We start from the raw sequence: 128,793 nt of genomic DNA, 5'->3' as shown, positions 1-128,793 counted from the left end.
TCCGGAGGCTGAGCGAGGCAGGTTCAGGCGGGTGACTGGGCGACAGGGGTCCGGAGGCTGAGCGAGGCAGGTTCAGCGGGTGACTGAGGCCGTACAGGGTCCGGAGGCTGAAGCGAGGCAAGGTTCGCGGGTGACTGGACGTGCAGGGAATCCGGAAGGGCTGAGTGAGCAGGTTCAGGTTGGGTGACTGGGCCGTGCCGGATCTGGAGGCTGGGGCCCAGCAAGGAGGCTGGGCCGTGCAGGGGGTCGGAGAATAGAGGGAGGCCGGGGCCCAGCAGGAGGCTGGCCGTGCAGGGATCCGGAGGCGAGTGAAGTGCAGGTTCAGCGGGTGACTGGCCGTACAGGGGTCCGGAGGCTGAAGCGGGCAGGTTTCAGCGGTGACTGGGCCGTACAGGGGTCCGGAGGCTGAGCAAGGCAGGTTCAGCGGGTGACTGGCGCCGTGCAGGGATCCGGAGGCTGAGGAAGGCCGGGCCCAGCAGGAGGTGGCCGTGTAGCGGTCCGGGAGGCTGAGGGAGGCAGTTTCAGCGGGTGACTGGGCCGCTGCAGGGGTTTGGAGGCTGAGGGGAGCCGGGGCCCAGCATTGAGGCTGGCCGTGCAGGGTGTCCGGAGGCTGAGCGAGGCAGGTTTCAGGCGGGTGACTGGCCGTGCAGGGGTCTGGAAGATTGAGGGAGGCTGGGGCCCAGCAGGAGGCTGGGACGTAGCAGGGAATCCGGAGGCTTGAGACGAGGGCAGGTTCAGCGGGTGACTGGGCGCGTGCAGTGGGTCCGGAGGCTGAGCGAGGCAAGTTCAGCGGAGGTGACTGGGCGCGTGCAGCGGGTCCTGAGGCTGAAGGGAGGCGGGGCCCAGGCAGGAGGCTGGGACCGTGCAGGGGTCCGGAGACTGAGGGAGGCCGGGGCCCACAGGAGGTGGCCGTGCAGGGATCCGGAAGGCTGAGCGAGGTAGGTTCAGCGGGGTGGCGGGCCGTGCAGGGGGTCCGGAGGCTGAGCGAGCTGGGGCCCAGCAGGAGGCTGGCCGTGCAGGGGTCCGGAGGCTGAGCCGAGGCAGGTTCAGCAGGAAGGGGCTGGCCGTGCAGGGTCTCGGAGGCTGAGGGAGGCAGGTTTCAGTCAGCGAGGCCTGGCCTGCAAGGGGTCCGGAGGCTGAGGGAGGCAGGTTCAGCAGGAGGCTGGCCGTGGCAGGGGTCCGGAGGCTGAAAAGGGAGGCAGGTTCTAGCAGGAGGCGGGTGGACGTGCAGGGTCCGGAGGCTGAGCGAGGCAGGTTCAGCGGGTGGCTGGCCGGGCAGGGGTCCGGCGGTGAGCGAGGCTGGGGCCCAGCAGGAGGCTGGCCGGCGGGGGGGTTTTCCCCGGAAGGCTGAGGGAGGCAGGTTCCACAAGGAGGCTGGTCCGTGCCAGGGATCTCGGAGGCTGAGCGAGGCAAGGTTCAGCGGGTGACTGGGCCGTGCAGGGGTCCGGAGGCTGAAGCGAGGCAAGTCAGCGGGTTGACTGGGCCGTGCAGAGGGTCTGGAGGGCTGGGGAGGGCCGGGGGCGCCAGCAGGAGGCTGGGCCGTGCAGACGGGTCCGGAGACTGAGGGAGGCCGGGGCCCAGCAGGAGGCCTGGCCGTGCAGGGATCCGGGAGGCTGAGCGAGGTAGGTTCACGCGGGTGGCTGGGGCCGTGCAGGGTCCGGAAGGCTGAGCGAGGCTTGGGGCAGTCAGGGGGCGGAGGCGGGCCGTAGCCAGGGGGCCGGAGGCATCGACGGGATTGGACAGTTTCAGCAAGAAGGCTGGCCCGTGAGGGGTCCGGAGGCTGGCCGTGGTGGGTTACAGTGGGTTCTCGGTGTGCTGGGGGTCGGTGCAGATCCTGGCTGGTGTAGAGGGCCGCCCATGGAGCCTAGGCGGTCTGGCGGCCACTGGCACTGGGCTGCTCCGCCCTCCGGGCCGCCCAGGAGGGTGCGGGGGTATGGAAGCCCCACCGATGCCGAGCTGGCGCGCCTGCCACGGCGGATCGCTAGTCTGCGGGCCGCCAGCCTGCAGCACACGCATTGGCGGAGAGCGAGGCGGAGCGCGTGCCCTCCAGAGGGGCGCCCCCGCGCGCGCGCGCGCCTGTGCTGGAGCGAGGCCGCTTTCTAGGGTGGCGGGGGCGCCTTTAAGAGCGCTAGTCCGGCGCTGTCAGTCGGGCGAGCGCCTATGAGAGCTAGGGGGCCAGTGGATATCGAGTTGGTTATCGCTCTGCACGTGCTGGATTTGAGTGCCGCCGCCCTATCTAAAACGGGTTTACTTGCTAGATTTACAAGAGCCGCGGTACGCGTCAACACAGCTACTCAACGGAGCATCTAGAGGTCCCCCGCTTCTCCACTCTCACCGTACATAGAGCCCGTCGCAGGTGGCGCGTCTCATTGGCCAGGGGGTAAGTCAGTTGGAGCCTTTGCCCCGTCGCGACAAGTCGGCTGACGAACTACAAGATCTTGTTGTGACGGTACCAGCATGAGACTTGAGTCTCGGACGGTACGTCTCTCACATTAACCTCAGCCATGCTGCCAGGCACCGTGGTCCATGGGTGAGTTTTGATCGTGCCACTCATCCGGCAAGCATCGCACGTCCACTCTTTTCGGCGGTCAGAAAATTGGCCAACGTGCATCCGACGGAAGGTCGCGGCGCGTCACCCACTCACGGCGATTAGGCTGGCGGGTTGGCGCAGGGGTTAGGCTGCTGCGCCGGAATATATGTACCGCGGTGAAGCACGCCGTTTGCGTGGGCGTCCTCTTTTCGCCTCCCTGACCGCCTTCAGCGAAGCCTCCTGCACCACCTTTGTCCCTCGCCTCAGCCCTCGCTTGGCAGGTAACGGGGGAGGACGGCCGGCCGCCTGGCAGCCCGGTCTCCTGTCAGGCCTGCCCGGGGGGCGGGGCGGCTGGCGCCCACCAAGCGGCCCTCACGTCGCTGTTCAGCGGGACGGCTGCGCCAGCCTCCACCTCCGAAAGCCCAGGTCCTGCCACACGACGGCTCGACGGGTCCACGGGCTCGACCTCACCGGCCCGAAAGTCTCGCTGTGAGACTCACCGGGGCTCCGGTGAGCGCTTCTTTGGCGCGCAGCCGGCGCCAACCAACAGAGGAGGGCGGAACCGCAAGCCTGGGCAGTCTGGTCTCCTCCCTAGAGCCCCTGGCAACGCGTTGTGTCGTGGGGGAGAAACCCTCACGGTGCCCGTCCCCCAATGGGCCTACCGCTGCGCCACACACGCTGCGGGGCAACCGGGCCGTTGCCAAGCCCTGCTAAGTGTCTGAGGGGGGTCTCCTGGCGCGGCGCTCAGCTCGCTGCTCTCTGGGAGAACCGCGGGGGGTGCCGCGCGCTAGCTGAGCGTGCACCGCTGCGCCGAGGCGCGATCTGCGGCGCGCGCGGCGTCTGGAGCGCTCTACGGCGAGCGCGTCGGCGCGTCGTCCGATGACGGGGAGCGCCGCTGCTGTGGCGCTACGACCGCGGGGCGGGGTCTGTCGCGACCGAGAGCGCCGGGCCTGTGACGCGTATGCACGAGGCGGGTGTCTGGGCGCTAACGTGGCGGCGCCTCGAGCGAGGCACCGCGGTGCGGGTGTCTGTCGCGAACCGAGCGCGGGCGGCCACGCTGAAGCGATCCACCGGCGGCCAGCTGATCGGGAACGGCGGGGGCGCTTGGCCGGGGCCGGGCTTGGAGTCAGGCGAGGGGCCTTTGTCGTGTGACGGGCACACGGGCAGGCGGGGCTGGAGGTCACCGGCGGGGGGTGTCTGCCTGGCGATACGCGTGCGGGCTGTAAGGTCACGCCGTCGAGGGTGGTGTCTGTGGTTGAACGCGGACCGCCACGCGGCCCGGGCTGGAGGTCACCGACGCGCGGGTGGTGTCTTTGGTTGGGGCGACCGGGGTTGGGGGACGGGCTGGCCGAGCGTGGAGGCTCCACCCTGGGCGGACGGGGTCGTCCTAGTGGAACTGAGGGGAGGCGCGGGCGGGGCGTGGAAGCACCGGCGGGGGGGTGTTCTGTGAGGAACGGGGGGGGCCGGGGCTTGGAGGTCACCGGCGGGGGTGTCTGTGGGGGCGGGGGGGCTCGGCTGGAGGTCACCGGCGGGGGGGTGTCTGTGGGGGACGGCGGGGCTGGAGGTCACGCGAGGCGGACGTGTGCCGTGCGCTGCAGTCGCTCTCGAGCCGACCACGAGCGCGGGCGGCAGGCCAGCGCCTCGACGGTGAACTAAGAATCGCTCAGCCTCCGGAGTGGGCAGTTGGTAGCTGGGCACGCGGGCTCTGCCGCGGTCCCCTCGAGCCTGCAATCATCTCACAGAGCGCCCCGCCATACGCGACCCACGTCAAGCCTGCGACGTAAGGTGAGCTGCCTGCTCGCGTCTCCGCGCGGGCGAAGCAGCCTCGACAGTTTTGGTTATGACCGGCAAACCGTCTCTTCGGCGAAGGCGCAGGTTCCTCCTGCTTGAACGCGCTGTGCTGTGTCGTTGTGGCTATCTCACGCGAGAGGTGCAGTCAGCCACATATACTCCCCTCGCAGTAGCCGACAGAGGAGCCTCAGGATCGACTCGTACGCAAGAGTAAGCTAACGCAGATGGTTGCGAATCCGCTGCGACAATAGTGTCCTCGCTGAAGCAAACATTTCAAAGGAGGGAGGGGGAAGTTCAGAGAGGGACCCGAAACAGGAAGAACGAAACCTCGTTGTGTGAAACTAGATACAAAGCTCAAGCTTTGTTTGTGCTTACAATAGCCTTTGTTTCTATCAGATATGTAAATGCCCACATGAGGTAGGCTAGGCTGCAGAGTTTCTTCCTGGGTGTAAGGTGGCATGGAAAAATACCCACCCCTCGAGAGCGTAGCCTTATCACCTGTAAATCTCTGCATTGTACCAAGAGGGTAGTTTCCCCCTCCTTTGCAAGATGAGTAACCCTCCTCTCTGTTGGAATTAAATGATTTATCCAAGGTACACAGCAAGACAACAGAGCTAGGATTAAATACAGAACTGTGTAAGGAGAAGTGTGTCTGAAGAGCTCCAGTCACTTGTGAGGCCCCAGACTGACTTGATTGGTGAAGCCGTACCTGTATTGACTGTCATCACGATGCGCTTCCCATAGAGTGGAGTTTGCAAGATTGTAGTTGGAATTACTGGTAGTGGAGTTATCTGTGTGGTGAGACATATGCTTTAAGCATTATGTATATTATTCCTGTGAAAGAAAGTGGCAATAATTTCTAGCTGCATGTGAGGCGTGTTTGCAGGGCAAACAGCTAATGTTCCAGTCTATGTTGTCAGGCCTGTCCTTTCAACAAACAAATGATAGCTTTAGGAATGTAGAGAAGGCTGCCAAGCCCTGAACATTGTAATTTCTAGTTGGTAGTATAAGTTAAAATCATTTGGAATGTATTTTAGGCCTTGTGCATATCTTCTCAACCTGTTTCAGCTACTGAGCTTACTTTCTTCTTCTAGAAATAGCATCTTCTGGTACACTAAATCAGTCACTTCACTTATTCATGGGCAAAAGGGGTTAAGATAAACATCCTAGGTTTCTCAAAATAAGAATTTCAGGGAAAATGAGAGTAGCTACATATTTGGTCAACTGACTTAGATTCTCAGATGTATATGGCAGTTGTTGTTGATGGTAGAAATGTTTCACACTCTTTCACATCTTTCAGAAGATACTATGCATTTCTCTGTTAAAGACTTGAAGTTAAAATCAAGTCATCGACTTGCCAGCAGAATGTCTTAAGTACAGCTGCTTGTTCTGCCGCAGTTACACTGAATGTCATTAAACTGCGAGTTTCCTTTAAGGTAGTTTGGATAACTAAGACCTGCCTGAAACAGAGTAATACTGTTGTGGTGAGGGAGAAATTCATACATCTTGTTCCCAGGTAACAGAATTAAACATTAAAATGTATCCCTCCGATGACGCCTTAGGAGCAATTTCTAAATATCTTGTAATGTAAGCATGCAAAATATATCCGTGTACTCATGTGTCTGTGTTAGAAGTGGCTGTTTAGAAAAGCAGTACATTTACAAGTCTCTTTTTGATTAAATCTGTTTAATTATAAGGTCTTAGCTTTTAGTAGGAAGATGGGGGGACCCCTGTACGGCCCAGTCACCCGCTGAACCTGCCTCGCTCAGCCTCCGGATCCCTGCACGGCCAGCCTCCTGCTGGGTCCCAGCCTCCCTCAGTCTCCGGACCCCTGCACGGCTCCAGATCCCGGCACGGCCCAGTCACCCACTGAACCTGCCTCACTCAGCCTCCGGATCCCTGCATGGCCCAGTCACCCGCTGAACCTGCCTCGCTCAGCCTCTGGATCCCTGCACGGCCAGCCTCCTGCTGGGCCCCGGCCTCCCTCAGTCTCCGGACCCCTGCACGGCCCAGCCTCCTGCTGAACCTGCCTCCCTCAGTCTCCGGACCCCTACACGGCCCAGCCTCCTGCTGGGCCTCGGCCTCCCTCAGCCTCCAGACCCCTGCACGGCCCAGTCACCCACTGAACCTGCCTCGCTCAGCCTCCGGATCCTTGCACGGCCCAGTCACGCGCTGAAGCTGCCTCACTCAGCCTCCGGACCCCTGCACGGCCCAGTCACCCACTGGGCCCAGGCCTCGCACGGTCTCCATACCACAGTATGGCCCACACAGGTGTTGCCACCTGTCTTCATCTAGGCACATGTGCTGCACTGATCATCATGGTATCTCAGTGCTTTTTCTCACCATCCCAGTCTCCCTAGAAGAGTCCTAATGCTGCTCCACTTTGTGCAAAGCACTAAACCGTCTCCATTCCCATTTATCTCCTTGGGGCTGCCACAATGCGTAATTCAGTATCAAGGTTCAGTAGTGCCATCACCCTTGGGGCTGATACTAAATCCTCTAAAAGATTCTGACCCAGGACTCCCTGGGTTTACCAAGCCCTACCAGCTCGTGAGGCAGATGTGCTCGATCTTCACTGTTCCCTTAACCCATTGGGAAAGCAAAGGACCTGCTCTTAAGAATTTTCAGCATATGAATATGATCAAATCCATTCCCATTAGACATCAAAGTCCATCCTGGGAATTTCCCAACAAACATCCCAAGTGACAAGTCCACTTGGATATCAGATTAGTAAAGGTTACCCACTATGCTCAGCGAGAAAAGCACAGACTGGATATCAATGCTCACCTCAAACGGAGTTGAGTGCAGGAGCACCAGGATGAGAAGACAAATAGCTTAGTTCACCTGTTTGTACATTGGCATTCTTCTTTCACGATTTCTTACCAAAATAAACAAATAAATCAGTTCAACTAAACTTGCTCTTAGACTTTTGATAAGAAACAAGTCACCAAAATGAGCCTGAGGTTGAGGTTTTTTGCATTGCCTTTTCAGTTCTCTACCCTAAAAATATCACTGTCCAAGTGGAAAGAGATGCCCAGTTACTGATCCTTCACATAAAATCCAAGTCGCATTGCATTTCGTCACTTGAAAGGATTAAAGAGCTCCATAAGGTAACAGCAGCTTTCATACCACATCCCTACTTTACCAAAGTAAAAGCCGTCAGTGCTTGAGGTCAGTTTCCTAAAGCACGTGTTTGTTTTTGCTGTATCTCAGCAAGTCTCTGGAGGTGGCGGACAGGGGGTGGACAATTGAATTGAATCTTCTTCCAAAGGGCGAAAATTTCCCTTCACCTACATCCTGTGCAAACTCAGCTAAATCAAAGGTGTTGTCAGACTGAGGATAACATTTGACCCTATAGTAGGGACTTAATGCCTCTTGTTCCCCTAGAGGGCAGTCTTTTAAGAAGCCATTGTGTAAGCCTCTTCCCCTCTTCTCTTGTACAGAGATTTACAGCTGGCATTATGCCATCCTCAGTATTAATATCCCCCCCCCTTTTTTTTTTTGCTATTTATATTCTAAACCACACTGCAAGCTGGCAGCTCATAAATCAGTAGCAAGGCCTTTGCAGAGTTTAATACAAGCCAAGGGACAGCCATGTAAAATAACCCCTCTCCCAGCCCCACACTTGGGACACTTGTGATACAGATTCAGAGAGGCACATGGCACAGTGCAGCAGCGTGGACTCATTTCTTATAAAAACAATCACATCAGCACCTACTTTTACAGCAGTGAAATAAGACGACATTTCCATGTGCTGTGAAATGGCATCCGCCCTGACCCCTGTGCTACTGGGCCTCAAGGCTGGTATCATCTTCCACCCTGCCTCCCTTGAGGTGGGGCCATGTCCAGCTAATTCAGTGAGAGTCATGACAGGCAACTGGAACTTGCTGTTAAGCTTGATTCAAAGAACAATTGCTTTAAGAAGCAACTTAGCTTGCTCTGGCCAAGGGGCTGCAGGAGACGCTCCCTATTCACATTATTTATCCAACTGAAGTTTGGTGTTCTTACAAGGGAGAAGTGAGCCAGGCACACAGTGGTCAGTTGCTGTCTGTAACGCCCTCCTACACAGTGCACTTCGTGTCTTGTCCCACACAGCTCTGCCAATGCAGCCCATTCCTGACCTGCAGCAGGCCTGCTATTCCAGTCCTCAGCTCCCCATGCATGGCTCAGCCAGTTCATCTAATCCAACCTGCCATGCCCCTTTCTATTCTGATCCTGGGCTCCTCAAACAGCTTGACCAATGCATCAAAACCCTAATTGGTCACATTTTCAGCACCAATTATCCTGGAATCTCTACACCACTGCCTATGCCTCTCAGTCCCACTGTGCAGCACCTCCTTCACATCACACCCTACTCTCAAATTTACAAAGCAGATTTCTTCTACTCCATTTCTTCAAAAGATTAGTTTAATGCAGTGCATTGGGATGCGGGCCAAAGACAGAATCCACCGGCTCACTAGCCAGAGCTTGGGAGATACTTGCAATTCCAGTGTTCCCAGCTGGATTTTTGTCTGTCATTTCACCCGACCTATTTCTAAAGCAGAAAAACCAGAGCACCTATCAGCCTTTCACTCAATGCTCTACCCCATTGGTCAGGGTTCTACTGCTCCTATACAGTTTAATAACCTCTTACACCTCATAGGCTGAAGGGAGATTTCCTGAAGCAACCAGCCAAGCCAGCTCCCTCCAGCCCATTAGGCATCTAATCCTCACTTATCTCCTTCTCCCAACCACCAGCACCCTTTTTATTCCTGTGCTGAGGACTACCACTTTAATCTCCATGGTGCATATGGCTCTGTACTAAGGATGGTGGAATTCCCCAACAGCTGTTAAGTATCCACCATTGATTCAGAGCTTTCCCAATTGTTTCACCAACTTCTTTCTTTAACACCACCCTCCTTTTAAATCTCTTTTCTTTTAGCAGGTACTTCCATTGCTTTCTCAAACACACATTCTTATGGAGCAGTTTGTTCAGCAAGTTCAGCTGGGAGAAAGTCTCCTTTCCCCAAACCCAATCAGATTCTCAGTATCTGCACTTGACATCAGCTTTAATCCATTTCCTAATTAGGAGTGAAAACTCTTTCATTATTTAAAAAAAAAAAAAAAAGTTTACCCTTCATCCTAAATTGTTCAAAACCTGATTTACTGTCCCAGTCACAGCTCTGTAGAAAAGGGAGGTGAAATGTAAGTGTGTGGGGTTACATTTGGGTCTCACCTACGCTAGAGAAGTTTACCAGCCTAAAAACCATTTGGTTCCTAATGAAACATTGTGTCCTCCACGAAAGTGCTCCAAATAGCGCACATGCATCATGCCAAATATAGCTTGGATTAAATCTGCTTTCAGCGGGTCTAAATGCAGGGCAGCTCACTCTAAACCAGTTTAATCCTAGCATGAACAGAGAACCCCAGTCCTCCCACAATTACCTTTTCTCTCTCAGTAGCAAATAACTTCTGATCTCAATCCTCACCCTGCACTTTTTCATTTGTCCTCCCTATTCAGTTAACCTCCATGTAGAGTTTCTGGCTACTGCCCTCTGGTGAAGTGGTGGCATTGCAAAATCTCACAGAATTCACTCCTTCTAGAAGCCGCGCCAAGAACAGGAACTGTGGGATAGATACACAGAAGTCACCGCAACTTGGAATGGTTTAGAACAGTGCTAGTGTGGGTGGGCAGGATCAAGGCACAATTCAGTATGACTTGTGCGAATGCAGCAGGCCAGCCAGCTGCACTTAAACTGGTTCCTCCTCAGAGAGCCCCTTAGGAGCAGTTCTTTTCTCTGGTGTAGACACAGCTTTTTTGTAAGAAATGGTGGGTCAACCCTGCCCTCAGCCTGCCCACAACCTGGGAACAGAAAGGCGCCGTATGACAGCGATGTCCAGCAGCCGGATGCTTAGGGGCGCACCAGGCAGCTGATGGACGCTCCCCTTGAACTAGCTTGGCAGAGTATAGCCTATGTGCAGGGTAGTACTCCTGGCAAGTCCATGATGCATATTAGCAATTATTGGGCCCCCTTAGCGTGATGGGAACACAGCGACACGCCTGTGACGGGCCTTCCCCAAGTCTCTCGGCTGTTTCAACCCAAAAAGTAACAATCACTTTAAAATAAATAAATAACAACACCTCCCTTTAAGTGAACTGCAGGGCTCCAAACCTCAGGGGCTCTCCATCTTCTGGATGGCCTGCCTGGGCAGGACCCATCTATTCGTCTCTGGGTTACAGGTCCCCCTTTCTATGCTCAGCCACAGAAGCTCTGGATCTGTTATAGCCCCATTTAGGGCAGCTCTGTAGCTCTCCCAGCCCATGCTTTCAGCTCCAAGTCCCCAGATCAGTCCCCAGGGTGTCAGCCAAGAAGGCGGCTGTCACGCTTTCCCTGTCGTGGGGCCCACCGCTTTGGCACGGCCTAAAACGCTGGGGGGATGCTCCTGAGACACCCCCTAAAAGCCTGGGGTCAAGTAAGGATGGCTTGGGTGTCACTGGGCTACTGTGCAGGGGGCTCATACTGAGCTCTGAGCCTCTGTCTGTGGGGTTCAGCCAGGGGGCATCATTACAGGGGGAAAATGGAGGGGGGGATTGTGTCACCCCAGAAAGCTCCATAGGGGATTGTATTAATCCTACAAGGGGAAGGGGATAATGGAGCATATAGCTCCGGGGAGGGGAGGCCAAGCTAGGTCTAGGGTCACTTGTCCCCCTTGCCTCCTAGCCAGTGACACCCTCGGCAGCCCCGGAGCCTCCTGGCAGAGCGGGGCGGCTGGTGGAGGAGCCAGGCAGCGCGGCGCCAGCTGCAGGGACGGGGCCAGGAGCCGAGCGAGCACCGCGGCCCAGAGGGAGGCATGCACCGGCCGGGAGCAGCCTGCCCCCGGGGGGAGGAGGCGGCGGCGGCGGCTGCGGCGCTGCACGTCTCGGCGGCCTGCGCCTCAGTCCGCCCGGAGCCGGGAGAGGAGCAGCATCGGCCGCCGCTGCTATGCCGGTGGGTGCGCCGGCCGCTCTCGCTGCTGCAGGCCCGGGACTGCCCCGGAGCTGGGGCGCGAACCCGGCGGCGCCAGCGGCCGCTCGTGGGGTGCAGCTGGGACGCCCCCCGTTCCCCGGGTCCCTATTGCCGGAGGGTGGAGCATCCCCCCAGCCCCTGGGCCCTTTCCGGCCTGGATTCCCACTGGCCGGGGAGGGGCCTGATCCGAATTCGCCCGAAGCCTGCTGGGGTTCGTCCCGCCGGGGATGGCGTGGGGTGGGGGGGTTGGTCCGGATACGGAGCTCAGAGGCGGATCCAGGCTTCCCCCAAAGCTGGGTGGGCCCGGGCCAGTGAATGCTGTGCCCAGCAGGGACGGAGGGGAATCGGTTCAGGCTGGGCGTTTGCCTGAAAACCAGATAATTTGTTACTAGTAGCTACAGTGGGGAAGCGCCCGGGCCTCTGGGGCTGGGGGGCCTATGGGAGATAGTCCTCAGCACAGGTTAAGGGCACCTGGTTTTCTTACTCGTGGGGGATCCTTATCCTCACGCTTGGGGGAAGCCAAAAAGCCACAAAACTAGCTCGTTCTCCTCCAAACCAACCCTTGACGTTCTCTTTTGCTGCAGAGGCTAGGAAATGCTTGAGGGTCAGGCTGCTGGGGTATTGAGACCACTGCTTGTCATCTGCTGAGCAATGTTCTCATTGGTTCCTTCTGCTCCTTTTGGGCTTGCAAAGATTGTAAGTTCCTCGGGGCAGGGACTGTCTTTGTACAAAGCCTGGCCCAATGGAGGGCTTGGTCCATGACGCCCCTTATTTATACCTCTTGCTGCCATGCAGATGTTTGCACCCAGTTTAACAGAAGGGGAGGGATTTGCCAAAGTTTTTCATTTTGGGAAAATTCTCTCAAAATCAAACTAACCTTAATGAATTTTTAAAATGGCAACGAGAACAAAAAATTGTTGTTGTTGTCTTTCTTGATGAAAACTTTCCCTTGGAGCCTTGGGAACTCAAACGCCGTGGGAGGGGGACAGAAACGGACTAAGGGCTTGACTGTACTTAAAACGCTACGGCTGCAGCGCTTCAGTGTGGACGCTACCCATACCGAAGGGAAAGGTTCTCCTGTCAGGGTAGCTAATAGGCAGCAACTAAATTGGCAGAAGAAATCTTCTGTTGACCTAGCGCTGTCCACACAGGAAGTAGGTCGGCTTAACTATGTTGCTCACGGGGTTTGGATTTTTCACACCCCTGAATGATGTAACTGGGTCAACCTAACTTTCTAGGGTCAAGGAGCCCATGTCCTAGAAGCAGCAGTAAAATGAAGGCAATTGGTTTTATTATCTGAACAGCGAACATACAGCGTTAGTGGGAAAAAAGAAATGTAGGATTCTTTCGGTTGTAATAACTGAATATGTTCATTAATAACACAGGCAAATATATGTTACTGATAGAATATCTCTGAGTAGCAGCTAGGATCATAATTAAAAATATTTGTTTTTTTTAACAATGTGCCAGTCATGTCCCTTTAATCATGTTTTCAAGGTACAGTAGTATCGTTTGTATAGCAGTGGGGTGTGTAGGTGCCACAACTATGGACAAGGATCCTATTACACGAGGCCAGCATAAGAAAAAGAGAGCCCCTGCCTCAGAGAGCGAAGAGTCTAAGAGAACACAGCAGGGGAATACAGACAGGTTGTGAAGCACAAGGAAGCAATGAGATCAAGTAACTAGATACGCAGGAGTTTGCAGAAAGCTTGGTTTTATGCCAGGCTATGGATTACGATCTGTGCCTGGTAGGACTGGGATGAGAGCACCTTTTGTATGTGATGTTATGAGGGTTTCAAACTCAGATCTCCGGCCAGTGTATTGAGATCATTGCTGACAAAGCAAGATGGGCTCCTGGTTGTCTCCCATCTGTTCTCTTCCTTATTTTAGAAGCACGAGTTCTCCGTCGACATGACCTGTGAAGGGTGCTCCAACGCGGTCACACGCGTTCTCAACAAGCTGGGAGGTGAGTGGCACTGCTCTGAGCCAGGTGGAGAATTGCACGGGGATCAACAGACAGCTTTCATGGATGTGAGAGTTTCCATACTAGCCTTAAGGGACCAACGGCTCCTATGGCAGTGAAATGGAAACTGTAGTCAAGTGCCTCACTCACACTGGCCCCCGCCTCCAGCTAATGATTGGCACATGGCAGCCCTTGCATCGGAAGAACCATTCTGGCCCAAACACTGAGAGTTTGTGTTGTTGTTATTGTGTCTGGGACATTAACTGGCCAATTGCAATGTCCAGTACATATGGACAGTGGCTGCTATTTGCAGAGGCATCTTTCCTTCCCCATATCTCCGTGGTCACAGCTGTTGCTTGCCTAGCACTGTGTGTGGAGTTAACATGAGCATCACTGGGTCACTGTGTCCTGGCAAAGTCACTCATGGTCGGGGGTAGTTCTCAATCCTACGTGGGAGGGAAGGCCTCGTTATGCTGACTCCTCCTTTGGTAAGAGACAGTGCAACCCCCCAGGACAGGAGTATTGCTTCGGACTGGCCCGCCGTGGGGGCGTTTGTCTTGGAAGCTCTGGCATGCCAGATGATGCCCTCCACCAACAGGAAGCTGCTCTGTTGGCAGGTGACATAGCCAGCACAAGCCCCTGTCAAGGCAAAGTGTGGATTGTCTGGCCTGGATGAAGGGCCATGAAATCCTGGCCCTACTGAACCCCAGGGGAGTTTTGCCGTTGATTTTAATAGAGTTGGAATTTCACCCTGTATGTTATAAATTACTTCCCTAAAGAACTGGGTCCTCACTTGGAGCCTTCACCTGCTCCCCTCTCTGCAAAACCGGCTCCCGCTTTTGTTCCTAGTGTTCAGTTTGCTCTTTGCCATGTGTGGCACCATTTCAGGACTGGGTCTGGGGAATGTTTAGGCTACTCTTGCTGCTACCTGAACACTTTGGGGCTGGCACCTCTGGCCCTGTTGGGGCCCTTCTGTCACTGATCAGTTGCATTCCTGGCAACAGACAAGAGTCTGCCAGGTGATCTTCTGCTGAGGGAAACTTGCCTGGGGCAAAGTAGCATTTCTGGGCAGCCAGGAGAAGGGGCATGAAGCAGGGGCATGCAGTGGCATTAATGCTGCACCTGTAAGAGACAGCAAGGGACAGAGCCCCTGCAGGGGACTTAGGCAGCTTCTTTCTGCACATCCTTGGCAGAGAGGCGAGCGACATCTAAAACACGACGTGCCCATTCCTTTTTAAAATCCACCCTGCCCCACCCCTTCTGGCTAATTCAGAGCCAGACCCTTCTTCCTTTGTAGACTGATGATGGGGCCTCTCATGCCCATTCTCGGGGCACTTGCGTGCCTGGGCCCGGGGAAAGACTCGTGGCAAAGAGAAGCAGAAAGGACTTTGGCCGACATTGCAGTCAGATTAGCACAGTGTTGCCCAACCAGATTCACAGAGGAGCAGTTTGGGGCTGGAGGGTTGCCTGTTCCAAACTCAGTCCTGCCCTCCCCCTGCAGATGAGCTGGGGGTCAAGCCGCTCCTTGAAAGCCACCCACCCCATTCCTGTGGGAGCCCCTGCTGCAGCTGGTTAGTCAGTAACTAATTATTGATCTGCAGTGGCAAGATGTCTAATTGGACTCTGTGACCATTGCTGAGATGGGGGAGGAATGTTGCTCAGAGCTATCTTGTAACTGCAGGAAGTTGCAGTCAACAGACTGCAGCAGTTTCTGTTCTCCTTTCAGTGCAAGGCCTCCTCCAAAACCCACTGACATCCCTGGGAGTCTTTCAGCTGACTCTGTTGGGCTTCGGACCAGGCCCTGAGAGCAGAAGGAGCAGAGGCCTGGTGCATCTAGCATACTCCTCCCAGTGCGCTGCTCCTATAGGGAGAGCTGTTGTGATTCTCCTGAGGGATATTGCCAGCTCCAGAACAAGCACAGGGAGCCCATCACTGCAGTGGGTATGGAGAAACAGGCCGACCTTTCCCGCCACTGATCAAGGAGCCTGCACTTTCCCATTCAGCTGCTTTTACCACCTCTTCCAAACGACAGCCCCCAGTCCCCATGTGTGTTACAGCGGAGTGGAGTCGGCCCGGGGTGGGTATGTTGGCAGCTACCTTCCCTACCCAGTAGAGGAGCGACTCCTCATGGAAAGCTCAGATTTGTTCAGCTTGATTGAGAGTGGGTTAGCCCAAGTTTCAGCTGGAGAGCTAAGATCACCAGGGGAATGCCCAGCCCTCCAATTGGCCTGCTGCAGCTGAAATTTTATTTATTATAGACTTCAAAAATACAATATATTGAAGCTGGTGTCTGCTGAGCTGTATTTACCAAGAAAGCCACGCTGGGGTTCCCAGATAACCAGATGGCCGCTCCCCAGCAACGTGGCAGGTGGAACAATAATTGACAGGGCAAAAAAAACCTCAGAGCGCTCTGAATGAATGCAAATGCACCCCGCGCTGGTGGCTCATGCCAGTTCTGGTTTCACATGGATGCCTCTCCCACCCTCACCCTGTGTGGCACTGCTGCATCAGGAAGAGATCAGGAAAATGCCTTTTCCCAACAGGCTGGCAGTGCTAGCCCTGAATCAGTCCAGCCTTGCTGCTTAACCTCTAGTTGGAGTAACTGCGTGCTGCTCTGGAGGCCATAGACTGTGCTGCCCTTGAAAGGGAAGGGCCAGGCGGGAGGCAGCAGGCGAGTTCTGAAGTGGATAGGTCACGGTCATACTTTTGTCTGGTGATGGTAATATGTTGACCTGCCAGCAGGAGGCGCACAAAACCTGTGTTAACAGAATATCCTTTGACTGCCCCGCTCTGTGCGATGTACTCCATGTATCCCAGGGGTAGTTTTTCTAATTAATGGTGTGCCTTGAGCTTCTGCGTTTTCAAACCCCAGCAGACAGAGGGGCCACTGGAAACTAAATTCCTGTCTCTCAGCTCAATCCTGAATCCCTGCACCCTTGGCCTGCTTCTCAGCACTTTCCTCACCAGTAGCACTTTTAAGGATTGTCTCTTTAAACCAAGGGGATGAGGACTTCTGGTGGTTGGAGGCATGGGCTGAGAAGCTCCTGACTTGCTGTCTGACCCTGGAGAATGTCACACAAGGTCCCTGGGCCTCAGTTCCCCCCTCTGTGAAAGAGGGCTAATAAGATAGGCTATACCTTCCTCCCATGGGCTGAGGTGGCAGGGAAGGAGCCCCACAAAGCGCTCTGAGACCTGTGCAGGAAAGAGGCTAAAGAAATACAGTAGAGGGGTATTCATGCCCTCTCCTGAGGTTGCAGTGAAGTCAAAAGGCTGAGTTAGCAGCGTGAGAAGCTGCATGGTTGGGGGCCTGTACCCGTGGGGCAGGATGGCACGTCCAAGCAGGAGCAGTGGTTGGATGATGTCTGAGTTTGCATCAGAGCAAGGATGGGCACACACTACCCGAGTCTTGTTTATTTTTTCAGGCTGCTCACCTGGTTCTCAATGGGATACTCAGTGCATGAGTTCTACCCCATCCGTAAGAGGGGGGAAGAGTTGCAGGGGGTGGCCTTGGCGGGTGCGCTGGTTGAAGGCTGCACGGCTGGTTCCTCTCACCCATGGGGTATCCTTTCCCCTCCCTCAGGTGTCCAGTTTGAGATCGACCTGCCCAACAAGAAGGTCTGCATTGACTCAGAGCACAGTGTCGACACCTTGCTGGCCACGCTGAAGAAAACTGGGAAAAGCACCTCCTACCTGGGGGAGAAATAACCCCCGAGCCAATGGGTCAGAGAGTCAGGCTTTCTCCACACCCCAAAGGAGGTCAGTCTGCTGCCAAGGGGCTCTCCTTACACAGCTAGCGGATGCAAGACACTGAGGAGGAACCCTGAGCTCACCCGCTCTGCCCAGGGTCCCATGTGAAGTGATGTTGGGTCAGGGCAGCCCTGACAGTGCAGTAGCAGCAGGGTTTGGGCACGTTCCAGCGTGAAGAGCTGGGTGGCAGGCTAAGTTGTGATGCCAGTGAGGTGGGACTAGGGGAGTCACGTGCCAATCTCGACACTGGCCGTAAGGAAAGTTTGGCCGGTGCTCAGTTGTGGCACGGGAGCTAAAACCACCGTAACATCCCACTCCCCTGCCCTTGCCATGAGGCACCAGCCTCCAGGGCCAGCTCCAGGCACCAGTGCAGGAAGCAGGTGCTTGGGGCGGCACGTCCGGGTCTTCGGCGGCGGGTCCCTCAGTCCCTCTCAGAGGGAAGGACCAGCTGCTGAAGAATAAAGCAGCGCAGTAGATCAGCTGCCGATCGCAGCTTTTTTTTTTTCTTTCTCTTCACCGCTTGGGGCAGCAAAAAACCTGGAGCCGGCCCTGCCAGGCCCTTGCCCCATCCGGGGCAGGATCTCGAGCTGAGGTGGAAGCATTCATAGCCAGCATGGCCGGAAGCCTACAGACTGGCCTCTCTGAATGCAGAGCTGCCGCTCCCACAGCGGTGCGTGTGTAGGGCCAGGGTGAGGGACATTAAAGAACAGTCACTGTTCCCTGGGGGAATCTTACACAGACTTTACATTTGGAAACCTGTCTGCTTTCCTCCACCCTGTTGACTGGCTGCAAATATGAGCTTTGGTTCTAGCAATTGCCCCGTTGTGGTCGCATCACCATTGCTTCTTCAGCAGCCACGTGTGATCTCTCAGAGGGAGAGTTTGTGGGGGTTGCGTGTCCCCGGACTCTGGTCCAGCAGGATGTTGAGGGAAGCCAGAGGGTGGCTCCTTCCCTTTCCCACCCCGAGATGACCAAACGGGGTGTGTGTGTGTATAGGGTGAGGGATGAGGCTGAGAGGGACTCTCTCCTCCCCCCGATGGTCCCTTCTGCCCTAGTATTAGACATGGCCCCTCATTCCGAGAGACACCCTCCTCTGTGCCAGCATGTCAGATGTGATGGGGAATGGCCAGGGAATCTGGCATTCTCCTAGGCTGACTAGACTTTCTCCCCTGGTTAAAGGATGCCTTTTGCAGCCAACTTTTCTGCCATTGGAGCAGGAACTGGGGAAGCCTGACTAGGCCGGATCCTTCTCCTTTGAGCCTCTGCTCAGAGAGAAGAATGCCTTGCACTTGCAGAGCACTTCTCATCTATAGATCTCAGGGTACTTGGCAAAAGAGGCGAGTATCACCAACCCCATTTTACAGATGGAGAATCTGAGGCACAAGAAGGGGATGTGACTTGTCCAAGGTCACCCAGCAGAACCAGGAATAGAACAGCACTCTCTGGATTCCTAGCCCAGTACCCTATCCAGTAGGCCACATGAAAGATGGGAAGGCAAATTGAGCTGGTTCCAGCAATCTCAGGGAACCCCGTCTTTGCCTCTAGTGCTTAGAGACATGACTGGGTCTTGCTTTTAGTGCTGTCAGAAACCAGCCCCTTTTCCCTACAGGGCCTGGGCCTTATCTGCTACTAAACCCAAGTAATGCGGAACACTACTTTGGTGAGAACAAGCAGAAGAGGAAATAGTTTGAATTTCATGGGACTTTTAATTGTTTGGGCTACTTTTTCTGGGGAGGTGAAAGAACACCAGCCTAGCACCATTCCCAGCAGAATCTGCGCTCTGCTAGAAAGTGCCATCAATGAAAACAAACACTGAACAACACAAAACAACCCAGCCAACAAGGTCCCTGGTGTCTCAGTAGCGCTAAAAGGGAGTAGGACACAGACCCAGAGAGACGATGGCTCAGGAGATTGCTCGTTAACTGAAGAGGCGCCAACCTCAAGTCAGTTTTTTAACCTAGCTGAGGACTTGAATACATGAGAGTGCAGAAGATGGAGCCCTAAACTAGTAACGGTTTGGTGGACACTGTGAAGGAAGACAGCGGGTTTCAGTCTGGTTCCTTGTGGGTTTCAGTCTGGTTCCTAGTGAGTAGATAGCCAAGAAGCCATCACTGCAGCTTGTGCGCTCTCTAGGACCTTTAGGGGAGAGGCTACAGACTGAACTATCCTCCTGCCACAAGAGGTTGTTTCTCCAGGTTAGGGTTGAGAGACAAGTGGGTTGAGGTAGGGAGGGGAAGCTGGCATTGTTACTGCATGTGCTGTACCTTGGATATGCCAAGCTGTCCATCTGGGCTCGTCTACATTAGCAAAGTTGCACCAGTTTAATGAAGTAGATTTAAGATCTATCTAGTTCAAGCAGTGCAGATCCCTAATGTAGACATACTTAAACCAGTTTGTGTTGGTAAATTCCTGAATTAAGATAAAGCAATTGAAGTGAGGATTAAATTGGTTTGTGTGTGTGTCTGTGTTAGGGATTTGCATTACTTGAACTAAATGGGTTTAACAAAACTGATATTAAATCAGTGCAACTTTGCTAATGTAGAGAAGCCCTGAATTCTTCTAAAATGTTGTTTGAAGAAAGATCCTGGTTTTAAGAAAATGTTGTTAGTAAAAAAAAAATGAGTAACACAAAAATTTATGAAATCTCAGACTCTGTTTTTAAACATAAAACACTAAAGAAATATTCCATGAACAGGAAAGAATAGGAAGCCAAGAAGTCCTGAGTTTGTTGCTCTGCAGGTGACTCATTATATGGTCTTGTGCAAGTCACTCAATCTTTTTATGACTCAGTCTCCCTCTCACACTGTTAGCCAATCAGAGCTCAGGTAGGGAGAAGCTGAGTTCTCAAATTATGAATATTTATGGCCCTACCCATCATTCACCATTTTCTAACGTAGTAAATGTACAACTAATAAGAATCTGAAAATATTTACACCTCTACCCCGATATAATGCGACCCGATATAACACAATAATGGATATAACACAATAAAGCAGTGCTCTAGGGGGGAGAAGAGGGGCTGTGCTTTCCAGCAGATCAAAGCAAGTTCGATGTAATGTGGTTTCACCTATAAAGTGGTAAGATTTTTTGGCTCCCGAGGACAGCGTTATATCGGGGTAGAGGTGTACTTATATAATTGCTTAAATAAATGTACATAATTATAGCGTACCCTCCTAGGTAGCAAACAGATGGACCAAGTCTATTGTAAAGGCTCTGTCTGTTTAGTTGTAAATCAATATGTATTAGTGGTTATATCAACCAATGAGAATGCACCTGAAGGACAAATGGAAAAGATGATTTGATTATTTAGATTGAGCCTTTCCAATTGGTGATTTAAATCATGATTTAAATTGCCTTGATTGAAATCAATCCACCCTGGAGGACTCTTTGCTTAGGGTTAAATTTTCAGGATTGCTGGGCACTGACCCATCCTGCACGTGCCCATTGCCTCTGAAAGTCTGGCCTTTATCTTTAGTGTAGCGCTCTGACGATTGGAAGCACTGGGCAGAGAATGGACTTGGATCACGTACATTATATTTGTTGCTGTTTAAATGGGCACCGGCTACTTGAAAATCATTGTTAGAAAATCCTTTGTCTACCCTTGTTACAAGGAACCTCTTCAGATAAGTGTAGCTGGAGGACAGTAAATGTTTTCCTCTCTTTTCAGGTAGTTTGCTTTACATCTGCCGCAATACTTCTCATGCAGCCAGTCACTTCCTGCGTATATTGCACACAGCAAGAAGGGAGAGGATTTTTTCTTTAAAATGAGGATACTAGTTGTGAAACCACATGCACTGGCTGGAGGGTCCTGGGGGGAGTTAATACCTGGAATTCTTCCGTTCCTATTTTGAAATAGACTAGATGTCAGGTTGCTGAGTTTCCTTTAAGGTTTAACCAGCAGGGGGCACCCCAGTATAACTCCCCTCCCCACTGTCCTTGTTTTTGCAGGAGCGCTGACATGATGGCTTCAGTGAGAAGATGGCCTGCGTACAGATCTGTTGACACCCTCTGTCATTTGACCCCGGATACTCTGCCAGATGTTGGAAAGAAGGAGGCTGGGAGGAGGAAGGACCCTCAGAGTAAAGGACCATGATCTACTTGAACCATAGTTTGTAAAACTCCCCTCTTGAAATGGAGAGTTCATGTATGCTCTCCCTCTCTGGCCTTGCAGTAAATGAAGGAGATGCTTCTCTTTTCAAATACATCTTCCGGTGCCTGGTGTTTTCTTCTGCCAGGAGAGGTGGCTGATGCACAAGTAGGGCTCTTAGAAATAGGAGACTGCTTGTTACTTAGGAGAGGATCCCCAAGCTGCTTGTTCTCCAGGGAACTTGCACTGAGCCTTGTGTGCTGGCTACAGTCGGCTTGAGATAATGTCTCTGGAGAGCTGAGTTCAAATGCTAATGAGGTGATAAGTCACATGAGTTGGTGTCTCAATGGACCTTTGTTATAGTCAGACTTTGCAGCGGGGGGAGGGGGAGTCGCTAGAAATGTGGAAGAAGCACAAGATTTGCTGAGTGGATCCTTTGGACGTATCATTTTCCCCCTATCCCTAAGAAACAGTTATATTACAGTAGCACCTAGTGATCCCAGCTGAGATCAGGGCCCCGTGCTGAACATATACGTGCTTAGAGACAGACCCCGTACTCAAGGTCACACTGTAGGTCAGTGACCGAGACTGGAATAGAACCCAGGTCTCCTGGCTGCTAGTCCAGCGTCCCGTTTACTAGCCCATGCTGCTGCTTAACCCACATTAGTGTCCACCTGCTGTTTAATTGAGATTTCCTTTGTGATTCCTGCTCCAGCACCCCCTGTCTGTCCCCTCCCACTATCTGCTACCTACTGGCTGCATTTAGTATCATCGGCAATTAGTACCTCCCTTATGCACCATCTTCCAGCCACTGTGGCTGAGTCCTGACATCATTAGAAAGTCACCGTGGCTAGGATAGATCATGGATGGTGGCTGGTCCTGTCGCACAGTGTGCCATTTTACTCATCTACATCAGTCTTCCTGGGGCAAAGGGAGTTTGTTCTAGTTCAGCTTCTTTGTGAGCATCACTGAATTAACCCTTGTTATAGCTCTGAGCAGCAGCAGACCCTCTAGTTAAGGCTGAGCTCTAGTTTCCATTCGAAGAGCCCCTTTTCAGATGCCGATGGCACTTGCCAAGATATTCCTCTTGGGCTGACATTTTTCCAGTCATTTCCAACCAAAAGCTAATTCTGAGTAAAATCAGTTCTGCTGCATTTGAGTTCTATGAACTTTGGTGCTGGGGTGTGGGTATAATAGATTGCCATGTGTTCTGATATTTAAAAAAAACCAAAGGAAGTATTTCTTCACACAACACACAGTCAACCTGTGGAACTCTTTGCCTGAGGATGTTCCGAAGGCCAAGACTATAACCGGAACGTATGTAGTTAAAAAATAACTACATACGTTCATGGAGGATAGGTCCATCAATGGCTCTTAGCCAGGATGGGCAGGGATGGTGTCCCTAGCCTCCGTTTGCCAGAAGCTGGGAATGAGCAATGGGATGGATCACTTGATAATTCCCTGTTCTGTTCATTCGCTCTGAGGCACCTGGCAATGGCCACTGTCAGAAGACAGGATACTGGGCTAGATGGACCTTTGGTCTGACCCAGTATGGCCATTCTTACCTTCTTATTTTTGGCTCTGGCAATTGTCTGAAGCTGGAAACATCAAACTGGCTTGTTTTACAGCCTTCCTCAAGGAAGGAAAATCAACTCAAGCTTGAAGGCAATCCGTTTAGAATTTTAAGACATGGATATTTTCATGCATGCATATTTAGGTCATTGTCCATTGAGTTGTGACCACGCCAAGTTTAGAGAGGTTTAGAACGCTGGCTTTTCTCTGGCACACGTTAGCTCAGATCTAAAATATTCCACAGCCGTGGCTAAACTGCTGTAAGCTATAAGCCCTCTGTTAAGGAACATGTCTCTGATATGGACGCCCAATTTTTCCTCTTAAAAGACCATAGGAACTAAATGCTGAAACCTAATGTTAATGTGACATTAAAGTTATGCTATAAAGCACCTACATGTCAAGCGAGCTAAAGGGCTAGATCCCTGCCCCGTTCCTTCTGGGTTGTGCCACTCCAGCAGCCAGAGCCCAGCTGATCTGCCTTGCTGAGGATTCCCTCAGTGCAGGAGAATCTCTAGGTGGCTTGGTGCTGGCACAGCTGCCTGGGCACCACCCCTCTCCCCGCCCATGGTGAGGGAGAACTTCCTCGGGGGAAGTGGGCATGGCCAGATTACTCCTGCACTCCAGCAATCGCTGTGTTGGTCTGACTTCTTTGGGGCCAGGGGTAGCCTGTGTAATTTAGAGCCGTCCCAGAATTGGGGACATGCAGAGAGGAGTTAAAGCCACTTTTGCCATCCTAACTTCCATTTCTAGCTCTGCTACCACTGAGGATATGTCTACACAGCAAAAGAACCAACCCAGATAGCAGCAAGTCTCAGAACCCAGGTCAGCTGACTTGGGCTCATCTTCCAGGGCTAAAAACAGCAGTGTAGCCAGTCCAGCAAAGGGGAAGGGTCTCAGAACCCAGGCCCAGATTTGACTATCTACACTGGATCAGTTGAGCTTGGCTCTGAGACTTGCTGCCATGGGGTTGGGTTGTTTTTTTTGCCATATAGATATACCCTGAGCGTCAGACTCAGCTGTTCCACCCAGAATGTTACCTTGGCTGCATGAGACACATCTTGTATTTTCATTTACTAAACACCCTCTCCACCTCTTTCCTCATCAATTGTGTCCAGTTTTGGGGCCCCCACTACAGAAGAGAGTTGGACAAATTAGAGAGAGTCCAGCGGAGAGCAATGAAAATGATCAGGAGCAGGGGCACATGACTTACGAGGACAGACTGAGGGAACTGGGATTATTTAGTCTACAGAAGAGAAGAGTGAGGGGGGATTTAATAGCAGCCTTCAGCTACCTGAAGGGAGTTCCAAAGAGGATGGAGCATGGCTGTTCTCAGTGGTACCAGATGACAGAACAAGGAGCAATGCTCTCAAGTTGCAGTGGGGGCAGTAAAGGTTGGATATTAGGAAACACTATTTCACTAGGAGCACTAGAATGGGTTACCTAGGAAGGTGGTGGAATTTCCATCCTTAGAGGTTTTTAAGGTCATGCTTGACAAAGCCCTGGCTAGGATGATTTAGTTGGGGTTGGTCCTACTTTGAGTAGGGGGTTGGACTAGATGACCTCCTGACGTCTCTTCCAACACTAATCTTCTGATTCTGTGATTGATTCTATGGAAGACAGGGTCAAAATTCAAAATGATCTGGACAAATTGGAGAAACGGTCTGAGGTAAACCGGATGGAGTTCAATAAAGACAAATGCAAAGTGCTCCACTTAGGAAGGAACAATCAGTTTCACACATACAGAATGGGAAGAGACTGTCTAGGAAGGAGAATGGCAGAAAGAGATCTAGGGGTCATAGTGGACCACAAGCTAAATATGAGTCAACAGTGTGATACTGTTGCAAAAAAAGCAAACGTGATTCTGGGATGCATTAACAGGTGTGTTGTAAACAAGACACGAGAAGTCATTCTTCCGCTCTACTCTGCGCTGGTTAGGCCTCAACTGGAGTATTGTGTCCAGTTCTGGGCACCGCATTTCAAGAAAGATGTGGAGAAATTGGAGAGGGTCCAGAGAAGAGCAACAAGAATGATTAAAGGTCTTGAGAACATGACCTATGAAGGAAGGCTGAAAGAATTGGGTTGGTTTAGTTTGGAAAAGAGAAGACTGAGAGGGGACATGATAGCAGTTTTCAGGTATCTAAAAGGGTGTCATCAGGAGGAGGGAGAAAACTTGTTCACCTTAGCCTCTAATGATAGAACAAGAAGCAATGGGCTTAAACTGCAGCAAGGGAGATTTAGGTTGGACATTAGGAAAAAGTTCCTAACTGTCAGGGTAGTTAAACACTGGAATAAATTGCCTAGGGAGGTTGTGGAATCTCCATCTCTGGAGATATTTAAGAGTAGATTAGATAAATGTCTATCAGGGATGGTCTAGACAGTATTTGGTCCTGCCATGAGGGCAGGGGACTGGAGTCGACCTCTCGAGGTCCCTTCCAGTCCTAGAGTCTGTGAATCTATGAATCAAATGCAAACACTGCTAGTATTTATGGAATCTTTCCTAAGAACTACACAGGATGTGCATTGGAGCCACGTTAACGGAGTGGGCTTCTGGAATTTCCAGCTGTTATGCACCCAGTTTCTTCACCTTACCCTTGGGTTCACATTAACTAGCTTTATTTATTGACTCAATGTTCTTTGCTTTGGATTTCCGTCTTGCCTAGGTATGGCAGACATGGCTGGGCATTTATTTTAGGAGCCAGTCACAACGTACATGTGTTGCCTATTTTATTTATTTATTTATTTATTTATTGAGGGGGCGGGGAAGTCTGGTATTAGCTTGGCAAGGAGGTGAAGGAAATGGTGTCACATGAAGGCACAGCTCCCAGCTCTGCTCGTTGGTAGTTGAGTGGAAACAGCAGTCTTTAAAGAGCTAGCCCTCCCTGCCAAACCAGCAGGCATTGCGGCCTTGCTGCGTTTGGAGAGGAAAATCACTGACTGTCCCACTGTAAATCAGAGAATTTTCCCTCATGTCTTTGCTATGGTGTTTCCCAGAGATGCTGGCACCCTCGCTCCCGTCAACATCAGTGTGGATTGAGGCATCTCCCGCCATGAGACCAGCCACGCATCTGTGGGTCCCATCTACGCTACCGATGGCAGAGCAGTGGATCTCAAAATATGCTAGGCACAGCAAGGGCTTAACTGTGCCGTGGCTCCGGTGGTACAATGCCCCATGCCAGTGGGGCAGTGGGCAGGTTCAGTGCTGCCCAGAGCTCACCTGAGGCAGTCGCTGTACGACCCTGATGTGCCACTGTGGCTGGTAGCTTGGTACAGCATCTGCACTCGCTCCTGTGTGCTCAGCCCATGGAGAGCTGGGCAGCCCCTTGGGAGCTCTCCTTGGGCCCCTGTTTGCAGATGCACATGGAAGCCATGTGCAGAGCGCCGCTAGTTAATCGAAAATTAAGTGGGAGCCTCGCCCTGTGGATAAAACAGGTTCAGAGGGACAAGGGGGTGGGTGAGTGGTGGTTGGGCACAGCATGGCTGTGACATGTGCCAGGCCAAGTATCAGCCTGTCCTACAGAGCACTCTGGGGTGCCCTGCGTACAAGGGCTCTCTGACTACCCAGCTTTCTGCAGCACTTCACAACCCCCCCAGATGCCATTAACCTCTGCCTCTTAGGCCTGCCTCTCATTTGCTAAAAACACAGGCAAGCAGAAGCCACTTTATTCCTTAAATGCCAGTAGGCTTGTTGGGGACGGGAGATAAGGCCTGGATTGGGATTAAGATGCTGTGTGTGGATGAAGCTGAGAAAAACTCCTTGACTCCCCAAGACTGTGCAAACTTCTTGCTATTGGTTCAAATGAGCATCTGCTGGGAGCGGCAGATGCATGACAGACTCGTCATTGGTGCCTGGACGCAGCTGACAAATTCACTGTAGCGAGCCGGTGTCCCAGGGCTGATGTCCATCCCCATGCCCCTATCTGCCTTGGGGTTTGAGAAATACCTCTGGATGTGTCTAGCTATGGGCCATCATTATCATAGGATACTGCTCTCTTCCCCCTGCCATTATCTCATAGTGAGAACAAAACCCTGTCATTACGGCCCCCATAATTTTCCTGCTGCGCTCAGCCTGGTGGGTTCCAGCAGCAGCCTCTGTGCCCAGTGCAGATGCCAGTAACAGCAGCTTGCTATGGAGACAAACCCTCCCAGCCCTTTAGTGGGTGGGATTGCGTCACACAGCGATGTGCTTGGGGGTTTTTGTGTGTTAAACTTGGCAGGCACCGGAGGTTGGCGTCTTCTCGTGCCTGGGTAGGCGCAGAGTGGGCAGCGGCAGTGCATTCTCCCCAGGGCTGGCACCCATCCTGCACCACTGGAGGGCCCAAGAGAGAGGAGTGTGGTGTTCATGCCCAGTGAGAACAGACCCTGCCAATGGTGGTATGTGTTCCTGTCCGGTTGGACCTGGACAGGCATCCGGCGCTCATTTCTCATGCACTTCAGATCCTGCCGGGCACTGGAGTCTTTCCCTGGCCCCAGGTGTAGCCTGAGCCAATGGGCTGTGTGAAGAGCAGGTCAAGCAGGGCTTAACCTCTTCTTTGCTTAGTTGTGGCTGAGAGGAGGCCTGGGGCTGCTCAGCCCCCACTCTCACAGCCCCTTAGCTGCAATACCTGCCCTTAGGTGGTGAAGAAGCATAGTCATAGGTCCTCCCACTGCTTGCTTCCTGCCACCCCCTCCCCCCACCTCCTGCCTCCAGGGAGCAGAAATTGGAGGGCTCGTTGTTCCATAACCCCTTCTGCCCCGGAAGGAGTGTGCTGACCAGCAGGATTCCCCCGAGCACAGAGCTGCTCGTACCAGGTGGCCGTTAACACATGCTGCAGCGCGGCAGCATTCTGAGCATGTTAATGTAAAATCCCCAAAGAATTCAGCAGGATTAATGTTATGTGAGAGCAGAGGGAGCGGCACAAGCCTGATTCACTGCATCCCCCTACCCCGAGCAGAGCCTTGGCCTTGCGGGACAATGGGACGGCTCCGGGATTCCACAACCTTGCTAGCTTATCAAAGGAACAGAGCATTTCATCCAGTCCTCACAACAACCACAAGGACACGCTCTTCCTCGCAGCCTTGCGTCCTTTCTGATAAGAAGATAAACATTTGTGGGAATCTAATTTTCTCGCTGTCTCAGTTACCAGCAAACCACTATATTTTATAACCCACTACCCTACGGATTCCCAGTGCCACACAATACACGTCCTTCCCCAAAAGCATAGTCTAAAGATCCACTGTGATCATCCTGGCGTTGGCGGGTGGATAACCTTTTAGCTTTCAGTCTTTCTTTGATGGCAAGGTGTGAGAAGTCCAGTCATGCATTGGCAAAAAGCAGCTTCACCGGCTATTCTGTAGCCGTTTAAGGAACACTGGGTTTTCCACTCTTTGTAATTAACAAGTGACATTGTGGGTCTGGTGTAGGGCAAAGGAGCAGTTAGATCATGTGGAACAGCCAGGAAATGAGAGAGTTTCCAAAATAACATTTGCCCGGTGTGTAAAGCAAAGGAAGGCGACCACAGACAAATGGTCCGTCTGATAGGTTTGAAAGTGAAAACACTGGGCAAACTGTAAACTCTTAAAGATCTTTTTGAAAGAGGAGGGATGGTTTGTCTTATGGGAATCTCAGGCTTTCTTCCTTTGGTAACAATCCAGCTGGCACATGGTGTGAAGGGTAATGAGCATTAGCCATTTACAATGGGGAATTCATTAAACCAAGACAGGGATTTTCTGGCATTTGCCTATTAAAATTTCACTTTTAAATTTGAGCTGTGAAACAACATGCTCAGTGCAACACAGAGGCAGGCTCACACCTTCGGTTTGGCTCTGCCCCCCCCCCCACTACTGCTCTGGAGCAACCATGAGCTAGAGGTGGAGGGGTTCAAACAGGGAAACTGGTGGAGAACTTTTGGGTGCCTCTCTGAACTGAACCTGAACTTCAGCCTTTAGGTTCACCCATTCTACAGGGGGAACCAGGGCTTAAGAGAAGGAGGAGTACAAAGATTCAAATCCAAGGACAGAACCAGGCTCAGAATATTCTCTACCTGCCATCAAATAAATAAAAGGAAGTATTTTCTCACACAGCGCACAGTCAACCTGTGGAAATCCTTGCCGAGGATGTTGTGAAGGCTAAGACCATAAGAGGGTTCAAAAAAGAACTAGATAAGTTTATGTGAGGATAGGTCTATCAATGGCAATTAGCCAGGATGGCAGGCATGGTGTCCCTAGCCTCTGTTTGCCAGAAGCTGGGAATGAGCAACAGGGGATGGATCATTTTAGGATTCCCTGTTCTTTTCATTCCTTCTGGGGCGTCTAGCATTGGCCACTGTCGGAAGACAGGAAACTGGGCTAGATGGACCTTTGGCTGACCAGTAGGGCCATTCTTATGTTCTCATCATGCAACCGGGGGTTAATTTACTTTCCTGCACCTTATTGCTCACTCGGATCCAGAGGAGATTGCCGACTAGCCAAGACAGCCGTGCCAGTGCACATCAGCACTGTCCTCTGACCATTCCAGGCACCTTTCTGTGCTGTGAATGTAGCACAGAGGGGAAAGCGGACACAACTTGGCAAACATCTGTTACAGGCCTCCCCAACAGATGCTAAAATCAGGAAAAGAACATCTATTAACAAGCTTATTAATGTCTGAATATGGAAACACACACACCAGTGAAGCCAGTGTGCAAACATTTGATTTCAGAGTGACTCTATAAAAGCCTAGGAAAGGTGGTCAGAGCCAAGTTTAAAAATCAAGTGCAGAATCACATCTCCCAGTGCTGGGGAATGTAAAGCACCGCAAAGAGCTGTGTTTTGCTTCTTGTTCTCAGTAATTTGGCCTGGTGTCTAGCTCAGGGCTGGCTTCAGGTTCCACTGTAGAACTGAAGCTATTCAACCATTTTGCTAGAGCAGATTGGGGAAGGAAAGAAAACAAGTCAAATGAGATGCAGAAATGTAGCTCTTGTGGCGGATATAGTTTGTAAGAGCCCCGTGCTTCTTTGGGCCTTGGGCTGACGGGGAACGGATTGACTTGGAGGGGCTGATTAGCATGGCTGCTTTCACGGCGGCAAGCTGCCGCAGGAAGAGGCATTTTCGGGTGGCGGGGGGTAGTAGGTTGGGAGACATCTCTCATGATGATCAAATTACAAATGAATGGCAGAAGCCTTGGAGCCTATCGCTAGCACTCTGCCACAAACGTCCCGCTTCTTCCTGACTTGCAGAGAGATGGGTTCCATTCTCTGGATGCTTCACAGAATGCAAAGGACATGCTGAGCTTTTGCTGACGTACCCAAGGCAATTTTGCCACTGCAACAATACAATACATAAGACTGACTTATCTATCTAGCTCTCTTTCAGAGGCACAAGACAGTCTCTATCTAATGTAAACTTAGAAGACACTTCTCTGTGGTAAGCACTGTTTCCATAGCTACCTAACAGCAGGGTCTTGCACCTTGTAATAGTTGCCTTTTCCGTTGGAGACAGAACTGGACTGATATGGATCACGAATCTGAGCCCATCTGCAATTCCTTCATTACCTTCTATCTGCCATCACACACTGCATCATTACTGTAGCACTTTCCAGTGTGTGGGAAATGCTAGACAATTCTCTGACACTACGATAAGTAGTGCTACATTTGCCCTTTCCTTCACCAGGCAATCCTAATAGAATGTCAATGGAGCTGCAGATTGGGTAGCTGAGGGCACAATTTAGCTACGGTAAGTGGGGTATTGCAATGCTTAAACAAACCATCCAGCTCCTGCTGTTATAAAATTACCCCAGTGCTATACAATATACTTCCATACCCATCTCAGAGTTCGAGATCACAGTGCATATTTTAACTAGATAGATCGAGAAGTTGGCAAATCATGAAGACTCTACAGCTTGTTGTCCCCCTGCAGAAGAAATGAGGAAGGAATCAGAGGGAGTCCATTGCACCATAGTGGTGCCTCTCCCTAATAAATTAGGGGGCTAAAATCCTCCAGTTTGCTCTTGGTGTGCTCTTCTGGGAATCCCATTTTGCCATACGCAGGCCTCTGGGCACGAGTTTGACCCAGAAGCAGTTGTGTAGCAATCTGCAGGCTGGATTTAGGTGCAACAATGCCAGTCATCAAAAACAGGAGTCGCTCGTTTCATCCATCACGATGACCTAACAAAGTGTGCAGCTATTTCAGTAATTAATTCCATGATGATATTGGTCAGAAATGTGTTTCAAACCTGGGCCATCTGAACTGCAGCTTACCCAGACAATGACTAGTGCAGAGAGAGATAACAGCACAGATTGATTGCAGAATGGGGGCTGCGCGGAGCGGCTCCCAAAAGCCTTGAAAATGACGGGAGGGAAGTGAAGATGTAAATTTCCACTCCCTAAGTGAAAAGAGTTCTTTGTTATAAGGTTCTCTGTACAATGCAGATACTGGGAGACACTGTACCAGGGTGTTTAAATTGTTATGCTATATGAATTGGTGCCAGAAATAAATAAATGTGCCTGCTTCTAGATACGACCCGGTTGCAATTGACTTTCCCTATTACATTTTGCAATGAAAAAGAGCATGAGAATAATTAATAGACTTTTCCAAATCATAGAGGCTGGGGAGAACCACCAGCACTGCATGCAGAGCATGATGCTAAACTCAAACCTAGTCAAAAGGACATGGGGACAAAATTGCTAGAAAACTTGGCGACGATCCAGGTCACTCTCTGCTGAGGGCATCTGGCTTTGATCATCAAATGGTTCCATGGCCATGGGGTCTCAGGACCCATCGTTTCTAGTGGTTACTCAAATAATACCCATTGGCTTGCTAAAAAAGGCCGTCTTCATGTAAGTGGAGATGTGTCCCCATTACTAACTTCGGAGGGAGTTTTTTGGTTGGGCAACCTCCCACACTTAAAAGGACTGGGGGGAGGCCAATGCTCCAGGTCCAAAGATCTGACTGACAGTGCGGGCAGGCTAACAGTAGTCAGGAGGCCAGGGTGGGTCCCCTCTCCCTGTGAGCTGGAATTTGGGTCAGACGAGTGGAGGCAGAGCTAGAGAAGCAGGGGCCCAAGTAGCTGGGGAGCAATGCAAGGCCAGCCAGAGGGCCAGAAAAAGGAGCCCAGGAACAGTCAAGAAGCTGGGAGCAGAGTCGTGGAGAGCAACCCACAAAGCAGAGGCGTGGGGAGTCAGAGTGCACACAGAGCCAGGGAGAGCAACTGGGGCCGGCAAGGGGGACCCTGGGCAAGGGCCAGTTTGCAGAAAGACACCCAGCCAAGAGTCCTTGCAGGCCAGACTGGGAGGGGGATCTTAACCCGATGGGGGGGTGACACTGGAAGAAGGGTCCACCACTCAAAGCCCAGAGTGTGTGGCGCCACCAGAGGCAAGTGTCCAACCCCAGCATTTGCAGCACAGCCAGAGCCTGAAGAGGAGGCCTGGGACGTCAGAACAGAGAGTGAACTGCCCTGATGTTCCAGAGACACTGTTGTGATGTTCCCTGTCACAGAGCTGGTGTGATGTGTTTCCTTTAAACAACTTTCCCAATTTTCCTTATTTTTTTAAATTAAATGCTGATTAAATAACTTGATTTTGGCTTTAAATTATTTGAAATGTAATCGTGCGGTTCAGGGAGGTGCACACTGCAAAGAGAGTACCCCGGAGTGGGGACACCCTAGCGCCTATGCTGGGTGACCACAGAAGAGTTGGGGGTTGAGCCCCCCAGGAATCCTGGCCCAGCCTTGTCGGGGTTACGAGGACTCTGCCAAACAGAAGAATGCAAGGGAGTCCTCAAGGGCAGGGAGCCTCTGGGTAAAGGAAGTGGGAGCGAGGACTCAGATCCTTCCACTAGCCCATTTCACCGGGGTAGTGCAGAAGCCAGGAAAGTTCCCCACAATAGCAGGACCATTCCCCTGCTTATATTCAGCCTAGGGCTAGTCAGGAGGCTGCAGATGCATATGTGGCCATGGTGATCCTGGCATCTGGGATCTCCAGGCTTCTACTGCAGGTTGCAGTAAGTTGTTCCTAGGACTTTGACAAAAGAACCAATTGGTTCACAATGGGGCTGCCCATCTAGTAAATGATACACATCCCTCAGAGCTCATCACCCTGGCCCTCAGCTTGCTGCACTGAACATGGGGTCAAATTCAAGGTCATGGTGCTAATCCTCAAAACCCTCTAAGGGGCCAGTACGGCTTACCTAAAAGACCCCTTCTGTTTCTACCACCAGGACAGGCGGGGTGGTGCTGTCAACAACAAGGGTGAGGCTAATGAATGCAGGAATGAAAGCTCCTTTGGTAGCTGGTCCTAGCCTGTGGAACTCACTTCCACAAGAGATTAGCATGACCACAAATCTTGCCTCACTCCAAAAAAATGCAGAACCCACTCTGTCTTTGAGATAATAATAATTATAATGTTACATTAAATGCTGTCTCTAGAGGAATGGTGACCAGGAGTCATAGACAGCAATGTGGTCTGGTGGATATGACAGTAGAGCAGGACTCAGGAGATGTGGGTTTAATTCCTGGCACTGCTGCTGCTTTGCTGGTTAGCCTTGGGTGAGTAATTTCTCCTGTGCCCCAGTTCCCCCAGGAGGGTGGTAGGGATAAATATATTAACAATGATGTGGTATTCAAATGCTACAGCAGTGGGGACCATACACATAACTTTGCCAGCTGTCTTTTTACTAACGGGGGCAGCCAGTCTGTAACTACAGGATCCTCTCATGTCAGAATCTTCTCTGCAGGTCTCCTCTCTAAGACCAGAGAAAGGGAGGATTTTCTTAAAGAACTTTTGTTATTAACTAAAAAGGCCTTTCGAAGAATTTAAATCATCCAAAGGAGCTTTGCTCGGAGTGAGAGCACTGGGCTGGGGATCAGGATTTCTGGGTGCTCTTCCCAGCTCTCGCACTCACGTGATCTGTGACTTCGGGTAAGTCGCTGATGCTCTGTGGACCTGGTTTTCCCAATATGAAAAACTGTGATCCACCTGAGTAAAGCAAAGTGAGTGCAAAGTGTGACCACTCAATCACTTTTCTATTAGCCAAAGCCAGACAGAGGAGAATAAAACAATTCTCTGAGCTGAGCAGTTCTTATCTTCTGTTTGTTTTGGGAGAGCACAGCTGGGCCTCTCCTAACTGCATTCCAACCCTACTCTGAAAGAAGGGAATAGTGAAATCTCAGGTTTCAGGCCATCAGCTGATTGCCACAGGGAGCTGGGAGGCATTTTCCCCTCATGTGCATCATTGCATTTCTGGCCAGAGACATGATGGGTCTTTTCACCTTTCTCTGAATTATCAGGCACTGCTGGATTGATGCTCTGGGATCCTAGCTGAGCAATCTCTTTTGGATCTTGGTGAATCATTTTTAAAAATCCTCTGGAAACTTACAAGATACATATATGCCTAAGCCCTGTGTTCCTGCCATTAATGAGGTTCCTTTCTCAGCCTTGCTACCATCCGGGATGCTGGAGCAGGTTAGCACCTCTCCGAAGTGCTGTCTTGTGCAACAGGATCTCACCTTTCACTTAGAAAAACCAAGTCAGTCTCTGGTTGCCATGGCTCCAAAGAAAATCTTGAAAATATGAGGGGAGTGTAACCAATGCAGTCATGTCTGCCTGCAGAGCCTGAAAGAAGGGCCTGGCTCTGAGAAGAGTGAACATCTCGAGTCACCAGGCAAGTCCTTTGAAGCCCAGAGAGCATGCGTGATCATAGTTTAAATATCTATGGAACCTACCCTGAGCATCATCTCCAGCAGGTGGGGTTTATTTTCTAGGCAGAGCTTGGAAAGGTATTACCATTTTTTAAATCCCTTCTGCTATGGGGGGAGCTGAACTCATGGCACCAAGGGTGGGAAATTTTAGGATAGAAAAATGCTTATTTTAGTAGACAGTCTGTTTCCAGCCTGCTGATTCATTTACCTCCCTAATCTTGTCTCCCAAGAGATGAGGCCTCCCCCACGTCCAGTGACTCATGTCAAGCCAGGCCTAGGTAGACAAGCCCTGATCAACTCATGCCATGTACTAGCTGTAAGTCTTCTTGCAAGTTTTTCTGTCTCGGGGATTCTGCTTTTGTTACACTTGTGTCTCTTATGAAAGTGAAACATGTAGCAGGAGTGTCCGGAAATGAGATTGTCCTGCAGTCAGGGAAGAGATGCAGGCAGATTTAGGGACCCATCCCAGTGTTTCTCACTGTAATTCCTGTGGGGGGCAGTAGACATTAGGAAAATGCAGAACAGGCAAAGCCAACTGTTATTGTGGTATTGTGGTAGCACCTAGGAGCACCTGGACCCTATTGCACTAGGCACTGTACAAATGCAGACCAAAAAGACGTCCCCATCCCTGAAGAGCTTACGATTTACGGTTTCCTCTCCTTGCAGGATAATAGTAATTCATTCAGCTCTCTGGCCTCACTGTCAAAGTTCATGCCTACAGGGATCTTGGCAGCATGTTGTCCTGTGATTTCCTCCCCAGTGGAATGAAGGAAGTGGAATATTGTTGGGCAGGGGGGAGGAAGCCCCAGGCTTTGCTCTGGTGTTTTTGCAAGACAGCCCATGTTTGGCTAGAGGGGTCTGCCCTAGTCTCAAACCACTCAGATGAGATTCATCCTGAAAAACCATTATGCTCAAGGAACAGGAGGCAGCTGGGAGCTTAGTACCTGAGGATCAATGTGGTTTATGCTTAGAGGTATGAATAATTTTCTCCAGCTCTGCCTTTTCAGAGGCCTTCCGCTACCATGGGATTCCCTATGACTTGCAGTAGCTATGTACCCACAGATATGTCATGTCTTGTACAACACATGTATAGCTTTGTCTTGGCTGAATGTCTGGCAGTGAAGCCACCTGTCTGTAAAGACCCTGCAGCAAGCAGTGCCTGATGACATGCTCAGCATGTCATTTCCTACAGACACAGTAATCAATGTCGTTTGTGGATCTTCAGACTTTGATTTTAAGAAGGACATCTGAGCAGCAATGTGGCAGTTGTTCATGGGCTGCTTTGGCATATAATATCTCCAGTCTTTTCCCTTCAAAAAAGGTGGCTCTGTGGTGCAATGGATAGTGTGTTGGACTTCTAGAGGCTGAAGGGATTCAAAGGTTCTGGGTTCAAGTCCCAGCAGAGTCACATTTTTGGGAGGGGGAGGGATAGCTCAGTGGTTTGAGCATTGGCCTGTTAAGCCCAGGGGTGAGTTCAATCCTTAAAGGGGTCATTTAGGGATCTGGGGCAAAAATCTTTCTGGGGTTGGTCCTGCTTTGAGCAGGGGGTTGGACTAGATGACCTCCTGAGGTCCCTGATATTCTATGATTCTTTCTTACCCACCTGAGCTGGGGGGGTGTACAGCTGGCTCCCCCTCCTTTATGGCAGCCAAGGAATCCCCCATGCTGAATGCATCCAATTAAGAGCAGCCTTTCTACTGGCACAAAGGGACCTTAGCATGAACTGTACCAGGATCCAGCCCCAGAGCCTTTCCAAAGTCCTTCTCTGGGCTACTAATAGCAGCTGGGCTCATTAACATAGACACCTTTTTAAAAAGGATCCAAGTGTGAAATGGCCTTGTCTGTGGCAGCACACGAGGGGCTGAGAAACGATGCTCTGCAGGGAGTGACCTCTCTTACCTGGCATCTGGCAATGGCTGCAGGGCTTGGCCGTGTTACCAACATACAGAGAGAGGCTAAGGCCATTTTCTCGGGTCACTGCGTGATAAAAGACGAGTAAGCAGGTGAGTGGGGTTTAGGCTGGCCTTCCAGGCCATTGTATTGTCCCACAGGACCTAACTCCACCCGCTAAGCTTTATTCTACAAGCGGAAAAAGAGTTTGAAGATAGTTTTCTTTGATAGGATAACGAGCCTTGTGGATAAGGGAGAAGCGGTGGATGTGGTATACCTAGACTTTAGTAAGGCATTTGATACAGTCTCGCATGATATCCTTATCAATAAACTAGGCAAATACAATTTAGATGGGGCTACTGTAAGGTGTGTGCATAACTGGCTGGATAACCGTACTCAGAGAGTAGTTATTAATGGCTCCCAATCCTGCTGGAAAAGGTATAACAAGTGAGGTTCCACAGGGGTCGTTTTGGGACCGGCTCTGTTCAATATCTTTCATCAATGACTTAGATGTTGGCATAGAAAGTACACTTATTAAGTTTGCAGACGATACCAACGGGAGGGATTGCAACTGCTTTGGAGACAGGGTCAAAATTCAAATGATCTGGACAAATTGGAGAAATGGTCTGAGGTAAACCGGATGAAGTTCAATAAAGACAAATGCAAAGTGCTCCACTAGGAAGGAACAATCAGTTTCACCACATACAGAATGGGAAGAGACTGTCTGGAGGCGTATGGCAGAAAGAGATCTAGGGTCATAGGTGGACCACATGCAACTGAATATGAGTCAACAGTGTGATACGTGTTGCAAAAAAAGCAAACGTGATTCTGGATGCATAACAGGTGTTTGTAAACAAGACCCGAGAAGTCATTCTTCGCTCTACCTCGCGCTGGTAGGCCTCAACTAGAGTATGTGTCCAGTTCTGGGCACCGCATTTCAAGAAAGATGTGGAGACAATTGGGAGGGTCCAGAGAAGAGCAACAAGAGATAAGGTCTTGAGAACATGACCTATGAAGGAAGGCTGAAAGAATTGGGTTTATTTAGTTTGGAAAAGAGAAGACTGAGAGGGGACATGATAGCAGTTTTCAGGTATCTAAAAGGGTGTCATCAGGAGGAGGGAGAAAACTTGTTCACCTTAGCCTCTAATGATAGAACAAGAAGCAATGGGCTTAAACTGCAGCAAAGGAGATTTAGATTGGACATTAGGAAAAAGTTCCTAACTGTCAGGGTAGTTAAACACTGGAATAAATTGCCTAGGGATGTTGTGGAATCTCCATCTCTGGAGATATTTAAGAGTAGATTAGATAAATGTCCATCAGGGATGGTCTAGACAGTATTTGGTCCTGCCATGAAGGCAGGGGACTGGACTTGATGGCCTCTCGAGGTCCCTTCCAGTCCTAGAGTCTATGAATCTATGAATCTATCGACGTATGTTGGAATTGACATTTCCCCTTATTTATGTTGTCCCCGGGTCCGGTGTTAAAATACCTGTGCCCTCCAAACTGCAGTCAAAAGATAATAAAACACTCAGCTCAGTGGGGAAAAAATGATTCCAGGGCCATATTCATTGAGCTAAATACTTGTGTCAGGCCCATCCTGGACAAGTCTGGGGCTCCTTTTACAACTCCACTGTTATTATCTCACGGTTTCCTCTCCATTTGGTTTCTTAATTCAGCTGCTGCTCTGCCAGGGAAGAAGCCAAGGAAAGCAGACCTGCGGCTGATGGGGTTTTTAGGAGGTGAGGATGGGTTTCTTTGGGGGATGGTTGATTGCTTTTGAAGGGGCAATCCAGCCCTCCTTGGGTTGTTTGCGTAGTGAGGGTAAGAGGTGATAGACTGAACATCTTGGAGAGTGAAGCTGGGCACAGGGCAGGTTCAGCTATATCAATAGTGCCACCCTGAGCTGCACCATCCTCCCAACAGACCTCAGTCCTGGCCAGAAGAGGGCAGTTCAGACTCTGTGACCCACTGAATCTTTGGTCTCCAGCAAGGTGCTGGAGATGTGGACACTTGTCCACTGCTGTATATGGCTGTCTTAAACTAGGGATCTGGCCCTTCCCACACTGTCTGGCTTCTCCAATCTCCGGCACCAACTCCTCCTGCTCCTGTATCTGCTTCCCTTCTCTGCCCCACCACCGAGAGCTGCACCTTCTGCACAACAAGATGTCAGCATGAAATTTACCAAGGCAGGTATCCACTGGAGCTCAGAGTGTCAATAAGAACGGTGGGTGCCACTCAGCCGCTCTGAAAACCAAGCTCTTATTACATAGCATGAGAAGGTTGCATTCAAAGAAGCTAGCAAACAGCAGCGGCAGAGATGCAAACTCTTGCCTGGCTACAAAGCACATTGGTGAATGGATGGATTGTGCTAAAGGGACAGATGCCGGAAGAAAGAGAGAATATGGGCAGGTCCTACTGTAGAGAATCATCTATATTCTATGGGTGAAAAAGAATTAGGGATTCTTGGGTGTGTAATTTTAAAACATGTCCCTAGCGGGGGCTCTGGCAAAAGAACCCCTCCAGCTCTTCTTTCCAGGACTAGGATGGCAACAGGCTGGGAGCTGCTGATTAATGGCAAAATCAAGGCCAGAAAAAAAAATCCACTCAGCTCCCTGCAGAATGGACAGGAGACTCAGAGCCTGGAACGTGCAGGGATCTCTGAGCTGGCTCCTTGTTATCACTGACGCGTTGTCAGAAAGTTTGCAGGGTAGAACCTGCCTTTGAGAGCGGAAGGAGGCTGGGAGCCAACCTCCTGACACATCAGCCTGTGATCATAAGGATCTGCTTTCATTCCAGATGCAAGTTATCACTAGGCACACGCAGAGAGATGAAATCACTCTCTTTCTCCCTCCCCCTCTCCTGTACGTGCCAGGATGGGAATGCTACGAACAGGGAGACTGGAGCTGGGGAAAAAATGGGGATGTGCTTTGTAACTTCACTGAACTACATTAAACTAGGAGAGATTTGGGGCGGGCAAGAGCAGAAAAGTGGTTAATCTCTCTCTGACTTGTCCTTCAGCAGAAAAACAAATTCCTTCCCGGATTCGTCACTAAACCCCTCTATTTTAAATTCCCTGGAAGGCAACAAATTGGAGCGGCAAAACCCTTGAGATCAGTAAAGGCAGACACACTGCAGAGAGCTGGCTGCCTGGGATCTTCTCTCTGTAAAGTTCACCTGGAACAGGGTAGCATGGGCCAGATAGCTTGTGGCATATCCCAGGGAACCAACACAATTGTCCAACCCTCAGCTCACTTGGGAGGGGAAAGGACTCCTAGCTAGTGTCTGGATAGGTCTGCGTATGTGTGTGTGTGACAAAGGAACACTTCTCTAGAAAAGGGTCACAAGCTGCCTAGATTTGAGCACCAGCTAGGGCCTAATTCTGATCTTACATCTGTTTTACACAGGTGTAACCCAGCAGATTAGGACTCTACCATCCAGCCACTGAGGCTGAGTTGGTATGTTCCTTCTTACCTCTTTAGCTATCAGCCGGTTCCCCAGTGATACAGCAACAGAATTAATTGGGATTCTGATCCCAGTTACAAATTCTCTCTCGCATTCAAAGCACGGCTCAGGCAGGCAGGTTAATACAAGTGAGGGAATGAGGCAGGTTTCTTGGGGGGTGGGCTGGACCAGAAAAGCAGCAGAGGGGCTGCTCCTTATGGGAGCTGTGCAGGGGACAAACATCACCAATGTGCTTCTCTTCCCCCCTCCAAAATTTTCCACCGCTAAAGTCAAGGAAAAAAAATACTTCAGCTAATGAGGAGTTGATGCTAATGAACAGGAACAAACATTAGGATGGGACGATTCTGATAAGCTAGTGAAGGCTCCCACTCTGTAGATGAGACATTTTTGTTACAAAAGCGTCATGTTAAAACCGTGTTTCTAAAACTCCATTTGGACCCAATTTTTTAAACAAAAAATAATAATAACTTGCTAGCAGCCCTCACCCAGCAGCGCTTTATTGTGGGGAGCCAGAGGGCGGAGAGCTCGGAGAGTCAGCACTTGTATTCAAAGCATTAACAGCTGCCAGACTGAAATGCACTGTGAGGGCAGCCTTCCCTGCAGGGCCAGGAAGAGAGTTCGCAAGGGGGAGTCTTTGTACTGTGACTTGTGATCTGGACCCAGGACACAACAGTTTGGATTTAGTTCCAAACTTCCCCAAAGCTCTGGGCTCCTTGGATGCAGGTGGGTTTTCTGATCCACCTCTAATCTGATTTCTTTCCACACTGGACTGGCAAATGGTGATGGGTAAAGGTACAGTGACAGTCACTCCTGGTGAGGAATGGGAAGCCACTGCTGGTAATTCACCATGCTCCTGGGACCTGTACTAATCACTCACTCCAGCTTCACCTCATATGCTGCTTTCCCAGCTGATCAATGGATGCAAAATGTTTGCTGAGCTCATAGTGGATTTTCTCCCCACACGCTTTATTTAAACAGCTGCATTTGTCCAGCTGTGATCAGTTCAGGGAGGGTCTAGGCAGGGGGCATAAATCATGGGTTATAGTAGGGTGATCAGACAGTAAATGTGAAAAATTGAGACGGGGTGGGGGTAATAGGAGCCTATATAAGAAAAAGACCCAAAAATCAGGACTGTCCTTATAAAATAGGGACCTCTGGTCACCCTAGTTATAGTGATGCTTCAAGAAGAGACAACGCCAGTGGCAAAGGCCTAATTTGGTTAATTTTAGCAATCTTAAAAGTGAAGGATCACGGAGTTAGTTAAAGCCAGGCACGGGATGGACAATCCTGGGGCAAACTTCCACTCACACAGCTCTGCCAGTGCCTCTCAGTCTGAATCCTGCAGCACCCCTGCTATTTCAATTCTGGCCACACAAACACATTCTGTCCTGAGGCATGTGACACCCCCTCTTCTATCTGTCCCAAGCATCTCATGGACAGAGCATCAGTCTTGCCAAATTGTGCCACACTCTGGTGGTTGCTGATATGAGCAAACTGCTGTTGGAGGGGCTAGTCTGAGACCCACCCAAACTCATTTCACTGCAGCAGCGAAGCGCTGGTGCATTAACCTAGTACTCAACGGGTTCCTTTCTGCATCATCAAGGACTTAAAACACAATGTCGCTGTCTCCATGGTAAAGGATCTGAAGTATTTTATGTTTGTTAATATATTCTGTTGGATTATTATATTTTTAACCAGACTAAGTTTCCATGTTTCTGTGCTTCCTGATTTCTTTAGCCTTCCTATCAAAAAAATCCTATCAAATTAAATCCACTCGGATTACGCAAGTAATCTCTTGTTTGATTATTCCGTGCATGGAATGAAATATTTATGCATAGTCATAAATATCTGGGTGGCCGAAGATAAGGCTGGTGAGGTAATATCAAGCTTGTCTCTCTCACCGACAAAAATTGGTCCAGTAAAAGATATTATATCTCACCTTGTCTTTCTAATATCCTGGGCCAACACTACTACAACCACACTGCATACAACAATGGATTGCCAAAGGCATAAGAACTCTTATGTACATCAAATTCTTCGCCCTTTTCTCTCTCCACTATAAAATCAATGTTAATCACTGGCCTAGCCAGAGGATTTCATAATGACTCATAACAATATTGAGAATAGTGCGAGAGAGCTTGGAGATACATGTGACAGGGACGCTTGCTCTGTTGGTTTTTGGTCTGTTCCTGAGAGATACTGCGCATTCGTAATTCGATAGCAGCAATGAAGAAGCAACAGCTCTCTGCATCAACCTTATTGCTTTATGCCTGAGAGAAAACACTCAGCTAGGGACTGATGGCTTTCCAAGGATGCCTGGGTCCTTTTTAACCATTCCCCGGGATCAGTTTGTGCTGTGTTTACAACATACAGTCTCTTTCTTCTAAGCGGGGATGTGGGGCCCTACCACATATGCTGAGCTCGTTTGACCAAAATCGGTCAATTGTTATCCACTTGTGGAGCCCTTTGCGTTTGGAAGCAGGATGTTTTGCTCTGTATGTCTCAGGTTGGAGGGCATTTTTCAGCACTTTTAAGTGTCCAGGGATGTTGGTGTGACAGCCCTAAAGATGGAAATTCTGCTTAGCCACAGAGAGGGTTAAGCACACACTTGTTAACACAAGCAACACAAATGCCACTCACATAATGCACAAATATAAACACAGGCTTTGCCAGCATGCCTGTGGTATGTCTGTTGTAAAAACACACACACACGTCTGAATCTGCAGAGCCAGTGTCTGAGGACAAGCCAATGTTACTGCTCATGTACAGTCTGGTTACCCTTACACGCACACTAATAACAGCTTGACTGCGAGTGATGCCAGTGGGGACGTGGCCTCCTGGGATCCCTTAAACTGTATCTCCCAACTTATACAACCACATCTGCAGAACCACGCCCCTTGGGCAGGATATGGACATGTACTGTCCCCAACTGCAGGGCAGCCATTTTGTACAGCTGGCAATAACACAGGAAGCAGGGAGGGTGGGGAAGAATTCACACAGGAGACACCCAGTGCAATCCAGTCACTAAACTACTTACAGGCTGAGGCAAGAGGGGGGAGCATTTAACAAGCATTCACTGAAGCTGAGTGTTATTAAAAGGACAATAAAATCTCATCTATCAGCCACCACAAGGGAATTACTACATTTTCCAGGCTTCTGTTTCATTTTCATGTAAAATCACTCGCCCAACACCCCCCAAACAGCCTCCCCTAGTCTCATTTGTCATCGGCAATGTGCAGGCCTGAACACAGTTTTTGTCACTGTTCTGGTTCAAAGCAGCAAACTTCTCCATTAGCACCTCAAGAAAACAGAACTTCCAAGCCTAGGCCAAGATTTCCAAAAGTCTTGAGTGATTTGGGGTTGCCTCTAGTTTTTTGGGAGGTGGGTGGGTGGGGTTTGATTTTTTTGGTGGGGGGAGGGTATACTGAAAGGCTTTAAATGGAGCCTGATCTTCAATAAGTGCAGAGCACCTGCCTTCTGCGAATCAGGCCCCTTTAAGGGCTCTCAAGTTGGCAGGCCCCAAAATGGAGGCACCCAAGCACAACAGAAACTTTGGAAAAAACTTGGTCTTTGACTGTAAAGGTCACTGTGGAATCTGCAACATGGAGAACTGAGTGAATCAAATGGGGGTCGGCATCATGGGCCTAACCAACATCCTTCATCTGGAGGCCTCTGCTCTTTCACCAGCTCCATCCTAAGCAGCTACAACCCTCTCTTCAGGACACTGCCCTCCATGCAGGAGAGCTCACACAGGCACTTTTGGCCCCATTCTTGTGACTAGCCGGACTCCTAAGGGGAAGCAACAAGAGGCCACAACGCATGTGCGGTGACTCCCATAGGGACCAGTCCTGCAAGGTGCTGATCAACCTCAACTTCCATTGACTTCAATGGGAATTGAAAGCTCAGCACCTCCTGGGAGCAGCATCTTTCAGGAGTGGGTGCAGACTGTGCCTTCTTTCCTGGGCTGGTCTTTTCAGAGACCTGCTCTTCCCGATATAAAATTTGCAAGGCCCCAGAGCAGTTGACTTGATTGTTTCTCTGACACCACTCCTCACCTCAACATCGCCTGCCTTTCTCCCCATTCCGCAGGACATCTCCTCTCATTACAGGAGGTATCTGCCATTTCTCCCCAGTGAGATTTGTTCATAGCATGCACCCACTGTCCCTAGGACAAGCAGTTGCCTGTCAGACACACACCAGCCCAGCACAAGAACAAGGGACCCCGTCATTCCATAGCTTAAACTGTTCCTACTTGTTATTCCTGCTGCTTTGCCCTGCAGAGGCCAGGTGGCCAATGTTTGGATGTTATGAGGTGGCATGGCCCCCACCCAGGGGTGTACATCACCCCTCTCTTTTAGAAGGGCAAGGTCCTATTGATCCAGGCACAGCAGCTGTCATCATCCCACTCTCCATCCAGACACCTCTCCTAGTCCAATACACGTCAAGGGCATTCAGCGATGTATCCTGTTTATCTCCTATTCATAGCTTTCAAATGCTGGCCATACAGTATGTGCATCCACAGAGGAGCCTGGAAGGGTTCTCAGGCCAGTCTGGGCCAAGTGACGGGGCTGCCCAGACATTGTCCTGTTTGTTGGGTCCCTCACGCTGAGCCTTCCTCACCCCTTTTAAAGGCCAGCGGCTTGGAGGGGAGAGAGCGGTACTAGCGCAGCGTCTGATCAGGGTTTTGCTCTGAGCAAGGGGTAGCGGCTGGTTGCACTGCCCTGAGAGCATGCCAGGAAGCAGACAGTGATGCCCAGTTCCTGTCTCTGCTGGGATATCCCATTCCCCAGCCCTATGCCTGGACCAGCATATATCTGTTGGTTGGCACATCAGCGCAGCTGCACTAGACAGTACATGGGGGGAGGAGGTGAAAACAGAATCAAGACTTCACACATTCCCTGCCTGAAACATAATTGGGTGGGGGGCTGTAAAAATCCTCCCAAAGATGCGCCCTCTCCCCACCCCACACAAGTGTCTGCAGTATGTTTAGGAGTCAGGGGGCAGCTCACAGCCACGGTGTGGGCGCTCACAGAGCAGCACCATCTGGTCCATAGGCTGCACAGAAGGGTTTGGGGGTCTGAACCTCTGTTTACAGCACATTTGCCTACCAGGAACAGGACCTGCGCAAGGCCTACAGGCCTGACTGCCCGCTGGGTGACTTCAGTGAAATCAATGGAGTTATATCAGCAGACAGCTAGGTCTGTAACTGCCTGAAGAGGAAGGCTGATACCTTAACCTCTACCCAATGGCCAGGAGGGGTTTACGGCTGGATGCTGGCTATATTTGAGATCCAGCTCTGGATGAAGCTGAGAGGAAGTTAGAGCTGAACATGTGGGCGCTGAGGGGGTCTTATGCCAGCGTCACTCTGAACTCTGCTGTGTTCCAGAGGACGTGGGTCCAACTTCCCCGCAAACTGCTGCTCCACCAAACTCCTGGCTGGGAGAGGAGGTGCAGTTGAAGGAGATGGTGGAGAAGGTGTGTGTGTGTTTGAGAGAGAGAGAGAAGAGACAGCCTTCTCCTTATTCAAACATGTCCACGTTTCATATCTGTCAGGAGAGGACAGGAGAAGTGAGAGATCTGCCCTGCTACAGGGTAGAATGCATAGCGAGGAATGTGGGCTGTGACTCTCCCCCCATGGAAAAAGTGAACTATCCCGCAGTAATGAGGAGCTGGGTCTGAGCAGCAGAAACACGTCTCTCCAAAGATCATGATTCACCACACAGTCATGCACCGCTGGATTGATTCCTCCCTCCCATCTCCCAGGTCCCTGGCATGCTGCTGGAAATCTTTGGTGTTGCAGTAACATCTGCTCATCTTGCTGCATTGCTTTCTAACTAATCAGCAGCCCCGCTCGCTAGCCATGTTCTGATTGGAATTTAAAACCTAATGCTTGGGCAAGCCACCCCAAGGCTATTTGCAGAGTGGTGGGTTCCCTCAGGCTCTCACTGGACTGGACTGAGCACTAGAAAATATCTTCCAGTGGTAGATGGATGGGCTAAATGGGTTACTAGCTCTGTTCCACCCCTTAATTTAATTGCTATGATTATGCTGCCGTGCCTAGAGTGGCAGTTCCTCTTGTACCTGCCATACTGGGATCCAGCTGACTGGCTAGTGTGGGTTCATTGGTCCCCATGATGACAGCACATGCAATCCCGTGATGTGAGCATTGGGCAGTCGTGTGCTTTAGCACAAATCCAGCCACTCTCCTTGCCCAGCCCACTAAGTTTCTTATAAATGAGGTGAAGGGGAAAACAACCCTGAGCCAGGAGCTAATGACATACTCTTGGTGTGCAAACATTCCCTGGGATAAGCAAGAGTCCTGTCTGTTCTGGATTTACTGTTTCTAGTCTCTTTCTTATAAACAGGGCTATGGGTCCTCACCAGACAAGCATAAACCATTCTGAGCAGTGATCGTAGAATAGAATAGCATGGTTGGAAGGGACCTCAGGAGGTCATCTAGTCCAACACCCCCTGCTCAAAGGGGGACCAATCCCCAGATAGATTTTTGCCCCACATCCCTAAATGGCCCCCTCAAAGATTAAACTCACAACCCCAGGTTTAGCAGAGCAATGCTCAAACCACTGAGCTATCCTTCCCTCCTTGATTTACTCTGGGACGGTTGCATGGTTTATGCAAACATTTAGCGTTCAGACTATCATCAAGCAGAGGCTGATATCTCCAATGACATTCCTAAAGTGGCCCCTAAGTGTTGTATTTATTTATATATGCCCTGCTTTATATACCATGCACTCACGTGCTGCCGACTGAAACCGTCACTCTCTTTGCTCTGGAACTAAGTCGCCAGGGAAATCCTTCCAAAGTTGAAAGAAGGAGGCGCTCCTTGTACTGCAGGATTTATGAATGAGAGAGTCAGTCCTTTTTATTCTCTGTCCCCTGGCCCATCCCACAATTGCCTCATGCACAGGACTGCGAAGTATCACTGCAGCTCTGAAGAACTGCAATGGGCCAGTGATGGAGAGGCACACAGCTCCGAAGCACTGGGTATCCTAATGGATAAGTGTGTCCCTTCTAGAGGGCAGCACATTTCTTTGGGAGGGGAGGAAGCCCCATAGGTGCTGGAACAATTTGTGCTGAAAGCCATTGAACAAAACTGTAAATCCTGGGTATGATAGAAACCATTTCAAACCTGGGGGTGCTGCCAAACCCCCAGCACTCCTAGTTCCAGCACTTGTGGGCAGCCCTCTAAGGGTACATGGTAAGGATCCAATTGTCAGCTGGGTGAATCGGCATAGCTTCATTGACCTTTATGGAGATAAACCTATTTGCACTGGCAAACAATTTGCTCATGGGTTCCTCTGCATACAGGGGATCAATGGAAATTGTCTGTCAACAAGGCAAAAACACTTGTGGTCAAACCACAGACTGTTTTGCATGTTACATATTGTGATTTATTGTCATGGAGGGCTCCGAGCCAGTCCCTCAGACTGGAAGGATCACAGCCTGACGGAGATCTTTCAGAATAACATGAGCCTTGAAAAGTCAAGGGCTGGCTGTATATTTCAGTCTGGTATCTGGATAGAAGAGGGATGGTAGTGAAAGCAAAGTCAGTAGCCAAGCCCTCTTTGATTGGATTGCTGGTGAAGTAGTAGTGAGTGGTGTTATCACACAGTCAGGACGTAACCTTGTCATCCATGTAAAGATAGAATTATATTATGCCGTAGAGCTGGAGGTGTAATTGTGCAGTGGGTTACTGTCATATCTGGAGGCCTGAGTTCAAATCCTGACTCACGTCAAGAGTGAAAATGAGTTTAAATGAGTCTTTCATCTTAGCCCTAATGGCTATTTGGCCCAATCGTGAATCTCTCACAATGATTGACAGTCTCTGATCAGGAGACGCTGGGGCAATGAGAGCAAGGAGTGATGCAAGTCAGGACCGAGGTGCATTCAGATAGCTGTGTAGGGACCCAGGAGAGGAATAGCAGGGGGTGCTGCAGGTTAAAAGTGAAATGCATTGACAGTGCTGTTTGTAGGGACTCAAGTCTGGAGCAGCAGAGAGTATTACACAGCAGAATGAGTTGCACTGTAGGAGGTCCAAAGATTGATATAATCCCTTCCTTTCTTCCTATACCATTGAAGAATGCATCTCAGCTTTATCTATTTCTTCCATCTTGCTCTCCGAGAGTTTGATCATCTTCTCCTGAGATGCAACTTCTACCACATATAAGATCTAATCTATCTTCAGTGAGCCAGACACATCCTGCCGGGCATCTAAAATATTATTTTGTGGCCTCAGGAAGCCTTCCAATATCCATGAGAAGTTTCCATAAGAACGTTTTGCTAGTTCTGAGTTGTCCACAGGTCTTCATAAAGCTGGGGAGGTTGGAGGGTTTAACCAATTCTGCCAGCTTCTGACTTCCTAGGCAATGCAATCCCCCCCACTCAAGACAATAAAATAAATCCAGGGCTAGCAATGTGCCTGTCAAGCATTATATCTGCCGGATATCCTGAACTCTGCTCCTGCAATTCACACAGACGATGGAGCTTCTTTCTTGCCTTAGACAACCCCGACCAGATGAAAAGGGGCATGTGTGCTACGACTCTGACTGCAAACATTGTGACATTATAACCATGAGCCCTTGTCATGTTTTCTGATGTAATGCACAGTCAGGGCAAGTTGATTTTTGCTTTTGTGCATGATCAGCACTTAGCTGCCACGTATATGAAGAAATCCCTATTATAATGATCTCCCTGCCTCTGTCATTTGGTTCTCCTTAAAGAAGGTTTTAGCTTTAGGCCAGAGTAGAGAGCACTGAACAGTTGCCACGTTGTCAGAATGAAGAAAGCGGTGGTTCCTTTCTTTCTTTGGTAAATTTTTTTTCCAGATGTTTTTCATCTTAACAGGACAAGCATGAACAGCTGTCTGATTTCAACACTGGGCTCATTCAGAGGCATGACCAATCCACTGCAGAGAAGATTCAACTCTGCAGGGACAAAGATAATGACGTGCAGGCTCAGAAAAAATGACTTCAAGTGCCAGCATGAAATCTCCTTGTGGGATATCACTCCCAGCCCCCCTTGCGAGTTGTCCACGTTAGTGGCTGAGGCAAAAGCCATTCAACGCTCTGGGGGGGGGTGGGGGGGTTGGCCATGCTAGGCTGGCTCTCCTGGATCATAGTAAAGATCTGGACAATCCCCTTCTCAGAAACCCTAAAATGGTGGTCTGGTTCCCTGCCAATGGTGCTGGCTGATGCTAACAGCTTCATGTCAGCACACAGGGCCAGATTTTGAAAGGTACTTAGGTGTCTAAAGATGCAGAGAGGTGCCTTGTACGGGTTTCAATGGGAATTAGCCTCCTTGGAGCTTTGAAAATCCCACTAGGCCTTTCTCTGCATCTTTAGGAACCTAAGTACTTTTCAAAATCTGGTCCTACGCTCCTAATATCCACCTCTTAAAGGGGAGCCCCTAGATGAATCTCATCCCCCTCTGATTGTCCCATTGTTTCAAATGAAGTCCTTTGGGGCCAGGGATCCCATTCTCAGGGATGGGTTCCAATATTAAACCTTCCGCCACACTGCAGTTCTCGCCTTTCTGATCACAGTTCTTGCCTTTCTGATTCTAGGATGTTATTAGAGCTTTGTTTTGATGCCATTCCCTGCCCTTCCCCAGCACGGTTAATGCTTATTCACCCATCTGCACCTTTCATTTGTTGCAAAGTGCTGCGAGAAAGGACATCTGAATAGAGCTAATGAAAGATCACAGAATCATGGGCACCATAGATAGAAAAGAACTACTAGAGACCATGGAGTCACGCTGTCTATTCCATCCAAGTGTGGTCTCTAGTCCTCTATTGGGTACTAAATTGATACTACGATTGATAAGGAAGATACATACCATTGTATGGTATTGTCCAAATCAGGTTTCTGGTACCCATTGTCTACTGTAAGCCTGTTAGTACCCATTGACCTGATGGGTTACCTCTACCAAGTCCAACCCTAGCTACCAGAGTTGATGATATGAGCCATAGTGATTCTCAAAGGTCCCTTGAAGAGTAACTGTATCTTTCTCTGGCTGTGTGTGTTATCCATGAGCAAGGAAGAGCCATTCAGAGTCACGGCATGGATGCTTGGTGTTACAAACATAGAGCTTCACTTTCCAGTTGGTATTATTGAGGGGTGTTAAATGAGCTGTACTATGTTGAAATGGGGTTCACTTACTGCTGTGGCACTCCCAAAGAAATGTCCTCGTGGCTGGGGATCAGCTCTCATCTGGTCTAGTGCCCCCTTCTGTTGCTTGCTTGCCCTGCAGCCAGGGCTGGCTCTAGGTTTTTTGCTGCCCCAAGCTCCGAGAGCGCAACTGCCCAAGCAAAGAAAAAAAATAGCCAGAATGCTGCCCCTGAAATTGTGCCGCTGCAAGCATGTGCTTGCTTTGCTGGTGCCTAGAGCCGGTCCTGCCTGCAGCCCCTCTGACCTCTAGGCCTCGGGGTGCTCTCACCTCATGACCCAGCCCTCCCACCAGGTCACTACAGAGTTTTCCCCTTGTGGGGCATTGACATCTCGCTGGTTCCATCTGTCCAGTTGCTGCTTTCACCAATCCTGTGCCACTTCCCCAATGGCTGGAAGCAGAACCTGGGCCCACATGCTACTCTGGGTTCCAGCCTGGGGACCTATAATCATCAGTCAAGGCCTGTACAGCCTCAACCCTCACTATGGCTTCCTTGGGCTTCTTTGTACTCTGCCTTCCACAGGCTTTCTTCCCCACAGCTCCTCTGGATAAACCCTTGCTGCAGGGCTAGGATCCCAGGGCTTTTGTTCCTTCTGGATTTCCTCCTACCAGCCTCTCTGTGCCCAGACAGTGACTGCAGCCTCTCCCCTGGCAGCATCTTTCTGCTGCAGACTTCCTCACTTCATAATCCCGTCCTAGCTTCAGTCCCAGCTGGGCTTCATCAGCCATTAATATAAATCCCTGGGCCTCCAGTCAGGTGCAACCGTGAAGGTTAATCGGCCCCTTCTGAGCCCCAGGGCTCATGTAGAGTATATACACCATCATATAGGACACACCATCACAGGGAATGGATCTCTGTTCTGTTCATTCCCTCTGGGGTACCTGGCACTGGCCACTGTCAGGGAACAGGATACTGGGCTATATAGATCTTTGGTCTGACCCAGTATGGCTGTTCTTTTGTTCTTATGTACATACGTCCAGCCTGGACTTCTGGTCTAAAGCTCTCTGGAAGGCCTTTATAAGGTTATAGTACTGTTAGGGACCAGTCCAATGCCACTCAGCTCAATTACCCTAATCAATGCAGACAGTGCCCCTTGACCCTTACCTTCTCCCTATGATGTGACATAGCTGGCCAATAAGGCTGTGTTGTCCTGGGTTGCCATAAGCAAAGCTGGATCAATGCATGGGGAAAGAGAAGTTGAACTAAGGAGTCTGTCCACACTGAGGAAAGTGCCAGTGGTCTGATGTTGGGAGGGAGAAGCCCCTCTTTATACTGCTTGTGAGTTACTGCTGGTCCTGAGTTATAATCTGAAGGATCAAAATACAGAATGGAGCCTGGAGATGCCATAGAATTTAATTGCCTGGTAATTTACAGGATACAAACCTGTGTGGTTTGTCCAGTAAACATGGGTTCAGCTGATCCAATGGGAGGTGTCCAAGGAAGATGTAGATGAAGTCAACATTGACATGATAGGGGCTGCGGTTACATATTAAGTATTTATCTAGTGGTACAAAGTATATGAGATGTCCAGGGATTACCCTGCAAGAGCTCTGGGATTAAAGGTTTCACTCCTCCTTCCCCCACATAGACCGTCGGTAGTAACGATAACAGCAGAGTTAATAAGAACGGCCATACTGTGTCAGACCAATGGTCCACCTAGCCCAGTGCCCTGTCTCCCAACAGTGGCTGGTGCCAGATGCTTCAGGCAGAGTGAACAGAATGGGGCATTTATCAAGTGATCCATCCCCTGTTGTCCAGTCCCATCTTCTAGTAGTCAGAGATTTAGTGACACTCACACCTACCCTGGCCAATAGTCATTGATGGACCGATCCTCTATGAACTTATCTTATTCTTTTTTTGAACCCAGTTATACTTTTGGTCTTTGCAACATCCCCAGGCAACAAGTTCCACAGGTTCGCTGAGCTGTGTGAAGTAGTAGTTCCTTATGTTTGTTTTAAACCCAATGCCTATTCATTTCATTGAGTGACCCCTGGTTCATGTGTTATGTGAAGGAGTGAATAACACTCCCTTATTCACTTTTGCCACAACATTCATGTATAGACTTCTATCATAGCCCCTCTTAGTTGCCTCTTTTCCAAGCTGAACAGTCCCGGTCTTCTTAATCTCTCCTCATATAGAAGCTATTCCATCTCCCTAATTGTTTTTGTCGTCCTTCTCTGTACTTTCCCAATTCTCAAATATCATTTTTGAGATGGGATGACCAGCACTGCATGCAGCATTCAAGGTGTGGACGTACCATGGATTTATATAGTAGCATTATGATATTTTCTTATTACCTATCCCTTTCTGAGTGCTTCCTAACATTGTTCACTTTTCTGACTGCCATTGCATGTTGAGCAGATGTTTTCAGAGAACTGGCCACAAGAACAGACAACATCGTCCAAGCACTCAGAAAGCCTCATGTTCTATCCCGTTAGGTATCCCAAAGGATAGACTAAGCCATCAAACTGATCCAAACTGGAATGTTTTTACTAACAGTTTTTAATATTTGTATGACCGAAGAACGTAGGCACTGCAAGGGGCATGAGGGCCCCACTGTCCTGTGCACTACACAAACCTAGGCATAGACACAGTGCCTGCCCCCAGAGAACTGGCAAACTCATTGCAACACTGCAGGCGATGGTTCAGCTGAAAATGGGCATCCCTGGGAATCCTCTAACAGCCCCATTTTCCTCTGATTGCTCTGGTCTTATGGTTTGAATTTAGGCTGTAGACTCAAAATACATTTTGGGAGGAAGCAAGGGAGAGGGAGAGTTAGGACAGCCCACCCGAGAGAAAGTGAAGCAGAGCAAGAGACAGAATTGGAAAACATAGAGGAGGAGGAGGAGAGAAGGAGACAGAAACCCTGCCCAGTGCACTGAACGGTTTCCTCTTGCCTGGTTCTAAAACGTTCAGATTCCTTCAGACCTTCAGAGAGCCTGAAGTTTTCTCATCTCTACTGCCCTGTCTGCGAGGTATGGCACAAAACCTTTCTCCCTGTCCTTTCTTTGTTTCAATTATTTCTCATCACTTCATTGTTGCTAATCTGGTCAATTCCTGCAAAGCATCTAATACAGGAATCTGAACTGTTAGCGGTACAGAAAGTTCTGCCCATTATTCCTAGATAGAGGAGGCATGATTGGTTCTGTTGATAAACCAATGCTTTATCTATCTATCTATCTATCTAAAACTCACTGCATTCTTTCTCCTCCAGAGCTGAAAACCTTATTACCTTTCAGTTGCAGATTAACAGTGTTAACTGTTATGAGATCAGAAATACTGTATATGAGTTTGCAGTCTTTTCTGAGCTGGTTCAGTTCATCCTTGTTCTTTCTTTTGTTTTTCAGTTGCTATAAATAGATAACTGTTTATTTATTTGTTTAGCGAGAGGTGAAGTACCAGCTTGCAGGCATGTCACATTTATTGCACTGAGAATCAGATTTAGTTATAAATCAGTGCCGATTAATTAAGTTCTGTCATTTGATACCTTGGTGTCCCATACATTTGGAAAAACAAAGTTTACAGAAGCAGCAGAGAATCCTGTGGCACCTTATAGACTAACAGACGTTTTGGAGCGTGAGCTTTCGTGGGTGAATACCCACTTCGTCAGACGCAGATTTTGTTCTCCTGAACTTTTTTTACCACATTCACTTCTTTTTTCTTTTTCCTTCAAAGAAAGATATTCTATTCATTCTTTTTCTTCCAAGTAGCTTTTGAAATTATGTCAGGTTCTTCTTATCCCTCTAATAGTTTTGTTTAATTCTAGCTAAATTGTAAAGGACAGGGATCGCTAGAGAGAAAACAGAATTTGGGTTTTTTGTTTTTTTTTAAAAAAGCCCGGTTGAGAGGCATTAAAAATAAGGATCAGACACTCCTGTTATTTATGATTGTCCAAAAGAACAAACCACTTGTTTCCTTAAAAGGCAGCAGCTGCCTTAGCAGTCCAACTGCCTCCCCCACAACCCAGAAGAAAAACTTTGTTTCAGAAGCATGGACACATTATTACTGCAAAGAAAAGAAAATTCAGCTGTATGGTGACTAAATTCCCATTCAGACTGAAGAGCAGGATCTTCCAGTGAATTTGAATTTGAATATTTTGTCTTTATTATTAAGTTATAACATCCGGAAAAAAAAAACAAACCTAAAGGAACAGACTGAAAACTGCAACAGATTGTTCTTCTGGAAAGGTGGAAGCGATGGGGTGGGGGGAATAGCTTTAAATGGAAATAAATGGCTGCAGTGTTCTGTGAAACAGTTAAAACAAAGCATTGTCTGCCACATAGGCAGAGGCAGGAGATGGGTGGGGGGAGGAAGGAGAGAAAGAGGAGGACCAACTTTTCAAACTTTTTTGCAAGCCCAACCTCCTGCAAACCCTCTCCTCTGGCATGACTCACCCCCACTGGAATGCTGGCTCCCATGGAAACCCTTGCAGGGTCCTCTGCTGGAGCCAGGATGTAGAGTCTTTATCGCTCAGACAAGCTGCTGAAGGCAGGGAGGGGATGTTCAGAGGGACCTTGGGGGAATGTTTTTCTGAGCCTTTGCAACCTGTCTAGAAGTAGGGTGACCAAAATCTGAACAGTCCCAATTTTTGGGTCTTTTTCTTATATAAGCTTCTATTACCTCGCACCCCAACCCCCTGTCCCAATTTTTCACATTTGCTGTCTAGTCACCCTATCTGGAAGCAGCAAAGTCCAAGGCTGTCTTTGTGCAGCATCCAAAAGGCTTTAATAGGCCATCTCTTCATCTCTCCTCTTCCTCCTTTCTAGTCTTCTCCTGCAAGCGTGTGCAAGCTGGTTCATTCTAACGCCTAAGGAGGCAACAGGGCCTGGGTATTTTTGGAATAGGCACTGAAATCTCTTTATTCTGAAGTGAATGACACCGCCAGCCTAGTAATGCTGCCTTTGGTCTGAATGAGGACAGGAGTCTGGCCCAAGCGAATGAGAGTATTTTCTGCCTCATCGGGGGACTGTGTCCCAGGCAGAGGGCAGTAATTCAAGGAGAAGGATTCAACGTTACTTTGTTTCCTTATATGAGGTAGCTTAGTCCAAGAAACGGATCAGAAAATAGAGCCCAATTCTGCCCCCTTACTCATGCTGGGTAGTGCCCAGCTTCACAGGGAGTCCTGCTAAAATGAACAGTGGAGAAGTCGACTTCGCCTCTTCCAAGCTAAACCCATTCATCTAGCCCTAGAAGTGTCAGAGCTTGATAGACGGATCGCATCTACCTCCTGAAGCAACCGAGTCAGAGAGGTTGCTCACAGAGGGCTCGATCCTGCATGATGCTGTGAGCCTCCTGAGAGCACTCTACAGTCCGACTGCCAAGGTCCATGGAAAGTCCTCTCTGACCCGGGCTGCTTTCAAACCCTCTCTTCAATCGTGCTTCAAGAGAAATTAACAAGTCACTGTTACGTGTGGCAGTGACACAGTTGGCTCAATTACCAAAGCCATGGCTAAACTGAGTGGCTATTAATTCCACCTGACTGATAGCCCAGGCCTGGTCTACACTGTTTTGGGATCAATTTAACTATTCCCACAAGGGGGTGCAATTTTCTACTGAACTAGTTAAATCAGCACAACCTCTCATGTGGACAAAGTTACATCAAGATAAAGGTGCTTATACTGTTCCACCTTATTCCTGTAAGGAAAGAGGAATAAGCTATGCCTTTTAAAGCACCATTATCCCAGTATTCCTGCATCCACACTCGAGGGTTTGTACCGCTTTAACTATTCTGGTATCCCTATAGCAGAACAATTTTTTTGTTTATGGACAAGCCATTTGTCAGCCTTAATCTGAGGATGTAGCTGCCGCCTTTCCCCCTGGCTCTAAGTGTAGCGCAGGGGTGAGTGTGCTGGTAAGTTGGAGTGAGTTTCTGCAGGTGTTGGGAATCATCCCAGCTTCCATCCAACCCCAATTTCCTGCTTCTTCTCTCTTGAGATTTGGTGCTGAGTGCTGACAGCCCCAAATGGAACAGCTGGGCTGGCTGGCATTGGTGGCATGGGGTCTGAACAGGGACCTGATCAGAACTACTGGCAAACCAGCGACAGTCTAACCCTGGTTTTATCCCAGAACCGATCTGTTAAATCAAATTGAAAAGAGCCTTGTTTGCATGGCTCGGGCTCTGCTACCACGGTGGGTTCACAGTGCTCCCATTATGTTTATGTAATGGTTGTTTTCCTCCTGTATCTTGACGTGCTTGGTCTGGCTATACTTCAATATACTGGCCTTTTTTCACTGGTATCTTCATCCCCTTTTATTTGATCTGAGGAGCTGCAATTTATTGTAGACACTGCAGAGCCGTTGATCACTAACAAATACTAATGCAGTATTAGGAACACACAATCCATGATATCTTGCACCTCTCATATGCTGACCCTGAAGAGCTTGAGAAAGGGAGGTTAGTATTATTATCACCATTTTACAGAGAGGAAACTGAGGCAGGGAGCGGCTAACATGATTTTGCCCAAAATCACAAAGCTAATCTGGCGCAGAGTCAGAAAGGAAACCCATATCACCTGACTAACCTAGCCTTCTCTAACCACTAGACCACACTCTCTCATCTCAGCCACAACTGCAGTATATGCTATAAAAGCAATAGGTTTGCCTAGGCTCCTGAAGGACATCACTAGCAGAGAATGGAGATATATAGCTTTACATTCATCTGTTTCTTAGCTGTTCCAGAAGATGGAATTGAACTGCAGTTACTTCTAAAATGTATTGATCATCCAGTTTGCAAAAAATGGAACCATCAAACCATACATTAACCAACAACCTCCCTAGTCCCTAGCAGCTCACCTGGGATCCTGAGCTATCAGCTGGAGACTGCTGCCCACAGATGTCAATGCTGTTCTTGTAACTCCAGCCTGCACTCAGACTAGTCTGTGTTATGTGAGTGGAGTGTGTGTGTATGGGGAGGGGGGCTGCCCCAGGTCAAGAAACCCAGCCAGATGATCAATTCCAGGCTCACCAAATGCCAGCTCCAGCTCCCACTGAGCTCTATGCCAAAACTCCCATGGACTGTCAATGGAGCAGGGGCAGGCGCTGAGAGATTTTATTCAAAGCACTAAACTGGTGCATCACGTAGAGGAACTCATTCAGCCTGGAGGAGGGTTGGGATTTTCTGTCCTGTCTGCATATCTTGAACTGGACTCCAGGGGGAGTCCTCTCATAGGCTGAGCAGCACCGTTCTCCTCCCCGCACCCAGAACTAAACGTGGCATCCTATGGGACTTATGTAACCTTGGCCTAGGCAGGGCGTCTGCCACATGGACTACGTCACAGCTTCCAAGTGGCTCCCCTCTGGAAAAGCTGTCCAGCTGTCCCGCCCCCCGATGTTCCTTCTGGTCCTCCAGGGGAACATCCAGAGAGGAGAGGCAGAGGGGGGCAAGAGATACTTGGGTTCTATCTCCTCAGAGTCACTTGCTTCTGAAGAGAACTCAGGGCAAAATGAGTTTGTCCGAAAGCAATATAAAATAAATGCAGTGTAGAATCTACCCCGTATTTCAGGATGTAATGGGAGAGAGACAGGGGGAAGATTTTTGATTATTTTAAAATCAACAAACCAAAGAAACTAGAACATAACATAGAATTGAAAAACTGAGCTGCTTCAAAGCAGTAAAGGAGTTGCCGTTTTGAGCCTAATTTGAAGTGATATGTGGATTTATTTTTGTTCCTGACCATGAGACTCTGCCCTTCCATCACCAAACCTCTTTTGCTGGCCCAGTGCCTGCAGATTTCCGAGGTACCTCCAGTTTGAGGGTCTGTTAGACAGAACAGATGATAAAGAGCCTGGCAACTTCTGTGCTAGCCTCTGTTATGAGCTAACAAAAACACACCAACGAGGTAGAGGCCAGCCTCCAAAGAGTTCCCACATCTGGGGGTGAATTCTGTGACCTCACACCAAGACAAAGTTGCCTTAGTGGAAGCCTTGTCCCTCTAAACTCTTGTGCTCTTCCAACTTTATTTGCAGTATGCATAGATTTCAAACAATGGCGAAAGAAAGATGATTGGTTCAGGAGAGAGCTAAGCTAATGATGATCGTATCTTTACATGGTGACTCCTATCCAAATGGCTTTATCAAGGGTTTAAGTGGGACCCAGGTGTTGTTTAGGCCTTGTGTTAGAGAGGGGTAAATTTGACCCAAAGTGCTTTATATGCATTATATCTATTGGAGTCACTCTGCCAACCAGCAAAGTGCAGCCACCTCAGGAGTGAAACGTGGCAGCTGTGATTCAGGTTAGGAAAGATGAGGACACAGTCTCATGGCTAGTCCTGATGAGTTATGTTAGAGGTTTGGTTGAGCGGATACAGAGCAGTCAGCATTGCCTGAGTTTAGCAGAGCAAGTCCTGATCCCCTTCTTTTCCTAAAGTAACATTCCCAGGGAGGAATATAGGACTGTCTTTTTAGATGAACAAGTAGGATCTATGCCTAGTTCCTCACTAATGTAAGGTATCCGAGGTTAAGAGCTAGGGCTCACGCTCAGGATTTAACAGTGATGATATTTCACTAGCAAAATCCTGGTTTATGCACAGCTCTTGCTGGTAAAATAAAACCCTCACAATAAAAAAAAAAAATCCGGCATCAATAGCACAAGTGTATTATCCTTTATATTATGATAACTGAGATCAAGGACCTCATTTCACTAGGCATTGTGTAGACACAGAATAAAACAGTCTGCCCCACAGAGGGTAGGGGAAACTGAGGCACAGAGTGGTGAATTGACTTGCCCAAGATCACACAGTAGGCTAATGGCAGAGCTTGGAATAGCAAGCAGATCTCTTGGGTCCCAGTCCAGTGTCCTAGGCTCTAGACCACACTACCTTTCTGTAAATAAAGAAAGGGAAGTATCTGGAATGTGCAGCCCTGTGGGACCAGGACTGTGGCAGATGGATGGAGAAATTCAAGCATGTAGGAGAATGAAGTCTAGGGAGCAGTGGCAGCAGCAAAGAGGGGTGGTGAGGGTCAGGAGAATGGCAGGATCTGTTAGAGATGAGGATGAGGGGAGGTGCTAGTCCTGAGGAGGCCAAATGGGTCCAGCTGAGCAGAGAAAGAGTGAAACCAGGCCAAGCGGGGAGACAATACAGGGCTGCCACAAGATGATAATGCAGAGCACCTAGATATTGTAGTAACAGCCACTTGAGAAAGGCAGACAGGCAAACAGACATTTCTGATCCCCAGCACGAAGGCAGCAGTAAATTTTGTGGACAAATTGAAAGACAATGGGACAGATTCTGCCTCTTCCCTGGTTCCCCCAAACCTTTCTGCCACCTTGTGGAGTAGAGGGGATTTGAACTGCAGAGGAGTCTCCCCAGCACAGGGGCAGCATGAGGCCAACAGAGGTGGCCCTGCTGTGCAGCTCCCATAGGGGCATGACAGGGGCATGGCCAGGGACGAGAGGAAGTGTGTCATGGAAAGTGGGAGCATGTCCAGAGCTTGGCTATTCTGAGCTGCAGAGCAGATTATAGGCCGCCATGCACGGCAGCTGCTGTGAATTAGAATAGCCCTGGCTGATCCAGGAGCAGCCCAGCCCAAGGGAGGTGCAAACGTAGCCATTGGCCATCATTGCCCCTCTCTTCTCCATCTGCCACTCCTGGACTGCACCTCCTGAGAGTCAGAGCACGGAATCAGGCTCCTGGAATCTCAGCTGTGCTGGGTTTGAACCGTGCCCAGCACAACACGGCCCCATTCTCGGTTCACCACAGTAATAAACACCATAAACAGTAACAACAAAATGAGGGTTTGTGACAAGATTCAGGGAATAAATTCATCCAGGGGCTCCTGCCATTTTTAGCTTTGGCTGCCCCAACACCTTGTCAATTAGCCAGTCGGGCTTGTTTATACCCAGACTTCAGCAACATTAGGGGCATCGCCATTAGATCAAGGGACATGATCATTCCCCTCTATTCAACATTGGTGAGGCCTCATCTGGAGTACTGTGTCCAGTTTTGGGCCCCACACTACAAGAAGAATGTAGAAAAATTGGAAAGAGTCCAGCAGAGGGCAATGAAAATGGTTAGGGGGCTGGAGCACATGACTTATGAGGAGAGACTGAGGGAACTGGGATTGTTTAGTCTGCAGAAGAGAAGAATGAGGGGGGATTTGATAGCTGCTTTCAACTACCTGAAAGGGGGTTCCAAAGAGGATGGATCTAGACTGTTCTCAGTGGTGGCAGATGACAGAACAAGGAGTAATGGTCTCAAGTTGCAGTGGGGGAGGTTTAGGTTGGATATTAGGAAAAATGTTTTCACTAGGAGCGTGGTGAAGCACTGGAATGAGTTACCTGGGAGGGCGGGGGGGTTGGAATCTCCTTCCTTAAAGCCTAGCTTGACAAAGCCCTGGCTGGGATGATTTAGTTGGGGATTGGTCCTGCTTTGAGCAGAGGGTTGGACTAGATGACATCCTGAGATCCCTTCCAATCTTGATAGTCTATGATTCTATGATGACATTCAAATATAGCCTAGCTGGTTCAATAGGAATGGTGCCAGTTGTTCTGGATGAGCAGCTCAGCAAGTCATGACCACGGCTGCCAGGAAGTCAGCCTTGTTCATGAGCAACAGAGGCCTGGTGATCCTGGATAAGTGCTGGGTGTGGGCAGGGCCGCCCAGACAGGGGGACAAGTGGGGCAATTTGCCCCAGGCCCTGGGCCCCGCAGGGGCCCCCCAAGAGTTTTTCGGGGCCCCTGGAGCAGTGTCCTTCACTCACTCCTGGGGCCCCAGAAAACTCCTTGTGGGGCCCAGGCCCCCGGAGCTTCTTCCGCTCAGGGTCTTTGGTGGCAATTTGGTGGCAAGGGGTCCTTCCGCCCCTGGATCCACCACCAAAGTGCCGGGTCTTTGGCAGCAATTCGGCCGCAGGGGCCCCCCACTGCCAAAGACCCCAGGTCCCCTGAATTCTCTGGGCAGCCCTTTGTGTGGGTCAGCCATTGAAATTCACAGGAGGTGATACCATCTTCTTCCCAGGCCCACCTGGAGTTCAGCAGCAATGCTGGGGGGAGAGAAGGGATCCTGGTTGTTGGTGTTTTCCCCTGAAGCTCTGGTATGGGACACTCTTAGAGAGAGGATACTGAGCTAGAGAGACCATTGGTCTGACCCAGGCAGTTCTATGTGTGATGCTGCTTGATCAGCTTCCTTTTCTTCATTTGTTCCTTGTGGACTGGGTGGGAACGGAGCCTTCGAAATGCTAGATCTCTGCAGCAGCCCTGTTTTATCCCCTCCAAAGTATCCCTGTGCTACATCCCTTCACCTCTGCCTCTAATGCCCGGTCCTAAGGGCTGAGGAGAGTGAAGTGCAAGTGCGGAGCCCAGAAATGCCAAATCCAAATACTTCAGAGAGGTGAATGCCGAACACTGTGAGGGTCTCTCTCCCTCTGCTGCTTCAAGGCACTTCCAACCAGGGCCAGCTCAGAGCAAGGGATTCCTGTCAGGTCTCTCATGGTAGCCCAGGTCACTGAGCTCCTGGGATGCCCCTCAGGCTTTTTCAGAAGATCCTCTCTCATCTCATGAGGGCTTTCAAGTCATCTTCACCTTGACCTGTCCTCAGAGTCTTGTCACAGTCTCAGCATCACCATCTGCTGAAACCCAGTGCGGAATTTACTGGAGACAGGAACATGCATTGGACGTGGTGGGATGAATAGATACCCTGAGACCCTGCAAAGAAGATTGTGCTGCTCCTGTCCTCTCCATGGTAGGTAGAGAAACTGGGAAAGTATCCTGCATGGACTCACACCGTGGTGGAAAACCTCGGAGTGCAGAGCCACTGAACTGCTGCCGAGGGGCTATATTACCGCATAAGAATGGCCATATTGGTCAGACCAAAGGTCCATCTAGCCCAGTATCCTGTCTTCTGACAGTGATCAATCCCAGCTGCTTCAGAGGGAATGAACAGAACAGGTAATCATCAAGTGATCCATCCCACTCATCATTTAGCAAGCGCCATTCATCACACTGCAAAGGCGCTCGGGTCTTCCAGACCCTGAAAAGTCCTCAGGGCAAAGTCTCACTGCAGCTCCTCTCGAAGGCTGGGAGTTTATTTTAATTTTGTTTTTTAAATAAACTTGTTTTCTTTCCTCTGGTGCGAGACGTCTATGCTGTGCTTGTTTTCCTGGAGAATTTATTCAAGTTACCTCTTCCTCCAAACACAACAGTGCGACCTCAGAGCGTCTCCTGGCTTCTAGTGAGCATCCGATTCAAAGACCCCAGCTCAGCACAATCCCCTGTTGTTGTCCGGGTTTAGAGATGGGGACATGATCTACATGCAATCCAGGTTGGTTTGGGGGCTGCAATTTTTTAACACAAGTCCATTCTCCCCATTCAACTCCCCCTTCCTCTTTGCTCACACAGTGAAGTTTCCATGCCTGAGACAGAAATGAAGCAAAAGGCAACTTCCAAGCCAAACAGCCCCTGTTAGGAGACACACAAGAAAAGCCCTCACAAGCCAGGGCACGGCGGCGATGGGGGAAACAGCCATTATCGGCTGTACTTTTCCACCCAAAATGCCCATCAAAAGGGGAAGAACTAGTGACCTCAGCTTCAGGTCTTGGCAGCCACTGGGGAGAGCTTTCAGCAGCCTCCAGAGCAAATAAAGGGGAGAGGAAGGGACTTGGTGTACAGAACAGGAGGATGGGGGTGGAGGGAGGACCCTGTATGCACTAAGCAGCAGCCAAGCCACAGGAAATAGATTCCCCCCACCGCCTGCTTCTCAGCACAAGAGCCTCGGATACCGAAATGTCAGCTGCTGTGCTATATCCATTGGCTACTGTGCAGTGTACCTTCCAGGCCCACCGAAATCCACATTACACTGCACTCTTGTATCCCAGGTGGGGAGTATATATATACCTCTGTCACGTCTGTGTAAAATATGGAACGGTCTGTAAATTGTGAAATAGTACATGCTCAGCCAGTTTTCCCACTTAAGCTACAGCCCTGCATGCTATTTTAAATAGCTTTCAATATACCTGTAGCTAAAATGTCCTGCATTTTAAAGAGCATGAAAACAGGCCGGTCTGTGGATAGGTGAGATATCGTTTTGTGTATTGGGAATTTATAGGGCATTCTTCTTCGGCCAATGGAATAGTGAAGTGATCCCAGCTGGAGTAACGCATTGGTGAATTGAATAGTCATGCAGCTACATTTAGCTAAGCAGTGAGCCATAGCAGAGAGTGCTTTTCTGGGCAATGAAGGCACAGCTCAGTGTAATTCTGCGAGATCCCATCTTCTCTTTTTTAGGAAAGGCAGATGCTCCAACTTTGTTTTAGGCAAGAAAAAAGCAATAGACTCTGAGTTAAGCCAGCCTTGCTTAGATGGGTCTTCGGCCGTTAGGTTTTTGGCAGGGCAGGACTAAGCAGGAGCCATCATCCCCTAGCTGCTAAAAGACAGACAGACATTGAGAAAGACTCTTGATTGTCCCCTCCTAAAACAAAGGACTTGTTCGCCTCTCACTTACCCTGGGGATTAGCTCCAGTTACAGCCACTGATGGCCATGGGTTCAGACACACCATTCCAACCCCCCCATGTAAGCAAGCTCCCCTTGGCTGGGGTTTGTATTGGTGCAGTGTATCCCTGTTGCAGGCAGGGTTAGGTTGCAGCAGTGCAAATGGGGGTTTCTAGCGGATTTGCCGAAGTGATGGTGGGCACCAGTGTAGATAAGGGCTGAGAACCAGCTTGGAAACTTTTATTCTGGGTAATTCTCTGCCCGTTACTGGGGGGAGTTCTCTTTCAGAGCGTCATAACCTAGACATGTGCCAGCAGAGACAGGTGGATGGGAAGCCAGGAGGAAAGCGATTTGGAAGGCGCCGGACAAACGCTGGGTTTTTTGCTTTCACGAGAGGGAGGTGGCGACAGGAACTTTGGCTCGCACTGTTGCTCCGTCCCACCACCAAGCGCGAGGACTCTGCCTGCATATTAAGCACCCAGCCTCTCCTTTCCACTATCTCCTTTCAACACTCAGAGGGGTTTGATCCCTCCACACAGGAAGCAGGAGGGTGAAACAAGGATCGATTGATTTCACCAACTGCCACTCCTGCTTTGGATGGATTTAAAACAAAACTCACTGCAGCTGGCACTAACTGGCCTCCTATTGGCAGGCCCTGCAGAGAAGCCAAGCACTGAATGGCCCTGAGACCCTGATCTCCCCTCTCAGCCCTAAGGAGGAGGGTAAGGATTCTGCCTCCTACTCTTATGGATTCTGCTCAGTCCATTCCAGCTGTGGATAGGGGCTGCAAAGCGCCTGCAAGCAGCCTGGGAGACTTCCCCCAGAGCAAGCATTGCGTAGGGTCACCATGGGCAGCCTTGCATTGTCCCCAGTGCAAGCCCCAGTGAAGAAATGGGCTGGGAGCAGCAGGGTGAGCGGAGGAGGGGGCAGAGCCATAGCACGGAGCACTGTGGACATTCTGGGTGGCATGAAGGCCCATTGGCAGCTCCAACTTACACCACTCTGGTCCCTGGAGCAGCCCAGCATCTGCAGGGTGCAAAAGCTGGTGTCAAGCCCGCCCCCCGTGCGGGACACAACACAGAGTCCTCTCAAAGTCTCACTGAGTCAGTTTTGAGGCTCATGGACAGGGCAGCGTGGGGGGAGGGGGTAGCCTGCACTGCTGCAGTCCCTGCTCTAACAGTCTGAGGATCAACAGAGGGCATCAGTCTCCTGGGTTTCCCTCGGTTTGTTTGTCTAAGGCCTGGGACAGGTACTCAGCAGGGTGAGGCCAGGCAGTTTGCAGGCCTCAATGCAACAGCAGGAGATAAATTGATAAGAGTGGTAACAAAGATCTCAGCCCTCTAGGAACACAGGGACTGGGTGAGCTGCCTCCACTCACACACCGGCAGCCGTGCTCGGCAAACACCAAGGCCCTGTGTACAAAAAGAAAATGATCTGGGCGATGCCCCAGCCCAGGGTCTTTTCAAACAGAGTGGCGATGGTTTGGCTGCTAATGCAGACAGGGTCAGAGCAGAGAATGCCCTGCCATTGTCCTCAGCTGCTGAATTCCAGGCCTGCTCTGGGCTCAGCTTCTCCTCTCAATAGTGCAGGGGACTGTCACAGACAGGATATTGGAGCCCCTGCATGTTTGGCAGTCAGTTCATTCTGGGAGTCAGCTTGTGCTGGTGCATGGAGCGCAGAAAGTGCCTCGGGAGCCCACCGAGGGGGCTAAGGGCTTGTCAATGGGGGGCGGAGGGGGGGAAGCCTGCAGTAGCTGGTGCGCACTCGCTAATCCAGACTGACTCCTTGTGGGACACTCCTCTGGTGCACTACGAGCTCCTTTGTGCGCATTAGCTTAGTGCGCTTTGGAAGTGTAGTAAGGTAACCCACCCGAGGGGGCTCTAGTGTGCAGTGAGAGTGCCCATCCTGGGAGTACAGAGCAACTGGTGTGCTTCAAATTCACCCTCCCTGTGTAAACAAGTCCTGGGAGTGAGCAATGGTGGGTCCCTGGAAAATAATGGGGAGCCTTCATGAACTTATCTGAGATACATGCACAAAGACTGAGTCCCAGGCTGATGTCCCTTGACCCCTCTTGGAAGAGAGACGCAGATACTGTAAGTCCTCCAATATCTTTTATAGGAGAAAGGGTGGATATCGATTTGCCTACATTGACTCATGCAGGCAGTCAAGATTGATTCGTTTGACTGTTAAGATAAAGGGCACTACTGCAATCCTGAAGGTAGACATCTTCAGGGTAGGTTTGAGGCCTAATGACTTGTAGAGAGAGAAGAACTTAGAGAATTCTGGGACTTCCTGAAACTTCTGAAACTTCTGGAAAAGTTTTATAGGGTTCACAACAGGTTAGAGCTTCATTCTGGAGTGTTCTCTTTCTCCCTCTCTCATTCTGTCACACTCTGACTTATTCTTCCTCCTTTGTTCCCCAATTTCTCTTCTCTGAATGGAACAATATATGATGCTGTGTGAAGTTTTATATGCTATACCTAGAGCTGGTCTAATCTTTTTCAATGAAAAACAACTTTTTCCCAAAATAAATATTTGCTGACGATTTTCATTCTGATTGCAATTTTCTGATGTTTCAAGGAAAAAAATAGAAACCAAAAACCCAACCACATTTTTTCCATAAAAATTTCAGTGTTCCAAAACCATTTTTTTCCCCCCACTGAAGACAGTTTTTGATTTCAATTTTTCACCCAAAAGCCAACATTTTTTTTTGCAGGAATATTAAAAAAAAAATTGTTTCCCCATGAATGTAATTGGCCATTGTATAATTGTAAAGTGCTTTGAGATCCTTGGATGAAAAACACTGCAGACATGAAATCATGGTTATTAGCAGGACTCTTAGATCACGAAGGCCTTTTCCACCTTCCATCCAAGCTCTCTCCAGACCCAGCCCGGGGAATCAGTGACCCAGATGCCCTCATGCAGTGAATTCTGCAGGTGATAAAGCTTCACTCTGTAATGCTGACATCTAACTCTTGTTCTTTTTCTTTCCCATTTGTCCAGGCTTCATTGAAAGATGCGGGCCTGGATCTTCTTCCTTATCTGCCTAGCTGGCAAGGCGCTGGCAACACCTGTAAGTATTGTGCCTGATCCTCATCCTACCAGCTTCCCTTCCCAGAATGGGTGGTCCCTGAACCAGGCTCCCACTGCGGGCACTGCCACCAGTAGAAGGTTGTTAACTTACACCTCCCCATTAAATGCCACGGCACATCCTGTATTGGGTGGTTTTCTTTTATAGAGCTCCCTCTTCTGTCTCCTGCATCGTGGCACTGAATGGACCCTCACTGCAATTGCTCCACTGTGACTCCCTTTTCCACGGCTGGTGGAGCTAATGTGAACCTCACGGCCCATTTTTCCATAGGTTTGGGATCCTAACTGATCTTCAACCATCACCCATATCCTTGCAGTGCTATGGTCACCGCCCGATCTTTATCTACTGGTTCCTATGAAATGCTTTCCTGGCTCCCTCTATACCATTGCACAGGGAAGGAAGCCATGGAGCTATTTTGCTGGAGGTTTAGAATGAAGCCATGAACCAAAGCCAGTGAGAGAACAGACCAGAATCCCTCGGGAATGGCATACTTACTGATTATGTGCCTTCTAAGCCCCTGCACAAACTCACGCCTTAGAGTAAGAAGATTTCACAGAAGGTGCAGCCCAAATCAGGGCCTAGGCCAAAAAGTAGGAATACACGGACATTAACCCCTTTGATTCTGGATGAAATAACCAGGCATAGCTGGGAAGCGAGAGAAAATGCTCCTTCTGGATAAGCAGAAATGGCTATGGGCCATCTGACATCTGGTGAAGGGTTAAGGGATCAGAAGACCGATGCGCGTTCCATCAGGATCTGCTCCGAACAGTACCACTTTGGATCCAGGAGCCACACGGGAGGGAGGGCACCTGAAATTCCAGCACAGTCAGACTGTGAGTCAAAGGAGCTGGAACGTCCTCAGCCAGGCATAACTCCTAAGACATTAGTTCAGATTCAGTAACCCAGTCCACTAGGGCATCTAGCCCAAGCTGTGCTCCAACAGTGGCCTTTAGAGAAACCTGTTGCCCCGTGTGAAGTCAGAGGTAGGGCAGATTTTAAGAAGATCTTCACTAGTAAAGCAAAGATCCAAGCGAAGCTGCCCAGGGAGGTGCCCCTCTCACCTCCCCACGCTGGGAGGCACGAATGTTATTAGCCCATTGGCCTGCAAGCGCAGGCTCTCCACGAACTGGCACTCTGCCACTGGGTGGGGGGAGTGCATGTGGTGAGGCATTGCCAGCAGGGAGCTGCTGCCAGAGCGCTGAGTGAGAGGAAGTGAATAGTTAGCTGAGATTGCAAGCTCTGTGGGGCAGGGACCCTCCTTCTGGTCATCTGTGCAGTGCAGCGTCTAGCACAATGGGATCCTGCTCTGTGACCAGGGCTCTTATTGCAATGCAAGGAATTAATGCATAATAACAGTAATTAATAATTGTGTGGGAGGGGACTGGGCCTCACTGACACCACCAAATGCCTCTTCCCAGGCAGGGACCCTTTGGGATGAGTATCCTTGTTCTGCGTTGGAGAGTGGGGCTGGAGCTGCATGGAGGGCAACAGAGGGGGGAGGCTTTTTTTCAAGCCAAACTCTTATCTGGCACAGCTCTGACACAGACCCTACTCATCCTCTGCCGACTGGGCATCACGATATTTGTATTAAACTAACCAAGAGCTCAAGAATTCCTGCAGTTCAGCAAGGAGTGAGAAATGGCTGCCTCCCATGTCAATGACGCAGGAATGGCTGCCTCTCTCCATCAGGAGAGATCCCATTTGGCTCTGGTGACGCTGTGCATTGACAACGCAAACAAGGGCCGGGCACAGCTCTGAGTACCAAACATCTGCCCTCTCTGCATACAGACAGAGCGCGTAGAAGTGCAAAAGTGCAGGGAACAGAGACAAAAGGTATCACCGTTTCATAGCTTCCCCAGCTGGCAGGGTTCCCCTTCCTGAGGATGCTGACCGGTCCGCACGAGGCTCTGGGTTTGGCTGTGCAAAGGGGACAGTGGGGCAGGAGATGTGAGATGTAGGGGAGGTCACGTTTCTGACAGCACTTTCCCCCTTCTTCCTCCTTTCCAGCAGGAAGCCCTGCCAGACGAGATTGAAGTAGTGGAGGATCCTACAACCGAGGTATGAAATGTCACAGCATTGCCTCTCTCTTGTACACCGTCTGCCCCCTTTCCTCCTGTCCCAGCACCACTGCTCCCATTCCCACAGGGTCTTCACTGGACATACATACACTTGACCCAGAAGGTCACGTCTTCTCAGGGCCTATTTTGGATTGGCTGGGCTGCAAGGGCAAAGCTGTCCAACCCCCTGAAGGCAGGAAATGGGTCTTTTCCACCCTGGCCTCTGCTGAGAGCTGTCAACTACACTGGCTTATAAATTCCAGACCTAGCACAAAACACAAGGTCACCGACCTTTCAGCTCTCTTTTGCTTTGCTTATGCAGGGCACTGGCTCTGCCTCTCTCATGCTGTGATATGCCATGAGAGGAAACCACCCTGAGAGTCTATTGTTGGCTTTGTGGCGTATGAGCAGCACGTGAAGAGTTCCTCCAGTTGCTTCTAGACTCAGAGACTTTAAGGCCAGAATTGACTATCATGATCATCTTGTCTGACCTCCTGCATATTGCAGACCACAGAACCTCGCCCACCTGCTCCTCTCACAGACCCCTAACCTCTGGTTGAGTTACTGACGTGCTCAAAGCATGGTTTAAAGCAGAGGTGGGCAAACTTTTTGGCCCAAGGGCCACATCTGGGACTAGAAATTGTATGGTGAGCCATGAATGCTCACGACATTGGGATTGGGGTGCAGGAGGGGGTGAGGGCTCTGGTTGGGGGTGTGGGCTCCAGGGTGGGGCCAGAAATGAGGAGTTCAGGGTGCAGAAGGGGCTCTGGGCTGGAGCAGGGAGGTAGGGTTCAGCGGGGGTAAAGGGTCTGGCTGGGGATGAAGGGTTTGGGGTGTAGGAGGGTACTTTGGGCTGGGACCAAGGGGTTCAGAGCGTGGGATGGGGATCAGGGCTGGGGCAGGCGGTTGAGGCATGGGGAGAGACTCAGGGGGTGCAGGCTCTGAGCGGCGCTTACATCAAGCGGCTCCCAGAAGCAGTGGCATGATCTTTCTCTGGCTCCTATGTAGAGGCGCAGCCAGGCAGCTCTGCTTGCTGCCCCATTCCCAGGCACCGCCCCTGCAGCTCCCATTGGCCATGGTTCCCGGCCAGTGGGAGCTTTGGGGGCGGTACTTGGGGAGAGGGCAGCGTGCAAAGTGCAGCCCCTTGGCTGTTCCTATGTGTAGGAGCCGGAGGGGGGTAATGTTGCTGCTTCCAGGAGCCACATGGAGCGGCCCCCGACCCTGCTCCCCAGCTGGAGTGCCAAAGCAGGGCAAGCCTCAGACCCAGGTCCCCAGTGGGAGCTCGAGGGCCAGATTAAAATGGCTGGTAGGCTGGATCCAGACCACAGGCCGTAGTTTGCCCACTGGCAATCATAAAAACATAAGAACAGCCGTACCGGGTCAGACCAAAGGTCCATCTAGCCCAGTATCCTGTCTACCGACAGTGGCCAATGCCAGGTGCCCCAGAAGGAGTGAACTTAACAGGCAATGATCAAGTGATCTCTCTCTCTGCCATCCATCTCCACTCTCTGACAAACAGAGGCGAGGGACACCATTCTTTACCCATCCTGGCTAATAGCCATTAATGGACTTAACTGCCATGAATTTATCCAGTTCTCTTTTAAACCCTGTTATAGTCCTAACCTTCACAACCTCCACAGGCAAGGAGTTCCACAAGAAGACTGTACACTGTGTGAAGAAGAACTTCCTTTTATTTGTTTTAAACTTACTGCCCACTAATTTCATTCGGTAGCCCCTTATTCTTGTATTATGGGAACAAATAAATAACTTTTCCTTATTTACTTTCTTCACATCACTCATGATTTTATATACCTCTATCATATCCCCCCTGTAGATAGACCCTGAGCATGTGGGCAAGACCCAGCCGCCAGACACCTGGGAAAGAATTCTCTGTAGTAACTCAGAGCCCTCCCCATCTATTGTCCCATCACCAGCCGTAAATCATCTGTCCAGACTTCGGCCTTGGTGTGGAACCCCTCCCCCGCTCTGTCAGTGGGACCTGCTAAATGGCACATGGTCAGATTTTCCAGTTAGCTCAGCACCCAGCACTGCAAATCTGGTCACTCTCTGAGTTCCCATGCTAATTCTGGCCATAGTGACCATGCGCCGTATCCCATTGGCCAATCAGAATACAGCTAGGGCTGAGCTGATCTGTCTTCCAGGAGCCTGTCGGAGTCAATCCCGTCCAGGTGGAGGTCGGGGAGTTTGAGGAGCCCACCGAGGATGTGGAGGAGATTGTCGCTGAGAGTAAGTGACCCCCCGCCTGCCCACTCCCCACTCTGCTCTGCAGCATCCCAGCCCAGGGACTAGAGACATCTGCCCCTTCCTCCTGATGGGGGATTGGGCTCAGATCCAGCTTTGCTTTCCCACTGTCTTTCAGATCCCTGCCAGAACCATCATTGCAAGCATGGCAAAATCTGTGAGGTGGACGACAACAACATCCCCATGTGTGTGTGCCAAGACCCCTCCACCTGCCCACCCAGCATTGGCCTGTTCGAGAAGGTGAGCAGAGAAATGAAGTGCTATTAAGGAGGACAAGGATGGAAGAAGCCGAGCTGCTGCCTGTACATCACATGGTGACCAGTCTGAGGCCCTGAATGGCTTAGGAGACTGAGCATGGGAGATGGTGTCGTCTCCCTAGGTCCCGGGTTTGAATGTGGCCCCGGTCAGTAATCCCCAGTCTGGTGGTCTATCTGAAATAAGTTCGTTGCCTCGCACTCGTTCCTGTAGAGAAGATGTCAGAGCCAAGAATCTGCCAGGCTGACTCGTGGGAGTCTCTCTAATGTTCTGTTCCCCTTCCCCACAGGTGTGTGGCACTGACAACAAGACCTATGACTCCTCCTGCCACTTCTTTGCCACCAAGTGCACCCTGGAGGGCACCAAGAAGGGACACAAGCTCCACCTGGACTACATCGGGCCCTGCAAATGTGAGTTTGCACCAGCAAGGAGGCAAACCGGCCCCCGCATAGCTCCTAACAGGTGTCTACGACACATCTACCCGCTGCTCAGCAACCAGTTGTCTCCACTGTCTGGCTTGCAACCCTGCAGCTCGTCCATGGTGCTGGAGTATAGGCTCCCGGTGTCCGGCACACACAGGCCAGGGATCAGCTGTTGCCTTCTAATCAAATCCTGAAAGGGCAAAGGGGCTGCAGGAAAGACCTTTCCCCGTCCCACCACTAGAACCCATGAGCTGGGAGAGGAGGTAACCATTTAAGGGGAGTGGTCCCACAGTCAGGGCTGATGGGGGCCAATCATCTGTTCATGACAAGGGTTCCTGATCCTGCCTTTTAATGAGATAGCACGTGCCCTGTCACTTAAGGCCCCGATGGGGCTTGCCCCACTGAATGGGCTGAGGTCAGGAATTTCTCCCCAGTTCTCAGTGTGAAAGCAGACAGGGACTGCCAGGAGAATATACATTCCTGCAGCGTTTCCTGATGCTAAATGGGTACTCGCGTCCAGTTCCACCACCGTGACAGCCTAGCCATCAGCACCTTCCCTGCCCAGTACTGTCTGGCTGCTCCTGCATGAGAGTTAAGGAGAGCTTTCTGGGACCCTCCTTGGCCCTCAGCCCCCCTGGGCACCCGCCCTGGACCCAGGCAGAATCCGCCAGCCTGTGGCACTCCCTGGCCCCAGCATGCAGCACCAGCCAGGCTGGGGATGTGACCAGGACTCTGCTACTCATTTCTGAAGCAGCAATAAGTGTCATTGGACTGGGCCCCCTGCCTCTGCCCAGCACAGGTACAAGAGCTTGACGTACCTTTGTGTGGCCACTACAGCCTGGCGCCAGCATTCCTCCCAGGGAAATGGCCAGAATTTGGTCTTAAGGGTGGTGCTTTTTCCTACCGCTGATCTATCCTTGGAAAGGACACTGGGATCAATCACGGGCAGCACCATGTCTCCCCAGCCTCTGATCTCAGAAGCACATGCAACAGGCGCTGAGAACAGTGCGACGTGCCCTGCAGGCTGGTGCTCTCCATTTGGTCCCACCCACCGTCCAAGCCTGGCCCGTGACCGGCCCACGTACCCAGGCCCCACAACCAGTGCAGCCAGCCCTAGGGACAATGTAATGCAAGGGGAAGGCGGCCTGCAGACTCACTGGAGCTGCCAGGGCAGAGGGAATTGCAATCACTAGACAAGCCCCACTGCTAAGCGTTTTGCTGGCTCAACACTTCTGAAACACGGGTGGCCTATCAGGAGCAGATTGTTTCATCCTGGAATGCCCATTTCAGATGCAAACCAGGATCTGTCCAGACCTGCCCTGCCCACCTCTCCTGAGCAATCACTTGCATAACAGCCTTATAGTGGTCAAGGTGTCTCAGTGCTAGACAGCAAATAGCAGAGCACAGGAGACCGCTCAGGAGTATGATTCAGCAGAGAACTCCAGGTGACAATGAGGCCTCTGTATTTTATCCAGTGCTTCTCTCTTAAGCCATATGCTGCTGGATTTCTTGCAGCTGGTGTTATTCAGGGGGCAGGGGTGGGAAGGCTTGTAGACAGCTGCTCATCACACACTGCTCCATACAGAGACCCTTCGTGTACAGGGCTGTATCGGAAAGCACCTTGATTTGCATTTGCTGGAGTTTCTAGGAGCAGCACCAGCTACCTGCTGATAGTGGGAGTTTCAAAGTGAGGCTCTGGTGCCCAAAGAACCAGCAGCCAACATGGGCTGCACGTAGGGACCTGCTGTTTTGCACAGGAGCCAGGTGCTAAACTCACAGACATTTAAGGACACTGGAAACTACCTAGGGCCATTGACACCTGATGGAGGGATGCTGAATCTCTTTAGCAAAAAACCCAGATGTCAGATGATCAATTCTCTACATTTATCTGCATGTTCTTTAGCCACAAGGGACCACTGCAGGAGAATGGAATCTGTACGCCATCAGATTTTCCTCTGCTCCTGCTGCTCATTCCCTGCTTGATCATCCTCAATCCTCTGTGGGTGGCAGAATAAATTCCACAGCAATCAATTGGCAGGGAGCAGACCGAGGGTTTGGAAATAAGTGGCAGGAGCTGGCAGACCCCTCAAGCAGGAGAAGACATTCAGGAGACATCCCTGGGAGCAGGGGGCTGATCAAGAAGAACTGTAGAATTGTTTTTAAATACAAAGAGTTTTCCTACCACCTCTCCCATTCCCCCCGGCCCAGGTGTCTGCAGCTTGCCAATAAATCGGTGGTTTGCTCTTTCCAAAACAAGCTTGGTCAGCACAGCGGCTGGCGTGTTTTGCTTCCCTCAGTGTCCTTGTCCCCTGCAGGCAGCAGACTCCCTCACAGCATCTCATAGTAGGGGCAGTAGAAAGCTCAAGTGAATAAACTAAAGCCCCAGGCAACTTTTCTGGTGGCTGGATGGGAAGCAAGGGGGGAAGGGATGCGGTTTAGCTGCAAACAGAATGCAGGCTCACGCTAGCTTGACTGTGGGAGGCACAGAGCCACCAGGTTGATGGATTCCTAAAGTAAGGGCAGAGGGGACTGCTATGATTATCTAGTCTGACCTCCTGCAGTAGGATTTTCCCCTGGTGGTTTTCGCACAGAGCCCATAGATTTGTGGTGGAATTAGAGGAGACTTCCCCTTCTGCCACCATGGCTGGATCATTCATGGGCTCCGGCACTGGGGCTCAATGGCAGGTTTGGTCCCAGCAGCCCCGAGGGAGGTGGAGTGTGCCCAAGACAGTGGTGCTGCTCCAGGGGGAAGAAATTCAACCACGAACCCAGCAGCAAAACAGCCGGGTACATAAACTGTAACAGGCCACAGCAAACAACAGAGCCGAGGTGAAGCCCCTCCCAGCGGCTCAAAGGCAGAGGAGGCGACTTGAATGGGCGTCCTGCTCCAAGAGGCAGGGTGGGAGCAGCTCCGCTCCATGCACCGATGCCGACTGCAGCCGAGGGAAGGTTCCGGTCCCACTCGGGAAGCTGGGCAGGGCTCCACAGGGGAGAGACCTGGGCCGAGCACCGCGCTGATGGCTCTGTACTTGGGTTCCAGACATTCCTCCCTGCCTGGACACAGAGCTGACCGAGTTCCCCCTGCGCATGCGCGACTGGCTCAAGAACGTGTTGGTCACCCTGTACGAGCGGGACGAGGACAACAACCTGCTGACGGAGAAGCAGAAGCTCAAGGTGAGCGGACGTGTGGGGAACCCGCCCCGGTGAAGTGGTGACCCAATCCCGTGTGCCCTGGTGCCTGCAGGAAGCCCCACTCTGCGCATACACAGCCCAGTTCTGCACACGCTAGTGTAAAGGTGGTTTCCAGCCAGCACACGCTGGTGCACCCCTGAATCTCAGCTTAATTGCAGGCTGGTGGATGCACACAAAGTCCACCCTAGTGAGGAATTCAAACCCCACGGCCCATTCACACACACACTAGTAATTCTCTTGCTCGTCAGCACTCCATCTTCCTAGAGCAATTCCCTGCCCAGCCAGCCTCTTTGTCCCCCTCTGCCAGTGACCCCGCCTCCGGCGGCTCTGTCCAGGAGGCATGCTCCTAGCCTCAGCCACCAGACAGCTTCACGAGGTTTCTGCTTTAACAGGTGAAGAAGATCCACGAGAACGAGAAGCGCCTGGAAGCCGGCGAGCACACTGTCGAGCTGCTGGCTCGGGACTTTGAGAAGAACTACAACATGTACATCTTCCCTGTGCACTGGCAATTTGGCCAGCTGGACCAGCATCCCATTGACGGGTACGGAACTCCCCTCCCACCCAGGGCCAGGCCTTTCCCTGGCCTTTCTCTGCCAGCTTGCTGGGCTCACACTCAGATCAAGTCACAAGTGCAATGAGTTTCTCGGTTTTATCCCAGCCCCTGAGTGTCTGTGCACATCACAGACCCACAGCACATGGGTGCAGGTGTTTTGTGCTCCAGAGGAGCACAGGAGCACGAAGGACAGGGGTAGGTTAGGGTTGTAGTGAACTAGCCAAGCCAGGCCAGGGGGCTCAGGACTGGCCTGGTTGAGGTATTCAAGGCTCAATTAGCAGAGTTTGCTGGGGAGAGGCCTGGCTTAGATCCAGATGGCGATGGATCACAGCTCAGGCAGGCTAGCCGGAAGGAACGGGCTGTGCAAGGAAAAGGATGCCAAGCCCTGCCGTGAAGATGAAGATGACAAGGCTCTATAAATACATGGAGCAGAGGGGGAGCTTTGTTAGCCAGCATTAACCCTCTGAGCTCCTTGCTCCATGTCTGCCTTTACTGTGCCCCAGCATGCTAGGCTGTCATAGGAGAAACACCCGTGTCTCTGAGTTGCTGTCAGGATAGTGCTGGATGGCTCAGGTGGCCAGCAAGCGCTTGAGGGAATCAGGTCCCTGAACACCGGCTGGGCAGTTTCCAAGGGAAGGCATTGCTCTTAGCCAGACCCCAAGGAGGAGACAGGGAGTGAGCCGCATGAGCCACTGCCCAGCGCAGACTGAAGCCAATGGAAGGACTCTCATGAACTCCATTGGGTGCTGGAGCGGATCCAAAGGGCATTCTCGGGTGGAAGGATGTGGAGAGGAGCCCAGGGGAGGACAGGGGATGTGGGAAGAGGGAGAAGCAGTCTGAGCAGGGACAGCAGTCCCATGGGATGCCACTGTGAAGACTGCTCGCCCCCTTCCACTCACCCCTCCCTAGCAGTCCCACTGTGCCAGAAGCCACAGACAGGGACGGGGAAGGGGCAGCGACGCTTCCTGCCCCATCAGCAGAGAAAGGCTATGGTGCATTGTTGGGGGGTACTTTGGCCTGGGCTCAGACCATCTCGGGTCTCCTGGCAGGTACCTGTCCCACACCGAGCTGGCCCCACTCCGAGCGCCTCTCATCCCCATGGAGCACTGCACCACTCGCTTCTTTGAAGAGTGCGACCTGGACAATGACAAGTACATCGCCCTGGAGGAATGGGGCAGCTGCTTCGGCATCAAGGAGAGTAAGTAGCTGCTGTCCCCACCCCGGCGGTAGCTGGGGACAGAAGAGGAAGGGGCAGGCAGGATGCAGGGAAGGGTGGGACCAGTCCGAAGACAGCTCTCAGAGATCCCAGTTGGCCAAGGACTAAAGAGGAAGCAGCAGCAAATGCAAGGGGAGATTTGTGCACCATTAACTAAGTCTGGTGAGGGGTGTCCTTTCCCTGTCTGCCCAGAAAGCGGTGGGCACCCTTTGGGCACTAAATAAATAACAGCACGCATAGAATTAATGCCTCTGGTTGTCAAAAAAAAACACTCTCTACATGGGGTGACCTCTGCCCTGGCTGCAAACAGGGCTGGGAATATCCTAGGAGCTTAGGCAATGGGGACAGGGAAAAAAAATCTATTGGTTCCTCCGTGGTGGGATATTCAAAAGTGCTCAGCGTTGGCCCAGCTCTGCCTCTTCTGGAGTCAGTGTTAGGGCTTTTGTCTAGACACGGTCCTGCCGTTTGGATTACAGGAGAGGGAACCGCAGCCCACGGTAGTGCTCTGCATCGTAACTGCCCCGTGTGAACACTGCGGATGTGAACTGAGGGATCTAGTTCGTATTACCGCTCGTCCTATTTAATAAGGACGGTGTGTCTCTCCTGAATCGCACAGGATTCATTAGGCTGATGATGCTCGGCACAATGAACTCCCAAGGCTTCAACGTAAGCTTTAAAGGGAGTGGGATAATTCATTCCTAACAGAGGCCTTGTTTATTATGATTTAACATTTCTACTGTGGTAGCACCTCAAGGTCGAGCCCAGTTGTGCAAGGTGCTGTACAAAGACATAGCAAATAACAGGCCCCAAAGAATGCGTGTGCGAGTGAAGATTATCAGATTAGGTGGCAGTGCTTCAGAGGCAACAAACACGACCGTTGCTATTTCAGAGAGCACCTGAGTGACCACCCCTTAACCTCGCCTAGAGGTCATTATTGCTGAGTGACTATCTGCCTGTGGGAGTCATTGCTTAGCTTAGCCCAAACCCAACAGATCACTGCCTCCCCCACAAAAACAAATTGGTGTGAAATGACTCTCCCGATTGGGTCATCTGCAGTGGAGTCAGAACCTGGGAATTTCTGGGAAATTGGGGTCTCAAAGGAGGAGCTTCTACCACATGAGCTAAAGGACCCATCCTGGGAACTCACAGCACAGAACTCACAGCTCCAGAGGAGAAGGGTGCTAAAGTGGCTTTACATTAAGCATGTGCTATATCAGAGGTGGGCAAACTACGGCCTGTGGGCCACATCCGGCCCACGGGGCCCTTCTGCCCAACCCCATAGCTCCTGACCTGGGAGGCTAGCCCCCAGCCCTCCTCTGCTGTCCCCCTTCCTACACAGCCTCAGCTTGCCCTGCTGCTGGTGCAATGCTCTGGGCGGCAGGGCTGGGAGATCCTGGTGCTCTCGGTAGCACGGCTGTAGTAGGATGACCAGACAGTAAGTGTGAAAAATCGGGGTAATAGGAGCCTATATAAGTTAAAGACCCAGAAATCGGGACTGTCCCTATAAAATCAGGACATCTGGTCACTCTAGGCTGTAGCATCGCCAGCCACTGGTGCTCCAGGCAGCACAGTAAGGGGGCAGGGAGCTTGGATGGGGCAAGAGTCCTGGGGGGGCCATCAGGGGGTGAGAAGCAGAAGGGGTCGGATAGGGAGCAGGGGCTGGGCCACATCTGGCTGTTTGGGAAGGCACAGCCTCTCCTAACCAGCCCGCCATACAATTTTGGAAACCGGATGCAGCCCTCAGGCCAAAAAGTTTGCCCACCCCTGTGCTGTCTGCTGTGATCCCTCCCCCAACACTCCCCTTCCATGACCAGCTCTGCCCTCCGTCACACCTGTGCCAGAGCTTGCAAAGGGCATCGGGCACAATGCCTGTGCTGGGGACTCTTCCTCCTCCTGTAAAGCCCCTTCGTGCCTTCCCAGCCGTTTTATCCAACACGAAAGGAGTCAGAAGCGGGGTGAGTCTGATAGCTTGAAGGCAGTAGTAGCCATTAACGTCTCTGTGTGGTGTAACCACTCGAGGGGGACAAAGACCCACACGGCATTAGCCTGGGTTACATATAGCACAGTCTGAATATTAGTGAAGACTTGCTTAACTTCTTCTCTCTTTCCTTTTGCAGAGGACATTGACAAGGACCTCGTGATCTAAGCCAGCAGCTTCCTTCTCTGTTGCCTCCTCTTTTATTTACCTCCTGTTTCCTTTTATTTTAAAACCTTTTTTGTTTTGTTTTTTCCCCTGGGGACAAGGTGCTAATATAGATCTAAACGTATATTAACGGTGCTAAAAGAGACAACAACTTATTGTTAGTAGCCTAACGAATACCACTAGAATACTCTGCTCACTCATCCATTTCGGTGTATTCTCTGCTCTCTGATTCGACAACATTAGAATAACCAACCCTGTTCCTGTGCTAAATAGCTACTCCCTCTTCTTATCCGCTCTTGATTCTTTTTTCAAACTCCTTACTAACATGTTCTTCAGATCTTTCAAAGTAGAGCAAAGCCATCCCAGAGGATTAACTCCCTGATTTTCAGACAGCAAGTGAGGGAAGATGTATCCAGAGGACATTAGAAGATTGGGCTTTCCAAAGTTTAGCGGAGCAATTGGTGGTGAAAGTTTGGGATGCTGGATTTTAGTTCCTGTTAGGGAGGATGGAGAAGGGAGTGGGATAGACACTGAAGATCCAGAATGGCAAAATTTAAATTCCCAGGGCTTGAATTTATGAATAATTGGGCATAAATAGTTTTTAAAAAACGCACAAATTAAAAAAAAACCATCATGTAAAATCCCCTCTAAAAATAAAGGTTTGAAAATGCTACATGCTTTATTATTGCTCAGTGATTGTATTGTTCTTGTGTTTTCCACGCTTTAAAGTTAGCTTTTGGTGCTGACGTGTTTGGTGGTGGTATTTTTATTTGATCTTGCTGTTGTGATTCCGCTGGAGCCAAAACATTACACGTCCCCCCATGTCACTTCCCATCACTGCCTCTGGCACTCTTAAATTCCAGCCCTGCTCCACCAGGGAAGCTCTGTTCAATGTGGAGGTGACGCTCCTGCTCAGAAAGGTGCATGTGACATAGACAAGCGCTTGGTTGCTTTTTTTTTGAAGCTGTTGTGGTGTTTCGATTTTGTTTTGTTTTAGTTGGGGTTTTTATGGAGCAGGTCCCAGACTCACTCACAGGAGATGGTTAGATCTCGCAGGCTGAGAACTCTTTTTACCTCTGAATGTTTCCCGGTGCCTTTTATTATTAAATTCTTGCCACAGTGTGAGCAATCTGACGAGTCTCTCGTAATAAAAGATAATTATTTGAAACCATGACACTGAACGACCTGACACTGTTTCCGGTCTCCCTGTCTGTTTCTTGTCAGCCTCATTTGGAGGTCAAAGCTGAGGACCCAGGTCAACTTCCAGGAGTTAAAGGTTGTGCCAGACACCATTTGAAAGTTAATTCCCCCATGAATTGCAGTCACAAATCTTGGACCTTAACATTCCAGTTGCACAATGAATCTCATTGAATAACACTATGTTCCTGGAACAAAGAAGCCACTTCCCTACAGAACAGGTAGAATTTTAAAGAGCCCTGACTGTGGGTCGCACGTTTGGCTGAACCCTAATCGCAGTGCCATCAGTCAATGGGTCTCCTCATCTGCTTAAAGCATTTTGCTGAATCAGAGCCCGAGTGCTCGGCACGTGCCAGAATCAGTCCCCTTCCCTGTGTGATTTGGGCATTCTGAACGTTGGAAAGTTGTGTTGCTCTTTGTTATTCAAAGGTTATTTGCCGTAGATTTGGAATCAGGTCTCAGTTTAGACGTCTGTGACTTGATGTCACAAAGTATTAATGATCTCCATTGGTACTACTGCTCCCCAGGGGTTCGTGATGACTGAGCTCTATCAGAGTACCGCGATCACCAGAGTGTTATCTCCAGAGAGAGATTAATGTTGACATTTGTTAGGATTCTATGAAGGAACAAGGATAAACACAGTTAACAGAATTAATTGCCGGTAATTTCTAAATTGTAAACAATTTATTCCAAAACCCCTCTTCCACCCACCCATTCTTCCTCCTTGGGAGTCAGAATCTTTTGCATTTCTTTCCTTTGCAAAGCCCTCTTGCCTGTGCTATTCTGAGTCAACTCTGCCACATCCTTTATCTAGAGCAGGGACCAGCTGACACTGTGGGATTAAACTAGTTCTCTCTCACCCCCTCAAAAACACACCTGGGTTCACAAACCCCGCCAGCACGCGCGCGCACACACACACACACACACAGAGTTGGATTGTGAATTCTATTTTCTTGTGGACAAGTTGTTGGCCTTGTGCTAGTTTGTCATTGGAGGGCTTAATCTGAGGGGCGGGCTGGATGGCTGGCAATACATCTTGTTGGTTTTAGTGGTTGGGTTCCCCCTCCCCCTGCCCTTTTTTAGAACAAGAGAACAATGAAGACTTTGATTTGAAATGTTTTAACTGAGAGTGACCTAAGCCAGTTCTTTTGACGAGATCAGTGATTCTGGGTGTCTTTTTATTTTGGATGCCTGGCTCACGACTGTCAAGGGACCTGATTTTCAGGGGAAAGGTACGCGGGACTCAAAGCCACTCACCTCTCTTGAAAATCTTGGCTGTGGACTTTGCCAATCAATGAAAGAAAACAAGACAAAACACAGGTCAAATTCTGGCCCCTCCCAAACACAATAGTTGAATTGGTTGATGGAAGTAAGACAAAAGTGATGGTATTGCTTTGCCTGGTGCTGTGGGTATTGTCCACAGAGAGAACGCGTGTGCAGAGAACTAGGAAATCACTGACACTGTTTACCAGTAAGGGCTCATTCGATTAGTACTTAGATTATCTATGCAAGATTGACAGAACTAAAGGAAATTTACAGCACAATCACTTTTGTGCTACCTGGACAGCTGCAGAGTGGACCAGCAATAGATGTCCCATGCAATACAGCTAGGCAGTAGCTGTATTAAAAATCATGCTTACATTTTTAGGGCTGATACATACTGCACTGTATCTAGCGGCAGGATAAGATCTAGATAATCCTGAAGTAAATACTTTGCACCACCCCACCACAGGCACACACATAGTATACTTGCTATCATTTTCATGATAACATGGACAGATGCACATGTGAGCAGATCTGAACATAAATGTGAGCACGTGTTTGCTAAATAAATACAAGCAAACCTTCCTTCCAGACCGGGGTCCCGATCTAGTTTCAGTCACAAATTAAAATAGTTCTAGTCTCAGCCTAATCCAAAGCACAGCAGAGAGCAACATGATGGACACTCTCTACCCGGGAAAGCAAAAGACATGCAGATCAGGACAGATGTGCCCTGGTAAAACTGCATGTGTGTGTGAAGCTTGCACAGAATCTACCTGGTCGCAGCTCTAAGCCCCTCACCTTTATGAGCCCTCAAATTCACAGAGCGCGGTTATAAAAATAAACATGGACGCATGTGTCGGCCAAAAATATCTGAGTCGTTGAGTGGTAGCTGGGGACTCCGTTGGCCTGGGTAAACCATTACATCACCCACAGTTAGCCAGGAGAGAAACTTTTCGGAGCTCCCTTCCTTTCAACTACAGAAAGCTGCCCTGAAATGTTCTGCACACACACTGGCTGCACCAGCTGGTGTCTCTCAGGACGGGCAGCGTTCTTTAGGGCTATGCCATCCAAGCAGGGTGGTTCGCTGAGTCTGGAGCACCCATAGCTGAAAATGGCCATGGATTTTTTTAAAAAAGGAACCAACCTTCCAGGCTTTCAGCTCAAAGCTTTGAGAGATCTTCTCCATACCAAGCCACGTGCCTGGGGTACCATGCAAGGTTTATTCCTCAGAAGGTAGTGATGAGGGAAAAGAGCCATAACCCCAGGCTAATGTTTTCCCCACTGGTTTACAGTTGTAGCCTTCCAGAGCAGACGGGCCTGCAGGCAGCAGTCACATATTGTGGGGTGTGACTGAGAAAGTTTGCATGAGTTGAGTGGCTCCAAGGGACAGGGACACTGTCGACCCAGGTAAGCCAAAAATGTTACTTTCTTCAGAAAGCCCTGACAGCATCCCTGGATAACACTAGCACTGTGCATTTCTGCAGCACCTTCCCTCAGAGGATCTCAAAGCACTTTGAAAAGATGATCAAATTTAGGTTCACAACGTCCCGGTAGGGTCCTTTCCACCGTGAAGCAAATGAGACCCGGTGAGGTTTCATGACATACAAAGGCAGAGCTAAAAAACTTGCAGCGCTCCATTCGCAGTTAAGTTCCATAAGCATCAGACCATCTGCCCTCCCTCTCCGGCAATTCTGGGACCTAAATAAGTCAACAGCCAGAATCCATCTGAGCAGGACGTGGAAAATCAGCCCTAGGAAGGAAAGAACAAGAATCAGATGGAGTCAGAGCCACAATGGGATAATTCAGGTGGGAACAGCCACAGTCAATCCCATATCGGAAGAGCAACTCTCAAAACCTGCCCTGAATGAAACAGCACAGGGTTCGCTAGAACCCACCTGCCCCTTACCTGGGGTGATATACCGAGCTGGCTTTGCATGCAGCGAGTTCCTGGTTCTCATGCTTAGAACTCCCAACAGTGTTTCCATATTTGGCAATGACCCACAAGGAGATGTGTGAAGTGGGAAGGAGGTGTGTTTGTAGCTTGGTGACTGATGGCTTGGAGACCCATTGGTTCATCTAGTTTGTCCCCAGGTATTTTACAGGCCATCAAAGGAGATCAGTGGCAGGCTTCTGGATTGCTGTCTATCCTGAATTAAGAAAGAAAACTCCTAAATTTCCTTTGGCAGGCTGCATCTCCGATGCCATAGGAATCTCCCAAGGCAACTGGCAACATCTGGCATTCTTGGCTGTGCCAAGGGTAAATATAAATACAATTTTACCCACTCATTCGAAGACAAGTGTGTGTGGTGTGTTTGGGGGTGGGGGGTCAGGGTAGAATCTACACTGGTCTTTGAAGGGGCAAGAATACCCAAGCTATGAGTGTGATAAATAAAATAATAATCATCTCTCCCTTTTATAGAGCGTGTCTCATCGGTAGATCTCACAGCAAGGAGTGCGGTATTATCCCCCTTACACAGATGGGAAACTGAGGCACAGAGAAACCCAGCCGGCCCATGGCAAGCTGCGAATAGAGCACACGTCTCCCACATGCCAGTCCAGTGCTCTTGCCGCTGAGCCATACTGACTCCATGAGCAACTACGCGTTACTGGTTTCCACATAGTTAAGAGCCCCTACCCTCCCTACAACTTGCCATTTTCATTTGCCACATCTGGATGAGGCACCTTCTGTGTCCCAGCACACTGAGATGGTACGACTGGTCCAAAATTCCTTTGGGGGAGTAGCCTCCACCCCGTTCCCCACGGGGCTCGGCCAGCAGATAGAGTTCCAACCAGCTCCAATACCCCGCAAAGATGGACAAAATCAGTAGGGATAACAAAGCTCCAGGCCCCCCAGTGGCTGGGAACCAGGCCGCCCTCTCACTCTCTATCCTGGAGCAATATTTTCTAGGATTCTGGGTACAGAACAAACAGAGGGATGGACGGATGACAGCACAGAGTGATTGCTCTGAGAACCTGTTTTCCAGTCGCTCCCTCGCAGCCAGAAAAGCCAGGCCTGGAGCAGCTGCCAAAACAAGGGGAGAATTCCTTCCAAGGGCGCGCTGTTTGCTTGATCCAGCCCAGCCAATAACAAGAACCCACACACTAGCCATTCAAGGGAAAGCTTTCAAGTGCTGAGATGGATATGAAGCCGCCCCGCTTGCTTTGACCCAAGGCACTGGGATGGATGGGCTGGGAAGCTAGAGAGCTCCACCTCGTGGGATTTCCATGAGAACTGTCGAGTTTTCCACTGCCAGGGGCAGGAGCGGCCTGCCTAGGCCTGTATGCAATGGTGGTGTAGCTGTGTTGGCAAGGGCTGTGCATTTCGGTCTGCACATCAGTCATTGGAATCAGCCCTTATCTGACAGTAGCAATGTCTGCATGACATTGGCCTAATATGATACAAAGGGATCAAATTCAGATGCGGTGTAAGCAGGTACAGCTGCACTGGTTTCAACAGCTTTACACCAGATCTGAATCTGGTCTGAACACTAACGCAAGAATCACAGCAGGCTACATCAGGGCAAAAGCCATGTGAATATCATTAACATTATGACATTACAGTCAATGCCATAGTCCAAGTAGCATTGTGACTTTCATTATAACCCTCTAGTTTTCATTTGCTTATAACTTCTGGAAAAAAGTCGCCTTTATGGCTGGCCTTGTGCCAAAAATGTTTCTTGATTTTTTTTCCAGGCAGGTGAGGGTTTACAAGAATATTATTTTTCTTATTATAATGAAAACAAAGCCTTTTGTAGATGCACAAGAAGAAAACAATGGCTGAACTTTATAGGCTAGAAAAAAAATACAAAAAGCACCAACATTCACATCTGGGAAAAGTCAGTTTGGCACATATGCAGCATGAAATTTTCTCTGATATCAAAGTTATGTTACTAATTACAGGAAAACATATTAACACACACAGGTTGTCCATAGTTGCACTGGGGCAGTTTTGAGTTGCTATTTCATTGGGAATGACCATAACTGCATAAGATTTTTACTAGGTACCTTTGGAATTAGAGTGAACTAAATACAGAGATTAACACACTAATCTCCTCTTTTTCTTTTTCCTTTATAAAACAGGGAAGCTAAGGACAAATCTGATGTGAATGCAACACTAAGTTTACATTTTAAACCATCAAAATTCAGGCAATGCAAAAGCTAAGGAGCCTTGACCACCACTGTTACTGCAATTTTGTGCTAACACAACTCCATTGACTTCAAGATCCAAGATTCTCAGGTGTGCTTTAAAATCAGTTGAGTTAAACCAATGGCAAAGGATATTGTGGACACCCTTACGCTAATATAAACCTGGCTTACATCGATTTATCTTAAAACAAGTCTACATAGGAAAGTCACACCAGTTTAATGTAATGTGTCCTTTTAAATGCATTTAAGTAAGCCTGGTGCAAAAGGCTGTGTGGACACTTATTTTGTTTTAAACCAGGCTGATTTTGGTTAGGAACAAATTTAACCTAAACCAAAACAAGGCATACCTCGAACAGAAATAAGTGTCCATAGTGAGTTTTGCATCAGTGAAAAAAATGATTTGCGTTTACCCAGGACAACTTTTGTGTGTCAAGAAGACTTCAGAGTAACCTTAACTGATACACAAGTGGAGGAGCCAGCCATAATGCATAAATCATCCTAGCTCAATTGAAGTCAATGGAGCTGTGACAATTTAGATCAGCTGAGGATCTGGTCCTTCATGTACAGGGCCAAATTCTGCTGTCAGCAACACTGACGTAAATCTGGGGTAAACCTCACTGCTATCATGCTCCGAGCCCTTCGGATCTCTGAGGGAGGGGGAAAGACAGATAGTCCTTACGGGAACAACAAATAAGAATAAAATCTATGGCAGGTTTTGATCAAGGTCCATGTGCCGTACCATGATGAAGCTAGGGCTTCTGCTGATAGAAGAGAGACGCAGGAGCATTGCCCATAAACAATCTGTCAAATAACTAGAACATTAAGCAAAGCGGCCACTTTGTTACGATCCCAGAAGATCCAGGAGAGCAACAAGGGAACAGAGGAAACATGCACGGGTTCAGTCATGCTGGGTGAACCGAACTATCACTCAGGACCAGTGGAGCCACCAGGTGTCAGTAGACAGCAAGGAATGTATGTCTGGCTGCTGCAGAGAGAAAGCAAGCACTGGAAGGCCCATCCTCTGGCTGGCACCAGACTATGATACCTGCTATCAGGCTGGGTCCTGAAAACTGTTTCAGGACATGATCAATAAATCTCAGGAGACAGACCTAAAGCAGGACAAAGAGCTGCACCCAGAATGCACTGCAGGACATTCGCTGGGTTGTAACTATGGGGTCTTGAGAAGCGTGGTACTTAATATCACATCTGATAGCGAGGAGGGCAGGAAGTGCGGCAATGGATTTCTCCTACCTCCAGCACTAGGCCCAGAGGAAGGCAAACCATGTCACCTTGTGCAGCTGGTAGGCTCCCAGAAGCCCATATGCTTGGTATGTGCCTGTGGCCCAGTGCATTGTGGGCCCAATCAGAGATCCAGTTCAGGTTCTTTTAGTTCCAGGAACCATACCGAGACTGTGCAGAAACCCAGCTAGCTCTGGTTTCTCCTCTTCAGTTTACATGAATGCACAGACCAGGGGAATTCCAGCCTTGTCTGGCCCCAGCACGGGCTTTGTCATACAAATAGGGACCTTAGACAAGGAAAGGACTTGTGGGGGCAGAGTGGATAAGTGACCGATACTGATCGATTTTGCCCAAGGTGAGGGATTGTCCCTCCTAAACAGGGATATTTGCCATGTGGGCAGTTCTCTCTCGAGACTCTCTACAGCTAATTCCTGACTAGACTCTTTTCCCCACTTGGATCCCAAGGACCAAAATCTCCAGGTTAACATAGTAGAGTCCAGCCCAGGACTTTGGTGCCAGCTGGGTCGTTAGCAGATTTGGCTGAGGATTTGTGCCTGTTGCTCCTCTAGGGGTGCGTTGGGCCCTTTGGCATAATGAGCAGCCTCCTTTCTGTCCTTTTTTTCTGTAAAAGTTTCTTTACCACGTGCTGCTTCATGGCCAGAACCGCAGAGAACTGGGGAAGACACTATGTTTTCACAAAGAAAATAAATCACCGATGAAAACAAAACAAGAAAAAAAAGAAAAAGGAAGGGAGGAAGGAAGGAAGAAAAAGATACAATATAAGCAAAAGAAACGTCAAAAACTATGCAGATAAGGAATCAAACCTGGGCTGTAGAAGGAAAACATGTCCCAGGGCTTAACTGATTGAAAGGGGCAGAGAAAAGCAGCAGAGGAGAGGAAGAGCTGAGAGGCTGGAAGAAGCAGCTGGGACCCAGCTCCTGGGGAAGGCTTCAGAAAGGAGCAGGCAGAGACCACAGAGTGCACAGGCCCATGAAGAGTGGCTGGCGTGACCCCCCGCCCCCCCCTGACTCTAAGGGGAGTTATAAAGGAGTAGTCGGTGAGGACTGAAATCCTGTGCTTTGCTGGGGACATTTGAAGCCAGAGCTCAGAGAAGAAAGACTGTGATTGAAGCTGTGAAAGAGACAGAGCTCTGAAAAGAGAGGCTGTATGCAGCAGGAGACGGGGGGAAGGAGACTGTGTTTGAAGCTCCTGTATGTTACTAAACTAGTCCCCAGGAAGGGATGTGATTCAGGCCTCAGCAGATTTACTGAGAATCCTGTGGCACCTTATAGACTAACAGACGTTTAGGAGCGTGAGCTTTCGTGGGTGACTACCCACTTCGTCAGACGCAGGTAGTGGAAATTTCCAGGGGCAGGTATATATATGCTAGCAAGCAAGCTAGAGATAACGAGGTTAGTTCAATCAGGGAGGATGAGGCCCTGTTCTAGCAGTAGAGAGTAAAACCAAGCGAGGACGAAACTCGGGTCTGTAATTGGCAAGCACATCACAGTCTTGTTTAGTCCAGGAGCTGATGTGTAAAGTGCAGATGAACTCGAAGCTCACAGTTTCCTGAAGTCTGGTCCTGAAGTTTTTCGTTGCTGCGAGAGCCACCTTTAAGTCGCTTAAGTGTGGCAGGGAGGCTGAAGTGCGCTCGCTACAGTTTTGGTATAGTGCCAGTGCTCACTTGACACTATCATCAAAGAGCCGGATAGAAGAGGTGGTGCTGTGTGCCATCATGAAAGGGTCTGTCACACCAAAGGAGGCCGCGCTGCAACTCGCAATACCAAATTCTACAGGCCACTTCCTCTCGATCCACTGAGGTACACTAGAAACTGCACCATCTACTCAGACACTCCTTACAATACACACGCAGAACAAATCACATCCTAGAGCCCGACCAGGTTATCTATCTACGTACCCCAAGATCCACAAACCCGGAAAATCCTGCGACGGCCCTCAGTCTCGGCGGCATTGCGCAGTTCTCCTTTTGTAACAGCGACTGGCCGTGGCAATGTGGACTCTGTACTCGACCCTAATGCCCAGCATCCCAGCTATCGTCCGTGACACCACTGATTCCTGAGCAACGATACAATGCATTGGTCACCTCCGCAGAAGACACCATCCTAGCCACCGGATGGATGTAGAGGCTCTCGTACCAAAACATCCACACACAGATGGATACAACATCAGGACCAGCTATCCCGTGATGATCGCCACAGCACAACTGGCTGCTGCTCTGTGCCTTTATACTCACACACAACTATTTCAAGTTTGATGCACAGATATACTCCCAGATCAACTGACACGTACTGGCACCCCGCTGCCCCACATACGCAAATATTTTAATGGCTGACGCATGAACACGCTTCCTCACTCTCGTCCCACTCACGCCCCTTCTCCTACTATGCGAACATGTGAACTCTTCATCATCTGGAACCCACGGGAGGAAGAACCTTAGAAAATTCCACCACGATTTCAACAAACTCACCCCACATCAACGTGCAGCGGACCAATCTACATGGGAGTCCACTTTCAGACACACGGTGCAATAGAAGTGAGGTCAGCATATCACCCACCTATATGAAGCCTACCACTGCACGCTACTCATGCTCCAGACTTGCCATCCGGCGCACATCACAACGATCCATTGTCAGCCAAGCATTGCAACCGCTCCGCTCTAACCCTCGAGGCGAGAGACGCAACCTACAAAAATTCCACCAACTTCTCAAAACTACAACTACCGTCCGACTGGAACTTAGGAACGATACACGAACGCACGTGTACCATGACCTCTACTCAGACAAGACCGCGCGAAAGACCAACGGCCTCACTGGCATCACATACAGGCCCAGCTAACAACTCCCGTCCACGCCATCATCTGGGATCTACAACCCATCCTGAGCATGATCCCACATTCAGCAGGTCTTGGTGCAGGCAACCTGGCCCACAGACACTGCCACCTGAACGTAATTTCCGCAACTGCACCACCGTCCAGTAACTCTAGCTCACGGACCATTCATGCAACAACCTCAGGATGCCGAACCTGCCCACATATCTACATCCACGACACCATCACAGGACCTAACCAAGATCAGCCGCACCATCACCGGTTCATCACACTGCATCCACCACATGAATATACGCCAATATTGCCAGCAATGCCCTCTGCTATGTACATTCGGCCAAACGGCCAGTCACTACGGAAAAGATAAATGGACACAACAGATATCAGGAATGGCACATATACAAAAACCTGTAGGCAGAGCACTTCAACCCCCTGGCCACACATAGCAGCACCTTAAGGTGCCATCCGACAGCAAAAATTAACTGCAGGACAGACTCAAAGAAAACTGCTGAGCTCATTTCATCTGCAAATAACACATCAGCTCTGGACAAACAAAGACTGGAATGGCTTGCCAATACAGAACCAGTTTCTCCTCCCTTGGTTTTCACACCTCCTACGCAGAACATGGCCCACCTCCTCTGATGAACTAACCTCGTATTCTAGCTGTTGCCTAGATATAATACTGCCCTGGCCAACTTCCTCCACTACCTCGTCGATGAGTGGGTACACCCAACGAAGCTCACGCTCCTAAACGTCTGTTAGTCTATAAGGTGCCACAGGATTCTCTGCTGCTTTTACAGATCCAGACTAACACGGCTACCCCTCTGATACAGATTTACTGAGGAGCTCTTGGGGGAAGGGAAACTGAGGTGGGTGCTGCAGAAACACTCCAGGCCAGAAGGGGGCACTGCAGAATAGTGACCCCTGTGTTTGCGGGAGGTGATGAGGGGACTGTCTGTAGGGACCTGGTCCAGTACTTTGTTTTAAATAGATATAATTAATTTTTATTAATTATTCCCTGCCACACCTGGACCCCATTGTGCTAGGCTCTGTATGGACACAGAACAACAGGCTAATTTTTGCCCCTAAAAGTGTATACGTCTTCCTGTGGGTTGTATGCATCTAACCGCACTTTGCACTTAATGTAGCGCCTTAGGATCTAAGGAGCTTGAAGAGCTTTACATGCAGTCCTTCCCGTGCTATGTGTGACATAGCGGTACTGGTAAAGGGAACCGTAACATATCTTGAATTACCCCCGGGTCCCTCTCACAGACACCTAGCTCTAATGTAGCACATCAAATGCAATGCGGGTTAATTTTAGAATGAAATGCTGTATTTATAGACCATCGTGCCTTTCCTCCTAGGGCCACAATCTTTCCCAAGCATTCATTAACCCACACAACTCCCCTGTGAGGTAGGTAATTATTTAGCTCCATGTCATAGATAGGGAAATGGAGGTGCAAAGAGGTAAAATAACTTCGCCCTTGCAAGGGCTGCTACAAAGCCAGTGGAGGTTCCCCACGTTAGAACCAGTGTGACAGAGCATCAGGTTTGTCCGAGACTTTCAGTGACACTTGGGAAGGTTACTAGCCTCAGATGACATTATTTATGTGCATTCTCCACGTTTTCTTAATTGCATAGTCTCTCTAATTGATGTTTCAGTTGGACTCTGGAGAGTTCATGGGTCTCTTGTTATTTCTTGTCCAGATTTTCCCAACAGCTGATCGATCACTTTTCCTAGTGCCTGGATTTTAGATTCTGTTCTGCTGATGCCTACAGGAATGGAATTCTCCTTCCGAGAACTAAAAGCAACATCTCGAGACAAACAACAGCGGCTGCATGTGACCTACACGAATAGAGTGGGGAGTTTTGTCCCCCTCTAGTGGTTGGTATGCATAAGGGCCTTATGTGGCCACTATTGCTCCTGGCTAATGGACTTATATCCAGATTCTCAAAGGGATTTAGGCACCTAACACCTATTGAACTCAATGGAAGCTAAAAGCCTACATACCTTTGAGGATCTTGGCCCCAATGTTTTAGCTCAAGTGGTAGAGGCTCGTGCTTTTAGTATTGAAGGGTCAGGTTCAAACCTGGCTGACAGTCCGAGGGAGGTCAATTACAGTGACTCCTTGTTCTGCTCTGAAAGGGGCAACTTCCTTTCTCTTTCCACCTGCTCAGAGCATGGGCTGGGCAGGGTCTTTTAAATTAGTAATGTTCTTCTGCACCCCTTCGCAGCCTTGTCTGTTGACCGATGCTTGACTGCTTGGTATCTGTGGCAGGAGGACCCCCAGTCACAGGATAATCTGGAGCCTTTCAGCTCTGCACCTCCCTGGGGGTAAGGAGCCTGTTTCAGCTTATTGACCATAGTGCAGGCCCTGGAATTCACAGATTTACTCTTGCCTCGAAACTGGCCTCCCAAAACATCATGGTACAAACAGAGTCTAAAAAGCGTACAGTAATACGGCCTCCTGAAGCGCAAACAGCACAGTCAAGGGAGGAGAAACCTGCGTTCTCCCCCTCCGCTGCTTTTCTGCCTGACCACAAACAGGTCCTGTATCTGACATTCCACAGCTGTCTCAGGGGCAAGATTAAAACGGCTGGACCTGCACCATGCCCCAGCACAGCTCGGTCCAGCCCTTGCACGTTGCCCAGATGAGCGGTCATGGGAGCAGCTACCCATTTTCCACAGAATAAAACGTTTGCAGGTGCAAACCCCAACTCTGATTGCTGCAGCAGGAGCGGGTGCACCCCATACATCCTCTCTTGGGTATCGGAGTCAGAGCAGCTCCTCCCACTCAGCCTTTTCCTCAGCTTTTCAGGCCGACCTGCAAGCCTGTGAATTGCAAGGGTTTCATTCCTTCGTTTTAGCACCGAGCACATTAAAAGCCCCTTCGTATACAGCAGGAGCAATTGCTGCATTTTGCAAAATGAAACACATATCCTTTGTTGCACACGGCCTGAGCAACATCTGCTCCAGTCCGAAAAGTTATGTGTTCTGGGCACTGGAATAGCAAAGCAAAGCAGACCCCATGGTGCACACATCTCAGGACCCAGAATACTCTGCCAGATGATACCTATTTCACAGTACTGCTAGAATCTGAGCGCTAAACTTGGGTTGTGCTTATGGTTGCACTGGGTCCTTTTCTGTGCAATCTGCAAGCAAGAACTATGGCTGGCTCTCCTGCTTTTAGCCGCTGGCCGTACCTTCAACATGTGTGGGCAAAAGCAGACTGTTCGGTTGCAGGCAAAGGAGATGGTGCACGTTCCATGCGGCAGGAAAGGAGCAGATGAACTGCAGGATAATACCGTTGGGAGGAGCTGGGCAGGGCAAAGTTTTCTGGCCTAGCCCCCTTCTAATAAATATTCATAAAAGAAAATCTGGGAGGAGCCAACAGTCCAGTAAGAAATCAATTCTAACAGGTGGGTAAGGGAACAACAGACATTGGGGGTGGGGGCAGCTTGAGTAATTTCTGCTTCTAACTCATTCACAGGGAGCACCAGGTACGGCCAGCAACTGAGAGCCTGCAGAAGGTGACTGCAAGATGGAATAAAACACCCTGGGTGTTCTTTGTACTGGGTCTCTTCTCAAACCGCTCCCTCTTGTTCTCTGTGAGATGTAACTGCAAACATTCTTTCTCCTAAGGTTTGTGCCCTGCCGCTGTCAATCCATCACACACACCGAGCTCGCCAGGTTCCCCGACAAGTCTCCTCTTGCTTATTTACTTACACTGTGGCACATTCTCTCCCTCGCACTCTCTGGTATTTCTCCTGAACTCGTTTCACTCATTCGGTTTAATTGTGGCCTGGTGCAGCTCCCTTCACTCCCGCGGAGCTACCCCCCTGGCTGCTGTAACCCAGCATGAGATGCCTCCAGTTCTGTGCGCTGGACTCTCCTGCTGACCGACGTGCAACGAAAGCCACTTTGTGCCTGTTCCACAGAGGCCGTGAGGCTGCCATAGAGCCGGGCTCGTTAGCGTCAGGTCTAGTGACTTGGGTTTTTAGTGCAGGAGGGCTCCGGCTTACGCCCTGATAGTAACCATCACCTGTAACTCTTGCTACCACAAGTGCTGCTCCTGCTCACCCATCCGTTTTCCCTCCTTTAACTCTCTCACTCGCCCTTTCTCTTTCCCGCACTTTTTTCCCCTTCTTTCTTAGTCTCTTCAACCTTCTTTCTCAGCCACGGGCGAACCCTTTGCATTGCATTGGGATGATATTAAAATCAAAGGCAGCCATGCTGGTGGGGGAAAGGGAGATAGTCAGAGCCATGCAGAAGGGTACCCAGCCACCCCTGCAGGCTCCAGCCCCGCTCACTTAAGGTGGGTGATCTTTTTTTTCCTCACAGATCCTCGGATCTGCAGGTTTGGGAGGCCCTGCCCCCTGCCAGATCCACAGTGTGCTCCCCCCTCACACCCACCCACAAGCCCTTGGGGGGATATTTCCCAGGATGCCCAGCAAGGGGAACCTGATGTCATTTTCCATTTCTTGGCGTGGGTGTATATGGCGGGGAGTGATCAGGCCTCCGTCTCTCTCTCAATCCCAGTAACCAGAGCCCTGCATGGTGGGCCATGAGGGAGCATACGACTAAACCAAATTGGAAACCCTTTATGCAACCTCTGCAATACGGTCCCTCTCACGCCTGCTGACCATTGCTCCTCGCAAACTGCTGCCCCGTAGGCAACCAGGGCACTGTACTTCCCACCGCTAGGCTGTCCCTGAATTCACTTGCGTGTTCATTACAGTGTTGAGTCTCACTTCCCCTCCAGTTCCCCTGATCCCCTTGTAGTTCAGCCGTTGGCACTGTCTGGACAGGCTCCCTTCACTATGTCTTTACCAACGACGGCTTTTCTGAGTCCTCTCTCAGCCTCCAGCTGGCAGGCTGTCTAATGTCTGGGTGGGAAGTATGTGGCTGAGACAGTGAATGCAGCTTTAAAGGATCTCAGCTGCTCTAATCCATGCACATGTGGGCTCCAGTATATCAGGTTTGGGATTAACTGTGGGATTACAGCTTTCATCCAGGTAGCTTTAGCTTGATCCTGATGTGCTAGGTTGGGATTTGAGGGAAAAAAGTGGCTGGATTTGTTGCAGGGAACTTACAGGGATCAGAGACAGGCTGACACCAGAACCAGAACCATTTAGTCATAGTGGAACCTGGATTCAAACCACACTCTGGTTTGGATTTGGCAAAATACTAATCTAACCGATGGGGACTTGCAGAAATCAAAATCTCCCTCTGGTTTTGGTTGATTTCCAATTTCTTGACTTTCTCCTGACCTCGGGGAAGAAAGCTACCCATGCATCCTCATGCCTCCATTTACCTTCCCTGTACTCCACTGAGATGAGCAGCCATACTTACCGCTGATAAGGGGCAAATTCGAGACTCTACGATATCAGCCTTCCAGCATTCTTGGGAAATCATCCATAACAATAACCAGCACAGATGTCCTCAGCAGGGCAGAACTGAATGTAGGAGGGAGCACTGTGTGATTGGGGGAGCACCAATAAATGACCTCATGACGGTACAGAAGCCAGAAAGAGCGTGTTTCCTTGTCCAAGCATGGAATTCACAAGGCTGCCAGGTACCATGACAGCTCCGTATCCACTCCAGGGGACCACTCTGTCCAGCTTAAGTACGTTTACATCTCCCATTACCACAATATCTGAGTGCCTCATGATCTTGAATAAACTTATCCTCACACATCCATGCCAAACAGGGCAGTGCTATTATCCCCACTTTACAGATGGGAAACTGAGGCACCGAGACACCACGTGACTTGCCCAAGGTAACACAGAACATCTGTAATAGAGCATAGGACTGAACCAGGTCTCTTAAATCTGATACTGGTTCCCTAATCACCTAACCAGCCTTCCTCAACTGCAATTCCTCTACAGGTCTGGTCCAGCATCTCTTCTGCCTTTGCATTCTCGACTTGCATTTGATTTCTTGCTAGGTGGGTTCAAGAACTTTCTTTATTATTTTCATTTTTTTAAATCCCTGCCACTGACATCCCCATGCTTCTGCCAGGTTTGTGAAGCAGCTGCCTTCACTGCAAGGATGCATCTTGAAAACATGGGTTTAGCACAAAAGCAACTGTTTTACAAACCCCTGACCTGATTCAATACAGGCCTGAGAAACGAGGAAATCAAGGCCGGCATCACATACCTTGTATTCTTTTGCCAGCAGCTCGGGTGAGGTTCTCAGGCCTGTACCATGCAGCAGATCAGGCTGGATGATCACGACCATCCCTTCTGACCTTTGAAATCTACAAAGAAGCGTTGCTGCTTATTGCCCAGCCAACAGCACCACAAAGACACAGAATTGGCGGGTGCTAATTTCTCTTTTTAAATCTCCTAGTGGCTCCACTCTGGAGGGAGCCAGTCATGTAACAGCCGGCTCTTCGCGTCAATACACACTCACCTCCCCCTTTTAAATCTTTACCCTATAAAAAGCCAAACTCCATCCTGCGACCACACCAGCCCTTGCCGTCTCCTGGGCCTGGCCTACCAAACACCCTGTTTCAGCATGGTATGATATTTAGGAACCACTGAGGCAAGAGCTTGACATGGCTTCTCAGCCTCCATCTCATTGCAGTCACATCTACCGCAGGTTGGGTTAGGTTCTCAGCCATCTGCTTGCTGCTGCTTGGTCACCTGTCCTGCCCTGCCAAGCCCTGAGCACACATTAGCCAAAGGATCCTGCTGGAGGGATGGCGTCAGAGCATGCTGGCAGGGTCATGTGCACACTAGAGAATATAGGTATCTCCCATGTTTCCGCGTAGGCCCCTTTACTGTCAGAAGAAGCTTAGCAGGTGTGGGCTTTGTGGGGGCAATTCATTCCTCAATCTTGCTCCCAGATCTGTGGTCAGGACTGGTGCCCTTGACAGCACCACAGAGCAGAACGTTCTTGGCTGCGGCAGATAACGGTGGCTACGGATGTACTGGTTTTGGCTTGTTCTCATAGTTAGACAATGGGTCCATTCCTGCTCCTTCCTCCCATTTCCTTGTTTATCCTCCTGGACAGATTTCGTCCTCTATCCTCTGCATCCTTGCTGCCTTCTCTTCTTCGTTCCATCCTTGCCCTTCCTTCTCCCTGTCCCTAGATCTCCTGTCTAGACTCGGATCTACTTTCTCCATCTTTATTCCTCCTCTCTTTGCTTTTTTACCCCCTTTTCCCCACACTCCAACTTTTACCTCCATTCTGCTACCTCTTTCTGCTTCTCTTCTCTGCCCCGTTCCCACAGCTTCCACCTCTGATCCCATTTCTCTCCCCCTCCATCTTCGTTTCTTTGCAGCTGTGCAGAGGATTGGACCTGCCTGTGTTTCTCCATCTGCAGAATGGGGTAATACCACCTACTTCAAAGGAGTGGGGCTTAATTCATTTCTAGTTATCAAGTGCTTTGAGATCCTTGCATGAAAAGCACTTTGTAAGTGGTAAGTAACACATTATTATCTCTGCCTACCAGCCTTTCTTTAGCTGGGGGCCTAAGACAACCTGCATCCAGAGCTATGTGGCATCATGTCTTTGTTCCTATGCAGATTTGTTCACTCATTCTTGACACCCACATTAGCCACAAATTGCCAACTGCTTAAAGATTTTTTCAGACTCGTGTAAAACCGTGACCAATACCATCCGAACAAAGTTCTAATTATTACCCCAAAGACGTTAAACATCCATCGAAAGCCTCAACAAACCAGACCGTGGGATGTTTTATGCACATATAGATAACTGCAAAAAACTATATTTATTCCCGCATGAGCATTATATGAAGCCAGTTTGACACATACCTATTAGATATATGTACACACACACACACACACACACACTCTCGCCCTTTCTTCCAATGTCATCCCCCTGCTGAGTGGCTGGCAGCAAATGTCAGTGTCCTAGTGGAGGAGAAATCATGATGCAGAGGCTAAGTGTGATTGGCTTTATTACACACACTACCCCAATCCTGAAATGAGATGGTCAAACAGCATGCAGGGCAATGCCTTTTTCCAGGAATCTCAGCCCAATTCTAGCGCCCAATTCCCAGGGATTCACTCTGCCTCACGAATTGACTCCAATCAGAGCCCACGGCAGAGAGCAAACTCTCCTGCTGCTCCCTCTCTCCTGAAGCTCCTGCTGCATCAAAACCTTACACAACCCTGAACTAACCCCAACACCACGTCTAAGAGTCAAAACAAGAATGTAGACGTTTGTGTGTAATAGCACCACCTGGTGGTGCTTTGCCGTTACAATATTTTTATGTAACAGTCGTGTAAACTTGCATGACTAACAAGCCATTTCATGTATGAATATTTGGGTAAAGATGTTTGACAAAAATCCCATGAGCACTGGCGTGCATGTTCACACTCAGTCACACCAACATTCTTGCATGCCCACAATGTATATATGTTCTGAATGACATGAGTATGCCTAGGCCTGTTACTGTCCCTGTGAGAGTGAGCTGTGTTGTTCTCAAGGCCACCCAGAGGGGAGGCAAGTGGGGCAATTTGCCCCAGGCCCTGGGCCCCATGGGGCCCCCACAAGAGGTTTTTGGGGCCCCTGGAGCGGGGTCCTTCACTTGCTCCGGGGAACCCGGAAAACTAGCGGGGCCCAGGCACCTGGAGCATCCTCCGCGGCAATTCGGCAGTGGGGGGTCCTTCCGCTCCAGGACCCGCCGCCAAAGTGCCCCAAAGACCTGCAGCAGGGAGGCCCCCTACCGCCGAAGACCTCAGGCCCCCTGAATCCTCTGGGCGGCCCTGGTTGTTCTCAGTACATTTGGTTGTTCATGTGTTCTCCATGAGACTATTGTGGTTTCTGTGGTGAACAAGAAGCAAAATACCTTGGAATTTACAAACACAAAAGTAATATAGAGAGTCCTTTCACTGCGGCTGACAATCAGATAAGAATCAGAGAGGTAGCGTGTTAGTCTGGATCTGTAAAAAGTGACGAAGAGTCCTGTGGCACCTTATAGACTAACAGACATATTGGAGCATCTGACAAAGTGGAGATTCACCCACGAAAGCTTATGCTTCAATATGTCTGTTAGTCTATAAGGTGCCACAGGACTCTTTATCACCTTTAATTAGATAAGAGGCTTTTTTCCTCTCCTGAATGATCTCAGGCATTTGGAGGACAGAGATCAATTAGATCTAGCAGAGCTTGCCAGAATATCCGTATTCTCCCATTCTGCTAAAAAATAAAAAGGAACCAGAATTCCAAAACCTTGGAGCTGCAGCTGCATAGTAAATATTTCTGCTCTGTGCTTTAGGAACTCTGTGTGTGTGTGTGTGTGTGTGTGCGCGCGCGCACGTACCTGCATCCAACAGAAAATTAACAAGTTCAGCCAAAATCTGAGCATTTACCCCCATTTTGTGCGATTTACCTCACTAGCATGGTAACTGCTACAAAGGACCTTGCTGTGCTTTGGCTGTGGCCCACTTGGGCCGGCTGCTCCATTAACAATGCGGGCTCTGTCTCTGTTGGGCATTTATTTAGATGCTAGGGCCTGATACTCACTTTGTCCTGTCCTTGCAGCAGTGGTGGTGGGAGGAAGGGGGCTTTAAGGCATTTTTGTGCTCCCAGTATTCTGGACTGACGCCACTAATATAAATTATAACAGCCTCAAGGCTGCTCTAATTCTGCTTCCCATAATTCCCTGTGGGGTCTTGGGAAAAAGATAGTAGCCATATCTCAGTGCATTCTGGCCAGGCTCCTTATTCGTTCCTCATGCTGAGAATTGGGCCCTTACAGCAAGTCTATATTGGCAACAGAAGCCCCCTGTTCTGTGGATAATCTCAGGAGGCCATTTCCATTCACTTTAAGGCCCTTTGATGTTGCCACAGTGGTTTAAAGGGCCCTTAGCATAACTGAGATACAGGCCCCTGATGTCTAATTGCATTCCAAAATATATTCCACCTTTGTAGCTACTCCTGTGCCACGGAATTTCTTTCCCAGTCAGGGGTGTCACACAGCACCCAGTTCTCCCTAGGTTCAAGAAGCCATGAAGGTCAGTGTCTGAGTGACGCTTTGATTTAAAGCACAAGGATCTTTTGGAGAAAAACTTTTCAGATTTTTACAGCTTCATAATAGGTCTTCGTATTTGGTGCTACGGTTTATCCTGTACCTACATGTTACTGTGTATAAGGCGCATGAGAAAAAAGTCTAACTCCTATTGTATTTAGGCCTACCGGTCAGATGGCATTTCTACAAAAAAACTGCACTCGTTCCTAATCCCTTTATAATTTGTTCCATTAACATATAGCTTTGTTGTTGCCGAAGAAAATCTTTAGAACTGCTGATGGTCTGCAAAGTTATGCCTCATACTTTCCTACTTGGTCAAGGATACTGTACATTGTTAATATTGTGAGTTTATTTATTGTGCACCATGGGACTGCTGGCTGAGCATACAGTAGCTTCTAAAATAGATTCTATTACTTATTTATAGAGTAATAAGATCAATATTAGCAATGTGCGTATAGGCCTGTTTAAGGACCAGTCATCACTTGACTCATACGGGAAGCCAGACGAAAATGATATAAGTAGAAAGGTCCAAACCACAGGGCTAACTATTAAAGTTCTAGATAAGAAGTTAATGAAAGACAGGATACTGTAGGGCCTGGTACCCAGACCCAGCCAAGCTGTGCTCATTGCAGAATCCCAAGGTTGAGGAGTGAGGGGGGGGAAGTGGTTCTTAGACACATCTGAGTTCCCCCAAGCCCGGAGTCAGCAAGGGGACAAATTGGCCCTCAGCATATTATAGAGAAGCCTACGGGTGGCTCTAAATTATGCTGACAAGACTGATCCCCTAGGGACCATTTGACCAGTTGGAGATTGCACGAGTGCAGCATGCCACACACATTCCCCCGCCTGCCTCATGTCCACCCCAAATGCTCCCTACATTGGAGTCAAGAGGAAGAGAGAGCAGGTGGTATAGAGTCCACCCAGGACTTCACCTGCATTAAGGGAATCTCCAGTTGCCCCGTGAGGGCAACTCTCTGTCCCCTTTTTGCCAATAGAGCAGTGCAAAGGGGACAGGGCCCAGAGTCGGTCCCCTGATGTCTAGAAGCTAAGAATATGAACTGGAAATGAAAGCTTCTGGTCAAAGCAGCGCACGCTCTGTGGTATGTCATGCCAAATTGGGCTGGAGTGGGATCCTCTCAGCCAGTCACAGTGAGGCGCTGTTGTAGAGTGACTGATGCATATATGTACAGTTACTTTGCTCTGTTGCACAAATTCTCTGCACGCTGCTTGTGTCTGATTTGCATGATGGCTGATTATTTCACAACAATATCTGTACTGTAGGTAAATCTCTGCATCTACTTTCACTGACACCTATTATCAGATAACAGACATCTAGCTAGGTACCCACATGGCCCCCATCAAAGGCCAATCAGAACTCAGGGCTTCCTATAATCACTCAATGATTATTTCTCAGTCACTCTATTATGAATATTCAGATTCCTTCACTCTGATTGGCTCCAGGACTCAGACTATCCAAGCTATTTGCCAGCAAGACCATCTCCTCTGCTGAAGCAGAAACCACTCCCCCAGGTAGGTGAAAGAAAGAAGAGTTCAAAAGAGACGTGAGTGGTACCTAGATCTTGTGCTGTCTCTCTGCATGGGGCAATCTCACCCCAAGGGGCGCCATCTGCAGAGCGAAGCACAGACCCTGCCCTGTCTTAACTGCTCACATGGACAGTCCCAAATTTTAGTCTCTTTGCAGAACCAATTTGCTTTGTATTTTTTAAAAATTATACATTTGCGAGGGAATGGCCCCCGAGGCATCATGGGATATTCCACCAGAGGGCAAGCTAACCTCCTCAACCAGCCAATCACGGTTGCTTAGCAGTGACACAGTTATCAAAATACCCCTACCCAGAACCTCTTGGAATCCTCCACATTAGCTTCTTGTGAAGAAGTCACTTGATTTATTATAGCCTGAATTAAATCTGTTATTAATAAATCCACATGCTTAGTCTGACTAGGACAGTTAGTACATGGTGTTATTATTATGGCTATTCTTACTGATTTTCACTCAGGTAGTGCTTCGGGGTAGGTCTATCTGCACAGCATTTTGGATCGAGCCCCCCATCCCTGGTTGACCAACTTGGGCTACCGAGGAGCTCTAAAAATAACTGTGTACACAGCGCTTTCAAACCACAGCTTGGACTGGAGCTCAGGCTCTGATGTCTGGGGAGGGGATGGGCATCACGCCAACCAGAGACAGGGAGCTGAAATAATTTGTACAGGGGTGGGAATGCATGAGGACTTTGTCATTGCTGAATAAGAAGGAGTATATACACCTCAACATACGGGAATTGCCCTTTGACCTTAGGCTCTGCCCTGGAACACCCAGAGGCTAGCAAAATCCTTCCTGGCTTCCTCCCCGGTTCCCTCCCAGGCCAGAGGTTTCCTGGCACGTGCCTAGGAGCAAGTCCCAGGTGGAATGGGACCCCGAAATTGTTAAAACACAGAGAAGGGGAAACAGGGGACCTCGTGGTTGTAGAGCATTCCTCAGACAAGTCTTTAGATGTCTGAGAAATAAGATGCTGCACTCTGGGTGGCAACCGCATGAACAACCTGCTTTGGAGGAATTCCTCAGGAGGACTGAATACATCAGCATCCAGGGACACGTCCCCTAGGTCCCCCATGGACCCCCTCCTCCAACTTGCACTGGTATTAAATTAAAAATAATCTTGCAAGTGATTCCTGTGTTCCTAATCATCGTTAGAGGGAGATGGGAAAGGAGGGGAAAAGCAAGGGGCCAGCGACAGGCCCTGCCTGCCCACGTCAGGTGGACCAGTCACTAGAGGCAACCCTCACCCCACTCATGTTTCCTGCCCTTCCCTGGACGAGTCCTGGTTTGTCCTGAGGTTTGCTCTGCCTGTCTCGTTTTGCAAGTGTTAATTTTGTATGTGGTAAGGGCAGAACTGTAGTAACATGCCCGGGACCCCCCACCAGCAAGAAACATGAAGCCAGGCTGTGCAGTGGGGCAGCAGCAGCCACACTGAACACGGGGACTTTCACTCCACTAAGCTTCTGTCTCAGCCATTTTAGGTCCATTTAGTGAATCTGGAGCGCTGGCAAAGAGGAGGGCCGGAAAGCAGTGCTCTATTGGCTCCCCAAACATGGCTCCAGTGATGCACCCCTACTCTAATGGGCAGCCCCTTGTTACCCGAAATTGGGCCAGCTAGGAAGCTTAGGGAGGACTAATGACCCTCCAGAGCTTGGCAGAAAGCCGCACGTGTATTATACTGATAGCTAAACTCAAAAGAAGACGGAGGAGTCACACTTGCATACTCATGCTCCCAGGACAGACACAGCACTGGAGATGTTAGGATCCATCAAGGTAAGTGAAGGGCCGCCCAGAGCGGGGGGAAAATGGGACAATTTGCCCCAGGCCCCGCAGAGGCCCCATGAGCCCTGGCCCGGCAGCAGTCCGGGTCTTCGGCTGGCATTTTGGCAGCAGGGGCCCTTCAGAGCTGCCGAAGACATGGAGCGACTGAAGGGCCCCTCATCGCCGAAATGCCAAAGACCAGGACCGCCGCCGGGTGAGTACAAGTGCCACAGCTCCCCCGCTTTGCCCCAGGCCCCCTGAATTCTCTGGGTGGCCCTGGGTAAGTGTCCCACAGCACAGCGATGGACGGTGCAATGAAGGTAAGTCTTTCCGAGGCACGATGGAATGCAACGCAGCGAACCACTGGCCAGGCGATCCAGGCGAAGGGCCCTCATGGGAGATACAAGCTTGTGAGTGCACTGCTGAGCACATGGCCCCTTCCCCTTTTAAGGACGTGCTCCTCTAGTTGCAGGCCACGAGATGACTTGGTCAGTCTGGTTGGTCATACTCCACCTCGGGCAGTGTCCATGCAGCGTCCATGCACTGGGTGTGTGAGTGCTGCCTAATTAGAGTCCCAGACACCTTGTCTACCTGGGAGCTCTTCTGATCTTCCAGCTGTTCAACCAGCCCATTCATCCCACAAGCTTTCCAGGAGGGAAGGGGAGGGGGAAAGCCACTTCACAGGTATTCAGAGAGGGAGAGGAGACAAAAAGGGGGAGGGGGTGGAGTATAACAGACCTTTTGAACATACAGGTTATACACAGCATACAGATCACTGCTGCTCCTAGAACAGGGGCTACCTCCGACTTGTCACTGAAGACCAGGATGCTCACATTGCTCATACCCGAGGCCGCACATTTTGAGCCCAGCGCTCCAGAAACACAAGAGCATTGCATAAAACCACCCCATTGCTTCTTCTCACTCTCCAGCAAGACTTTTCTTTCCATGGCCTCATAATTAATGAGCAAGATCCCGCTCAAAATATAAGAAGCTATTAGATATACTGCTTGTAAATCAACGCTTTTCACGAAGTTACCCTCTTAGATCTGTTGGTTTCTGTGCCATGGTGGGGGTGGGGGGGAAGCGGGTGTTGAATTTTACATCAGCTGCAACTTTGTGAGGAATCCTGAATCCCTTGTGCCAAAAATACCCTCCCAAGATGAACTGCAAACCTCTGCCTTAACCCCAGATGATCTTAGACCCAGCTCTGCATCTCCACCTCTTGAGCTATCCCTTGTACACCTCTGGGCCCAATTATCAAATGTAGATGCCCACACAGCTGAGCCTCAGAGCTGGTTTTGGTGTCCAGCTTGGAGACCTGGGGATAGTATTTAGATGTTCACATTAGAGTCTCTGAGCCAATTTTAAACATGTTATCAGTGGATGCAACTCAAAGGCGTTTGGAACTGCCGAGTTTAGAGCAGTTGCTACTGCAGACAGTGTTGTAGCTGGCAGGGCTGGCTCCAGGCCCCAGTGCGCCAAGCGTGTGCTTGGGGCGGCATGCCTTGGGGGGTGCTCTGCCGCTTGCTGGGAGGGCGGCAGGCAGCTCCGGTGGACCTCCTGCAGGCGTGCCTGTGGAGGGTTCGCTGGTCCCGCGGCTCCAGTGGAGCATTCGCAGGGACGCCTGCGGGAGGTCCACCGGAGCCGCGGGACTGGCAAGCGGCAGAGCACCCCCACAGCGTGTCGCCGTGCTTGGTGCAGCGAAATGGCTAGAGCCAGCCCTGAAAGCTGGGATGTAGATAAAAGCTTGTTACAAGGAGGAGGGAGAAGAATTTGTTCTCTTTAACCTCTGCGAATAGACAAGAAGCAGTGGGCTTAATTTGCAGCAAGGGCAGTTTAGGTTGGACATTAGGAAAAACTTCCTAGCTGTCAGGGTGGTTAAGCACTGGAATAAAGTGCCTAGGGAGGTCGTGGAATCTCCATCACTGGAGATTTTTAAGAATAGGTTAGACAAACACCTGTCAGGGATGGTCTAGATCATACCTAGTCCTGCCATGAGTGCAGGGGACTGGACTAGATGACCTCTCGAGGTCCCTGCTAGTCCTATGATTCTATGCTAGTTTTTTGCATTTTATAACATCTTGATATGAGCACCTGGCCTCTCTCTGTTGATTGCTATTGCATTCTGACTTCCAGGGCTGCTAATCCTGCCCTGAGTCTCACCCGCACTGTTCACGTGAAGATACCAATCTGAAATGGAAAGCAAGAGATGCAGTGCGTATGGCAAGAAGTCACTGAGAACGCCTCACCTCCCATGACAGTGGGAAACAAAAGGTGCCAACAGCTTGTGCTTCACAGGAACTGCTAAACCAAACTTTTATTAACACATTACAGAAAAATGAAAAAATGCCAAATGTAGGTTCCATGTTGTTGTAGCCGTGTTGGTCCCGGGATATGAGAGACACAAGGTGGATGAGGTCATATCTTTTAGAAGTTGGTCCAATAAAAGATATGACCTCACCCACTTTGTCTCTCTAATGCAGGCTCCTGCAGCTGCCTTTCCGTGCCTCCAGCTCCAACCTAAATTATCCTTCAGACTTAATGGCACCCTATCAAAGTTGCTACGCATATGCACTGGCCTCCTTGACATTTGCCCCGTAAGTAAGAATGCAGCAGCATTCTGTCTTACCTTAAAAGTTCCAAGAGGGTCTTCCTCACTTCAGCAGGGATATAATAGCCACCACATGATGTTATGACGGAGGTTCAAAAAAAGAGGCACCCATCTCCATTTCAGGGCCTGTTTACAGCAAATTACAACTACCACATACTAGAGAACACAACCAATGAAAGCTGGCTTGGAATGGAACCTCCTACCCTGAGGATACATGCAAGCCCATCCACTTTACAAGAAGCAGCCTGAGGAGGTACATGAGGCCAGGCTGCAAGGCCTGAGATCAACAAACTCCAGTTTTGATGGACAGGCAAAGGAGCTGAATTCTAAAGCTGAGCTCCTCCAAAAATGTCATGCCTCTAGCTGTGGAGTTCTGTGTTCCATACACAGGTTGCTACCGGAATAGGGGGGCTACGAGAGGTAACCTCCTGGAGCTCTTTACTGCTTGTTTTAAATAAACCAGCAAATGCCTGGATGGTTGTGTATTCCATTGTAAAGTGAGCCAGTGTCTTAGCACCATGGGAAGGGGCTCTTCTCCCACTCTCACGCCCCCTGTCATTGCGGATGGGGCTTTCCACCCCAGCCTCGATTCTCATCCAGCATCCAAATTCTTCTTCTTCTCACCACCTGCACGCATCCGGCTTGCATCAGGCAGGAACAGTTGAGCCACTCCTGAGTGATTCATTCCCCACTGGGCAGAAATACTTCCTTGGATACATACAGTTGGGCATAGGAAGGCGTCGGAGGGCCTGTGATCCGGGATGACTCACTGAGCCCCAGGAGAGCTGCTGCATGTAGGGACACAGCTCAGATAGAGGTCACAACAAGGTTAACATCAACCAAAAGAGGTGTGCTTCATAACCATGAGATTTCACAGGCAGATCGGAGCACTGCTCTTCGCAAAGACTGAGAAGGGAAGCGACCTGCAAGGACAGAAAGCAGAGACACAAGACAGGAAAGAACCAGGGTTTGACTCGGTGTGAACAGGAAAGCAAACATCCCATGCCGATCAGCAAGGCGTCTACATCACTCACGCCTACATTCTGAAACACTGCTGTAATTCCCACCCTAGCCAATCAGTTCGGGCTCTTCTGATTCATTGCACTGGCTTGTGTGTAAAAGCAGCAAAGAATCCTGGGGCACCTTATAGACTATAAGGTGCCACAGGATTTTTTGCTGCTTTTACAGATCCAGACTACACAGTTACCCCTCTGATACTTGGTTTGTGTGTATGTTCACTGCTGTCCACTACGGGATGGGATCAGTGCTGATTAGCTGCTGGTCAGATTTAACTGAGATTTTCCTTTAATTCAAAACAGCAGATGCCTGTGTTTTGGGGAGCAGGAGAATGTGGGCTTTAGCCACATAGTGAAGTTCCAGGTGGCTGTGGAGTTGTTAACATATTTTGAGTACAATGAAAGGCTAGAGAGGGTGGTACAAGCTGTTTGCCAAACCCCCTTGCAGCCAGGGATGGATGAGGTAGCTCAGATGAAGGGCCAAATCCAGTGGCTAATCTGTGCATGGAACTCCTGAGTGGAAGGATACCTCCAAGCCAGCACCACTGGAGGTGATGTCAAGCTCCCGAGAGAGGGTGGGTGTACAGTGCACCAGATGGACGGTGGTGGTGTGTTAACATAGAGAGAATGTACGGGCTACAGATGTCAACATAACCCAGTCATTGCTCGACATTAAACAGTGTTAAACAAGGTCCAGTGTTTAGTATACACAGACCTCAACCTGCTTGGTACCATGGCAAACACACCATTAACGATCCTTTTAACCTTTTATTAAAGATTTTAAAAAAAGGCAAAACAGTAAAAACCTTTGAAATGTAAACTATTAAGTCAGGCTTTCACTGTGAAAACATCCTTTGTTCCCTTCTCCCTCTAGCTGGAAAGAGTTTTTCAAAGGAAAAGCCCCTTGTCCGACAGTCTCTTAGGGGTTATCAAAGATGGTGATAACTGTCCTTTGGGGGAAGAGGAGATGAAGCTAGCTGTGATAGGCTGGACCTCTTGCTATTGCCTTGTTGTTAAGTACGATTCTGCTTTATCCCAGGTGGTGTCTGGACTCAGCTGGAGCTGGTAGAGGTGGCGCTGGCACTTGGGTCCCTCTTTCTAGCCTGGTCTGGTCAGGACCTCTCTCAGGGGGGTTAGGACAAAGAAGGTCCAGGATCCCAGGTGACGGTGGGGGTGAGGGTGGCAACCATGACCAAAGCTCACTCCAGAAGCCAGTTTTTCTCCCCAAAGTCTCTTTCTTTAAGGACCCGAAAGAGAGTGATGGATAGAATAGCCCATCCCCTCATTATTTTGTCCATCAATTAGGCCTAATATCCAACATACTAATTGTGGATCATGAATTCCCACATTCTCTTGTTTACCAAGCATGATCTCAACAGTCTTTGAGTTAAATCACTAGGCCCTTTTGTTCAAACTAATTCAGTCTGCCTCCCTCTCCTACCTTTTCCCATCAAGGTATTTGTTATTATAGGTTATTGTGGCTTCATGAGAACCTTCACACACTTTTTACAGTGGAGCTCACGATTCAGGTAGATTTGTATGCCCAATTATTACAACAGTGTCATCGAATCTGTGAGCAGTGGCATCCCACCCCGGGAGGCATTCCCACACTGCCTCCATCAGGGGTAGCATAGCACCATCCCATCCGAAAAGCTCTCTCGTACTGGGACACTTTAACCAAAAACATTTTTTCCCAGATGAATAATGTGTAGAGGAAACCAAGATGATGGAGGAATCCTACATCACAGGGCCAGATTCAGGAGGGATCTATGGTAGATTATGCCAGTATCAATCTTGGCAAACTTTCCTGGTGTGAGAACATCTGCTGTGTGTGGGATCATGCTGTGGCTGCACAAAGCATCCGCCTTCTTAGTTACCTGGAGAAGGCAAGCCCGAAGGGGCTGTTGCCACACTATAAGTGGGCAGTGCAGGCCAGAAATGGGGTATGGTCGGCGTGGATGGAGAGCCCACTGGTTCTGCATCTCTGGCCATTCTCCTGCCAATAAAGCTTTTATGGATTATTATGGATTCTATGAATGATTATTTAGTGTTTCTACTATGGGATGATCCCCAGTCCTGGCTCTGGATCCCATTGTGCTGGCAGCTGTGCAAACATAGACCCAAATTAGGCACCCAAGAAGTGAGTGGGAATAAAAAAACATGTTATTGCCATTTCGGCTGCAAAGCAGCTCGCTCTAGAGAACAGCTGAGCAGAATTACTAAATAGATTAATGAGATGAATGGAGCCTGCAAGGTAGGAGGGCTCTCCACTCCCAGAGAAGCTAGTGGAGTCAGTGGAAATCGAGGATGCTCAGGGCTTGCTAGGGAGCAGGAGTGCTAAGGCTTAAAGTTTGTTTTTAATGTTAAATAAAACTTGGCAGGATCAGACCCTTAAAGTGGAATTACAGCATGCTGTGTGCCTCTAAGAGGGGCTGGGCAATCTACCTATGCCCCCAAGACAATCTCCAGCCTCTCAGTGTTGCTGGGAGGTGGGGGAGTGAAACACCAAGCAGCAGCCATGGAGAAGGCGGCAGCCAGAGAAGGGAAAAGCAGGACTGGAGGAAAGTTCTCTGGTTTGGAGATAGATGTGAATAGGGGTGGGTGGGATTCTGAGGCACTTCCATCCCAGGGGCTGTGGCTTAAGGTCTGAGGGCACAACCCCTGCACTGATAGAACAAGCAGCATCTGGAGGCCACGGTTGCTGGAAGCCTGGTGGGATTGCTTTGATCTCCTCTTTGGCTCCATCCCACTGGCTTTAAAACCATCACCCCCCAGGGTCTGGCAGGAGCAGTTCTAAGTAAACTCCCCTCCCTGTTTTAATCACTGCAGTCAGATGACTCTAGGAGACAGGAATCAAAGCAGCCAGCCCAGGCACTGCGAACAAAGAAAGAAAGAGCATTACAGACCCCTCTCCCTGCTGTCCTGTGGTTGTTTTGGGCGGGAAATTGCTCCTAATGAAAGATTGATAGATAGGCCCACAGCTTACTGGGGGTGTGTATGAGCAGGTGTGGAAGGACGAGGGGAAGTGGGTGACTTTCTGCCACCAACTATTTTTCCTTTGCGAGCTAGTTTTTATGAAGGGGACTCTTCCCAACATGTCCGATCTGTCTCCGGTGCATGCCCACTTACAGTGGGTCTCCTTCAATCTTCCCATTCAGATACTGTCCAGAAAAAGGGGGTCAGAAGCGGAAAGGAATGTATCCCAGGAGGGACGTCTCACCCTTAATTCCCCCCCGCCATCCCCAGCCATGCTTTGCTAAGCTCTGGTCGTTTCGGGGGATTGTGGAAGGTGCAGGGCAAAGATATAAAGTAGCCCTACCACAAAAGCCGTTTTGTACCATACCATGCAGAATATTCTCCAGTGTAACCCTGGGACGCTGGTTAGAGAGATCTCTGTTGTTATAGGAAGTTCACATTGGAGCACAAGTTATTACTGGAAAACAAAATGTGCTGGCATGCTGCAAACCAGTCTGAATTCCTGAGGCTGGTGCACAAAACAAGAAGGTAAATAAACCCAGCATGTTCATTCCCAGACCCACCAGAAACAGAGGGAATAAGACAATATGAAGGTGGATGGGGATAAAGTTGGTGAGATAAAGCAATCCCAGGATGGTATTTCAGACAATGATTATTAAATTAAAGCAATGGAAGATTTTCTTGAAGGAAAAAACCCATGAATTTTAGTGATTGACTGAGAATCCCTGAGACTGAAGCCTTGTACCGACCAGCAATAATACGAACAGTGGTGTTGCAAACAGTCCCAGACTGCATCATCAGAGGACCCTTTCCATGCCCTAGGAGTGACAGGACTATTTGATCTCTACACCCATCCAGTCTACCTCTATGCTGAGCCAGTCAGCCAGGGTAATCACTGTGATGGGGTTTGCCATGACCTGGCAATGGGACTGAGCCAACTGGTTCATTTCACATACTGTCAACTGCTGATTCTATGTTTTGGTCACTCTTTAAGCAGGCTAGATATGAGCTAGCCATCTTAAAGGAAAAGGATCTATAATGAACCATCAACCTGTGGCACCCTCTATGTCACCCTCAGAGGACTCGGAGCTACGAAGCCGAGAGTGTATTAGACCCCTACACACACACACACATCCCGTGCCCAATCTACAGTGAATTTGAGTCGACTACAGAGCCTGGGGTTTTAGCTCAAGCTGTAGTGACTAATGTTCTGCACTTGGGACATCAGTGTTTCAGTCCCCAGTGTCAGCCCAGGGGGATGGCCTATACAAGAATGTGAGCCACCCCTTTTTCTTCCTCTTACAGATACTGCTGGCTGTCTTTCAAAGTGAACATTTGTTGCACACCCAAGATTTCTTTTTAAAGAAAAGCAATAGCCTACTAGAGCAGAGGGCTTCACTCACGCATCGCTCGCGTGGAGATTCTGAGCCTATCCTGTATCATTCCACAGCTAAGCCCTGATAGTATCTCAATCTGGGACAATTTCCTCAGGGAGGAGAGAGACTTGACATAACTGGATTGCACAGTGCTGCTGCCATGGGTCCTTGGTGAAAAGTGTCCTGACTATCCCTGCCAGGAATCCAAGTGGATTGTCTGAACAGAAACACCGCTTCAAGGATGATGTGCTGTTTTCTGATTCTGGAACTTTATCAAGCCTTTCCTGGAGGTATCTGCTCCAGCCCTCACTTCCCAGTAAGTCAGAAAGAGGGACAGGAGAAAGAAATTAACAAAATACCATCTCTGGGCTGGTTTTCAGAGATGCGGAGTACCTGTAGCTCCCACCTGATTTCAGCAGGAGTTGAGGATGCCTGGTACCTCTAAAAGTCAGTCATCAGATTCATGTGTGGATTCAAATGCTTACTATTCCACATCTAGGTTTGCGCATGTTGGCCATAGGGCCGAGTTCTGCTATTGATGTCAGGGGAGTACTGTCATTGAGTTCAGTGGGAGGTGCTGAACTCCTTTCAGAAACCAAGGGAAGGCCTGACTCCATTAGGGGTGTTTTATGTCCCCGAGAATACCATGAAAGGACTCTCTGCTTGGGAAACTAAACTGGCCCTTTATTAAGGGAACTTATTCACAGAGAAGCTGCAACTGCACATGGCATTCAAACCACCTGTGTACAAGTCCCTCATGACTCCTCCAAACTCTTCCCTTCTGCAAACTGTGCTCCTCCTCATCAGTTCCATATAGGTTGCTACAAAGTACATTGGAAAATCCCTCCCTTAGCATTGCAGGGACCTGCTTACAATACATCCCCTCTGCCCCAGCGTGGTTTAGTCTTGTGGCAGACCTGCTCAGGGGGAACGAACGATGTTGTAATTCTGACCCCAGATTCTGCTACCCTCTTGCCCTTTGCAGGACTGAAGCAGCTTGATTTGGGCACTTGGCCTATTCCTGACTGCACTGCAAGTCTCCACCATATTTCAACACTGTCAGAAGACCATCATTTTGTAAGTGGGTTCCCCACCAAGGGCGGTTTTGCCTGGGAGGAAGAGCCTAAGCCTTCACAAAGAGTTTCAGAGTGACCAGGGCCTATCAATGCTTCTATAAACATCAGGTGGCAAGATGCAGCCAGGGCCATGTCCTTCCTTGTCAAATATCAAGTCTGTTGTTTAATGGAGTAACAGAGTTATACAATTCAGCCCCCACCACCAGCAGTCATATTAGCATATCTGCTGATCCCAGATAGAATCATAGAATGTCAGGGTTGGGAGGGCCCTCAGGAGGTATCTAGTCCAACCCCCCTACTCAAAAGCAGGACCTATCCCCAGACAGATTTTTGCCCCGATCTCTAAATGACCCCTTCAGGGATTGAACTCACAACCCTGCATTTAGCAGGCCAATGCTCAAACCACTGAGCTATCCCTTCCCCAATATTTTCCTACTGTATGAATACAGCCTCTCTATCTGCACGTGTTCACCAGTTACTGTATTTATAAAAGGCATCAGCTTCAGGCCATTTATACACACACTCACTCTCTCAGGCTGCAAAGCTTGCATTTAAACATAGAGGCTGACTGACAGTTGTCAGGACAGATGGCTCCCTTGCCATGCAATTAGGTCCCCATTTCCTCTCCTCTGGGGAAGCGTTAGCACTTTAATCTATTACTGCAGGTAGCTGGCTTCTTCACTGAGATGTTACCAGTAAGTAACTGCTAGCTCCTCATCCCATTTCAAAGTTGCTCCTTCCACACCTGATTCATTAAATCACAAAATACCTCCACCAAAAATATACAGGAACCCTCCAGTCTAAACCTTCATCCCTGGCTTGGTTCCATTCAAGGCTCCTTCCCTCAAGACTGAGACAGTCCAAACCCACCTCCTCACTCCAAGGGAGTAGCATGCTCACCTCCCTTATATCAGGTTGTTAGTGACCAGCTGTACTAGTGATGACATCACTTTTCTTAACCTTTTCTTAGCCAGCTCTCATTCTCTGCTAACAGGGTGGGTATGGTAGGCAATACAGGTCCACACTGAAACTACTTACATGAAACTTACACCCAAACTTTGGAAGTTCAGATGAAAATAGGACTGTGATCCAAACTATCCCCTCCTAGGCTTGCTTTGACAAAATCCAAATCAATCAACTCAAAATCAACCAAGCCAGTTTTGCAGAATCAAAACCACCCCTTTTATTTCATTTCTGGTTTTTAAAACAATGTCCCCTGGTTTTGCAGAACATCTTAAACATGTGCCCATCTTTAAAAAAGGGAAGAAGAAGAATCTGGGGAACTACAGCCTCACCTCAGTCCCTGGAAAAATCATGCAGCAGGTCCTCCAGGAATCCATTTTGAAGCACTTGGAGGAGAAGAAGGTGATCAGGAACAGTCAACATGGATACACTAAGGGCAAGTCATGCCTGACCAACCTGATTGTCTTCTATGATGAGATAACTGGCTCTGTGGATATGGGGAAAGCAGTGGATGTGATATACCTTGACTTTAGCAAAGCTTTTGATACGGTCTCCCACAGTATTCTTGCCAGCAAGTTAAAGTATGGATTGGATGAATAGACTATAAGGTGGTTAAAAAGCTGGCTAGCTCGTTGGGCTCAATTGGTAGTGATCAATGGCTCGAGGTCTAGTTGGCAGCCAGTATCAAGCAGAGTGCCCCAGGGGTCGGTCCTGGGGCTGGTTTTGTTCGGCGTCTTCATTAATGATCTGGCTGGTGGGACGGATTGCACCCTCAGCACTGGAATGGGTTATCTAGGAAGGCGGTGGAATCTCCATCCTTAGAGGTTTTTAAGGCCCAGCTTGACAAAGCCCTGGATGGGATGATTTAGTTGGGGCTGGTCCTGCTTTGAGCAGGCAGTTGGACTAGATGACCTCCTGAGGTCTCTTCCAACCCTAATCTTCTAGGATTCTATGATTCATTTGACAATTAATCTGCTAGGAATATATGGCACCTCTTACGCATCAAAGAAAGAAGTGCGTGGAAACCAAAGCAGGGGTTCCTGCAGGTTTGGACTAAGCAGTCTTGGCAAAGCTGCATGCGGAGGGCTCAGGGCTAGGAGAGCAGCGGTGCCAGAGCTCAGAGTTGCATTTGCAAAGCAGAGCGAGCGATTCTGCATGGTACCAGCCTGTACCATACCTGTCTTTGGCCGGCACTGTGAGTTGCCCAGTATCACAAGCACAGAATTCACACATTCCTTTTGCATGAAAGCATGCTACAAAATACGGGGAGCGAATCATATCCATTTTCTGCCCCAAGTCTTCATTGGTGGGTTGGAGGAAGACTGTGTGGGCTGCTTGGTGCCAGAACCACCCACATTACTTAGTTTTTCCTTCAGCATTAATGATAATCCTTTAATGAATTAAATGGAGCAATTAAGCAGAATTTTTTAGAAGTGAACTGGCATAAAAATGGAGGCTGATATTTTTGCCATTCAGGCACTTACTATGATAATTAACATGACGCCCCTGTGCTTTAAGGATTCACCACACCTCTCCTATCCATCCTTTTATTTAGCTTCTTGGCTATCTTTATTTTATGAGTTCAGATCCTTTGCTCTCTCATGAGATATCTCAGTGTGCATCTAGATAGAGAAGTGACATTTCAATGCTCCAGGATGACTCAGCACAGTCATCTAGCAGGGTGCCCCATACCACAGCCAACTAAGAGATCAGGAGGTTCTGGGGGGAACAGGACTAGACCTTGAATCCACAGGACAGCTGATGCTTCTGCGCTGCCACCCTGCAGCCATGGTAGGGCTGTAAGCATTACCACATAGACTCTGCAGAGACACATGCCACAGGAAGTACTGCCTGCGAAGACTGGACTGACTGCTTCCCTCATGACTCCTGATTGGTCCAGCCCCCCCTATTTAAGCCCCGGAGGAATGCCAGGAAATGTCTGTGCAATGAAGTGGATGCTTCTATCAGCTGTAGTGATAAACCTGCATCTTGGCTCACTCTTGGGTGCTGGACTTCTGGTCCTACCCACTAGGCCAGACTGTCAACATCTTGGTTGTGACAGAAAGTGCCACAACTCAGAAGCCCGCTCCAGAGCCATTGAAGCCAATGAAAAGACTCCCATTTGACTTCAGTGGGCTCTAGATCAGGTTCTAAGGCAGCTCCTAGTCCAGGGGCTGCCCTCACTGTGTGTAGGTCCTCACACCAGGCCTGTTATGTTTTAGGGGCAGCTGCTCATCCTCATGCGCCTCATACACTGGCTGGTAGGGTGTTACGCCTCTGTGTGTCTAGAAGCCTCGCTTGTACACGTCCATTATCCAGCTCCGCTCGTTTTAGTCCTATTGCTGGGCCGAGGTCAGTGAGAGGCTCACAGCAAACCCCTAGGATGTGAGGATTGTATCTCTGCTAGCCAGGCCCTTTATCTCACTGGCAGACTTGTCAGCCTCACACCTGAGCATGTCTGCACTGCCTCATCAGCTACAGCCCCTAGCTAGCCCCTCACCGTAGCTCATAGGCTCATAGACTTTAAGGTCAGAAGGGACCATTACGATCATCTAGTCTGACCTCCTGCACAACACAGGCCATAGAATCTCACCCACCCATTCCTGTAACAAACCCCTAACCTATGTTTGAGTTATTGAAGTCCTCAAATTGTGGTTTGTGCCCCTAGTCCTGTGCTCCATAACCTCCCTTCCTCTGCCCCCTCCTGTGCCCCCCACTTTCCTTTCCCCACCTTTGGTTTTAAATATTTCATACTTTATAGGAATCGCTTAGTGCCTCAGTTTCCCCCTGGGGATGATTCTTCCCTACCTCAAAAAGTGCTGTGTGAGATAAACTCATTAAGGTGCATGAGATGCTCAGATATCATCCCCGTATCACATCAACCCCATAACAGCCCCGGGATAAGTACCATGATGCTCTCTCCCGCTCTTGTGACAAGCGATTGGGTCTCTGTGATTCACATCTCACCCAAAGGACGGTGAAACCTAGTAAATGCCACAGCTGCACCCTGGAACAACTAATGCTGCCAGAACCTGGTACAATAAGCACAAAATGAAACCACAGGAATTGTTCATTGAAAGCGGCTTAAGTGAAGTCTGATGTTTCAGGGAGAGGGGGAGAGGAAATTCCCTTTAACGTCTCCATGCGTATTCTATAGGTAATTAGCAGGTAGAGCTCATTTGCTCACTGCCGGTGATGCAAGTAATGGAGCAACCATCATCTGGGAGCCAGTCAATGGAACCTAAGGTCTTGGCTACTATATTAGGTTGATTTACAGACTGGGGACGCTGCAGGGATAGGAATCATTGTTTAGACCAATGCAGCACACTGACACCCCAGCGTTCGCTCACATTCTTCCTCTTTTCCGGACGGAGGCAGGGATTTTCATTTTGAAACTTTCCGACAAGAAATGTATAAATAGATATTTACCAAAACTAAAAAATATCACCATAAAAAGTTGTGGTTTTATTTGAAAAGCATTTTTCATCCAAATCCTCTTTTGCTGAAAATGTTTGGACTAAACCCACTCGCCATATTGGCTTAGGTGTGGGGCCCCTCCTGCCTGCTGCTGGAAGATGACAATCCTGTTCCGGCCAGAGGGTTTGCAAACTTTCTAATTTCTGAAAACTGGACACTACTGCAGGAGAGCTGGAACCTTCCCCCTCCCTACCTCTTCCCCAAGGCCACACCCTTGCCCCGCCTCTTCTCGCAAGACCCCACTCCTGTCTCTCGCTGCTCTCCCCCCTCCCCCTTACTCCATCCTGTCCCCCTCCCTTCCCACAACCAGTTGGGCTCCCTCTGCTCCAGGGCTAGGATGGGAGCCTGCCTGCCCATGAGATGCAGGTAGGAGGCAGACCCAGCAAAGCAGGGGCTTGCATGGGTCCATGACCCAGCGCCTTCTCCCTTGCACACCCCCCCACCTGTGGTAACTGGACTTTTGGTGTCCAGTCAGTACATGTGACCAGACACTGTACAGGTCCCTCTTCAACTGCACTTTGTAGTTGAAAATTGGACACCTGACAACCCTAGTTCTGGGGTCCAACAGTTACTACAGTCGTGTGTTTCCCATTAGAGAAAGGCAGGCTTGCTCGCACCCAGCAGTGCTGTCTCCTCGATGTAGGTGAATCACTCCCCTGCTCTGCAGTGCAGTCAGCTGTTGTATTGCTCTCTCCCTGCAGTGGGGCATAACCATAGTTTAATGCCAGCAGGGGCGTGTGTATGCAGTCCTGGCTTCTCCAAGCGCAGGAGGGACCTCTGGAGATGTATTACAGTCCCCTCACCCTGCAGAGTGCTCCAGGAACTCCCTGAACAGAAACGTGTACTTTGAAAGCGAAGGAAGAAGGTGGGGACAGATCCCACCAGAAAATCAGCACAGCAGTCGCCACTCATTATTATCCTGGGCTGTTCTATTCTGATTGCCTGTGAGAAACTAGTGGTAGCTTGAACAGTTCGACAGGTATTGGTTGTGTTATGCATGGTTCAGGCTACCGATAACGGTTCCATCAATGTGCCCAACCCTGCAGTCCATGTGCTCCCTAAGAAACCCAGCCATTCCCTGTAACGGCACACAAGGAATGCAGGATGGGCCCCTAAGCATTCCAGGAACAATAATTTGGCACCAGTGAATGAAGCAGAGGAACCGTTCTCTATTGGCAAGTTGAGCAATAAGAACCATTTCTCCCTTTGGGTGGTTGTGCAAGAATCTTCAAAATGGGAAAACTGCTCGACCAGATTGGGAAACCTCCTGGACGCTCCATCCAACAGTGCCTGCACAATATCATCCCTGGGAGACAATAGCAAGATACCCTGCCCTGCTGCTACATGTCCAGACAACATGCTCAGAATTACTGTAAACATAACCTGTCTAGTTCTGAATGTTACTTTTGGCTCAAGCATCCCTTATTGTTACTTGTTCCTGCTAATGGCTTCAAGCGAACCGTCTTGGTTATTGTATTCCCTGTGATGTACAATGGAATTAATGTATAATCCCTATGGAGCAGGGGCATTATCCAGCATCTCCTTCTGCCATCAGCTCTGGGCTCCATTCAGAAAGAGAAGAGGGAATTGAGAGGAGAGTGAGAAACAAGGGGGTTGGAGGGACCGATTAATTGGGGCAGATTAAAAGCATTAAACATAAATCACTTGGCTAAGCATGATCTTTGGATGAACGCCAAGGAGGGGGGGAATTATTTAGTGCGGTAGCTGAGGATACGACTGAGAGTAGTGGAATGAAGTCGATGAGGAAAAATGTCCTGACAGTGAGACATGCGGGATTGCAGGATAGTCTCCCAAGGGAGATGTCTGATGTGCCATTGCTCACAATTTTTAAAGCTAGACTGGAGAGAAGGCTCCAAAGAGTCCTGTAGGAAACTCAATGTCTTGACTGCAATCATGGGATGGGTGTGACTGTAGTTTGAGTAGACATACCTGGGCTAGCTTTAATCTCAATAGCTTGGGTCCCAGACCCAGGAAGCTACAGCACCATGCACCCGGGGTAAATAACCAGATGGACTTGCACAGGGCCGGCTCTAGCCATTTCACCACCCCAAGCACATAGGCGTGCCTGCGGATGCTCCACCGGAGCCGCAGGACCAGCGGACCCTCCGCAGCCACGGCTGCAGGAGGTCCACCGGAGCCACCTGCCGCCCTCCAGGCAACCGGCAGAGTGCCTCCCGCGGCATGCCGCCCCAAGCATGTGCTTGGAGCGCTGGGCCTGCAGCCAGCCCTGGGCTTGCATAACCCATACTGAAATCCCTGCTACCACTGCTTCACTGCTGCAGAGCCCAAGCTAGCTAGATTAAAGCTAACTCGAGCTGCAGTTCCATCCAGTGATAGAAGTCTAGACAGACCCACAGTGCTCAGGGTGGAGGGGACTCCACATGAGTCAGGTAGCGTTAAGTCCTGCCTGGGAATCGCCTGAGCAGAGCAGGAGAGGGTGCACAGGCAATCAAGTTTGCACAGGAGGGTGCACAGGATCAACCGCTCTTCCTGTGCACCACTCATGCCTGATCCCACCTCAGCTTGTGCATGCAGTACCCACAGAAGGGCATCCACAGAGCGCTGGGGATGGGGAAATGATGCTGGGAAGGCAGCCCTCCTCCACAGCTTCCACCAAGCTTGGGGCAACCCTGGCCACACAGCATTCCCTCTGAGCAGCGTCTGGGGCACTGTCCTTCCACTCCAGTGAACTCTGCTTTTTCCAGTAGAAGGAAGTAGGGCTGGAAATCCCTTCTCCTGAACCACAGTGGCACATTAATAATCACCTTAGGAAAGGTGCTTAGTTCTGGCTCCATGGGAGAATTCTCTCTCTTGGGGGTGGCGGGGTGGGGGAGGGAAGCTTAGCCAGGGGGCAGTGGTGGTGGAGAGCAAGCTAGAATAACTCCTAACCCAGCTCGCCGAGGCTGTCAGACAGACCTATATGCTGATATGGCCAGATGATTGGTGGCAGGAGGCTACATCAGTGTTAGTGAAACAAATGTGCTGTTTTCTACCTCCTCTGTTCCATTGCCTCCCATCTGAAGCGACATCTGATCTCATGCTTGTAAAAAGGGACTGGATCTGCCTCTCACCTGACTGAACACAGAGCGGCAGGCTGGGCAGGGAGAGATGAGTAATGCTTAAGCACAGCTAGCATGTGCCAGATGAAGGAGGAGAGAAGGCCATTCCTATCTCCAAGGCATCAAGGTCTCCTTGAATCTCGTCAAAAAGTGACATTTTTATATAGCCGCATAGCAAAGTCTGGGTCTGAGGCTGGTGAAGAACCGAGCCCTGACGAACATAAAATACATGGCCCTTGAAGACAAGTTTTCCGCTACAGATCCAGAGAGTTCCTCCTCAGATCCATTTTGTGCTGCACGTAGAACTGGGTAAAAATTTTCATATCAATAGTTTTTTTGCTGAAAAAATGCAGATTTGAGTCAATCAAAACGCTTTGCAAATTCAGGTCCTATTCAGCAAATAGTTCTGGCAAAGGAAAAAAAAATCAGAAATGTGTAAACATTCTGACTTTTTGTTTCGGAATCTACTGACATTTAATTTTTAAAAAACATTAACAATATTTTAAAACCTTAAAATGAAACAAAAAGCCAAAAAACCTCTTTCAGGTTGAGTGAAACATTTTGTTTGATCTGAAACAAAAATAGGGTTTTCGTTTCATCAAGAAAAGCCCCCAGAATTGTTTCAGTTTGATTCAAAACACTTTTTTTTTTTTGCTTCAATAACTTAGACAAAAACCTGGTTATTTGCCCATCCCTAATTGCAAGTCATTGTTCAAATAAGTGTAGCACTGCACGGTAGGTCTGTTGCAGGCCTGTTGCAGGCTGGCAAACTTGATTGCCTATTCCTCTTCTGCTGCATGCTGGTGTCCTGTGCCAAGATCAGCTCAAGATGAAACCCTTAACCAGAGACAAAGTCTTCCAAACATGTGTGATCCAGAATCCCTGGGCCAGATCTTCCCAGGAGACTAATCGAGGTTGAGTTTTATGCACATATGTCCTGGGGTTTACATGTGCTTGCTCATAGATTTTTCTTTCATTGCATGGGAATGTTCCCCGACAGGTGCAAGAGCTTTGTGTTGTGCCACAAACTGGTGATCAGACAACACAGTGGATCAGATTGATTCTCTCTTGTGCAAAGTCAGCTGATGGAGCTTTGTGGAGCAGAAGGTTTTGTGAACCTCTCCAGGTCTTGTTTCAGTTTGCTAAGCTACTCTGAATGGCCAGGCTCCCTCTCCCTCTCCTTGTCGGTCAAATTCATTTTTTCCCATGGACAAATCAGTCCCTTGGCCCTTGGGATGCTATAATCACACTAGCTCTTCTGCATAAACAGAGAAGTGAAACGCTAATATTTCTAGTGTGAAAACAAGCAGAAACCCCCACCTCCACCAGCCAGGTGGTTGGTATCCGTCCTAAAGAAGCAAAAAGATGGATAACACTCCCTTTGGTCCTCTTTGCAACTCACTCTTAATGTAACTTGTGCTGAAGAGTGAACTATAGGAGCCTGGGGTGTTCCCAAATCAAATCCCTGCTGCATGTCACATGCATTATCAAGTTCCTTCCTATGCCCTAGAGGGGTGACAGGGAAATCTCTACTTACTTAACTGCTTTGCTTCATAACCCCAGGTGTCTTGTAGCATCCCACTGAGGTCAGAGGAACCAGGCTTTGGCAATTTCTCCCTAACATGCATTTTCAGGCCTTTCCCTGAAAAAGGGCTCAGTCAAGGTCATTAGAGTCACAGGTTCTCCTGATCCTCAGAGATCTATTGGTTTCCAAAGCCAGGGTTGCCACCTGGCCAATCCCTGCTGGGTGAGCTGCCAACACCTAACAACCCAGGACTTGGGGCTTCTTCATCATCACAGGTGCAAACTTGCATTTCACACCATCCTTCAGCTCAGCTTGGCTCTGCCATATGGGGAAAGCCCTGGCCAATCGCTTCTCTAGTTTGGTTTGAACCTTTGCCTCTGCAATCAATTTTGTGTCTCTCTACACTTCTTAATATAAGTGCTTTTCTCTTATTTGTATGAGATAAGCCTGGTTCCTCTGACCTCAGTGGGATGCTACAAGACACCTGGGGTTATGAAGATACAAAGATTTGTCTCTGCTGCTCCTGCCAGATCCTCCCAGGGCAACCAGGCCACTAAACAGGCTGCCACTGGGAAGTTGGTGATGGGACTTCTGCCTTGTGGAGTGTCAGGGGGCAACCAGCACTGAGGTCTACAGAGGGTGGCAGAGAGGATGGCTGGCTGGTTCTGCATGCATCAGAGCTCCAGTATATGGGTTTATTCATGATACATGCGTTAGAAACAGCCTTTGTACAGTGCATGCCATAGATCATCTCACAAAAGTTTAAGCTCATTTAAGGTTGGTCTGTGAAGTGGAGGGTGTGAGCAAATGTCAAGTTTGGACTGATTACATTACTTCAGGGCACTGACAACAAAAGGGACTTAAGGATTGGAATGAGCAGTGATGTGAAATGCCCGGGCAGTGTGGGCACCAGCAGTACCTGGGGATGGGATCAGAAATCTAAGAGCAGGAATCCATGCTCACGAACTCACAGTTAAACTTATTGCAAAATTTGGAGTTAGCTGAGAAGCAGTTTTCACTTGGATGAGCTGGAAGGGTCTTTTCACCTTCCTCTGGAGTATTCAGGGGAGACCATCACTAGCACCAGGTGGGCATAATGCTCGTGACCATTTCCCCAAGACTCAGGGAGCTGGCGATCCCTTGTCCTTCCTACTCTTGTCTCCTGTGCACTGAGGGAACGCTAGCCAGAAACCGCAGCAAGAGAACACTCTGTTTTCAATGACAATGACTGGAGCCAAAGATGACATAAGCGTTCCGGCAATGGATGGAAACCGATTGGCTGAAAGTGAGGTAATGGTTTATAAAGGAAGACTGATAGTGGAGAAACATGCTGACTAGCCAACCCATCCCACAGTGATGTCCACGGTCAGGCTGTGTCCTACCTGGGAGAACGGTGCTCAGGGGTCCATCATCCTGGCACATCTCTGCTTTGAATGGAGGATAAAAATGAGACTGCCCAGATGCCCAGTGCCAGCAGGTCTGCTGTGTGTTTGATTGCATTCCCCGCAGAGTCCCACCTTCTCCTGGGCTCTATTGTGGCATCTCTCTTTCACTCATCAAGGTCCCATCTGTTTGCAGGAGTGATGACATCCTCCTCAGCATGCCAACATCCCAACCTGCACTAAACCTTCTGTTTCTCCGAGTTCCTGAAGCTGTCATGGTGCCAGATGGCTTTGGCTGCAGATGACTTCATCTCCTTGAAAAGAACAGCATTCCCTTCTGCAGTGCATTGTGGGACCTATTATGAATTTTGGGTTAGATTTAAACTCCTTTTTCATTACACCTTCAAAAAGTCTATGACCTAGCAAGGGAAAAGCTGATATAGGGAAACACGGTCTAGCGGTTAGGACATTGGACTGGGGCTAAGAAGAACTGGGGTTTATTCCCAGGTCTGCCAATGACCTACTCTGTGATCTTAGACAAGTCACTTCACCTACCTTGTCTATTTAGGTTGTAAACTCTTTGGAGCAGGAGCTGTCTCTCGTTATGTGTTTGTAGTGCACCTTGCACAGTGGGTCCTGATCGCAGCTGGGCCCTGTTGATGCTTCTGCAATATAAATAATAAAAATAAGAGAAGGGAAGATCAATGCACTGAGTTTAGCTCCAGGGACCAAATTCATCTCAGTGGAACCAGGATTGGCCAGGGGGAAATTTGGGAGAGTTTGGTTTGCCTCCCGTCTCTTTTCTCTTCCAAATCATTATTATTCACCTGTTTATACTTACCTTGCACCCAGCACCTGAGCAGATGTTCCCCAAATTAACCAACTGCTTCCAGAAATCAATTAGCACTAAACAAACCCATCTTCAACCACTAATGAGATCATTCCTGCTGGATCCCAGCCCACATGTGGGTTGAGGGAAAATTGAAGGGGATGAATCTCAGACCATTGTGCCCCTCTCCACCCCTGACTGGGCCCTATGAGCAATTTAGAGGTCACCTTTACAAGGAAAAAAATGTGTGCGTGCCATTTTTGCTCTTCATAATGAATCAGGAGGCACCACAAGTTACCATTTTCTGCTAGTCTTTTACATTAGGCATTTAAGTCTTTTCCTGGAAGACCCTATGGTGCACAGGGCAACCGGTAGGTTTATGGTTTCAGAGACACCCATCCAAGTGAAACCTGATTGATTGAGAAGGGAGCTAAGTGTTTGGCTTTACACTCAGCACGTAGTCGGATCAGGCCCATGGACAGTTGAAACCTCTGTGCCTACACTGTATGTGGAGAAGTTTCCATAAGAGCCAACTCTCCAAAGCCCAGGGACAGGAGCTCCACAAGGGGTGATAGATACAAAGCTCAGCCCAGGCCTACTCTAGCTGCACCTCAGGAGATAAACAACCGTTTTATCCTTGGGATGTGAGCAGGAAGTAGTGTTACCCTGACTTGAAGCTGTAGAAAAGGGAGGGTGCATGAGCAACAGAAGCTCTGTTTTTGAAAAACACCTCCCCCTCCTTTCCTCTTCTTTTCCAGTCCCCCACAAAGCTAATCGGTTCCTATTGTTTCACTCAAGCAATGCCCCATGCCCTGCATGTTCCTGCAGGCTCACACACTGCCTACATACAGAGCAGTGGTAGGCCAATCCGGTAGAAATTATGTACAGCAACAAAGAAAACAAGTTGTGTGTCCCTGAGAGGTAAAGATCTTCTTGTCTGGTTGGTCTTAGTCTATCTCTGGTCTCCCTAAATGCTTATTAGACAGCTGACTACACCTCCACATTGGTGGTCTACCACTTAAGACGTATCCTGTGGGTTTCAGGCCTAGCTGACAGATCAGCCTTACTAAAGTAAGACCTCTTTGAAGAACAAAAAGGACACAGTACCACTCCTCAACCGATCCGTTACAAGCAGATCCTGAGTAAAGAAACCAGTTCTTACTTACAGAGATGGGCCAAGATTGTAAAAAAGTCCAGCTCCTAAGTTTTCATTTAAGCATCTAAATAAGTGGCCTGATTTTTAAAAGTGCTGAGCCCCTCCATGAGGACATCGGAGTCTAGCTGTAGGCATAGCCAGTTCTGAAAAACTCAGCCACAGTGACTACAGTCATGAGAAACTGGAGGTGCCCACAATGCACTAGGTGCTTTCTGAACATCAAAAAAAGTATCCTCTCGGCCATGACCTACAGATCCTTCCCAATCCTGGATTCCCATGGGTGTTCTACCAGGACTTAATGAGAAATGCACCCATCTGGAGAAGGATACAAGTTGCAACCCGCAATGGAAGACATATGGACAGCAGGGTCCCTGTATCCGTCTGTACAGTGAGGGCACTGGTGATTTCCCAAGCGCCTGTTGGAACACTCTGTTTCTCTTTAAAAATGCTTTACAGGAATCAAATTTGCAAGACTGTATCCTGGATGGATCAAATGGAAACCCTGGAGAGGAGCCAGAAAAGGGAATAGCTACCAGTAATTAAATCTTCTAATTGTCAGAGAAGTGAGAAAACCTACGACATTCTCCATGAGCTGGGAAGGGCTCCGTTGGATCCAAGGTTGGGTTCATATCACGGGATTTGGATGGGAGTGAGGGAAACGTCGGCACCAACTACAGATGTTGATTTTTGGTTTGTTGTATCAGCTTAAAAAAGTCAGAGGGAAAGTGTGGGGTGGACAGCCCCAGTCAGGAGCGGTGCCATGGTTTTTGCCGCCCTAGGTGGCAGCGCTCCTTCTCTGAGCATTTGGCAGCGGGTCCTTCACTCGCTCCGGGACCCACCACTGAATTTCCGCAGAGGGCAGCAAAATGCCGCCGTAGGCGACTGCCTAGAGTCGCCTAGTGGAAGCACCGGCCGTGGCCCCAGCCAGAACCAGACAGGATGGACAGGCTCTGTTCAGACTTCCCCCTCACAGCCTGCCTAATGCCCTTTGCTTGCAGTCATTGGTAACTTTGCAACCTGCATGTTTCTACAGAGAAAGGAAGAAAGAACTCCGGGTTCATTTATCAAGCCAGAGCCAATGACTGTCACTTGGATTCAGTTCTGGTCTGCGCTTTGATATGAGGATGTACCCAGGGAGGGGAGAAGGCAGAGTTGGATAATTGCAACAGGACCCATAGTCCCACCTGCCACAAAAGGTCAGTGTAACGACCAGACCTCACTAAAGCCCTGCATTCTCTATGCAGAATTTCTCCTTCTCTCCTACAACTCCTGTCCCTGCCTTAAGGACTGGGATATCAATGCAGGGAGACAATAAGGACTGGGGATCCCCCTTACCGCAAGGGCAGTCTCCAGTCCAAATCATCCATATCTTTGGGTCTTAGCTGCCTTTTCATTAGGGATTTCCCTGAGCTGGTCCCCTCATCCTTGTCCAGTGGATACGAGTGCTACTGTCTCTGCCCCCTTTTCAGTTGGAGAGAGAAGAGGAGTGGCTGACACTAGTGTTTGCACTGATGTCCTGTGCCTCTGTTAGCTAAGTCAGACAAGGCCCCCTCAGTTGATGTGAAGCTTAGAGACTATCCTCTGACCCATAGCAGGGGAGACAAGGCATGCTGCTCTTTGAGACCTGAGACTAAACCCGCCAGCTGCCCCACTGGGAGCACATGGCACCAGCAACTTGCTCTGTCTGAGAGCCACTGGTTAAGAGTGAGCGGGGGATTCTTGCTCCCTGATCTAGTGGAAACTGGGTGGGTGTCTCAGTGATGTTTTTTGCTTGCCGTCAAGGAAGTCTGTGTGTGCATGTGTGTTTGTCTGAGTCTGTGTTTGTATGTGACAGCATGTGTTTGTGTAACAGTAATATGCACTTGGGTATGGTGCTAACCTGCGTTTGCCCATGGTGCAGCATGGGAACTTCACTCATGGGACTATTATGCCCAGCGCTTGCTGAAATGGCATTTTAACACAGAAACGTGGCAAAGAAAAAGGACTGAAATAGGGAGACTGACAATCTAGGGCAGCAAATATACTATGCAGGTGTTAGAGTTGAGGGCGGGGGTGTCTCACAGATGGCACTGCATTGTCCAGAATGGTGTTGCCAGCCATATGATTCGCTATACCAGATCAGAGCAGTTACCCATCAGCTCTAGTATCCTGTCTCTGCAGTGGCCTATCTCGATGCTTCAAAGGCTGGTGAAATAAAACAATGCACCTGGCCAATTGTGCAAGACTTTAAATGTGGGAAAATCACCTCCTAACTCTTGTGGCAATCAGCTGATGCCTTGAGGCCAGAGATTTGATCACTCGTAACTTAGCACGTCAAAATACAATGTCAGCATTGTTCATCAAGTGAGCTAACCTCATTGAAATCTAGGCACCAACCCCGGATTCTCTCACCTTCTGTGGCTGTGAGGGTCACAGCTGTGTGAAGTAGCGTGGCCTTCCATTTGTTTTGAATATACCTACTCTTATTGTTACTGAGTGATCCCTTATTTTCTTCCTCTGAGACATCCCAAAAATGAGGTGCTGATTGTTTTGTAAACTCTGTCATATTTGTAACCCTTCTTGGGACTTATTCAGTCCAGGCTGTTCCTTAAAGGGCATGATCAACTTGAAATCCAAGTCAGTTTCAAAAACTGAGCCAGGTATGTAAGTTGCAGGGCTCAGCGTCCTCTGCCATTTTTTGTAGCTCTCCACTCACCTTTTCCTCTTCCCATGGTACTGTGAGAACTTCCCACACAAACAGCAAAGGTTAAGGTCCTGGTCTGGAACTCTTGAGTTCAATTCCCAGCTTTGATGCTCTCCTGTTGTGACCTTGGGCACATAACTGAATCTCGCCGTGCCTGAGGATCCCATGGGGATAATAATATATCCTTCCCTGTCTCACTGGGGTGTTGTGAGGATAAACCCATAGCTACTTGGGAGGTGCTCAGACGTGGCAGTGCTGGGGGCTATATGAGCAGACAGAGAGAATTAAAGGTTGGGATCTCCATGGAGGGACTCTTATGGCTCTATGGAGTCTCTTTGACTTCCTTGGGACTCTCAGTGCAGATAAGAGTCTCCGCTTGTAGTATAGGCCCTTATCTGATTATGCAGGGGAAACAGTGAACCTGGCTATACACAAATGTACCACCAACCGCACATGTTCAGAAATCGTGAGTCAAGCCCCCAAAATCATGAGACTGGCTTAAAAATCATGGGATTAAAAAAATTACATTGACGTTCTTTTTATTTGCCTCCTGGCACTGGCTCATTTTTAAGCTTCTCTCCACATCCATGAAGGCCAGAAGTTTCCTTTTTGTTTTAAATGAAAGCTTAACTTCTCAGGTAATAACCAGATTCCAGCAGCTGGGGCTTTAAGATCCCAAGTATCATGGGGTTCAGATAAAATCACAAAAGCTGGCAACAAGGATGGGCTTTTCAAAAGCCGTGGCCAAGTTGTGCTCCCATTGATGTCAGTAAGATCTTTATGACGGACTTCAGGGAGAGCAGAAGACTCCAGTGCTGAAGGCCTTGAAAAATCCATCCAAAGTGCTGATAAAAGAGAGAACTATTTTTTCTCTAATCTCATTAGTTTGTAGTGCTGTTTGTGCAGGAAAAAAAAGGGAAAATATCTTCAGACTCTGGTGTTTGTGCTCAGCAATACTTGTAGCTAAGCTGCGATCAGCATTGATTAAGCTGATTCTGCCACCACTTTAGAGCTGGTCAGAAAGTGGTGATGATTTTTCACAAAATTTTGAAATTGTTAACATTCTGCAGACAAATCCATTCAGAATTTTTATCAACATTTGCTGGTTTTCATTTTGCAAATTTCAGGTTTTTTCCTACCACTGGTCAGAAAATGGGTTTATTTTTCTGCAGAAAATTTAGCTGTTTCATCCAAAAAAAATAAAAAGGTTTTAGCTTGAAAAGGAAATTTTCCGAGGAAAGCAGACATGGTTTGTGAAGATTTTGTGAAAACTCAAGTTTCCACTGAAAAACAGCTTCAACCAAAAATGTTCATTAAGCCCATGATTTTCCCCCTTTTCCACCCTTTTTTCCATTTTCCCAGTAAAAGTGATTGGAAAGGGGAAAGAAAGAGGGGGAAGAAGGGGGCAAATGGAATCCAAACCAACAAAAATTCAGTTGTGGTTTCATAAAAATAATTGAACATTTAAAAAAATAAATACTTTTTTTACTCTCTGTGCTGAGGAAGCACATCCTGAGCTTCAGACAGGACTGATGAGACGAGGGGAAGGGGGGAAGCTGGTACAAATTACCAGAGCCCAGTGGTCTGGAAGGGGGCTAGGGGCCTGGCTTCCCTGGCATTGTCAGCCCTGTTTAGCTGTTCTGCCCTTGCTGGAGGGCCTGAACATTTTTTTCCACTGGGGCCTGAACCTGCTCTCAGTGGCCCTGAATTCAGGGACTTCCCAGTTGAAATCCTGGATGAGTCCCCAGTTGTAATGCTGACAGACCCAAGACATTAGCAAGTGGGATTGAACTGGAGACCACTGGAGCCTAGGGCAGGAGCCTCTATCGCATGAGCTGAAAGCCAGCTGGTACTTAGCTAAGGGCGTAGAGCAGACTCATTTCTCTCGCTAAGTGGTCTCTGTCCCTATATGGGACAGAACACCACACCCAGAAGGTGTGAGTTACACTTGTATTCCGCTGTCTGCCTGTTGTATTCCCCCTGTTGTCTCTTATCTTATGCTTAGATTGGAAGCTCCTTGGGGCAGGGGCTGTCTTTTTGTTCTGTGTTTTTACAGCACCTGGCACAATGGGGCTCTGGTTCACGCCTGGGCTCCTGGGAGCTACCACAACACAACCCATCAATACCAGTAACGTCTCAGGTGCATTTTCAGCATTCAGCT

At 49.5% G+C, this 128,793-nt stretch overlaps 2 protein-coding genes and 1 non-coding gene across 4 annotated transcripts; all 3 read left to right on the top strand.

Annotated features, from left to right (window-relative positions):
* Window positions 1-11,133: 11,133 nt before the first annotated feature.
* ATOX1 (antioxidant 1 copper chaperone) lies at window positions 11,134-21,221 on the top strand. The gene is made up of 4 exons (XM_032771720.2): window positions 11,134-11,289; window positions 13,198-13,273; window positions 16,851-17,026; window positions 20,966-21,221. Exons 1-3 carry the CDS (start codon window positions 11,284-11,286, stop codon window positions 16,973-16,975), a joined length of 207 nt encoding a protein of 68 aa, XP_032627611.1. The 5' UTR covers window positions 11,134-11,283; the 3' UTR covers window positions 16,976-17,026; window positions 20,966-21,221.
* Window positions 21,222-35,649: 14,428 nt separating this feature from the next.
* On the top strand, window positions 35,650-35,734 carry TRNAR-UCU (transfer RNA arginine (anticodon UCU)). Its single transcript is given in 2 exon segments — window positions 35,650-35,686; window positions 35,699-35,734. It is a non-coding gene; the product is annotated as a tRNA-Arg (tRNA).
* Window positions 35,735-52,692: 16,958 nt separating this feature from the next.
* On the top strand, window positions 52,693-79,219 carry SPARC (secreted protein acidic and cysteine rich). Of its 2 annotated transcripts, none has more exons than XM_032771739.2 (10): window positions 52,693-52,836; window positions 66,286-66,355; window positions 68,384-68,431; window positions 70,593-70,677; window positions 70,811-70,932; window positions 71,237-71,357; window positions 74,410-74,543; window positions 74,954-75,102; window positions 76,164-76,312; window positions 78,448-79,219. In XM_032771739.2, exons 2-10 carry the CDS (start codon window positions 66,299-66,301, stop codon window positions 78,474-78,476), a joined length of 894 nt encoding a protein of 297 aa, XP_032627630.1. In that variant the 5' UTR covers window positions 52,693-52,836; window positions 66,286-66,298; the 3' UTR covers window positions 78,477-79,219. The 2 variants fall into 2 exon arrangements, with proteins under 2 accessions (XP_032627630.1, XP_032627623.1); XM_032771732.2 differs by having other exon boundaries at window positions 68,381-68,431.
* Window positions 79,220-128,793: the final 49,574 nt, after the last annotated feature.

Source organism: Chelonoidis abingdonii, chromosome 7 (assembly GCF_003597395.2).
Source record: "Chelonoidis abingdonii isolate Lonesome George chromosome 7, CheloAbing_2.0, whole genome shotgun sequence".
Classification (NCBI taxonomy): Eukaryota; Metazoa; Chordata; order Testudines; family Testudinidae; genus Chelonoidis; species Chelonoidis abingdonii.
Note: the sequence above shows the minus strand (reverse complement) of the source record. Positions and strands in the feature narration are given on the sequence as shown.

Coding starts and splice junctions, on each gene's coding strand:
- ATOX1 (XM_032771720.2), top strand. Junction 13,274..16,850: donor CGTTCTCAACAAGCTGGGAG/GTGAGTGGCACT, acceptor CCCCTCCCTCAG/GTGTCCAGTTTGAGATCGAC.
- SPARC (XM_032771732.2), top strand. CDS start 66,299: ATGCGGGCCTGGATCTTCTTCCTTATCTGCCTAGCTGGCAAGGCGCTG. Junction 66,356..68,380: donor GCAAGGCGCTGGCAACACCT/GTAAGTATTGTG, acceptor CCTCCTTTCCAG/CAGGAAGCCCTGCCAGACGA. Junction 76,313..78,447: donor CTGCTTCGGCATCAAGGAGA/GTAAGTAGCTGC, acceptor TTCCTTTTGCAG/AGGACATTGACAAGGACCTC.